At 40.5% G+C, this 117,644-nt stretch overlaps 2 protein-coding genes and 1 long non-coding RNA gene across 7 annotated transcripts; 1 reads left to right on the forward strand and 2 right to left on the reverse strand.

The window, feature by feature from the left end:
• Positions 1-12,109: 12,109 nt before the first annotated feature.
• Positions 12,110-81,000, forward strand: STAC2 (SH3 and cysteine rich domain 2). 5 transcript variants are annotated; one of them, XR_005558613.1, is made up of 12 exons: positions 12,110-12,717; positions 51,184-51,475; positions 54,817-54,914; positions 58,746-58,839; positions 59,524-59,639; positions 59,948-60,029; positions 60,291-60,326; positions 60,971-61,032; positions 62,314-62,411; positions 62,695-62,746; positions 65,176-65,443; positions 72,127-72,261. XR_005558613.1 is itself a non-coding variant. In XM_039359104.1 (12 exons), the coding sequence occupies exons 1-12, from the start codon at positions 12,625-12,627 to the stop codon at positions 75,386-75,388; spliced, it is 1,266 nt and encodes a 421-aa protein (XP_039215038.1). In that variant the 5' UTR covers positions 12,122-12,624; the 3' UTR covers positions 75,389-81,000. The 5 variants fall into 5 exon arrangements, 4 of the variants coding, with proteins under 4 accessions (XP_039215041.1, XP_039215038.1, XP_039215039.1 ...); XM_039359104.1 differs by lacking the exon at positions 65,176-65,443 and adding an exon at positions 75,284-81,000 and having other exon boundaries at positions 12,122-12,717; positions 72,127-72,264; XM_039359105.1 differs by lacking the exon at positions 65,176-65,443 and adding an exon at positions 75,284-81,000 and having other exon boundaries at positions 12,123-12,717; positions 60,294-60,326; positions 72,127-72,264.
• On the reverse strand, positions 13,754-75,343 carry LOC120315175. Its single transcript, XR_005558614.1, has 3 exons — positions 75,219-75,343; positions 24,965-25,011; positions 13,754-14,574 (listed from the first exon to the last, which is right to left on the reverse strand). It is a non-coding gene; the product is annotated as an uncharacterized LOC120315175 (long non-coding RNA).
• Positions 81,001-99,276: 18,276 nt separating the features above from the next.
• RPL19 (ribosomal protein L19) lies at positions 99,277-104,509 on the reverse strand. Its single transcript, XM_039359084.1, has 6 exons — positions 104,404-104,509; positions 102,457-102,563; positions 101,095-101,217; positions 100,761-100,881; positions 100,275-100,385; positions 99,277-99,462 (listed from the first exon to the last, which is right to left on the reverse strand). The coding sequence occupies exons 1-6, from the start codon at positions 104,406-104,408 to the stop codon at positions 99,339-99,341; spliced, it is 591 nt and encodes a 196-aa protein (XP_039215018.1). The 5' UTR covers positions 104,409-104,509; the 3' UTR covers positions 99,277-99,338.
• Between the last annotated feature and the right edge of the window lie 13,135 nt (positions 104,510-117,644).

Below are 117,644 nucleotides of genomic sequence, written 5' to 3' on the forward strand. Positions count from 1 at the left end.
AAGATAAAGCAGGTTGTTTCAGATAATGGGTGGGGCACAGCTGACATGGACCATGAAATCTTTTTGAAGCCACTTTTTTCCACCTGGTGCCTTCAAAAATCATTGGACTTTAAATTCCATTTTTTTTCATCAACAAGGGCAAATGTCACTGTTATGTCATATGGCCAGGATAGTACTTGAAATCCAATCTGGAGGGTACCAATTTGGAGAGAAATACTTAAAAGTGTTTTGCCTCAACAAATAATGATCTGATGCACTCAATGCATAGTGATTCTGTAATCAAGTCTTCCCCTATTTGTTTTTAGAGCAAGCACATCATTCATATTTTTATTTGCTGCATCTATAATGTTGCTATTATTAAAACAGCAAAATATGTCAAGCATTGTATATTAAGCAACACTGCTAATGATAACATAGAAAGATGTGCATATACTGAAGTGCTTTTTTATTTTTAGACCATACACCCACTGAAACAATTAACACTGCTTATCTTGAATAATTTCAGTTCTATTATTTTCAAAATCTTCTCTAAATCTGCTCAAATTTGAACTCAGTCCCCAGATGTACAAAATTTTAAAACTTCATCTTGCATTCCAATGCCCCATAGAAAAGAGAGGGATACATTCTTTCCTGTGGTGGTTCAGGCTGCAATAATTTAAACTGTTTTTGAATAACAATTCTGTATTTAATTTTTTATTCATTCATTCGTTTGTTTGTTTGTTCGTTCAACTATTTCAAAAGGAATTACACTTTTTGTTTAATCTAAAGTTAGTCAGATTCTAATAGTATCTTTTTTCTTTCTAATAGTATCTTTTTTTTGCTGTTGCAAAATAAGCTCATTGGCTTTTTCGACTAGCAAGTGTATGAGAGCATTTTGGGATGGAAGTGGGGAGATTCACATTATGTGAACATTTGGGAGGATATAAATCTACTAGATCTAATAAACAGGATTAGATTCAAACTAAGAAAGCAATTGGCTGGAACAAAAGAAATTAGAAGGGGTGGAGCAGCTTCTCTTCAAACTTAGAGGTGGTTGAGGCCCCACTCTCTTTTTACATGCATCACATATAAAAGGAGTGGGGGTTTGGTTGCGTGTTGTGGATGCCCTCTTGACTTTTGTAACCCCCTGGACATCCTTGCCTCTAACAGTGGGGAGTGGCAGCCCTTGCAAAAAGCTATAGAATGCTCTGGAAGTGTTTCTGTCACCCTAGGCCCTGAATAAGGCTGTGTGGGATCCGTCCAGGGTTCAATCCCCCAAGGTTCATCTCTAGATAAAACAGGAAAGTCTTTTGTATAAATACTGAGAGAGCCACTACTGGGCTGTGAGAATTTCTGCACTAGCAGTTCAGAGCCTCACCCTACCATGGCTGTGGCGATATAAGCTGTGTCTGCATTTATGATTTATTACCACTGCTGTGGCTCATTGACACTATAAATCATTTGTGTAGAAATCCTCAATGTAAAGGCCATACCGCCTGAGTTGAGGGAAAAGCACTGCCAAAACTGCCTCTGTTCTTGGGTAGTTGCCCAATTAAGAGATTTAATGTTAGGTGCTTACGAAAATAACAAAAGGTATACTCAAAGCCAAAACAGCCATTTTTCATGCTCAGCCAGCTTCACTTAGCTCTGCATTCTGAGTAATCGTCTCAGTCACTTGTAGCAAAAAGATCCAGAGGTCTGACTAGATCTAAACAGCTGACCAGTTTCATGGGGTGAAAACTTTTGTGGCCTTAAGCCTATATTTCTCTGTGAAATTCATTTCCAGAATTGAGCAGGGAGAATGAGCAAAGGGACCAAAAACAGGTGGGGGCGGAGGGGAACGGGGGGGGGGCAAAGCATCATTAATTTCTTGAAAGCTCACTAGCTTTAACCCACCTACACACAGAGACATTTTTTAGCTTTTCATCTATTTAATCACTTAAATATGAGCCAGCAGTGTGCTGCAGCCACCAAAAAAGCTAATGCAATTCTAGGTTGCATTAACAGAGATATAGTACCGCTTTATAAGACCATACCTGAAATACTGTATCCAGTTTTGGTCACCACATTATAAAAAAAGGTGTTAAGGCTCTGGAAAGAGTACAGAGAAGAGCAATAAAGATGATTAGAGGCCACATGGCTTTAAAAAAGAGACTAGGCATCCACTTGTCTGAAATGGTGTAGGGCAGGAGTGTCAAACTGCCGGCCCACGGGCCGGATGCATCATCCGGAAGCCGCGCTCACCCCATTGCCGGCAATGGCAAAACAATTCTGATACGTTACACAACATCATGTGACGTCGCGAGTTTGACATGTCTGGTATAGAGTCTCCTGCTTGAGCAGGGGGTTGGACTAAAAGACCCCCAAGGCCCCTTCCAACTCTGTTATTCTGTTATCTGCACGTGTTTTTTGGCAAGTTACCCTACTGCATCCACTGTGGTGTTGTATGGATTCTCTTCATTCGCATCTTGATATAAAAGGGCAGTGTTAAGACAGAAACGTCAGAGAAGAGCAGTATTCCCTTACAGTATATAACTACCTATACATATATCATGAGTGGCCCTTGCATGGCAATCTTGTGATGCTCATTTAATAATTTCTCTCCCTTTCCCACCTGTGTGGGTGCCTATGACAATGATTAGGTGGGGGATATGAAGGGAAAAAGGTGTTTCAGAGCAGGGAATGTAGCTAGCACATTCAGCCACTCCTTAAACCAAAATGCTTAAGGAATGCACTGGGAGAAGGCAGCCACAAGAGTTTATTATAATCAGCCAGCTGGTGGATAGAATCCATAAAAGAGAATGAAGCTGATGTGGGAACTGTACAACAAGCAAAACATGGAATTTAAAATGATGTATTTTAAAAAAAATGTCTGAGAAAAGGGGTGAGGAAAAAAAAGAGCAAAGAATTTGAAAAGCAAGAAAAAAAAATCAGATAGGAAAGTCAAGGTTTCTTCTGCTACCATCATTCTCTATACCTTCTACCAAGTGGGTCCCTTAGCTAGGACTATCTCCTTTCTGTGAAGCTTATCAAATGCATAAGCCACTGCTCACTATGGAGAGACTGGCTGCCTCAGATGGGAAGATGAAAAGTGACAAGGAACCTGTTCTTGGTAGTTGTATCTTCTAGAACTGGCACCCGAACTATCTACTGGCTATTGGCCTAAATAGATGTTTAGCAGCTTCTCCTAAGCTGTTATGGATAATGTCTTTGGAAAAACCCTCTGACACAATAATTGATAGGTATCTGATCCAGGCTACAGAATCTAGGAAGTATTGTGCATGCATAGGCATTGCTCCATTGTTGCAATGTGTGTTGCTGCATTGATGGACTTAGCTGAACAGGTAGGGAAAGGATACCAAGTATAGCAATTAGTGAGTAGCCACAAATTATTGAGAGTTCTGTTATTATATGACAAGAACAACCTGCATCTTTCTAAGTTAACAGTCTATTTCTTCCCTTTATCTATCCTTAGAATTGAGCAGGAGAGTGAACAAAGGGACCAAAAGCAGGTGGGGGGGAAGAGGATAGGGGGAGCCAAAGCAGCATTAATTTCTTAAAAGCTTACTTGCTTTTACTCACCTATACACAGAGACATTGTGTAGCTTTTCATCTATTTAATCACTTAAATATGAGCCAGCAGTGTGTGGTAGCTGCCAAAAAGCCAATGCAGTCCTAGGTTGCATTAACAGAGGGATAGAATCAAGAGCACAAGAAGTACTAGTACCACTTTATAAAGTCCTATTAAGACCATACCTAGAATACTGTATGCAGTTTTGCTCACCACATTATAAAAAAAATATTGAGACTCTGGAAAGAGTTCAGAGAAGAGCAACAAAGATGATTAGGAGCCACAAGACTATGCCTTCTGAGAGGATCTGTTCCATGTTCAAGGTTGCACAAACAATTGCCAGTTCAGCCAGTAACTATATATTAAAAAGGGCAGCAGCACCATCTTGTACTTTTACACAAAATGCTTTGGATCAACCATGATTATGAAAAATAAGTTCACATGGAGTGGCTCTTTAATATGCAGCAATTCAAAGAGCAGAAATATATGTTCCTAGGCAATCCAAATTCTGGGCAGTCCAAAAGCTGAATCATGCATATTTTGTTAATAATGCAGATTATATTGGTGCATATTCTTTGGTGGTTTGGATTATTTATTCAGAATGTGCAATAACTAGAAGCTTGTTTATAGTTTTTTTTTAAAAAAACTGAGCTCCATACTTACTTATCTCAAATTCAATACTTTTTGTACTCTCCTCCAGAGATTTACGAGCAAGGAATGTAACACTGGTAGGTTTATTCTTGTCTAAAGGCTAAGAAACATAAGGATTGCACAGTCTGGTGTTATTGTCACATATTGTAGAGGTTAATATATTTCTTTACTTTCATTGATGGTACATTAGTAGTGTTAAACTATATCTATGAAGTTCCCTTTTCTGGCATTGTCAGCTGTTGTTCAGTGACATGGAGAACACAAAAGGTCATCCTTGCCAAAGATCAGGTGGGTCAGGTAGAGCAGAAGATGCCACTCTACACCCATCAAAGTGCATTGCATCTGAAACCAGTCAAAGCATTTTGGCATGCCAAAATTTCTCACCAGAATTTCTTCTCATACATGAAAGTAAAAGTAAAACAAGAACAAATAAAATACTGTTAAGAGGCAGTTCACTGTCACATCTATGATGCCCACATTTTCTGCTTGGGGAGGCTACCTCACTCTGTGACATAATACAGCCAATCTTCATTGCAACATTTCCTTTTCCCTTTTAATTTTTTATCTATATGTTTTCTATTCAATCCCAACGACCAATCACACATTCTAAAAGCTTACAGTGAAGAGCAGTTTAGTGATAAATAACTCATCCTTTGCATCAAAGAAGAGGAAGAGCTCTATTATTTTTTTTTTACCGTTCTTGTGTTTCTGCTTGTCATCCAGCAATCAAGGAAGAAAAGGCTGCAATATTATTTTGGATGCCTCATATCAAAAGTGGCACTTTTGCTCCTATCCCTCTTCCACCATTCAACTCAAAGACAAATTCAACCTTTTCCTCACCACAAATCATTTGAAATACTAAAAGCGCTTTTCATTTTCTGCTGCTTTCATTATTGCTGCCTCGTGATCTGCTTTCCCAGACCAGTACATTTTTATCTTTTTTCTGTTAATCTGGTTTTCCAAACAATCCCTTTATTTGTTCTTTCTGAAGAAATTCTCTTCCTCCCCCTTCTAACAACAATGATGCCAGTTCCAGGGATTTCTTGCCTTCTGTCTTTGGGGTGAGGGGGGATAATCTTCCCTTTGAACAGCTGCTGTAATTTGCCAGGAAAGTAGGGGGTAGAAGGGATGAGGAACGGGGTGCTCTTGTGTTCATTGCAAGGTCATTGATGTAGACAATGGCTCATTTCCTTCCTACACACTCATCTTATTATTTTTTTTTTTTTAAAAAAGCACACTCACATTTCAACAGAGTAAGATAATTTATGGTTTTCTTCCCCCAGAATTGGGGGGGGGGAAATACTTTTGGCTGTTTATTCCATCCGCCTGATGACTTCACCCGACCTATTCATATGCTTCCCACCACTTTTTACTCATACAGCTACCACCAACCCTGTGCACTGATTGTGCCAGATGCATATTATGCAGGGATCATGAACACCCATTCTCCTCCTTCCTCTGACCTTCATCTCTGCATCTCACAGTCTTAGCTATAATCTCCAAAGAAGTCTTTGCTCTCACTCAGGAAGCCTGGCTCGGACCATAGAAATGCAAGACACCAAACATGATAGGAAGCAAATAAATGTTTCCCATAATTCTTCTTTCTCTTAGGCCTACTGCAGCAACATCCTGCCCTAACAACTGCAAGCTTCCCCCTTGTTCAGATTGTCCTCATTCCCAATTCAGAAAGAATCAGCCTTAAGTTGCCACTTAATGAATCAATGTAAAAATAGTCTGTTCCGTATTAAGGCAACACTATCTCACCATAATTCAAAATTTGTAAAATCCATTATTTTGGAGGTGAAGCTTCAGGCTGATGAGATGCTCCAGGCAAGAAATATGTCCAGAAGTAGTACTCTTAACTTTATTGTAAGAATGTACCTGTACTTTCAGACTTAGCAGAATCTGGCAAGTCTGAAAATACATCTTCTCCTGCGTACAATCCCAGAAAGTAGGGATGGTCCCTTCTGAGATGTTTGCCACACCTTCATTCCTTCTGCAGTTTCAGCTGCCTCTTATCTGACCACTGTCTAGATTGCCATTCTTCCTCTTGTCTCCCAAGGTCATTCCCACATATCATTACAAGAGGTCAGGTAATCCATTCCTTCTAATCACTAGGTAGCCTACCTGCAGCCATCTTTCTCCCAACTTTGTCCTACCTATTACAGTACATTTCCTGAGTTCCTTTTGTCACCATCACTTTTCCCATTTGTTCATTTTGTAACCTGTGTGTGTTCTCTTAGATTGAAGAGAATGTGCATGGGGAGGAAGAGGAGACAAGTTGTTGATGTTGTTAATTGCGAAGTCGTGTCCGACCCATCGCAACCCCATGGACAACGTTCCTCCAGGTCTTCCTGTCCTCTACCATCTTCTGGAGTCCATTTAAGTTCACACCTACTGTTTCAGTGACTCCATCCAGCCATCTCATTCTCTGTCGTCCCCTTCTTCTATTGCCCTCAATCTTTCCCAGCATTAGGCCCTTCTCCAGTGAGTCCTTCCTTCTCATTAGGTGGCCAAAGTATTTGAGTTTCAACTTCAGGATCTGGCCTTCTAAAGAGCAGTCGGGGTTGATCTCTTCTAGGACTGACCGGTTTGAACGCCTTGCAGTCCAAGGGACTCGCAGGAGTCTTCTCCAGCACCATAGTTCAAAGGCCTCAATTCTTTTGCGCTCAGCCTTTCTTATGGTCCAACTTTCACAGCCATACATTGCAACTGGGAAAACCATGGCCTGGACTATACGCACTTTTGTTGGCAGGGTGATGTCTCTGCTTTTTAGTATGCTGTCTAGATTTGCCATAGCTTTCCTCCCCAGGAGCAAGCGTCTTTTAATTTCTTGGCTGCAGTCCCCATCTGAGGTGATCTTGGAGCCCAGAAAAATAAAATCTGTCACTACCTCCATTTCTTCCCCATCTATTTGCCAGGAATTGAGAGGGCCGGATGCCATGATTTTGGTTTTCTTAATGTTGAGTTTCAAGCCAACTTTTGCACTCTCCTTCTTCACCCGCATCAAGAGGCTCTTTAGTTCCTCTTCACTTTCTGCCATTAGAGTGGTATCATCTGCATATCTTAGGTTGTTGATATTTCTCCCGGCAATCTTAATTCCAACTTTTGATTCATCTAGCCCTGCCTTTCTCATGATGTGCTCTGCATATAAGTTAAATAGGCAGGGCGACAGTATACAGCCTTGCCGGACTCCTTTTCCAATTTTGAACCAATCAGTGGTTCCGTGTCCAGTTCTCACTGTTGCTTCTTGACCCGCATATAGGTTTCTCAAGAGACAAATGAGATGGTCTGGTACTCCCATCTCTTTAAGAACTTGCCACAATTTGTTGTGATCCACACAATCAAAGGCTTTAGCATAGTCAATGAAGCAGAAGTAGATGTTTTTCTGGAACTCCCTAGCTTTCTCCATGATCCAGCGTATGTTGGCAATTTGATCTCTAGTTCCTCTGCCTCTTCGAAATCCTGCCTGTACTTCTGGTAGTTCTCGATCCACATACTGCTGGAGTCTAGCTTGTAGGATTTTAAGCATAACTTTACTAGCATGTGAAATGAGTGCAATGGTGCGATAGTTTGAACATTCTTTGGCATTGCCTTTCTTTGGAATTGGAATGTAAACTGACCTTTTCCAATCCTGTGGCCACTGTTGAGTTTTCCAAATTTGCTGGCAAATTGAGTGTAGCACTTTTACTGCATCGTCTTTTAAGATTTTGAATAGCTCAGCTGGAATACTGTCACCTCCACTAGCTTTGTTGTTGCTCAGATTTTCTAAGGCCCATTTCACTTCACATTCTAGGATGTCTGGTTCGAGGTCAGTGACCATCTCATTGTGGTTATCTGGGATGTTAAGCTCATTCTTGTATAGTTCTTCTGTGTAGTTTTGCCATCTCTTCTTAATCTCTTCTGCCTCTGTTAGGTCTCTGCCATTTTGGTCCTTTATCATGCCCATCTTTGCATGAAACGTTCCCTTCATATCTCCAATTTTCTTGAAGAGATCTCTGGTCCTCCCTATTCTGTTGTTTTCTTCTATTTCTTTGCACTGTTCATTTAAGAAGGCATTCTTATCTCTTCTAGCTACTCTCTGGAATTCTGCATTCAATTGGGTGTATCTTTCTCTTTCTCCTTGCCTTTCGCTTCCCTTCTTTCCTCAGCTATTTGCAAAGCTTCCTCAGACAGCCATTTTGCTTTCTTGCATTTCTTTTTCTTTGGGATGGTTTTAGTTGCTACCTCTTGTACAATGTTGTGAACTTCCATCCATAGTTCTTCAGGCACTCTGTCTATCAGATCTAATTCCTTAACTCTATTTGTCACCTCTACTGTATATTCATCAGGAATATGATTTAGTTCATACCTGAGTGGCCTAGTGCTTTTCCCTACTTTTTTCAATTTAAGCCTAAATTTTGCAACGAGAAGCTCATGATCTGAGCCACAGTCAGCTCCTGGTCTTGTTTTTACTGACTGTATACAGCTTCTCCATCTTTGGCTGCAGAGCACATAGTCAATCTGATTTCTATGTTGACCGTCTGGTGATGTCCATGTGTAGAGCCGTCTCTTGGGTTGTTGGAAAAGAGTGTTTGTTATGACCATCGTATTCTCTTGACAAAATTCTATTAGCCTGTGCCCTGCTTCATTTTGTACTCCAAGGCCAAACTTGCCTGTTATTCCGGTTATCTTTTGGCTTCCTACCTTAGCATTCCAATCCCCCATGATGATAAGGACATCATTTTTTGGTGTTAATTCTATAAGGTGCTGTAGGGCTTCATAGAACCGGTCAATTTCATCCTCTTCAGCACCAGTGGTTGGGGCATAGATTTGGACTATTGTGATATTGAATGGTTTGCCTTGGATTCGAATTGAGATCATTCTGTCATTTTGGGGATTGTATCCCAGTATTGCTTTTCCTATTCTTTTATTGACTATGAAGGCTACACCATTTCTTCTGAGGGATTCTTGCCCACAGTAGTATACCTGATGGTCATCTGAGTTAAATTCACCCATTCCTGTCCATTTTAGTTCGCTGATTCCTAAGATGTCGATGTTCAGTCTTGTCATCTCTTTTTTGACTACGTCTAGCTTGCCTTGATTCATGGATCTTACATTCCAGGTTCCTATGGAGAAAAAATCTTTACAGCATCGGACTTTCCTTTCACCACCAGATATATCCACAGCTGAATGTCCTTTCGGCTTTGGCCCAGTCGCTTCATTCTTTCTGGCGCTACAAGTACTAGCCCTCTGCTCTTCCCCAGTAGCATATTGGACACCTTCCGACCTGAGGGGCTCATCTTCCAGTGTCATATCTTTTTGCCTTTTAGTACTGTCCATGGGGTTTTCATGGCAAAGATACTGGAGTGGTTTGCCATTTCCTTCTCCAGTGGATCACATTTTGTCAGAACTCTCTGCTATAACCTGTCCATCTTGGGTGGCCCTGCATGGCATAGCTTATAGCTTCATTGAGTTACGCAAGCCCCTTCGCCACGACAAGGCAGTAATCCATAAAGGGGGTATTGCTATGGCTTTCTCCAAACTTAGTGACGACCCAATGAAATGTGAAATAGATGTCTGAATCTAACTAAAATTACCATGCTGGTATGTCATGGCAGAAGCTCAGTCTTTTTGTGCCATGGGTTACAGAGGTTTGTAGGAGCAAAATTAGCGTCATGATACATATTTTATCCATTAACCCTCCTTATGTGACTGTGAGAAATCCATTTCTGCTACAGTGCCCCATTGATAGATGTATGTATGTATCGTATGCTGAAAGGGGGGAGGAGCAGCAAATCTGGGGGAGAAAACTGACCATCTTACATATAACTGACATCAGAACAACATAATGGTTTGGAATAGACGCACAAAAGTCATAATAGGCATTAAGAATAAGAATTACAAATGTTATGCTGATGTTATGTTCTTCCCACTGAAGGAACAGTGAGTAGTATTTTACTCAGTTGTGAGGAATAGCCACACCTTAGCTAATGTCCTTATGTTGGTTTTCCATATTCCACTTTCAACAGCAAGGCACATGGAATCTCCCCCAAAAAGGAATAATGCTGCTCTTTCCTAAAGAGGAATCTCAGCCCAGAAAAGAGTACTTTGAAAGGGAGGAGAGATTCCTGTAAACTTTCCTAAGAACCTGAAACTGAAATTTGTGCAGACGCAAGCATGCTAAGAGCTGAACAAATCAAGCCCCCCATGTGATATCTTGAAAAGGAAGAGAGATAAGAGCTTGCCTTCACTTGCATTTCTTAGAGTGAGAAACTCTTGCTGTTCAAAAAGAAAGTCTTGCCAGTTCGCCTGGCTCTTGCTATTGTTTTGGCTGCTCTCCCCAAAAAGCATTGTTTTCATTGTTATGAATGGGGTGAGGTGAGAATATCTTAAGGCAAGGAGGATGGCTCAGTCCCTCCACCCAAAATTGATCAAAGCTGGCCTGATCACAGTTCTCAATAGGCAAGGCATGATAAAAGACAAAAAAAGTTTACATACAATTTGTCTATGGAGATTTTCAATCATCCAGGTCACAGTTGTCTCAAAGGTGCTCTTCCAAATGGCAACTAAGAAGCAAAACATTTTCAGAGAGAAAAAAATTTTCAAAGAAAAAACAAAAAAGTCTGGCTGTCTTTTGCAAAAACATCTTTAGGATTTTCATACAATTGCACAAAATAATTTAAATAAAAGAGCTTATTTGCTGACCTATGAAGGGACAGCCTAGGGACAAGAAAAGTTTGTATCGTGTGAACAAGGAGCAACATGGAGTTGCCATAGTATTTTAATCCTATCAGAACTGGGAACTGAGGAAAAGTTTATTTGCAAGTATTTCACAGGGTTGTCTACCGTTTGCAGGAACACAGAAAGCTCAAGGGGGTAGTACAATATGGTACCGTAGAGCTAACGTGGCATGCTAGTTTGTTCACTTTGCTTTAAAGCTCCCACTATACTTAAATAAATGATGGAAAAATTAGTGGACTAGCATCAAAATATGATATTTCATACTTGAAGATGTTAGGCATTCAACAGACTTTGGCTGTCTTTCCTCCAAAGGGAAATAATCCGATAAACGGTTAATTTATTAAATCAGGTATGTTCAGTTTAAAAGTAGAAGCAAGGACAGCCAGCAGTGAGGTGCACTATCAATTATAGTGGTGATAAATGCACCACAATTTTAAAGCCCAGATTAGGAATAGGTCATCATGCTTTCTGAGCTTGGTTGTTTTCTTGCAGATGTTTCATTACTCAAACTAGATAACATCATCAGTGCTAGTAAGGAGTGGGATTGGCTCTCAGTTTACACTCTAGTGGCTTGACCTGTCAGTGTTGGTGTTGGTGGTCTCAGAGGTTCTTTGGTGGGGCTGTTTACTGTTTGCTTGTTTGGTAGTTCCTTGATTGGGGTATTGTTTACTTGATTGTTGGTTTGATGTTAATCTTGAAATTAATCTGTGCTTATCTGGATGCTGATTACTGGTAAGGAGGTCTTTTTGCTCCCTTTTTGGTTTGTTGATTGTCTCTTTTGAATACTATAGTTTTAGAATTTCTTTCTTTTTCTGTCAGATTTAGGTACACATATAATTTCCTAGTGTGGATCCCTCTATTGATAAAGAGTATCCATCCATCTATTTGTGGGGCATAATGGCCTATGGGAGAAGGTTATCTAACACAGGGGTCTCCAACCTTGGCAACTTTATGACTTGTGGACTTCAACTCCCAGAATTCCTCAGCCTGCTGTTCTTTGCAGCTATGCTGGCTGAGGAATTCTGGGAGTTGAAATCCACCAGTCATAAAGTTGCCAAGGTTGGGGACCCCTGATCTAACATTCACTATTACCACATCAAAAGAAAAGGGCAAGGTTAACGAACTCATATCTTAATAAAAGTAGTGGTGTGTTTGCGAGATTTGGTGATTATATATATACATACATATGTGTCTCTAATTATATTATACATACATACATACATACATACATACACACACACGCGCGCGCGCGCGTACCGATTATGACAAACTTGAAAGAACCTCCAGAGCTAGAGACTAGGAAGCTTTACCACCGCTAGTCAGAAGGGCGGGGAAAGTAACTACGTGGGGTTGTAAATTGTTTCGATTTGCATAAAAGGGAGGTCCGAGTGGTAAGGAGACCCATCAGCAGCGGCTTCAGAGTTTTCTAATCTAGAGTGAGGACCGTCTGTTGTCGCTTTAAAGAACGGGTCGTTTTTTGTTTTCCTAAAAGGAAACTAAAGTGGAAGAAGAGGTTAACCCTCAAAAAATTCTCCCGGGGGGAGGGGGGCAGGAGAATAAAGCTTCCTGGTCCGTCGAGGCGGGAGCAGAGGCGCTTTGGATTTAAGGTGGGAGAGGAGAGGTGGTAGAGCTCCGGTCCGCAACCCTTCCGGAGAACTGTATTTATCTGCTTCAGCTCCGGACCCCCAGCTCAGCGCACCATGACCGAAATCACCGAAAAGGAGAATGACCCCCAACATAGCACGGATGCGCAGCAGACCACGAGCACCGGTTCCAGCCTGCAAGAAACAAAGGTAGCCATCTCCGGGTGCCCGTCTCCCTCCCTTTCTCTAAACTAAGCGAGTTATTGATTGGCGCACTTTCTGAGCCCTCGTCTCCTCCTTCAGTGCAGCTCTCCTTTCCCAGAGCGAATTTCCGGATCGAGGAGGCAGAGAGCAGTTGTATACCGTGGAGATGTTTCCTCCTTGGTTGTCCCCACAGAGCCTCTCGTCCGTTCTTCCGCTCCGCCCCGCTCCATAACTAGTTCTCCACGATCCCCGAGCTATCGCGTGTCCCCATCTTGCCCGATTTCAGCTCCGCGCTTCCTCCTCTTTCGCCTGTTTTTTCTCCCTGCAGTAGCCAAGCCGCGTGCCATCCTCCTGACTGTTTCATTACAACCGCAGTACTGTATAATCCGTCTGAAGTGAGCGGTAGCGCGCTCTTTTTGCCCCTTCGCCGATCTGGCGCCCTCTAGAAGTGTTGGATTGCCGGACCGATAGTCTGCAACGCATCTGGAGAGCGATGTAGATCATTGCTGGATATTTCTGGGATTCCTCTTAGGCGTGCACCTGCTGTGTGCATGTGGAATGGTGGGTTACAATTGTATGGGATGGGCAGATGGGAAGAGAGAAGAGAAAGCTGTTTACCATCAAAAGACACTTCCAAATCTTCCCAACCTGGTGACTGATTTTTCCTTTATTAATCTGAATGCTGGATATACAAGTGTATATAAATATTTATTGACATTTAAATAGAGAAGTACTCTAAAGAACTGAGTTAAGAATTTATTTTCTATGTCCCATTTATGATATGAAGGCCAAGTTATAGGGCAGATAATTATATAGCTGGCAGTAAGAGATACAGTAATGAAATAGTGCAATCTCTTTGAAGTTGGATTTTTAAAAACATAATCAAAGCTTAAAAATGGTTGTATATGCCCATTGTCATTCTCCCAGCCTGATAGCCTTCATGTTCAATTTAAAAGGTAAATAGGATTACCAAGAAATATCTTAACAATACATACATGTTTGTGAGGATCTAAAATATCACTTCAGTGTTAAGTATGAAATAAGTGCAGGAGACTGAGGATAAGGGCACTGCCATTCAGTACACACACACACACACACACACACACACACACACACAGAGAGAGAGAAAGAGAGAGAGTCAGAGACAGAGACAGTGACAGAGAGAGATTGAAGGGGATTGAATTTGAAAAGGTTACTATCTGGAAATCATAATAACATCTAATTATGAAGGAGGACAGTCCTGGGGAGAACAAGGGCTTTGGAAAGTAGCAAAAATTAGCATTGTATATATGTGTGTGTGTTCACATGCATGTTTCAATGCAGCAGGATGACTTATTACAACTTGCTTTAATTATAGGCTTTGTGTTATAATAGTTGTGTTCTTTTGTGTCTCAGGATCACGCTTTGGAGGGGAGAAGGGGAAGAAGATGGGTAACAAAATTATTTTGCTATGGCAGAAAAAATGCTTGAACTATATCAGCATTTCGTTGCAAGAACTAAGGAGGCCACTAGCAATGCACTCAGTGGGTAGCGAAATGTTCTTTCTTTGCTGCTTATTTCCTAGATGATTCTGGCATACAGAGGAATATTACTTTTGTAATGGGGGCTCCATTAATTGAATCAGCTAATTAGCCTATTCTCCTTCATAAGAAGAATGTATATTATTCCTGGAGTTTTTTTTAACATAGGTGATAACATTTCCGGTAGGAAGAAAGAACATGTGGCCAATGCAATAGTGAAAAGAAGTGTTGACTTGTCTAGAATTTAGTTTTGCCAGCCCAACGCTTACTCCTTCTCTGCTAGAGTTGAAAATGCACTCAACAACGTCCATACTTCTTTTTCCCGTTCTTACACTTCTGAGACCTGAAACCAAAAATAGATGTTAAGGACTGCTATACCTAGGAGAGTGTGGACTGCAAAGAAGCTTGACATATATATTAGAAACTACATTTAAAAGGGAACCAGATCATCTGGAATAACTTTTTCCAACAAAGCATTCTACACACATGTCAAGACTGCAACTTCCATAATCCTCAACTCCATATATCTGAGAACAATGGGATGTGTAAACCTAACATATCTGGAAGGCTGGGGAAGGTTTTCCCAAAGCCTGACTTGTTACGATCAGTTACATGAATCTGCAAATGCAGTCCAGAATTATGTGTGTCAAAATTTGGATTGTGATAGAAGAAATAAGAATTTCAGTTATCAAAAATAATGGGTGTTTTCAACCCACTCCAGTTGCTGCTGACGTAGGCTGTGCTGTGGAATGTGCAGGCTCATTCTGCTGCCAGTTTAGAGCCCTGCTGATGTCAAAACTGTGACGTTGGTTACTAATGCACGTAACATCTCGAGTAGGTTTCAAATTCTAGGCAACATGTGCAGTTCCAACAGTGATGCTGCAGCTTCTGTCCTTGCCAAATTTGAACTACCAAAAAAGATGCCTCGGTGTATGTATGTGTGCGTGCGTGTGTGATTGTCTCTGGCATGTACAGCAGAATATGTTCCTACTTTACTTTGCAATTCACTTGCTAAGAAGTTACCTCTGTAAGGCAGGGGAAAGATGCAGTGTTATGCTGGTTCCCTGTGTGGATGAAGAATTTCCACATGCCTCTGAAATCTATGTAATGTCTGGCACTTTTCCTCTCATATTATCAATTTCTTATCATTCTTTAGTCAAGCTCTTGGCTATCCACCACCAAATCTTGGCTATCCACCACTGTTGTTTTAGAGCAGGCATGTCAAACTGCTGGCCCGCGGGCCGGATGCATCATGCCGAGACCGCACCCACCCCATTGTTGGCAATGGGGAAAAACTCCCGATACGTTGTGCAACATCATGTGATGTCACGAGTTTGACATGCCTGCTTTAGAGCTGACAGAAATGAAGGAGGACTTTATGTCCTGCGTTTTCCAGACCATGCTGCTTGTGTCACACAACCCAGATGAGTTGGAATCATCTGAGTCTGATCTGCATTGAAGGTAGAAAATCCCATTGATACCCCTCTCCTCCTTTATGTAATTACCATTACTGAATAATTAACTATGTGCTGCCCTTTCATGGAACTTACAATCATTCTGCCTAAAGGTACAACCACCCACAATTTCAAGGACTAATAAGAAAAAGAGTCACATTTTTGAATGCTTTTGTGATGGGTGGGAGAATCATTTCTCTGTATGAAGGATGAACCTTATCAGTGGAATGGCACAACCTAGCTTTCTCCTTGATAGGCTATATTTCATAGCACAAAGATGTTGATGAGAGTAGTATTTGAAAAATAGAGAAAGCTAGAAGAAATAATCAAGAATGTACCCTACTCATCCACAGGCAAAAATGATGTTCCTTGATTCCATTGTCTGGATAAAACTGAGTAGAAACAAGGTCAAGAGTCACTAGGTATATAAAGGGTTGTAACTGAATAAGGGGCAACGGTTATGATAAATTAGGGAAGATTTTCCCTCTACATTTTTTCTGGCTAATCCCCATTTCGTGAATCGGCTATTTCACTTCCATAAAAAGCAATATAGAATATGCTATCTGAATTTCCATTATGAAAGAAATCACAGCAGGGAATGCAATAATTTTGAAGTGGGAAAAGCAGTGTTATGGAATGGGAGACAGGAGAGTTAATTCAGATTTTTTTGTCCATTCCCACAGTTATGGTTGAATTTCTCGCTCCATTTCTGAAGCTTCCTGGTGTTTGTTTAAAGACACAGATAGATCTACTATTTCTGTGAATATTTGTGCCCTAAGTTGTGCTTTTAGAGCAGCTTTTTCAAACCTGATAGCCTCTGTTTTGGAGGCTCCATGTTGAAAAAGATTGATGCACAATAACTTTCATGTTCAAAAGGATGCTTTAAATACCACCTCCGAGGCAAAATCAGAGAAATTACAGCTGTTCATTTGATACCATTTCTTAGTGATATTTCTTAAAGATGCGCTAGCCTCAGGCCAAAATATTAGGCTTGCTTTGCAGAATTGTTTTGAACGATATACCTCCTTTCTTCTTTTCTCTTCAATGTCCTCCCTTTTTAAAGACTTTTCCTTGGTCAGGCCAGTTGTTCAGTCAACAGCCTATCTATGGATTTCGTTGCAGTTCCTTCTGAAGGAGCTCTGGGTTTTGTTTTGTTGGGAAGAGACGATTTAGCAGCCAAAAAAAATATCTCCACTGGAAATAAAGTGATTAAGCACCCAAATATTCCTGACGTTAGAAAGATTAGCTTTTCCCACCTCCCAGGGAGGCAGTTTGGCCTTACACAAACCTGATAGAGTTTTCTAGCCTACCCAAGGATTGTTTAGGAAACTTTTTGAAAATATGATACCTTGATTGCTCCCTTCCTAGAAAACAAATTTTCCCAACTTTTAAAATTTTATTTAAGGACAAGATATCTCACCAAAACAGGCACAGTACATAAAGCTCCTGCACATTTATGATATATGAGGGAAATCTTCTGGTGACTTTAAAACAGGACACTGAATAGAATAAAAGACTCAGTGGATCAGACCTGAGAGATTTCTGTACTTCTTTTCTTTTCCCTATTCTGGCTACAGGAAGACTTATAAACAAATGTCTGTACAATTCCAGCACAATTATGGTAATTTACTTTGAGAAGAGGGGGTTGGGTTGTAGAGATTGAATCTGTTATGTTATAATTTCCTGTTCTCCAGCATGAGGATGGAGAATCCACGAATGGGTTTAGACCACGGCTTTTCAACCTTTTCACCCATTGTACCACTTTTAGAATATGGCAATATCTGAGTACCACCAGTCGCCTAGCAAGGTGTCAAAAACTTGATGACTAAAAAAAAAAGGAAAAAAGTGATAAAGTACAGGTACTCCTCGACTTACAACACTTTGCTTAGTGACTATTCAAAGTTATAATGACACTGAAAAAAGTGCTCCCCAAGCCACAGCCGAGCAAGACACCTGCCTGCCCACCCGGTGGTGCTCTTCCTCCTGTCTGAGGTTTCCATTGTTGTGAGCATTTCTGTTAAGGATTGGCAGTGGGGATGGGGTGAGGGGGTGTTTGGTTTTTATTCCCACCGTCTGCTGGATGGTTGCAGCAGGTTTTGGTCACTTCAGATGACCCAGGGACACTGTGACTATCATAAATATGAATCAATTGCCAAGCATCTGAATGTAAATCACAAGACTCTGGAGATGCTGCAACATTCCAACTGATCGGCGCTTCTTCTGGGCTCAGCAAAAGCACCAGGATCAGTGCCGAGCTCCAGCTGGAGCCTGGCGCTGATCCTGGTGCTTCCGTTGAGCCCTTACAGCCCTGCAGCTCTAGTCATCTCTTTCTCAGGCTTGTGTGGTGCTGCCACTGGTTCAACTTATTCTCCTCCCCCACTACCACTTTTCTAGGATATTCGCGTACCACCTGCCAGGTGCCAATATACCACAGGTGGTACCTGTACCACTGGTTGAAAAGCCCTGGTTTAGACTGTCTTCCTGCCCAATTAGACTAAGTCTGACAAAGTTGCCACGCCTCCTGCTGGGCTTAAGTCCCACCCAGTCATGACTTAGTCTTCAGCCCAGCAGGACAGGATTATGGTTGGCTCCCTTGTCAGACTTTTGGGCAGGTTGTATATCTCTTTATTTCCCCTTCGTGGACTCCCCATTCACTCTATTACAGCACTGGGATCAGTGCTGTTTCAAACTGTCCAGCAGTTTTTTTCCTCTCCTCCTTTTTGCCCTCAACCAAATTGAACAGAGCAAACAGGCCATTCATTCAGTGCTGAGCTCAGCGCTCCCGGGAGAGGACCGATGGTCTTCACTAGGCCAGCTGAGCGTCGGCCAGCTGAGAGTCGGCCTCAGAGTCTCCATCGCAGCCCTGCTTTTGGTGCACCAGTCGCAGCCGCCATTTTGGGGACTGCGCGGTCAGCATTCCCTTGAGCTCAGCATTCCCGGCAGAGAACCGGCGGCCTTCGCTAGACCAGCTGAGCATTGGCCTCCAGCCTCTGCTGCAATCCCCTTTTTTGGCGCACCAGTCACAGCCACCATTTTGGGGACCGCGCAGTCAGCGTTTCTTTGTCTTTGCGAAATCTGCTGTGAGTGCACTATCAGGCCTTGTCAGCTATCTGAAGCATTACAGGTGTGTGAGGGTCCATTAAGTTGATCCAGCAACCACCGTCCCCTAGAGCAATCACTGGCTTCCAGTGGCTTGACGCATAGTCACATCCTAGTGCTCTGCTCCCATTCCTTGAGATACCTCTCAGAACACCACTGAGACATCTCCTTTTTTGATGGTGGACAACGTGGCATCTCAGACCGTGCAAGGTGCTCCTGGCACTTCCATTCCAGAGAACCACAAGTCCTCCAAGTTGGAGGCTGCAGGAAAGCTTAAGGCTAAGGCCAAAGCTATCTCTGGAAAAAAGCCCTCTAAGGCAGCTGAGAAAGAGGCCAGCAGGAGACATCTAGCCTTAGAGAAGCAATTTTCCAAGGTTCAATAGCTGAACACAAGTGGGACGGCCCAGGCTTCCCCAGTTCCACACAGGGGTTCACTCTTTAACCCACAACTTGCCCCATCCAGCTCCCTAGTTCAGTGGGCCTGGTCTCCGGAAGGTGAAGCTGGGCAGGAGAAGTTCTGCCTCTCAGTCAGGGGCCAAGCCCCCAATGGGTGGCTCCTTCGCCCAGGGTCCAGTCGGCCCCAGAGGCCATATTCATACCCACAGCGGCCGGACTTCGTTCCACTGAACATCAGGGGGTGTGGCCAGAACAGCTTCAAGCGTTACTTGCTCAAGCATTTGCCCAGGGCATGGCTTCCTCGTTCCAGCAGAGCCCCAGACCAGAATTCATGTCAGCCATAACTCCATCTCACTTCTGGGTGGAAGCCCCGGAATGCCCTGACTCTGTCTCTTCTGACCACTCCTCTCAGGACAGAGACTCAGATTCTGAGGAGTACGGGTCAAGGGGCATTCAATTGTCTGAAGATGAGGAGTCTTCTCTGGACCCCACTCCCTTTGTTGGTCTATTTGATCCAGGGTTGTTTAAGTCACTTCTACTGAAGGCAACTACCTCGGCCAAGCTTTGCCCTGATCAGGAGCCTCAACTGGTTCCTTCCACCAGCCAGGACTCAAAGCCGCTTTTCTCCGAACCTAAGATTACGGAGAGGCATATCCCTTGTCCCCCCCTTCTTTCTGGACACCATTCAAAAGCAATGGGGGACTCCTGGCACCCTCCCCTCACCGGGGGGAACGGACAAAGTTATTTAATGTTGCCCCGGCCTTGTCGGAGCTCTTGGAAGTTCTGACCGTGGATGAGTCGCTAACACCAATTTTTTCTTCTTCCACCGTGTCAGGCTGAGGCCTTATGGGTGGAGGACACAAAATCTGAGTTTTCCTTATGCAGGTCTCACCAAGCCTCGGCGTGGTCGGTGAAGACATCCATATCCACCTCCTTCTTTGCCAGGACTTCCATTATATGGCTGCAGGAGGTCCAGGCCATGATTCCCCCGGATCAGGTTCATGCTCACCAGAATCTGCGTAAGTTAGTGGTCACATCTGAATACATGGCGGATGCATCACTACACACCACCAGATTTTCATCCCGAGCCATAGCCTCAAAAGTCACAGCCCGCAGACTCCTATGGCTCAAGCAATGGCGAGCAGACCTAAAATCAAAGTGGTGCCTGGCAACTGCCCTCTATCGTGGCGGGCGACTACTTGGAGAGGCGCTCAACCCTTACCTGGTGGAAAACAGGGATAAGTGTAAGGTGTTGGCCCACCTTAACAGAAGGGCAGACAATGGTCCAACCCATACTCCCGTAGGCCTCCCTTTCGATCAGGATCAGAGTGCCCCTTTCTCCCTAGACCTGACCGCCAATCGGAGCGTCCCGCTCCCAAGCCTCGATAGCATTTCCAGTCCAAGTGGCCCTTTTGGGGCACAGGAGGCTGTCCTTTCAGAAGAAACAAGTGACTTCAGGACAGCCCTCCCCATAGGCGGCAAACTCACGTTCTTCATTCACGAATGAGAAGCCACCACCACAGACGCCTGGGTACTCAACACCATCAGGTGCGGCCTTCCACTCGAGTTTTCGTCCCATCCCCCAGAACGATTCGTTTCTTGCCCAGCTCCCAGAAATCCGGTCAAGATACGGCTCATGAGCAAGGCCATTCATCACCTCTTGGAAATCAGAGCCATAGAACCAGTACCAGCTGGACAAATACATCGGGGCTTCTATTCCATCTTCTTCGTTGTTTCAAAAGCTTTGGGAGGATGGAGAGCAATACTCGATCTGAAGGGACTAAACTCTCATCTTGTCTACAGAAAATTCAGGATGCAGACGCTTCAGTCCATTCTGGCCAGCATCAGAAGGCATGATTTCCTGACATCCATCGACCTCATGGAAGCATATTTTCACGTCCCCATCCTCCCTGACCATCGGAAGTTCCTCAGGTTCTGTTACGTGAACCATCATTATCAGTACAAGGCCCTACCATTCAGTCTATCATCCGCTCCAAGAATATTTACCAAAATCTTGGCAGCACTAGCCGCTCACCTGAGACAAGTCCCTGTACGGATCCAATGTTACCTGGACAACATCCTCATCCAGTCCACCTCCTTGCAGAGGGCTCGGTCAGACCTTGCCTTGTGCATCAGGACCCTTCAAGACCACGGTTTCTCAGTGAATTTCCAAAAGAGCCATATAGTGCCCTCAACCCACCTCTTTCACTAGGTGCGATCATAGACACCAGTCTCTCCAAGGTCTATCTGTCACCGGAACTCCAGGACAGCATTCGGACCATGATCAGGCAGGTATGAAGGGAGTGTGTGGTCACACTGGCCATACTTTCCCAACTCTTAGGAAAAATGGTTTCTTGTATGGGGATAGTGCCATGGGCCAGGCTACACTCCAGAAGCCTGCAATGGTTTTTGCTCCCGTTTCAGAGCCTGGGCACCAGCGCCTCCAACCAGAAAGTAAGGGTCCCGTCTCACACCCTAAAGTCCCTTCAGTGGTGGACCTCCTCAGCGGTAGCCAAAGGCTCTTTATTCAAGGAACCAGCCAGACTTACCCTGACTACAGACGCTAGTCTGTTCAGCTGAGGGGCGCACCTACACTCATAGTTAGCTCAGAGCCAGTGTCCCCAGTCAGACCTCAAACATAATATAAACTGGCTGGAACTCAGAGCCATACATCTAGCACTGCGCCATTTCAGCAATAGCATGGCAGGACAACATGTCTTAGTGCTCACGGACAATGTGGCAGCAAAAGCCCATGTGAACCGGCAGGGGAGTACTCGGTCCAATTCCCTTAGGACCGAGGCTCAGCTGCTGAGTACTTGGGCAGAGATCAACCTCTTTTCCCTCAGGACAGAGCACATCTCAGGAGAGGCAAACAAGCAGGCAGACTCTTTAAGCAGGTCGACAGTGGATCACTTCAAGTGGCACCTGCATTCCGATCTATTCAGGGAGATCTCGGAGAGTTTCAGATTTCTGGTGCTGGACCTGTTCACCTCCCCGGTGAATTCCCAGCTTGCGAGGTTTTTCTCCCGGTTCTCATCCCCAGGGGCAGAGAAGGCCCTCTGCAGTCCATGGCTCGAAGGCCTGCTCTATGCCTTTCCTTCTCTACTTCTGATTCCGGTGGTCATCCGGAAGATACTGCAGGAATGGGCAGAGGTGATAGTGGTTGTTCCACAAGACAGCCGTGGTTTTCCGACATCATGAGCTTTTCCATCTCCCCCCAGTGGAGGATTCCTCCAGATCGTGTTGCACTCAGCCAGGGAGCCCTGCAACCCCCAGACCCTCAGTGGCTCCAGTTAGCTGCCTGGCATTTGAACGGCAGCTCCTGACCTGAGAGTCCTATTCGATGGGTGTAATCTCCATGATTCAGGCCTCCAGACGCCCCTCAACTAACAGGATCTATGACTCCTCGTGGAGGAACTTTTGTCACTGGTGCACTAAGAACTGCCTCTATCTCTCGATCATCACCATTCGGAGAATCCTTGAATTTTTATTAGAGGGGCTCAACAAGGGCTTGGCAACCATAACCATCCGCAGACAGGTGGCGGCTCTATCCACGATATTTACATGTGACAATTCAACACCATTGGCCCAGCACCCCATGATGCGTTCCTTTATCAAGAGTGTGAATAACACCCAGCCACCCATGGTCCATCATTATCCCTCTTGGGAACTGCCGTGGGTCTTGCAGGCCTTAACCTCGCCGCTGTTTGAGCCCATCAAGACCTATTCGCTGTGGTTCTTAACCATGAAGGTAGCCTTCCTCATAACCATTACGTCGGCTAGACGCGTCTCGGAACTGGCTATTCTATCTGTTTTTCACAATGACAGGTTGGTCCTTCGATTGGATTCTTCATTTATACCCAAAGTGAATACTTTGTTCCACAGGTCACAGGAGGTGATCCTTCCAGATTTTTGTCCTTGACCATATCATGCTTTAGAACATCAATGGCACACCTTGGACGTTCGCAGGGCGTTGTGCCATTATATGAAACGGACCTCAGTCTTCTGCAAGTTGGAAGCACTCTTTATCTCCTTTCAATCCTCTTACATGGGGCAGAAGGTGTCGTCATTGACTATAGGCAGGTGGATCAAAGCTTGCATTGCAAGAACATACCAATCACATTCCCAGCGAGTTCCCAGCCATATCACCACTCACTGCACACGCAGCACTGCAACATCCGCGGTGTGGGCAACACAGGCATCCATTGGGGATATTTGTAGGGCGGCGACCTGGTCCTCGCCTTCCCCATTTGTGAGGCATTACAAACTGGATAGATTTGCCTCTGCAGAAGCCTCATTCGGCCTGAGAGTGCTCCAGCAAGTAGTGTCATCAAGCGGGACACAGACCCAGACAGATTCCCTCCCATAGGGACAAGGCAGCTATGGTATGTCCCATTCGTGGATTCTCCATCCTCATGCTGGAGAAGGGGCGTTGTCTTACATGAACGCCTTTTCTCAGCACGGTGATGGAGAATCCACCCCTTTAGGTCCGTCAGATCCTGTGCCAGGAGTAGGAGAGCCAACACGTCGGACTATCGTCAGTAGCTTCGCCTTCGTCATGACTGGGTGGGACTTAAGCCCAGCAGGAGGCGTGGCAACTTTGTCAGATTTAGTTTAATTGGGCAGGAAGACAGTTTAAATCCATTCGTGGATTCTCCATCATCATGCTGAGAAAAGGCATTCAGGTAAGACAACGCCCCTTCTCAACATATAATAAAATAAAACAAAGTTCCAGAATATTCCCATACCATTCTGCTTTAGATCTGAATTAATCTGAATCATAGTCTCCTTCCTGAAGTGAAATTGATTTATTTCTGACTATAGCTCAGTTTATTGGAAACTATTAAAAACTGACATTTTCCTTTGAACTACAACTCTGCAAATCTCATAGACAATCTGTTTTCTGTTCGGCAGGAAGAACCTGATTCCAGGCCACAAGCTGCCACAAGCCTTGGACATGGTTACATGTCCAAGGATCTTAATTCCTGAAGCCTTCCTCTCTCCTCATTGCCTCCCCCACCATAGAGGTGTGAAATTTCAGCAACAAAAACTTGGGGAATGGAATCCCTCAACATCCCTCTAGGGGTTTATTTTGATGGTGTAGGTTCTATCTTGGAAAGGTGTTGCTTATTATCTTGATATAGCACCATGAAAGATTTTTAAAATGATGATCAGCATTTTGAATTGGATCTGGAAACTGATCAACAGCCAATGCAGGATGGATATAATCATATTCTGATAGGTTTGTCTTGTCAGGAGCCTAGCCACTTCATTGTGAATTAGCTATAGCTATTGAGATCTCTCCAAAAGCAGCATCACATAGAGTGTATTACAACAGTCTAACTCAATGAGTCATCATTGCCAAGACATTGGTTAAAGTAGGATTGTAACAAATGCAGCAGCCAAAGCTGAGCAAGGCTCTTTTTGCTATGGCTTCCAGCTCCTATTTCAGCAGAAGCCATGAGTCCATACAGCTAGTCCTTGCTTATCAACCATTGTTCAGAGACCATTGGAAGGTACAATGGTGCTGAAAAGATAATTTTATTACTCCTTTACAACCTTTGCAGCATCCCTCCATCACATGATTGCCATTACAATCAGTGCACAAAGTTCTGTGCCTGATCTGTGTTTTTTCTCTTCCCCCTCCCCCTTGCAGAGCAGAGAAATGTAAGAAAAATGGATTGCAAGCAAGTAAGCTGTTATTTCTACACATCAAAAGCAATATGATTGCACTAATAACCTCAGCCTGGCAGCCATGGGACACTAGTCAAACAGCTTACTTACAGCACTCTCTTGAAATCCCTTCTTCAATCTCTGTACTTTGGGGCAGCCTGGAATGGGAGAGAAAAAAGCAAGTGATTTATATAGGCACTCTCTCCTTTGCCTTCCCCCTTGCCCCCCCCCAAAGAGAGACTAGAGAGGGATTTCCAGAGAATAAGGTATTTGTTTTGCTACATATTGAAAGCAGTACAATCACACCAGTAATGGGAAAGGGTCAGACCAATGATTACTTACATAAATTTTTCTCCCTTCCTCCTATCCCCCAGAGAGATTGGAGAAAAAGGGATTTCAAAAAAGTAAGCTGTTCATGTAGCATGCCTGTGACACCCAGCCCTGGACTGCAGCATGATTATACTGCTTTTGATATGTATAAGACAGCATGCAGGCACTCAAGCATTCCAAAGAGTGGGGGAACGGTTTGGAAACAAATGAAAGCCGAAAGTATAAAACTGAGTAGCCTTGTAAGTTTTCAGACAGATAGAACAGTTATGGTCATGTCATTTCTCCTCAGTGATCATTTCATTTAGAAATGGAATTGGATATCCCAATAGAGTCACTAAGCCAAGATTGCCTGTAAAAACTCCAGATCATGCATCAAGCTCTTGAAAAGGAGTACTGCCCTGTCAAGAGTACCTATCAGGTTAAAAATAAAGCCATGATAATTGCTGGCACCAAACATCTCAGTCTTAGTGGAGTTTAGTTTTTTTTTATTCCTTTCAGATCCTGCTCAAGTATTAAATCAGGGTTTCCATATGTGCTTTGTGCAGTGTCAGAAAACCATTTGTCCCTAAGTCCAGGACTGTCCTTGATAGCTTTTCAGATAATGACTAAAGAGTCTGATTAATCCTGCTTTTATTAATATGGAAAGATCAAATATTGTTATCTTCAGCATAAAACTCATCGCTGAATCCTGGAAAATATTTACCTAATGCATCTCAAATTATTTATTCAGAACAGATTCTGTTCGTCAGCTCTGATGAGATCTGATTTAATTTAAGTTCTGTATGTTAAGTCAGGAATGTATTCATGAAAGATTTGGATCCCTTAGCAACAAGCTGTGAGAAGAGTTTCACTGGTCAAGAATTACCTTCGATTATCCCTTTCCAGCCAAGGCTGCATTCAGACTGGAACCAAAGTGAGGATGTAATTGAGGGCAGGGCATAAAAGTAATGAAGCTGAATCAGTTGTGATAACTGTATTCTTTACAAGCTTCATCCATCAGTGTTTGGTTGCAAAGGAGGAATTTTTGTGAGTAATGTGCCAAATTCCCTGGGGAACGTTGTGTGTAATTGCAGGGCATGAATTGTCCTGCTTGCTTAAGAGCAACTGTAGGTTAAATATGCAGCTTGGACTTGAGAAAACATGTTTGGTCCTCTTCTCTTCATAGTGAAGGAGTATTGGGGTGATGTTAACAAAAATTAGGGTTGTATGATGATATTTAAAAGAACTTGAATGGACACGATAGAAGTATCTGCCTTAGTCCGTTCCCCTTGCAGTTGGTTGTCTTTCCTTCTCCAGTTTTTCCTTATCTTCTGTGAATGGGTCATTTCAAGAAGTGAAACTAGAAAATAAAACTACTAACAGAAGAGAGAGAAGAACTAAAGTTAGAGATTTTGATCTTGTTAAGAGCATATAGCTGAACGATAGGATATGCTGCAATCATATATATCTATTAATTTAAATTGCTTTAAAAAGCATTGGACAAATGTGTGCAGGATTAGGCGATTGGTCAATAATAATTATTTACAATTCCAGTATCATATCGTAATACAAGCTGACCACACACACACACACACAGCAGAAGAGGGCTATTGAACCCTTGTCTGTGTTAGCTTTTTGAATGCATCTGGTTGGCCATTACATGGCAGAAAACTGAACTGGAGGCCTGAATTAACAGCTTCTTTTCTTACAGTTTTGTCAGCAGAAAGAAAGGAGAAGGGAGTTTGGGAAAGATGACAAATCTTAATAGCAGCTGTCAGTGCCAAGGAGGCTTCTGTGGAATCGTGCATCTCAGGAACATTTATTATACCAAGAGATTTAAAGCTAGTAAACCAGACTGTTGGTAAGCCAGGCTAAAGAAATGGAAATCACTTATGTCAGTCCTCAAAGAGTTTGGGGCATCATCACAAGAAAAATGGAATGAGTTCTTCTCTGCCTGAACATTGGCAGTCTTCACTGACTGGTTGGCACTGGACAGGACCATGCCCAAGATCCAGGTTCCAGAGCTATCTTCCAGAATCTTTTTGCTTACAGTAGAGAGGAACTTACTCCTGCATGCTGACCAAGGCAAAGCAGCCAGGATTAAGTTCCCTTCCTTTTCCAAAATGGCTCTTCTTGTGCTTTTTTCTGCAAGGTGTCACGCTGGGTGCTCAGGTAGAAACTGTCTGTCTGCTCCAAGCAGCTAAATCAGGCTGGTCTTCCCTTGTGAGGTGCCATTGTTTTTTAAAAAATACAAGTGGCACCTTACTCAGGCTGACCGGAGGGAAAAAACAGGCCAGGACCCAGCATGGCATTCCCATAAAGAAGAACAAGAAGAGCTAGCTTTGCTCTTTGTTTTCAGAGCCACCCTTTCCCAATATATCCACTTCCTTATTGACGAGGAAGAATTGTGAATAGATACAGGAATGCGGAACTGGGGCAGAGTCAAGCTGAAGCTTCTGGAAATTATAGATTGGAGCATAACTTGAGCATTTTAAATTTTATGTGATGTAAGAATTGAATTAAGGTTCAAACTGTCCTTACCTCCATCCTGATTTGGAATTTTCACTTTGGTAGGATTCACTCACAAGTTCGCTTCAGTGACATAAAATCTCAATGGTTTCTGTCATGCCAGCCAAGGGAAAGAACAAGCATTGAACTTTTATTATGAGAAAGAAAAAAATTAAAAGATGTACATAAAGGTTCTGGTGTCTTTGTAAGTTGCATTTTGTAGTTTTTTATATGTATAAGAATTTGTGTAAATGTGAGAAGGATATTTTCTTTTAATTGTTCATTCTGTTTTAGACGACATCTGCATCCTGTTTATGAAAGCCAAGGGATTCTATTGTTTAAAGCCCATCACTTATTTATTTGTTTGTTTATCGAATTTGCATGGCTGCCTAACTCCATAATGTCTCAGGGCTGCATCTCCTATTAAGACAGCTTGGAAGAATAAAAAATAGAAAAGACCAATGAACATCCAGGAAGAGCAAAACAAGCACACCCTTTAGCATAAAACATCTCTACTATCCACTCCAGCCCCAGGCCTGGGGAAAAGCTAGGTTTAAATGAGGTCAGAGTAGGGATTATATTGATCTCGAGGATGGGGAGAATGCTATTTCAAAGACCACATAGTGCAACAAAGAAGGCTTGTTTCTTGGGTTCAGCTCAGCTTCTGAAACTTTCTGGTTCTGTGTGGTCCAAATAGCCTCAGGCACTTGATATTGCTAGGGTTGAGCCTGAAACTCTTCTTCCCCATCCAGACCCTGGACAATGTCAAGACCTTGACAGCATGATATCATTGGGCTGAGGTTGAGATATACAATCAGGTACGATCTGTATATTGATGATGATATCTGGCCCCAAACTGATAGATAATTTCATCTAACAGTCTCATATAGACATTGAAAAGGGGGGCAAGAGCACTGAGCCTATGGCATCCTGCATATCAGACACTTTGAATTCAATCTCTACCCTACTCCCCCCCCCCAATGCTATCATCTGCTGGAACCAATTACAGAGAAAGAACCACCATAACATTTCTAATCCCCAGAGGCAACCCAGAAGAATACTGTTGGATGGTATTAAAAGCTTCTGAGAAATTGAGAAGAACTAGATGGTTTCACTACCTTTTTCTGTCTCTGCCAAAAGCTGTCAACAGCTCTGTGACCAATGCTTTCTCAATATTGTGTCCCAGTCTGAAACTGACTAAAAATTGCCTAAATAATCTAAGGCCCTCTGAAGATGGCTGGCAGGGCAAAAGTGTCTAGGGTGTTGGGTGAGCCAATAGCTTCTTGAAAAGATGACATACCATTAGTTCTTTCAACGCAGGTAGAGCCACACCTCTTTGAGTGTGTTTCAATTCTACCAAGAACTATAGCATGTATTGAGGTTCAATGCTTAAGAAGAGAATTTACCGTCAGGAAGAGGAAAAGGGAGAAGCTGAATGAGGGTAGCCCCAAAGAAAGGCTATTATCTCTTATATTTGAATGTGTGATGCTGTGTGTAAGGTGAAGGGAGGGAAGAATCAGTGTCTTACTAAATTTAATCCAAGCTTGAATTAGAAAGCCCTTTAAATAGGAATATATTCCAAGAGAGGATAGTTCTATGTAAAAGTATTTTGGCATCTTTAGGGATCGTGAAGAAAAAGAGGGTGGATATGAAAAAGACAGGGAGAAAAGCTGAGCTACTGATCTTCATTGAATCTTCCTTACTGCCTCTTTTACAGACCTTGATTAATGAGCCAGGGCATGTGTATCCTCTGTGAGCATATGTAACATATTACATGTGCCTATTTCAAGTATCTTGTTGTAGATCTCAGAGGGAGTAATGGAAGGAAGCATGGCTTTATTTTCAGTGTTCTTAGCTACCAAAAACAGAGACAGCACCCTCTCTAAACTGGTCTGATGTCTTGTAAGATCAAATTAAATTGGACGTTGAAGTTGCTTCATTATAACTTTCTTCTCTCTTCATTTCTTCTAAGATCAGTCAAGTGGGGAAGCAAATTTGATCAGGACTGCAGTATTGGAGAAGAATATTTTAGTTGTTTCTCCTGTTCCAGCTTCCTCCCACCTGTTGCCCTCTAAAGAGAAGTACCAAGGTGTCCACCCCATCTTTTTTAAAATAGTTCAGGTAATTCAGGAAGAGGCAAAACATGATGGTGTTTTAACCAAGTGACTTATCTCATGTCTGAACTCTTGTATTGTACTTTACCCAAAGCTACTAAACACTGCAGTTGGGACAGAATGCAGCAGCCTGATTGTTAGCCACTGGGAATTCCTATAGCCACATGTTACTGCACACAGTACACCGGTTACCAACAGGTTTCCAGATAAAATTCAAAACGATGATTTTGACCTATAAAGTCCTATGTTGCTTGGCTCAAGATAGCTTCAGAACTGTGATTATGCCATAAAGAAGGGAGTGCTTCCCATCCCTCCTATCTAAAAGATGGCTGGGGAAGGCTGGAGGTAGAGCTTTTTAAGTATGGGAATAGTCTCCTCTAGAAAACTGAATGGACCCAAACTTGCTAGCATTCAGAGAGCAAATTAAATTGTTCTGTTCTGCAATGTGTTTGCATTGTGACTGATACTTCAGTGATAGGAGTCCTATTTAGCTGTTATGTAGGTGTACGGGTAATTTTTAAAACTTTTTATTTTTGATAATATGACTATAGCAATTATATTGTTTTGTGGTTTTGTTTATACATAAAATGCAATGTACAGTGATACAATATGTAGAATAATTATAAAGAGGAATACATGACAGCAAATAATATGAATGGACTACGTTTTTGGCATTGCTTACTTAAAACTGGGCAAAATTGCAGCCAGGCAGAACAATTTTGAGAGAATTCCAAATCTTGGGCAACTCAGCTGGAAAGACTCTTTATCTCTAATACTTTGCTTGCTTGCAATATTTCTAACACAATAGTTCCAAAGCAAGATATGAGAAATAGATGATGTTCTTATTCTGGCTCACATACAGAAGATGACTCCTGGCTTATTTAAACTAGAGATGCACAATCTAAGAATTCAAACATTTAAACTAGAGATGCACAATCTAAGAATTCAAGTTGTGTATCCTCCTTCCACCAAATACAGATCCTCCATAGGTTGGCAATGAATTGTACTTTAGAATATCACAGAAGAGAATATTTATTATTATCTTTATTATTGCAAGGAAAATAATTTTTAACTTTAAATTAAATGTAGAATTTACCTAGCTCTAAAACATTTATTTATTTATTTTATTTTATTTTATTTTATTTATATGCCACCCAATCCCAAAGGACTCAGGGCGGCGTACAAAATTAAAACAATCATCGAAAATAAAACAATAAAATAATTCAATCATACCGCGAGTCCGATCATGTCCTGCCCCCCCCCCCGGGGACATCAGCCCCAAGCCTGCCGGAACAGGAGAGTTTTAACGGCTTTCTTAAAGGCCGGCAGAGTGGGAGTTGTTCGAACCTTGGGGGGAAGTTGATTCCACCAGGTCGGAGCCACCACAGAAAAGGCCCTTCCCCGAGGGCCTGCCAGCCGACATTGTCTGGCCGACGGGACCTGAAGGAGGCCCAATCTATGGGACCTCACCGGTCTCTGGGAACTGTGCGGCAGTATGCGGTCCTGTAAGTAACCTGGCCCTATGCCATGAAAGGCTTTAAAGGTGATAACCAACACTTTGAATTGCGTCTGGAGACCCACAGGAAGCCAGTGCAGCTCGTGGAGGATAGATGACACATGGGCGTACCTTGGCGCACCCACAATCGCTCTCGTGGCTGCATTCTGAACCAACTGCAGCCTCCGAACACTCTTCAAGGGTAGCCCCATGTAAAGCGCATTACAGTAATCCAGTCTTGAGGTGACAAGGGCATGAGTGACTGTGAGTAAAGCCTCTCAGTCCAGATAAGGCCACAACTGGTGCACCAGGCGAACCTGGGCAAAGGTCCCCCTGGCCACAGCCAATAGATGTTGTTCCAAATTTAGCTGTGAGTCCAGGAGGACACCCAAGTTGCGTGCCTGCACTGAGGGAGGTAAATTTGCCCCCCCCCCAGGACTAATGATGGACCATCCAGTTGACATTTGGGAGGCAAGACCCAGAGCCACTCGGTCTTGTCAGGGTTGAGTCTAAGCTTGTTCACCCCCATCCAGACCCTCACATCTTCCAGGCACCGGCACATCACATCGACTGCTTCACTGAAAGGACACAGGGTGGAGATATATAATTGGGTATCATCCGCATACTGATGATACCTCATCCCGTGTCGCCAAATGATCTCACCCAGCGGCTTCATGTAGATGTTAAAAAGGAGGGGGGACAGGACCGAGCCCTGAGGCACCCCATGATCGAGGCGCCTAGGGGTCAATCTCTGTCCGCCTGCCAGCACCGACTGCAACCTGTCAGAGAGGTAGGAGGAGAACCACCGCAATACGGTGCCGCCCACCCCCACCTCTCTGAGACGACGCAGAAGGATACCATGGTCGATGGTATCGAAAGCCGCTGAGAGGTCAAGAAGCACCAGGATAGTGACCCCTATCCCGGGCTCGCCAGAGGTCATCGGTCAGTGCGACCAAAGCAGTCTCAGTGCTGTAGCCAGGCCTGAAACCAGATTGAAAAGGGTCCAGATAATTAGTTTCATCCAAGGATCACAAGAGTTGGGACGCCACCACCTTCTCTACAACCTTCCCCACAAAGGGGAGATTGGAGACAGGACGAAAGTTCTTCAAAACAGCTGGGTCCAGGGAAGGCTTCTTGAGGAGGGGCCTCACCACCGCTTCCTTTAAAGGTTGCGGGAAAGACCCCTCCATCAAGGAGGCATTGATTATTGCCTGGAGCCAGCCTCGTGTCACCTCCCTACTGGCAGAAACCAGCCAGGAGGGGCACGGGTCCAATAAACAGGTGGCGGCATTCATTGCCCTCACGGCCTTGTCCACTTCATCAGGGGTCACAGGCTCAAACTCGCTCCAGATAACATGACTAAGACCAGCCCCCGGCAACTCGGCTGGCACTGCCCAGTCGGAGTCCAGGTCTCTCTGAATCTGAGCGATTTTGTCCGAAAGAAACTGAACAAACTCCTCAGCTCTCCCCTGCAAGGGTTCCTCCGCCTCCTCCACTTTAAGAAGGGAGCGGGTCACCCTAAACAAGGCGGCCGGGCGAGATTCTGCGGACGCAATAAGTGCGGAAAAGTGAACACGCTTTGCCGCCCTTATCGCCACTAAATAAGTCCTAAGATAGGCTCTTAATAGTGATCGGTCAGATTCAGAGTTACTGGCCCTCCAACGTCGCTCTAGACGTCTCTTGTGGTGCTTCATTTCCCGGAGCTCCACAGTAAACCAAGGCGCCCTCCGGGGACCACCACCACAGAGAGGTCGCAAAGGCGCAATTCGATCCAGGGCCCCGGACGCTGCCTCATTCCAGGCCGCAACCAGGGACCCGGACGAGTTGTGGACAAGGGAGTCAGGTATTTCCCCAAGCTCCTCCTGGAACCGATCTGGGTCCATTAGGCGCCTGGGGCGGAACCACCTAGTCGGCTCCCTCTCCCTGCGATGGGGGAGTGATGCTCTGAAGTCCAGCCTCAATAGGAAATGATCTGTCCATGACAAGGGTGAGATCTCTATTCCCCCTAATTCCAGATCATGTCTCCATTGCCCCGAGAGAAACACAAGGTCGAGTGTGTGACCACCCCTATGAGTCGGATCCTGGATTACCTGGGTCAGGTCCATGGTTGCCATGGAAGCCATGAACTCCTGCGCCGCCTCTGAGCAATCGCCGAGTGATGGTAGGTTAATGTCCCCCTAAGTCTGGGGAACTCCACCGCCAACCCGGCTACTGACTCCAGCAATGCAGGCAGGGCTGTTGCAACGCAGCTGGGAGGTAGGTACGTCAGCAGCAAGCCCAACTGAACCCGTGAACCCAACTTCAATAGGAGGGATTCACACCCAACAACCTCCGGGGCAGGAATCCCACGAGGACTCAAGGACTTCCGAGCGATGACTGCCATTCCCCCACCCCTGCCCTGATGTCGAGGCTGATGAAGCACCACAAACCCGTCCGGGCACATCTCCGAGAGGGAGACACCCCCCTCAGGGCCCAGCCAGGTTTCGGTTATACATGCCAGGTCCGCCCCGCTGTCCAATATTAAATCACGGACAAGGGGGGCTTTGTTGACAACGGACCTGGCATTAAGCAACAGCAGCCTACAACTAGGGCCCTGTACTCCCCTGTCACCAGTACTACAGGATGAGCCTTTTGAGGGGCCGGAACAAGGAATCGCTCTAATATAGCGAGTCCTCATTCCCCAAAGATGGCCTGCCCCTCGGCTCCCGCCATATCTGCCCATCCCAGTCATAACCGGGATGCTCCGACCTTCTCTCCTCCCCATATTTGTTCTGGCTTCTATTTGCTTGTGTATAGCCCCTAGCACATTAATCAAAATCTTGATGAAGCTTTTAGTCATGGATTCACCAGAAATAATCCAAATTACACACCAGTTTTGAACAGGGAAGCGCAATCCATTCTCGGTTAAAGACAGAAAGTCTCCAGTCCAAATAATCATAACTACTAGCTTTTGATCCTACATCTGTTCCTCCCTTTCCACACACCCCTTCACAGTCCTCATTATTGCTTTTTCCAAAATGCTCCCCTTGGATTGAGTTTCAATGGGAGTTGGCATTCAGTACAATGATACACTCAGTTAAATATCAGGCTGGCCAAATTAGTTCTACTCAGCCCAACGGGAACAGCAATTGGTACCAGTTTAAACTTCTCCAGGCTAGCTTCAAGCCTAGCCATTGAGAATGCAATAAAATAATTCAACCTGAAGATGATAACATGAATGGCCAAACCATTTCAGTTTTTTCCTACTGCTGCTATATTGGAGCAAATTCTAACAGAAATAATTGTAAACTGCAGGCACCACTTTCCAAACTGTGACTCCCCACTCCCCTTGGATAATGAGGTTTCTTTCTGAATAGAAATGCTATTCATTTACCTTCATCCAAAGCATTTTTAAGTTAGCAGTTCTTTCCATGATTTGGTTAGATGAAAATGAGAATAACAGCTGGGCATTATCTGTATAAAATCCAGCCCATTCCTTAGCAGAAAGCAGGTGCAGATTCTAGTGTGATGTGTATTCTGAACACATTAGTAGATTGGCACATTTCACTAAACCACACTGTAATTTGCTTGCTATTATCTAAATGTATTATGTCAACCTTGCCACTATGATTTGTAACCAGTGGTCTGTGCCTTAGTGTGAGATGTAATCCCATCAACAGAGTATATAGGTTGTGGCAACCATGAATATCAGTAGAGAAGGAAAGAGAGTTAAAGATACCCCCAGAGTTGTGAACTTGTGAATTGGTGCTCGAAGCCTCTGGAGTATATGCAGTGTTGGGGGTGGTAAGAGCGGCAGAAAGTTAAACATTGTACATCATTTCATAAATATGGGGGAAGAAGAGTTTTTGAAAAGGTTGGGAGCCGAGTCACCAATGAGACTTATATTTGCCAAGCTGTTTTCACAGCAGCTGCGTTAAAAATAGCTTGCAGGGGCTGGAGCTACATGTCAAGAAATATTAGCCTTTTTTATAGTATCTTGGCAGGTTCTTTGAATGTTGCAGAGGGTGAAAAACTGAGAAATGGCAGTTTGAGCAGGAACCTGGGATCTGCTCTTTTGAACATCCATTTAAAACAGCATAATAAGAGTCTGGGTGAAGAGGAAGGCCTCACCCTCCCTTGGCATAATCCTTCCCACTGGGTGCTCTGCAAATGTGTGGGGATCACAATTCCTGTAACACCAAGCTTTCATACTGGCTCTGTATGCTGGAAGTTGTGACTGCAATGTATTATACTTAGAAGGCAACAAAGAGGGAAGACTCCCTTATAGCAGTGATGGCAAACTTTTTGAGCTCAGCATGTCAAAAATTTGGAAAATGCCTTACTTGTCTTTGCTAGCATATCACCCTACCCAAACAAAAAAACAACAACAATTATTTGCATATTCATCTATTTTTTTTAATGAAGTCCAGTTGTGTGTGATCCCCAGGATCTGTCGTGCGCCTCTTACCATCAGATCCTATTATTATTCTGTTGAGAGGCCCCCTGCGGCCTACCCAAGACAGCTCTAAGGCCTTCATTCTTGAAGTGGCTTCAGAGAATGCTCTTCCATATGCTCTGCAGCCTCCAAAAACTGGGTGAAAGTATGCCCATTCTTGCAAAACTTCCGGAGGCTCTGGAGGCTAACCAGAGCATACTTCAATCTTGTGCAGTCTTCTCAGCTTCCAAAAATCATGCAAAACGGGCATACTTTTGAGAATAGTTGTCAGGTGAACTCTGATGCCAACCAAAATGTGATGGTTGTCACTTTTGACACTCAGATTCGCCATCACTACCTTGTGGGGAGGGGGGGAGTCAGTTTGCCGATGTTATTTCCCAATAAACCTCCTGTGTTATGCAAACATTTTCCTAATAGTGATACGATGCTATTAGAAAGTCATAACTATTTTCTAGTTCATCTGTCTCCCATATTCCAGGCCACAGTTCACACCTTGTGCTAAGCCATATGCTTTGTTTCGTTTTGTTTTAGGGTGTTGTTTTATGTTGTACTTCACAAATAACTGAGGGTTTAGCATATTTTTGCCAAGTTTTTGTGGATTATTTGGCAAGCTCATGTTAATCCAAAGCAGTGGTTGAATTCAGAATATCCTTCAAACCCATTTCATTATTCCTGTGCCAAATGTTATTTATTTATTTATTTATTTATATCTCTTCTCTTGAAACCATGTTTTTTTTAAATCACTTAGGTTTTCTTGAAGAAATAACAACAATAATAACAATTATTATTATCATTAGCATAACTAGTATTTTGAGGTGTCTTCTTTGAGCAGTATAAATTTGAGAGTTATCTTTGCAAAATTCTCTTATTTAAAGGCAGTAAACAGAATTGAAGCCAGACTATACTCTACAATTAATTTTCAAGCTGAGCTTATATGCTGTACAGCAGATTTTCACAACAGAATGACTGGATGCTCAGTGTTAATGCTAAGTTTCAAACCACAAAGTTTAGATTTACTCAGGTATTGATTTATCATGTGGTGTGAACCTAACCGTTGCGGTTTATAAACCATAATTTATCATATAGTATGGCACTGTTTCCCAAACTTGACAGTTTTAAGGCATGAGGACTTCAACTCCCAGAATTCCACAGCCAGCGTTGCTGGCTGTGGAATTCTGGGAGTTGAAGTCTACATGCCTTAAAATTGTCAAGTTTGGGAAACACTGTAGTATGGTATGAAAATTCAACAATTGTATTCATCCAATTATGGTTTAAAAATCTAGTATAATATGTGAATGCACCTATTAGGATATTAGAATAACAGAGTTGGAAGGGACCTTGTAGATCATCTATCCAAACCCCGGCCCAAGCAGGAGACCCTACACCACAGGTCAGCAACCTGCGGCTCCGGAGCCGCATGCGGCTCTTTGAGCCTTCCTTTGTGGCTCCCAGCCTCCTCTGCCTTTGCAGAGAGAGACAGAGACAGAGAGAGGCAATTGCGCTTCCCTGCTTCTCTCTCTCTCTCTCTCTCTCTCTCTCTCTCTGTGTGTGTGTGTGTGTGTGTGTTTGTGTTTTTGTGTGTGTATGTGTATGTGTAAAGAGTGCACTCACAGTGTTCTCCGAGGAGCTGAAAAGCTTACTGGGCAGAGCTCCTCCCTTTGCTGCGTCTCTGCAGGAAGCAGGAAGGGCAGGAGAGAGCTAGCTAGCCCAGCTAGGCTGACTCAGGAATTCTGGGAGTTGAAGTCCATGAGTCATAAAAGAGGCGAGGTTGGTTACCCCTGAGTTTGTTGGACAACAGCTTGAAGCTTGCCAGGTGAGCAGCAGATAGAAGGGGGGGGGGAGAAAGAGAGAGAGAAAAAGAGAGAGGGGGGGAGGGGGAGAGAGAGAGAGAGGAAAGAGAGAGAGAAAGAAAACGAGTGGGGGAAGAGGAGTGGCAGACCAAGGGCAGACAGAGAGGGAGGGAGGGAGAGAGAGAGAGAGAGAGAGAGAGAGAGAGAGAGACCCTTTTGACATCTAAAATGAAGATAACACTGCATATATCCTTTTTTTACCTTTGTGTGTATGTAATTTTATTCTCTTAAAGCATTCTCTCGGTGATCATTGTTTTAATAGTATGGATATTCCCAAGTCATATTTTTACTTTTATTTTTAATGTGTGTGTGTGTGTGTGTATTATAGATATATATATATATATATATATATATATATATATACACACACACACATACACACCCACAAACATACACACACACACCTATAATAAAGGTAAAAAGATATATGCAGTGTTATCTTCATTTTAGATATCAAAAGGGTTTTGCGGCTCCCGGTGTTTTGTTTTTGGTGGGAAACTGGTCCAAGTGGCTCTTTGAGTGTTTTGGGTTGCCTACCCCTGCCCTACACCATTTCTGACAGATGGCAGTCCATTATGATGTATAAAGAACAATGGTTAAAATAAACAACTCTTTAGTGTGAAGTGGTGGATTTAGCATGTATCTCCAGTAATGCTTATTTTAAAAATGATAATTACTCATAAAAGGCAGAAACCTTTTATCTATCCTTAAATATAGGATACCTTTTAGTACAGTTGGGACTGTGCATATGTGCTTTGTGATACCAATGGGAGCAGCAGGGTCTTCTGCCTGAAGAACTTTAACTCCTTACACACACACACACACACACACACACACACACACACACACACACACACGTACAAGAATTCTCCCTCCCCCCCCTTAGTATCTTGAAAAAAGTACACAAGAACTATTAGGCAAAATAAGAGACAACTCAGTCCTGGGAATTGAGAAGATGTGAGAAAGAAATTCTGCCTTGGGTTGGTTTGATATGAGAGGAAGGTAGAGGAAAGCTTTCAAGATTCTGTTGTTATATCCTACAACAGTAATAGCATTTCTGGAATGCTTATGCTGTTTGTTTCCCGACCTAGCTTGCCTCAAAGGATTGTCATATTCAAGATTACCCAGGATCAGCCTTCTGTTTGTTCCATTCTCCTTACTTTCTTTTCTTTTTTAACTGATCTGATTTCTTTTGTATTACTATATGACATTACAGCAGCTGAAATATATTTAATAAATAAAAGTTTCCACATTCCACGCTTGAAAATATTTACTTTACTCCATTTCCGTGTGCTAGACTGCTATTGCAAATATAAGAGCAATGATGTTTATCAAAAGAGGAAAGGAAATGGAGAAAATTTGACTATAGGTGGTCCTTGAATTACGACTATAATTTTACGACTCTTATTGGTATAGTCGTTAAGTAAATCACATGGTTGTTATGTGAATCCAGCTTTCCCCCATTGTTGAAAACCCACTGAGATGATCATGAATGGCAAACATATGACCTGAGGCTCTTCAACCATCCTAAATATGTACTGGTTGCCAATCATCCAAATTTTGATCATTTGACACAAGGACACTGCATCACCTGTTGGTGTCTGGGTTCACATATGTTCACAGACATGCATGAACAATTTTAAGAAGCCATATTGCATAGATGTCAAACTGCCCGCCCGTAGGCCAGTTTCATCATACTGAAGCCGCGCTCACCTTATTGCCGGCAATGCAAAAAGAGTTGCGATACATCGCGATCCGTCATGTGACACGGCACGTTTTCTCAATCTTTAGGCATAAAAGACTCTATGGCTTTTCACTTTGACTATCAGTTTGATTATCAGCTATTTAGCAGAGACTTTATTTTTCAATGTTATATATAGAATTTGATCCACAGAAGGAGCTGGTGATTATTTATTTTATTTCTAATATGCCTCGGGAGAAATAAATGGATGATTTGGAATTTGTAGTCCATCTGTAGATGGACAAACACTTGGGCCCAGTTCAGGCTCCAGATGGGTCTCAGGCATCTTTTTACAAATAGAACTTCTGCAGGCTTCTGCATTGTGTGAAATGAAGCAGCCTCTATTAGCACACTAGATTTGGAAGCCCAGCGGTATTTCTTTTGCTCCAAAGTTCCCAGCTCATCAGTAGTTAGTGGAGCTGAAACCTTTTAAGCTCAGTCTGCAGAGACAGCTGGGTCCCTCCCCCCACCCTGCTTGCCCATACAGCAAAAAGCCACAGCCAGTGAGGTGTACAGACAACCCACATGCAAATTTCTACTCTCTCACCTTGCACTTTCCCTACCCCCAGCAATCTTCTCTATATTTCATTTTTTTTCACTACCCCCTTTTTTCTCTAGCAAAGCTGAATTAATTTCACTTCATAGTCCATTTTAAAAGTCAGACCTGGTTTATGCAAACTCATGGTAAATGGCAATTCTATGAGCTTTTCTAGTATATGTGCGGGTGTCCCAGAATTAGGAAACAGAATATCTAGAGCAGACTAATGCATTACTCCAAACTAGTATTTCTCAAATTTAGCAACTTTAAGATGTGTGGACTTCCAACTCTCAGAATTCTTCAGCCAGCATGCATTGCTACATTGATGAAGCCAGACACTGTAATTTCTAAACTATAATTTAGGGCTTAGTCTCAGGTGTGAATCCAATTATTGGCAATTTTAAAATAAATAATGTTATAAGTACAATGTGTAAACTTTGCAGGAAGGAGGACAACAAGGCAGAATTTGGTATTAGTTGCAGAATCTAACTTACCGTAATATAATAACAAGCAGATATGATGGAAGCAACTAAGGCTAGAGCAGCTGCTGATCCTACATCCTCCAACATCTTTTATTTTCTCTCCATTTAACTTCGCTCCAAGCTTTTTCTGCTCCATCTCTGTCAGATAGACTAGCTGTTCTAAGCTGGGATGGATGATAAAACCTGAGGCTAACAACTAGGGACCAGCCAACATTCACACAGCAACTTTCATGGTTGAGTAAAAATTATAACCCAGCCAGCTGTAGTTGGTGTGCTCAAATAGGCCTAGCTGTACTTGGCAGATTTCTAGAAGCTACGGTTTAGATCTGGTTGCAGTATGGATCAAAAACCACTAGGAAGTAGGCTAGATTGAGAAGTTTAACAAAAATCCTATAAGAGAATGAGAAACTACTTCTATTGTATTGCCAAGAAAGCTACATGGATGGATTTCTCCCTAAGGTTGATGGAGATTAAGTCAGTTTTGGTGCTAAATACTATACGAGACAGCCTTGCCTTTGTGGGACTCAGATACATCTAAGAATACCCTGTATGCAACAATAAAAATGTACAAACACATCAATATATTTTGGAAATTTTAGTAATGGTAGAGCTGGTCCTACACAATGTAATATATAAGGGGGAGCAGTTGAAGGAATACTACCAGGTCCCCCAATTTAAAGTGCAAATATCAGTCATTTGGAAATTGATGCAGAACATCTCACAAGGATTTTCCTCCATTAGCAAGAAATATAATTAAATAAATAACCAGTCATTTACAATCCTTGTAACAGGCAGCTAACATGGCTTGATGTGAGTCCCAGCTTTATAGATTTTTCATAGTGTCATAAATGCTCTTTTCTCCTTGAAATCATTTCTAATAAAAATGATTGCTTCTAAATATTTGTTAATAATATAATTCTCCAGCTTTTGCTGCAGCACAGAAGCTTGCCCTTATTTCAAGACCTGAAATCTCCCACATATTTCTTAAACAAAAATCTCTTCCAGATTTTATTCTCATTGATCTTATTGTCACTTTTTCTATTTAAAGGGACAGCTGCAAAATGTCCCTTGTCTCCTTTTCCAATAAAAAACAAAAGACTTCTAGTTACCAGCCAACATTACACCTTTCCTTCCTGACTTTTAGAACCAAAGACTGAGAGCAGTTCTATTATACTATAGTCCTTGCACTGAATGACAATAGACTACCAAGTTTACACTGATACAAGAGTAATGTGGTACATCAGCAAATATTCAAATCAGTGTAAATGGTTCCTTCCCCTCCCTCCAATCCTCCTATAGTCCTGAGAAACTTTCTTAGAGAAGGTAGTTTATCTTTGAAATCTAGAACAAGTTAAACCTTAAACTTACTCAACAATCCTAGTTATCTTGCCAAGGTTTTACAAAGAGCAGTTTTCTCTCCCGTCTTCTTAATTCTTCTTGCACCACATCACATTACTGGCGTCAATTCAAATTCAGGTGGACTCTCCATTGCTCTTCCCACCATGATCTTGTCTCTCAACTGTTCCACTTCCTTGGGCACTTTGTCTGCTCTTGGTCTCAGTCCTTTCTCTCACTGGCATATGGATTAATTTGTATTAAAGAGCCATGGTGGCACAGTGGTTAGAATGCAGTACTGCAGGCTAACTCACTACTCATTCTAGTAGTTCGATTCTGAGCAGCTCAAAAGTTGACTCGGCCTTCCATTCTTCCGAGGTCAGTAAAATGAGGAGCCAGATTGTAGAGAGCAATATGCTGACTCTGTAACTGCTTAAGAGGGCTGTAAAGCACTATGAAGTGGTATATAAGTAAGTGCTATTGCTATTGCGGGACAGGATAGGGCTTTGTGCCCCATTCTGCTTCACTGGAGCCAAAGCTACAAGCAAGGAAAATAATAAAGGGGAATGACATCTATCTATCTATCTATCTATCTATCTATCTATCTATCTATCTATCTATTTATCGCCACCAATTCCAATAGAAATTGAATAGAAAAAAAGATAAAAAAGTCCATCAGAACAAAACATAAAACCACACAATAGTAAATACTAAAAGACAACATAGATGAAAACATAGCACTCCCCCCACTCACACCCATACAGTAATGCATTAATCCCAGCCCTGAACCAAAGCCATTAAAAGCTTCCTGGAACCCAAGGAGAGAGCATTTTCAGGAGAAAAAGTGGCACTGTGCCAGAAAAAACCCAACTTCCTTAGTCCTGCAACAGGATAATGTTTACTAGCACAACCAAATGAGCAGAAGCAATTGGACGCTTATCTCAGGAAAAATGTTTTATCTCATCACTATAAAACTAATCCATTTTTCCTTTTTCAGATTGCTCTAGTGAGTTCCCCCTCCCCTTTTTTTTTTTGCTTCCTAGTCATTTCTCCCAGCCTTGCTCTGTTGTTGGCTCAAGCCTTGTTTGTGTCTAGAAGAATCCCTGTACCTGTATGTCCCCAGCTTTATCACTTGTGCCCCTCACTTCCACATCTTTTATATTCCTTTTCCAAACATTGCTTTCAACTCTCTGAAGTGACCTTTCCCTCCCACCAGAAAGTCACAGTTCATATGTCCTTGCACTTTGCCTTCTAAAATACTCTGAATCTCATCCTGTGATCTTAATACCTTATTTTCCCTTTCTTCATCTTTGTATCTCTTATTCCTCTGTTATGCACCCACCCATCCAATTACAGAGTTATTACTTCCAGCATTTTGCTCTGTCTTCACTCATTTGTTTCACTTTATTGCAACCTCCTGAGTCCCAATAATGAGAGCTGTTGGCTATATTTATCTTGGGTTTCAGAAAGTACCCTTAAGCATTTCTAGTTCTTAGCAGTTTAAATGATTTGGCATTTATTCATTTTAAAAGTTGTTTCAACAGTTAGTCTCTTTAGGTCAGGAACTTTAGTCATGGTTTTCCCCCAATTACAGACCTCATTTCCCATGGCCATGTTGGTTGGGGATGATGGAAGGATTATGCCGCATCGCTAGTGCTTGTAATGGGTTCCACTATTATCAGTCCTTTTACTGCAGTAACTGACTGGAATCATGTGGCGTAGCAAAACTGGCATTATATAAGGAGAATGGAAAATATATTAGTAAACAAATTCCACAGAAAAGTTAATGTGAGCCAGATTACAATAACATAGGTAGAACCGTACAGGGATTCTGTACGGTTCCGAGGTGGCGCTAAGAGCCGAGGTGGCGCAGCAGTTAAAGTGCAGTACTGCAGGCCACTTTAGCTGACTGTGTTCAGCAGATCAGCGGTTCAAATCTCACCGGCTCAAGTTTGACTCAGCCTTCCATCCTTCCGAGGTAGGTAAAATGAGGACCCAGATTGTTGGGGGCAATGTAAATATATATATACATTGCTTACTGGTGTACACCGCTTAGAGAGTGCTTGCACTTAAAGCGGTATATAAGTCTCATAAATAAATAAACCGAACAGTAAGAGGCCAAATTTCTAAGTTACTATAAAATATTGGTTTACTCAACTACGAAAATTGCTGAGATATACTAACTAAGATATGAAATTATTTGTCCCATTCTTTGATGTTGGGCCATACTTGGTGCAAGTACAACTGCTTCACCAGCAAAATGGATTCAGCTCTTACTCGCCGGAAAGAGATAATGAAAAGAGCAGTGAAATGTGGTTGCAGACTAGCCAGCCCTAAGCTCACTCATCTCCAGACATACCTAAAGATTGGAGCATCTGTGGTAGTCCTCTAGGCCCACATGCTAGCCAGTGGGTTGCTGTTACATTGAGCAGAGCTTTTCCTCCAGGCCTAGAGTATGCTGTACCTTGAGTGCAGTTAGTCATGGCCTCTGCTCTGTATGTTCATGGTCCAATTCTCACAACAGCAGGTCAGTGGAAAATTTTCCTAACTTGTTCCACTGTTGACAGGCCTCTTTTTCCCAGCAGGAAAGAAAAATAGTAAAGAGAGGATGGTTTTTCTAGCACATAAATGGCCTGCAGCCTTAAACAATCTCTTTTTTCCTCTCTCTCTCCCCGCTACCAACACAGCCTCTCTTCCAAATCAGATTAAAGTAGTTTTTACTTGCCTTTTAAAATAGAAACCTTTTCTTGACTTCCATGTGCCCTCCTCTAGTTTATTTATTTAAGGCTTCTCTGGTAAATGAGGAAAGAGACTGAAGCTTTTCTCTTCTGTGAAGTCCTTCATGCTCTCTGAGCTTGGTTGTTTCCTTGAAGATGTTTCATTATCAAGCTAGGTGACATCATCAGAAATGAGGAGAAGAGAAATGGGTTGAATTTCTGTTTTGACTATTCCCCTAAAGCACTGCCTTCAGTTCCTTTTGGGAATTCTCCAGAAAAAATGTGATGATTGAAGAGAAAGGCAAAAATGAAGTTTATGAAGTATAAGAGGTTCAGTTTGATGTAGTAGTTAAAGCACCAGCTAGAAACCAGGAAATTGTGGTTCTAGTCCCACCTTAATCACAAAGCCAACTGGATGATCTGGTCCATCATTTTCTCCCAGTCCTAGGAAGAAACCAAGGGCAAACCATTTCCAAAAATCTTGCCAAGAAAATGGTATGGACTAGTCCAGGCAGTTGCTAGGAATTGTGGTACATTGGTTAGAATGCAATATTGGGAGCTTCCGGTAGGCAGCGGCGATGATGGCGGCTATCTTGTAGCCGTCCTCCTGGGACGGTGTCAGATCCGCGGAGCGCAGCGTGCATCAGCTGGCCCGCGGTTTGGAATCCCCTTCCCGGGCAAAGGGAAGGGGTAGAGACTGCAGGAGTAGAGGTGGAACCTCCGAACCCCCTCTGGATTTTTTCTTTGAGGGGGTAGAAGGAGTGTTCCCTCGGAGCTCCTGCCTATCTCCGCCTCCCAGCTGTTTTTGCTTCTTCGGAAGCAAAAGGAAACGTCGCTTCCACCTCCGCGGTTAAAGAGTCTCGGTGAGTAATTTTTGAAGCGGACAGAGCGGTTTAAAGGATTTTTTTTTTTTTTAGAGATTAGTATTTCACTTTCCCTTTTTAGTTAATTTTGGTCTTTCCTCCTTTGTTCTTTTTTGCTGGCACGGAGAGAGAAATTAAGATGGCGTTTTGAAAGTGTTCGGCTTTTTTTTTTTTTGTTCTTATTTCTCTGGAAGGAAATGGACTTAAATGATTGTTTTTGACTTTCTCTTTCTTCTTTCCCTTTTCTTTTTTTTTTTTGAGTGAGCTTGGGACTTCTTTCTTGATTTTTTTTTCTCTTTTTTGGAACTCTAAGGATTACAGTATTTTTGTTTTTTTTTAATTCTTATTTCCCTTTTCTTTTTTTTTGGAAAGAAGGAAAGAGATAATTTTGTTTTGAAAAATGGCTTCAAAGAGACAACCGCCTTCTATACTATCTAAGGTGGTTTCCTCTCCCACAACTTTAACTGTGCAACAACAACTTAAACCTGTACCACCAGCGCAGCCTCCACCCTCCCCTCCTTTGCCAGGCCTGTCTGCACAAGAAATCAAAGACATAATGGGAAATGCTGTATCCCAAATTAGGGATGAAATGAAGCAGCTAATTGTACAGATCAAATCTGAAAGCAAAGAGGAAATGAAGGAAATGAAGGAGTTATTAGAGGATAATAATACTATTTTGAGGCAAGATATAGTTACAGCTTTATCAGGCCTGGCTTCTGTGGTGGTGAAGTTGGACTCGAGGGTGGAGGAAGTCGCAGATAAAGTTGATTTTTTTGAGGATAAATTTCAAGATATGGAAAGGAAGATGGAGATTTCACAAGAGGATATTCTTATGTCCCAGTATAGAGAAATGGAATACGCCCTGAGAATCAGAGGTCTGAAGGAAGACATGAATCAAGATTTGACAGAGATGGTGCTTAATGACCTAGCTGTTGCTTTGAATATGGATAAAGACGAATTACGCAGAGAAGTGGAAAAAGTTTATAGAGTTAACTCTTGGATTGCGAAGCAGAAGAATTTGCCTAGAGATGTGGTGATTTATTTTACAAAGAGATCTCTGCGCAATGAAATCATACAAGCTTTTTATAATAAGAGATTCCAGATTGCTGCCCAAGATGTCATCATTTTAAAGGAAATTCCATCTAAAATTTTAAGAAACAGGAAAGACTTCGCTTTCTTAGCTAATGAGCTTAAAGCAAGATTGATGCCATTCAGATGGGAGATTCCGATGGGTATCGCTCTGAGCCATGCGGGGATGTGTTATAGGCTGAATACGGTTGCTAAAGCTAAAGAGTTTTATAATACGGTCCTGGGTGCAGGCTCAGCGTCATCTGTTCAGAAACCCTTGAGTGGCAAAGAGCTGGAACAGCAATCTGAAGCATTAGGTCTGATCTCTGCTGGGAAGTTACAACTGGAATGGCAATGTCAAACAGAGGTTAAAGAGCAGAGGATGACCCGTGCAGCACATAGACGCAAGGAAAAGGAGCAACAAAAGAAAGAAATCAAAGAATCTTCTTTGGAAAGTGCCTCATTGCCGGTGGGAGGAGCAAGATCCAAGAGTTCTGCAACACATACAGCAATGGCAGATATCCAGGCAGTCTTCTCCAGGCTCCTGGTTAAGGGAGATGGCAAAGCTTCTGACCTGGAATGTTAATGGTCTTAATTCCCCTCAGAAAAGAAAGAAAATCTTTCACTACTTAAAGCAACATAATAATGATGTTATCTGCTTGCAGGAAACTCATATTCTACTTAAAGATCAAAAATATTTAGTTAACGCCCGTCTGGGATCTCATTTTGTATCTCCTGCTTCTGGGAAAAAAGGGGGAGTGGTTATTTATGTCAAGCAAAATTTACCAGTTTGTCTGGTAGAATCAGATCCCCAAGGAAGATATGTAATGATTGAACTTGGTTTATATAGTAAGAAAATACTTATAGTGGGACTTTACGCACCAAACCAGCAACAGGAACAATTTTATAGACTGTTACATCAGAAAATAATCTCGCTGGATTATAGATCCGTGATATTAATGGGAGATTGGAATGGTGTCTTAGACACACAAAGGGACAAGAAAGGTTCTTCTCCTCTTTTTAAACAGGCTAAATTACCTAAAGCCTTTTTTGATATGAAAGAAGACTGGGAATTGAGAGACTATTGGCGGGAACGTAATCAAGAGGAGAGAGATTTCACCTTTTTTTCAGATAGACATCAATCTTTTTCAAGAATTGATTTTTTTTTTATTACAACGGACCTATATAATAGGGTAAAGAATGTAAAGATTTTTCCTAGGTCGTTGACGGATCATAGTCCAGTCTGGATGGAGTTGATTCAAGAAAAAGAGGAGAGAAGATCCTGGAGGGTGAATGAGAATTTATTTAGACAAGAAAAGAATGTTCAAAAGCTAAAGGAGTGTTTAAAGGATTATTTTGCTTTGAATATGTATAAGGGGACATCAGTGTCAATGGTATGGGATGCAGGTAAAGCATTTATGCGTGGGATCTTGATAAAAATGAATAATTTTCATAGACAAAAGCAGATTCAGAAACGTAAAGAATTGGAAGATGAGATTAAATTAAAAGAAAAGGCTTTGATTTTAACTCCTTTAGATGAAAATATTAAAGAATCTATAAAGTTGCTAAGAACACAATTTAACATGTTGATGGCGGATCAATCTGCAACTAACTTATTGTTCATGAAACAAAATACATTTTGTAATGCCAATAAACCAGGGAGATGGTTGGCTTATCAATTAAGAAAGAAACAGAGACAGAGAATAATAGATAAAATAAATTATAAGGGTAATTTAGTGTACCAGAAGGAATTGATTAAGAAATCTTTTTTAGATTATTATCAAAAACTATACAAATCGACTAATGTACAAACTCTAGATATAAACAAATATTTAAGTGAGGCTAATTTCCCTAAATTGACAGAAGACCAGAAACATGAAATTAATGGTTTAATTACTAATGAGGAAATTGCGATAGTAATTAAACAATTGAAATTAGGGAAAGCACCGGGTACGGATGGTTTGACATTTGTTTATTACAAAACTTTAATGGAAGAGATGATTCAACCATTAGGTGATCTTTTTAACAGTATTTTACAGGGTTTAGAGATCCCTCCGTCATGGCGCAGTGCTTTTATATCCTTGATCCCAAAAGAGGATCAAGATCTTACTTTACCAAAGAATTATAGACCTATATCTCTTTTAAATGTTGATTATAAGATTTTTACAAAAATTTTAGCTAATAGGCTTATGAGGGTTGTGCACCACCTCATACATAAGGACCAATCTGGTTTTATAACTGGTAGATATATGAAAAATAATGCTAGACAAATTATTAATTTACTAGAATATTTAGATAAGAATAACCAAATTCCTGCAGGGTTGATATTTTTAGACGCTGAAAAAGCTTTTGATCAACTGAATTGGTATTTTATGCTACGAGTAATTGAAGAGATGAATTTTGGTGAAAAAATATTACAAGCTTTTACTGCGATATATCAAAAACAAACGGCACAACTTATTGTTAATGGGGGTTTGTCAGAGGTTTTTACAATAGAGAAAGGTACTAGACAGGGATGTCCATTGTCGCCGTTATTGTTTGTTTTAACATTGGAAATCTTGTTGATCAAAATTCGAGGGTCGCAGGAAATAAAAGGAATAGAAGTTAACAAAAAAGAATATAAGTTGAGAGCTTTTGCAGATGACTTGGTGGTTACTTTGTCTCAACCTATTTATTCTGTAGTAAAGTTATTACAGTTGATTTATCAATATGGATTGGTTTCGGATTTTAAGATCAATGTTAATAAGACTAAAATACTACCCAGAAATATGACTACTCGGGATAAACAGATTCTAGCTAATTTGACTGGTTTTGAAATTGTTAATAAGGTAAAATACTTGGGGGTTATTTTATCTGTATCTAATGCAAAACTGTTTAAGAATAACTATGAAAGGTTGTGGGTTAGGGTACAGAAAGACTTGAGGAATTGGGAGAAGTTGCAGTTATCTCTCATGGGAAGAATTGCAGTGATTAAAATGAATATCCTACCCAAGTTTCTCTTTTTGTTTCAAATGTTACCGATTTTGAAGAATGAGATTAATTTAAATGATTGGCAGAAAGGTATTAATAAATTCATTTGGGCAGGGAAAAAATCAAGGGTAAAGTTTAAAATCATGCAAGACTTCCGTGAGAGAGGTGGACTCAAGATACCGAATTTGAAATTATATTATGATGCGGTGGCTTTAACATTAATTAGTGATTGGGTAAATTTAACAAATTTGGAGATACTCCATCTGGAGGGATGGGATTTACTTTTCGGTTGGCATGCCTATTTAATATTTAATAAGAAAGTGGATCGGGTTTTTAAATCTCATATTATAAGAACTTTTTTACTTAGGATTTGGAGAAAATATTATAAAAGTGATTTTAAAATACCACTATGGGCTATACCTTGGCATGCGATAGAGGGCATAAAGAGAGGTGTTAAAATGGACACGGTGTCTTATACACAATTACTCAGATGGGATGGACATAACTGGCAGTTAAAATTATTGGAAGAGTTGGTACATGAAAATATTACTTATTCTTGATTTCAATATAGACAATTAGCAGATAGATGGAAGCTGGATTGCAAGGTGGGCTTTCTTAGAGAAGATGAAAATCTTTTCAAGCAAGTAAAGGATCAAAGACAAACTCACATTAAGAGAATTTATGGGGTTCTAGTGGAACTGGATTCAGAATCAGAATTAATTAAAGATTGTATGATTAAATGGGCGCAGAATTTTGGTGAACCAGTTCCACTGGATATCTGGGAAATTATTTGGGTGAGGAATGTTAAATTTACACAAGCCCAGAATTTAAGGGAGAATTTTTATAAAATGTTTTATAGATGGCACCTTGATCCACGAAAAATGTCTCTTATGTATCCTGACCTACAGCCTAAATGTTGGAGATGTGGTTGTTTGGATGCCACCTATTATCATATTTGGTGGTCGTGTAAAAACATAAAAAGTTTTTGGATTAAGATATGGTGGAATATTCAGAGAATTTTTAGAAAGAGGGTAAAATTTACTCCACAACTATTTTTGTTAGGTATAGTTACTGATTGTGATGCAAAGGAGGTTATATTGATGTTGAACTTGATCACAGCCGCAAGGTTGTTAGTAGGACAATATTGGAAGAAGGAATCTTTGCCTACTTTGCAGGAGTGGTTTTTTAAAGTATCCTACTTGGCGGAAATGGCAAAGATTTCGGCTTTCTTAAAAGAACAATCGCAGGAGAAATTTTTTGCTGTTTGGGATAAATGGATAAAGTTTATACAATTTAAATTGGATATAAAAAAATATCATTTAGCTTTTTTATAACTTTTATTTTCATATATATATATATATATTATTGTAATTTTTTTTTATATAATCTTTTTAACTTTTTTAATTAAGCCTATATTCTGCTCTGGGAAGCTCTGGGGGGGGGAGGGTGTGGGTGGTTTGGGGAGGGTTGTATTGTTTTGTTTTGTTTTGTTTTTTGTTGTTTTCTGTTTTTTGTAAAAAAATTTCAAAAAATTTTCAATTAAAAAAAAAAAGAATGCAATATTGGAGGCTAATTCTGCTCACAGCCTGGAGTTTGATCCTGATTGGCTCAAGGTTGACTCATCCTTCCATCCTTCCGAGATTGGTAAAAGAAGGGCCTAAATTGTTGAAGGCAATATGCTGACTCTGTAAACCACTTAGAGAGGGCTGTAAAGCACTATGAAACAGTATATAAGTCTTAGATGCTATTGCTATTGTTATTTGAAAGTACAAAATCCATTAAGTATATTGAATATTTCATCACTTCCAGTGGATACTGGGCAAACTTCATGGTGTTAATATAATATGCCTTCCTCCCCAATGACTGCTATTATTTCTTCTCTTTTTCTTTCCCCTTGTCTGATAGTTACAAAGGTTCAAACGCTCTCTGTCACTCAAGACCATCCTGCGCAGCAAGAGCATGGAGAACTTTTTTCTGCGCTCTGGTAATGAGTTCAAGCTGCCCTCCGATGTCCTGCTCAGCCCTCCTGATTCCATGCCACCCCCCTCTCCACCCCCAGTTCCCTCTGAAACAGAAATCTCCCCCAGAGCCCTCCACAAGTCCCTGGGGACCCTCAAGCCCATGAAGACCCACAGTTTCCAGGAACACATCTTCAAAAAACACAATCCTTGTGAAATTTGCCATCAGCTTATTGTAGGTGAGCAATTGGATGCCTTGTTTCCCCAGCTTCTTGATAATGTTTGCTAGTTCTTGTCATGCACACTCAGGAGCTGAATTCTGATAATTCTTTTTCTATCCATGTCTGGATTACTTTAAACTCTAAATCCTAAACTACTGCCAAATCAGGATAGCCTTCCTCCTTTTCCTCAAATAGATTTACATTTAATAAGGATTAGGCATTGATTCTAGATGAAGCTTGGAAAAATATGCATTAATGGAAGTTGGCTGTTGATGTATCTCATCTGCTTGAGTGGAGCTTGCAGAGAAAGAATAAAATAGCTGGAGCACAACCAATGAAGGAGCAAGGAGGTGCCCCCAAACCTGATTTTTCTTTTTCTTTTTTAAGCAATTGGAGGTGGATGGAAGCTTTAAAGCTTAATAGTTTAATTTCTTTTGCTGGCCAGCATTGTTTGTTTAGATTGGAAGTTATGATAGCCATTAAGTGAAGCACCCATGTGTTCGTCTCATGTGAGATAATAAAAGCCCAGTCTAATGAGATAATAAAAGCCCAGTCTAGCACAATATCAACAAAGAAGAAAAATAACAGCTCTCAAAAGAAACCAGTGTGGCTGCATAAAGAACTCTCTGATAAATTGAAAGATAAAAAGGACAAGTATAGAAAGTGGAAAGAGGGCACATAACTAAGGCAGAAATATCAGTAAATAGCCCGAGCCTGCAAAGATGAAGTGAGGAAAACTAGGGCTCAAAATGAACTCAGGCTTGCGACCAAAGTCAAAAATAACAAAAAAAGGTTCTCTCAACATGTAAAAAACAAGAAAAATGTGAAGGAAATGATTGGTCCATTAGTGGGGGAAAGTGGCAAGAAGGTGACAAGCAACAGGGAGAAAGCAGAACTATTTAACTCATTTTTTGCATCTATCTTTACACAAAGGGAAAAAACAGACCAACCTATCAAAAATAGTGCCATAAAAAACAAAATAGAAACACAAGTTAAGATAGGCAAGAAAATGGTAAGTGAGCACCTGTCCAGACTAGACGAGTTCAAATCACCAGGACCAGATGGATTACACCCCAAGGTTCTCAAGGAACTGGCAGATGCGATCTCGGAACCACTGAACTATATTTTTCAAAGATCTTGGAGCACTGGGGAACTACCAGAGGACTGGAAAAGAGCTGATGTAGTTCCCATCTTCAAAAAAGGGAAAAAAACAGATCCAGGAAATTACAGATCTATCAGCCTGACCTCAATACTTGGGAAGATTCAGGAAAAGATAATCAAACAACGAATCAGCGAACACCTAGAGACAAACAAAGTCATTACTAAAAGTCAACATGGGTTTGTCAAAAACAGATCATGCCAGACAAATCTTATTGCATTCTTTGAGCAAGTGACAAAATTAGTGGACCAGAGGAATGCTGTGGATATAATTTACTTGCACTTCAGTAAGGTATTTGATAAAGTAGATCACAACCTACTACTCGATAAGATAGAAAAATGTGGGTTAGACAGCATCACCACCAGATGGATTCGTAGCTGGCTGACCAGCCGAACTCAGCATGTGGTCCTCAATGGAACTGCATCTACATGGAGGGAAGTGTGTAGTGGGGTGCCCCAGGGCTCTGTTCTGGACCCAGTGTTCTTCAACATCTTCATCAACGATTTGGATGAGGGGATAAGTGTTTATAAGATAAATTATAAGACGATAATTTGCTCATCAAATTTGCAGATGACGCTAAGCTGGCAAGAATAGCCAACACTACAGAAGACAGGCTTAAGATACAGGAGGATCTGAACAGACTTGAACACTGGGCAATATCTCACAAAATGAAATTCAATGGTGAAAAAAGTAAGGTTCTACATTTAGGCAAGAAAACCCCAAATGCACAGATACAGTATAGGCCAGGGGGTACCTTGCTCAATAATAGTAACTGTAAGAGGGATCTTGGAGTCCTAGTGGACAATCACTTAAATATGAGCCAGCAGTGTACTGCAGCTGCCAAAAAAGCCAACACAGACCTAGGCTGCATTAATAGAGGGATAGAATCAAGATCACGTGAAGTATTAATACCACTTTACAATACCTTGGTAAAGCCACACTTGGAATACTGTATCCAGTTTTGGTCACCACAATGTAAAAAAGATGTTGAGACTCTAGAAAGAGTACAGAGAAGAGCAGCAAAGATGATTAGGGGACTGGAGGCTAAAACATATAAAGAACAGTGCTGGAATTGAGAATATCTAATCTAATGAACAGAAGGACGGGGGACATGATAGCAGTGTTCCAATATCTCAGGGGTTGCCACAGAGAAGAGAGAGTCAAGCTATTCTCCAAAGCATCTGAAGGCAGGACAAGAAGCAACAGATGGAAACTAATCAAGGAGAGAAGCAACCTAGAACTAAGGAGAAACTTCCTGACAGTTAGAACAATTAACCAGTGGAAAAACCTGCCTCCAGAAGCAGTGAATGCTCCAACACTGGAAGTTTTTAAGAAGAGACTGGACAGCCATTTGTCCAAAATAGTATAGGGTTTCCTGCCTGAGCAGGGGGTTGGACTAGATGACCTCCAAGGTACCTTCCAACATTATTATTATTATTATTATTATTATTATTATTATTATTATTGAACCCCACATACCTCTTCTTCCCAATGCAGGCATTAAATGAATGTGTGGATTGTTGAGCGGAACATGGGATGCCTCAAGGTCGCCAGAGAATACCCCAACCTCTTGAGGCACCCCATGCTCTCCCTATGCCCCTCAGGATTCCTACCTCATCAGGCCCCTTATCCTCCTCCTTGCCCACATCACCAAGTTGCCCATCCCGCATGTCCCTAACCCAAGGTCTGGAGTTCTTTGAAAGGTATGTGTGTGATTGGTGACACTGGGTGAGGAGGAGGGTATGAGGCTTGGTGGGGAGATGTGAAGGAAGGTGGGAGGGCCCTACAGTATCCTTGTGGTCAGACTTAAGAATGAACAATCATGGGGGCAGTGCAATGGTTATAATGTCAGGACCAGGTTGTAAATAGCTTTTTTGGAGGGGAGGTGCTAAAGTGACCAGCTGTAAGTCAAGGACTACCTGTAAATGAATAGGAAATATAACCCTGGAAATAAGTGTTAAAAAAAATCAGAAGATGGTTGTTTCATAATAGGCCACTCTCCAGGTATGTTGACTAGAGGGGATGGGAATTGATATCAGCCTTATTTGAGATGAGTGTATAGCCTGTTCCTTGCTATCAAGCATGTATTTCTGATTTTTATTCTCTCTTCCTCTGCCTCTCAATATTATTCCCACCAACATACATCTATTATCTTAACAAAACACCTTGTAGCTTCCTTGTGTTTTGGTTTTACTTTTAGGAAACTCCAAACAAGGTTTACGATGCAAGACATGCAAAGTGAGTGTGCATCTGTGGTGTTCAGAAGAAGTTTCTCATCAGCAGTGCCTTGGCAAGACAGTAAGTAGCTAAGCAAAGCTATGCAAGGGTTAGGCTGGAGAGATCCAGAGACGGAAAGAATGGACTGTATTCTAAAGTTTACACAGGGTTAATACAGATAGGCCTCACTTAATATCCAATTATTGAATCACTGTTTGACATTTCAGTGGTGCTGAATGAAGGAGTTTGTGCCCAGTCCTATAAGTACAAGCCATTGCAGTGCCTCCACAGTCATGTGGACAAAATTTGGTTCCATTAGAGCCCACCTGCATGTATAACCACCTTTTTTGCCACCCACCAACACCAACATCCCAGATGTTGCCACACTGCATACCACTACTGTACTGGGCAAGACTTGTTTCATGCTGCTTTTTTTCAAGCTGTTATAGCTAGGGCTTCAATTTGCATACCAGCCAAAGTCTCCATTCATATACCTGTCAGGGCCTCTATTTTCAAGTCAGCCAGAGCCTTCTTTCGCAAAAGGAGACCCCAGCCAGTGTGCAAAAGAAGGTCCTATCTTTGCTGGCACAAAAGAAGGTCCCAGCTAGAAAGGTCCTTCTTTCAGGCACTTGCCTTCTTTCATGTGGCCTTATTTCAGAAAAAAAAAATAGTTCTGGCCGTGCCTGTTGGGACTCAATGGCCTTATTTCAGAAAAAAAAAAATAGTTCTGGCCGTGCCTGTTGGGACTCAAAGAGGAGATCTTGCTTAGTGTGCAAGAGAAACCCTCCCCCCCCCTGATTGCACCAGTGTAAAAGGAGATGGCACAAAAGAAGGCCCCCAACTAGTATAGTAATGGCATGTGGTATAGCAATAGACAAGCCTGGGCAATGGGGGCAGCAGATAAATGGGCAGCCAAATGGGCAGAGATGGGGGGGGGAAATTGGTGGATAGGGGAAGCTGAAGTGGAGAGGGTCCTTATCGTTTTCCAAGAATGCTTGGATCCTGGTGGGCCTCTGCAAACAACTTTGGGGGATTCCTGCAGTAACAGCAACTGTTAGCCATTGCTGAGCTGTTATGTGATGTTTCAATTGGTGACTACATCATTTAATGGTGGAGTTGTTAGTCTCAATTAGGGTTGTTAAGTGAAAATTAATTGGGTGACTTTGGGCCAGTCATTCTTAGCCCAACCCACTTTACAGGATTGCTGTGGGGAAAATAGAAGTAAGAAAGTGTGATGGATATTTTACTGCCTTGAGTTATTTCTAAAAATTATCAAGGCAGGATACAAATAAACAAAATGAATGAATGAATGAATGAATGAATGAATGAATGAATGAATGAATGAATGACTAGTATCATAGACTGAATAGTACACACATACTATTGGCAGTGATATGGGGGAAAAAGAAACAGGAGGGTTGATTCTGAAGTTCTTACAAAGTGTTCGTTTATTTTGGATGAAGTCCAGTATCAAGAGTTCTAGGAACTGAATTTCTTTGCGCAGACTTTCTCTTAAAAACAAATCACTTTTTGTGTTTGTTTGTTTTTAAAACCAAATAAGTTCTGTGGTTGTGAAAATATCCAGAAGGATCTCTCAAAACTGGATGAATGGTTATTCAAATGACAAACATTCAGTTTAAATAAGTGTAAAGTGAAACACTTTAAGGCAACACAGAACCCTCCCCAAATTTCAGATATTCACTGATGTGAATTGCTTACCAGACAAAAGGTCTTCAGGTTATTCTGAATAGATATAGCAGCTTTGAAAAGGCATATTCTGTGACATGAGTGAGAACATAGGGAACTGAAAATAAAACAGCCAACATTGTAATGTCTGGAATATCTATATATCTGGTATGTTCTATGGTTGGATTATGGTTAGATCTGGAGGATGTGCAGGGCAGGGCAGATTAAGAATCAGTTTGTCTTTAACATCTTCCTTAGAAAGAAAGGCTGGATCAGCTAAGACACTTAGAAAAAAAAATGACCGTTAGGGATATTACTGAGGTATATAAAATTAAGCATTATATGGACAAAATAAACAATATATTTTTCTTTTTCTCAATTACTAGAAGAAAAGGCCATCCAATGAAGCAAACTAAGAGGACATTTAAAATAGGCAAATGAAAGCATGTTTTCACTTAGCACATAATATGTGGGATTCATTACCACATGGCATGATGATGGCTACTAACATGAATGGCTTTAAAGCAAGGTTTGTTATCTTTGAATTGAATGTTGCCTCTGGCTTGGGGACAACATGCCTCCAAACAGGTTAGAGGAACAAGGGCAGGGGAAGGTACATCTCCTTTTGCCACTTAAAAATACTCAGAGACATCTGGATGGCAACTGTGAAAAACCAAATTTTTATTGATTTATTTTTCACATTTCTCAATGACCTGACTGCCTCAGAGAGATACTCTTAGCAATGTATAATAAAACATCAAAATATAAAAGCAGTATATACTGTAAAAAAGCAGTATATATTGTAAAAAATGAAATTTTAGAATTAAAATTTTTGATTTTTTTAATTAAAAATTGTTAAAAATTTGTTGACAAAGGGCAAAAAGAGGGTCTCTCAAAATGCTGAACTAAGATCAATTTTGGGCAATTCAAGAAAATTCCTATTATGTAAGATCAAAATTAACATATGTGACCAGGTTTGGTTTTAAAATTGCCCTACAAATTGTATAAAAAAAATAAATCAGTGAACATAAAGTAGATAAAATCACATGCCAAAAACATATTTCTCACAACACTTATTTTTATCTATACTTATTGTTAATTCCAGCTATTCAGAAGTATGATTTTATAGATTATGCAAGGAAAATAGCCCACTCATGTTTAAAAAATGTGTTCCTCAAAATAAAGTATCTTGAAATTAATTATCTCAATTCTTCATTACCTGATATATCTTTCTGCTTAAACTGGATAAATCAATTCATTTGTCCTATACCTTCTCTAAACTGAAAATAGATTAAAATACTTTATTCTTAGATACTTGTACTTTTTTTCACTCAAGGACATTCTAAAAAACATTTGGCCACTAATAAACACTTTTAAGGTATTTATCATTCCACCTCCTCTGTATCTGTTCTTTTATATTTGCCCTTAACAAATTGTAGCTTATGAAATCATGCTTAAATGAGTTATGTTTCATTGCACACAAACAGTTGCTTGTATTGCAGTCCTTCCTCCATGTGAACAGTAAACTAAGAAAATGATATGCATTTTGAGAATATGGTTAAGAAACAAAGAATGGAAAGCCGCTTTACAATATAATTTGTTCTATTTGTGAACATTATTGACATGCTAAACTTGCATTATTTATTTTGTTGTACAAAAGACACAAATGAATAAACTGCATTATTATAATATGCATCTCTTTTGTGAATTAAATTTTATTTTCTAGTTTTATCAGTATGTATTACATGTGCTTTCTATGGCTTACCAATTGACATTATGAAACAGAAAGTGTTGTACCACTTAGAGTCAGTGTCTACAAACTAATTTTGCTTCTTTCTACATTACAGATTTTACAAATTTTGTCTTATTATATTTTATTCTCATGTTTTCCCAGGGATCTCAGACCAGTAGATGGGTTCACAACAGTCGTGTGAGATCAATGTTAGTGGGGAATTTTCTTGGTTTGAGACCAAACACAATTGGCTACACCAGATTTCTAGAAGCAAAGAGTAAATCCAAAATTACCATTTTTAAAAGCTGATGTGCAGAGGTCTAAACTACTTCCTGTCCTGATTTATTTAGTTTAAAATTTCTCTGAAGGTTAATATGCAAAGAGGAAATTGAGGGGAGCAAGCACAATATTAATTCATCCTCTTCTTAGCAGCATGGCAGAGGGTCAAGCACATAGCAGGCCATTGAAATATTCTTCTGTACTTTGTTCCTCAGCAGGCAACCTCTTTCCGCCGTAATCTTAGTTCTCCTCTGCTGCTACACGAACCACAACCCCAACCAGCCCCAGCCAAGGAATCTCCTCCTACAGGTAAGAACTTGGCCATTCCCAAAGTCTGAAAAGTAAAATTTCTGACAAAAACTCAATCAAAGAAAATGGATGATGAGGTGCTCCCAGGCTGCTGACTCCTATTACTGCCAGACAGGCCTTGCAAGGGATGGATTCAAGATGGCAGACATGCATGTGCAGTATGTTTTTAAAAGGGGGTGGAGTTTCACAGTTCTCATCTTCTGATATCCAACCTCTAAAATGCCTCTGCTGCCTCCTCAATGGATACTCAGGGGTAAGAAAGAATACAGAAGATGCAGTGTGAAAATGCAGGAGGGTTATAAATACAAGATGATTATAATGCTGGGGTCACCAAGTAAATTGCCATGATTGAGGCAGGGAAGGTGGGGGGGAGGCTCATTGTGGAGTTCAAAGTTCTCCCAGATCCAATTTAGCAAATAGATTCTTTATCAGGGAACCAATAGAAGAATTTGACTGGTCATTGCAACTCAACTCACCCCCGAATTGTAATTAGGAAGCATGATGGCTTAATCTGGCTGAAAACAGATTTTGCTCATTGCACAAGGAATTTTACAAATCATCAGGGGACAGCATCTACTAATCAAAGTACAGAATAATAGAATAAAGTGACCGTGCTTATGACAGCTTCCTTTTCTTCTCCTTTGTGCCTGACAATCCAATTCTAAAATGTATCTGGTTTACCAGCAGGCCCCAGTGGAAAGGTAGATCCCGTTTATGAGACTTTGCGCTACGGCACTTCACTGGCCTACATGAATCGCTCCAGCTTCAGCAGCACTTCAGAGTCCCCCACCAAGAGTCTGGTATAGTCCCTAAATTCAAAGATTTCATTTTGGTAACGTTAATAGGTCCCTGATGAACAAACTGGGATTGAGGGAAACCCATTTGTGAAATCTAGAGGGAGATAGTGCAGAAAATGTTACTGGAAATGGGTATGTATGAAAAAGAATAGGAGGAAAGATGGAAACTATGAGTAAATGAAGAAAGCAATACACATTTATTTCACTGGTACTCATGCTATAAAGATCAGTTTGAAGGAATGTCTAGTCAAAGCAGGTAGCAACATCCAGCCAACCTTGGCTGATCTCAGAGAGGCATTTATTTCTTCCAGAATGAGAAGGAGGACATAGTTCAGAACGCAGAAGGCTCAACAGCAGGTGGATCAACAGCAGAGGAAAATATTACCGATAATGGTGAGTGAAATTCCCATTTTCACTTACAATATAACATATGTAAAATAACCTGTTTTGTTAACCATGCCCAAAATTTACCTTCTCCGCACCACGCACACATGTGTACACATGTAATATATGAAAGGAGGAATGGGTTATCCTGCTTGCTCAGCCTGCATCAGTCTTTGTGCAGTCACACCTCTCTCTCTCTTTCTCTCCCTCTCTCTCCCCCCCTCTCTTCTCCTTATTCCCTCCCTCCTTCCCTCACTCTCTTTATCCCAGAAGTCATTGGAGATATCCAAGATGGCTTTAATAAAGGCAAGAAATCTTGTTCTTTCTAATTCTATCTTTCATATATTGATGTTTTATTTTGATGACTAAATCCTTGTTTACTGTTTGGTAAGCTGATACAGTCAATCTCAAAAAACAAACAAACATTCACTTCCAAACATTGTTCTAATGCAAATTCACCACCACCCCTTTCTCATAAATTATACTGTGGAAGGCAAGACTGGCTCAGAGAAGAAGGCTTATGACTTTGAAGGCATTCAGTTCTAACAATGTTTTGCTAACGGTGAGGCTGGGGCTGTTTTGGAACCTTAACAAAAAAAAAAAAATCCCCCTGTACAAATACTTCTCTAATTGCAGCAAACACCATTTAATTAATATTTCCTCTCAAATTTAGGTCTATCAGAAAGAATTGCAAAAATCCAGCCAATCACTTGTGGTTCAATTTTGTTGCATCCTAGTCTTTGCAACTCAAGGGACATCAGTTTGCCAAATTTTCTGTCAGTGACCGCTTCTCTGATTTCTGGGTATTGTTTCATAGTGAATTTTCCAGAATCCCTTGTCATCTCTGAAGTTGGATTGCCTCCTTCTCTGGGAAAATAAAAGAAAGAACATATGTTTTGTTGCCTACTGGAATGATGAGCCTTAATACCTTCTATCTTTTTTTCGTTCAGTTTTCTCAGTGGCCACAGAAGGTGAAAGCCCTGTTTTGGAGGAAAATAACTCAGGGCAACAGGTAGAAAATGTACCCATTTCATTTCAAGATTGAGAAAAAGCAGATATTACCCCCCCCCCAAATGTAGGATCCAGCAATTTGAGAAGAAAAGGCTTCATGAACTAGCCCCTTCCCAGGATTTTCTTTCCAGAGAAAGAGGAAAAAAGGAAGGAAGGCAGGGAAGGAGAGAAATTGCACACAATAATATTATATTTGTTATTTAATTATATTTGGCTTTTATTCCTTTTTAAAAGTCAAGAGCCAAAAAGATTGTTTAGTACAGTAGTTCAGCTTTAAAAGTAGAGTTGTGTGAAACAATAAGCCTACTCAATTACTTTCTTTTGTGGGATACTTATTTAACACACGAACCCAGAAATTCTCTATCCTTTCTTATCAAACTGTAGTTATTTAGCGATGGTCCACTATCATAAACTTCCTTAGTGAATCATGAAGAAGACAGACATTTTATGTGTGTAGAATTTCTTAAAGACAAGATAGTGAGGGACAATGAGAATGACTGGCAAAATAACTCCTACTGGATACAATTAAGAGAATTGTGTTTAGTGTTGTGAAATGAAGACTGAGAAGGTTATGACTGCATTCTTCGGAAAGATTTTATCCAGAAGAAGGCCATAACCTGTTCTTTGTCAGGAAGACAGATTTTGTTTGAAAGTTAAAAACATTTCTTGACAGCAATGAATTCAAATTCTTAGGGATATTTGCTAAACATGTTTGGACAGGGTGAGTCAAATATTTGTCATCAATGCTTTAATCTGGATTTTCACATTGAGTGGGGAATAAATTCATTGGCTCAAATGCTCTCCCCAGTAAGTCTACGAACAATTTAAAGGTTCACAGCTCTGCTTTTTAAGAAAACTAAGTGGCATATGTTCTCATTGTTTTTCTTTAAAGTTAAGCTGTAAAAAATACAGCCAAGCAAAACAATCAATTTCAGGGTGGATAGAATGGCTGGAAAGAGGCCCTTGTCAGCCAAGTGCATGACTCTTTCATACAGCTTTACTTTTGTGCTGCCTTCTGCCCTGTTCCTGACTCATTTCGTTCAACTTTCACAAATTCTTTCCAACAAACCTACACCATCTCTGGCATGGAAAGTAACAAGTTCTGATAATCATAAGATCTTTATCTGTCTCTCCCATAATAGCATTTTGCAAAAGTTGTAAACTGTAGGAACACTTTGCATCAGATGGTATTTTGATGTTTACTTCAGAATAGATCCCTAAAGATTACACCATGTGTCTAAAACCTGCAATATTTCTTCTTGGCTCTTTTCTTTTCCAATAGCCATCTCAAGGATCTATACGCAAAGAGGTGTCATCCATGTATTCTTATGTTGCTCTGTACAAGTTTCTGCCTCAGGAGAACAATGATCTGCCACTGAAGTAAGTAGGCCTTTATTCCCAGATTTCCAGTGTAGAAATCCATAGCATGAGATAAGCATGAAGTAATCAGTTCTTGGATTGTGAGATCTTGGTGATGGATCTTAAAGGAGTTACCACTCAAGATTAAGGCTATGGTTGCTGTTGGAACACCTGCTAGTAATGACTGATGTATTTCTAATAGGGCATACTTTATTTTGCCCAGTAATTTTTATACTGTGGCATTCCCTGCATCTCATTACCAAAAGGTATCTGGAGATAAACTAGACTTTGTCTGTCCCTGCAGGCCAGGAGACCGAATCATGCTGATAGATGATTCTAATGAAGATTGGTGGAAGGTGAGCAGAATATTATGGTAGAACACAAAGATCTGAACATATACCGTATCTCCCATATGCAAATAAAACATCCTCTGCTAAGAAATAAAGTAAAAATATCTAACACAAATAAGTCTATCAGAAATAAAAAATACTATAAAACAATCCAACTTCTTACATGAACAAGTGCCACCACATGTGTTTGACCAATTGATTGATTGATTGATCAATTGTATTTTTAACCTGCTGTTCATTCAGAAGCCCAAGGCAGCTTATGCAGCACTCCCTCTCTCCTGTGTTTCCCCCACAAGGACTGGGCCAAAGTCATCCAGTGAGCTGTACTGCTCTACTCACTCACACATGCAAATAACTGTGATTTAGTGAGTTTATTAATATTTCCCAGCAATTCCCTTCACTAAAGCTCAGAACTGTCCCAATTAAGTCCAGCCATGAGCAGGCCAAGATTAGTCCACAGAGCAATGGCCTAATAGTCCACAAATAATTGAAAGTTGCTCAAACAAAATAACTACACCAGGCAAAACTTAAATCCACACACCAGAGAGTTCACATGGCAAGAAAAGTTCAGTCTCCAAGGCACAATTCCAAACGGTGTCCATCCAGAGTGAAGCAGGAATCATAACAATCAAATGCACAGCTAAAAAACCAGCATGTTGTTCCCAGCAATGCCTGCCTCTGTATGCTGTGATAAATAACCAGTTTTCCAGTGCAGTCTGTCAAGATGGGTGGGGTCTTCTCCTCTCGAGTACTCTGGCTGACCTCCAGACTCCTGCCTTTTCTTTGCCCTACGTGTTCTCAGATTAGATGCAGAAGGCAGTTCTTCCTCCATTTTGCTGGCTATCTACCACTGCAAACTTTCCCCACCTGAAGCCTCCTCCAGATCTTTTTTGGATGACCATTCAAAGCCATCAATCAACCAAGTTCCTGACATGCCAGGAATGGGCTCAACTTCCCGTGAGCTAACATCTGAAGAGGAATATGGGGAGTCACCCAAAGGAGACATCACACTATCGCCCTCCATCATGGCCCATCCTCCTGGAACCCTTTGCGCCAAGTTTCCGTGGATACCTGTGATGGAACCAATGAATCAGTCGACAGGCATGCACAACATCAGCATCTTCCCATGACATGTCCTCAGGGCCATAGCCCTTCCAGTCCACTAAATATTTCAGATGTCCCCAGTGAATACAGGAGTCTACAATGCATGCCACTTCATATTCCAGCTCCCCTGTTCTAACACTGGCTCCAACAGGGGATCTGATGGCCGGTGAGTACTGGCAGCACAGCAGGTACAAGCAGGGACCATGGAATACCAGGTGGATGCATATGTGGGCAGACAGGGTCAGCGGGTACACTACCGGCTTGACCACTTCCACCGGGAACGGGCCTACAAAACAATGGTTGAGTTTGAGGGATGATCGCATCATGGGAAGGTGTCGGGTGGAGAGCCAGACAACGGTCACCGATCACCAAAGGAGACACATCTCAACAATGCTGATCCATTAATTTTTTATAGTCCTCCTTAGCCTATTCTAATTGTTCCTGCAACACTCAGTGCATGACAGTGAGTTCTTGCAGGAAATGTATGGCTGCAGGCACAGGTGAATCCGCAGCAGTCAGAGGGCACAGCATGCTGGGCATGGTTATATGCGAACTCCACCAGCACCAGCAGATCCAGCCAGTTGTCCGGCTGGAAATTCACATAGCAACACAAATATTGGTTTAGCACAGCATTCATCCATTCAATGCCTCCATCTATCTCTAGATGATGTGAGAATGAGAGACGTACCTGTATCTGTAGAAGTTGCAAGAGCTCCTTGCCAAAAACAGGCCATGAACTGGGTACCTTGGTCTAACATAATATGCTCAGGTAGGCTGTGCAACTGGAAGATGTGATACACAAATAGCCATGCCATCTCTCACGCCATGAGCAACCCCATGCATAGCACAAAATGGGCCATTTTGTGAACAGGTCTACCATCAACACCATCATAGTTCCCTGTGACTTCAGGAGATTAGTGGCAATGTCCATGGATACACTTCCCCAAGGTCTCTTCGGCATGGGCAATGGCTGCAGCAGTCCCGGCAATGGTCCCAGTGCATTCTTGGCTTGTGGGCATGATACCACATAGGTATCCACATCGTGGCAAATTCACGGCCACCAGAACACCTATCCCACCAGATGCAAAGTCTTGAATAGGCCAAAATGCCCCGCCACATGGTTGTTATGACACTGGTGCAAGAGCAGGCTACAGGAGGGCCCCTTTGGCACATTAATCTTTTCCTGAAACCTAAACAAGACCTCTGAGCATGACCAAGAGCCTGGCCTGGACACAGGAGTCTCAACACTGCACCAGCCTGATTTGCTCTTTCAAAAGGGCTCTTGGGTCACTTGAATCACTGACTGGAGATGCATCTTATCCCCATTCCAGGTATACTCTGGCTTACATAACAAGGCATCAGCTCTCTGGTTCCAGCCTCCCAGACTATATGTTACTTGGAAATCAAAGTGGGTGAAGAAGAGAAACCATCGGATCTGCTGCTGGCTGATCTTCAGATGCTGCAGTTTCTGATGGTCCATCTGGACTTCGATCTGGTGCCAAGCCCCTTCTAGGTGGTGCCACCAAACCTTGAAAGCCAACTTGACTGCCAGCAACTCATCTCAAATCATGTAGTTCCGCTTGGCAAGATTGAGTTTACGTGAGTAATAAGTGCAAGGGAAGAATTGCTTTGAGTTCAAGGGGGCTTGTAACAACACCACCCCCATCAAGATGTTTGACATGTCCGGCTCCACCATGAAGGGTCATGATGGGTCAGGGTGGCAAAGAATGGGGTCTGTAGCAAAAGCCTTTTTCAGAAACTTGGGGTCTTGCTGCTTGACTGACCCCCGCATGAACTGAACCGCTTTCTGCAGCAACCGAGTCAAGGGAGCGGTCATCGCGGCGAATTGGGGAATAAACTTTCAATAATAATTTGCAAACCCCAGGAGTCTCTGGACGTCTTTCACTCAGTGTAAGGGCTGCCAAGACTGCAGGGCCTCACTCTTCTCTTGGTCCACTGCAATTCCCTTAGGCAAAATCAAGTGTCCCAAAACGTCAATGGTGGTTTGTGCAAACTGGCACTTTTTGTGCTTCTCAAAGAGATGGTTCTCTTGCATGTGCTGGAGTACCATTCATACACGGGGGAGTGTTCTTTGGCCAATGACAAGTACATCAGGATGTCATCCAAATAGATCACTACAAAGGTAACCAAGAGATCCCAAAACACATGCATGCGGTGCATAAACATTGAGGGGGTATTGGTGAGTCCGAATGGCATCACCGTATATTTGAAATATCTGTACTGGGTGCAGAAAGCTGTCTTCCACTCGTCCCCTTTGTGGATTTTCACCAAGTTTTAAACTCCCCGCAAGTCCAACTTCGTGAAGAGCCATGCCTATCTTAACTGCTCCATGAGTTCTGGAATGAGCGAGAGCAGTACAGCTTCCTCATGGTAGTGGCATTAAACTTACAGTAGTCACAGCAAAGCCTCAGTTCCCTTGACTTTTTTTTTGACAAAGAGGAGCAGGGCTGCTAAAGGGGACGTCATTGGATGGGTGAAGCCCTTCTTCAGGTTTGGATAAGGAGTAAATCCAATCCATTGGAAGCCTGGCATTCAGAACCAGATTGATGGACCAATTATAGGATAGATGCAGTGAGAGTTGCTCGGTTTTTCCCCCAAACATGTCGGTGAAGTCTGCAATTTCTAAGTGAAGATCCCAAAACAAAGCAGGATGTTTCTCTGTGGCATACACATGAAGCCAATGAGGACGGCATTTAGGGTTGCCCAGTTGAATCACCCTATTGACCACACAATCTGTGAGTCATGTGCCTGAAGCCATTCCAGTCCCGACATGATTGGAAAAGGTGGAGTGGCCACCACATAGAATTCCAACCACTCCATGTGGTTTCCTATCTGAAGAGTCTCAGTAGCCATGGCTACTGGCCCTGACTGAATTGGCCAGCCATTGATGATTTCCACCAAAATGAGCAGTTTACTTCATGCTGTGGCACACTGCACTTAGTGGTGAAAGCTGTGTCCATGAACTTCGTGGTTGCCCCTGAGTCCATCATGGCTTGCGTGAGAACTTCCTCACTTCTGGGAAAAGTCAACATCACGGCAACCACCAAATACTGGGTTGGCATAATCTGTGGCGTTAACACCTGACCCACCCCAGAAATCACCCAACCAAATGAGCCGTTTCAGTCAGGCAGGGGGAGTTTCCTGCCATCGCCAGAATTTTATTTTCAGGACACTTAGCAGATAGGGGCCTCCACAGTATAGGCACAAGCCTTCCCTGCACTTCTGATCCTTTTCTGCCTGTGTGAGGTGCGTCCATCCCCTCCCCACTTGCATGGATTCCTTGGGGGGGGGATTGAGGCTCCTCACAAAACCTCCCTGGTATTGGAGCAGCCACCTCTCATCGCTGCACCCTTCACTGCTGGGGTCAACCATCTATGCACAAGCACAGGGCATGCAGGGTGCCAACTCATCCAGAATTTCAGAGGACAAGCTCTCCCGAAATTGGTCCATTAAGGCTTTCTCGTTCCATCTCAAATCTTGACTGATCAACTACAAGTCAGAGATGTATTCAGTTACAAGGTGACACCCCTGCTTCAACTCCCTCAGCTGCCGGTTCACTGTTTGCACCTTGATGGGGTCTTCAAACATGGCCTTCATTTGAAAGCAAAACCCTGCATAGTCATCCACCAACTGACTGGACTGCATGAGGAGGGGGAGATCACCCACTGGGCTGCTGGTCCTGTCTATAGACTGATGATGAACCCCACCTTCTCCCGGTCAGTTTGAAAATCATTTGGTTTCAGGCTCATGAACAACTGACATTGTCCAAAATATTGGGAATTGGGCAGAGTTCCCATTAAATTTATCTGGGATAGCAACAGGACATTTACAGCGAGTTCTTGACGGTCCAGATGCCTGCAATTGTGACAACTGATTGGAAAGAAAAGTTACTTGCTGGGCCAGCTTGGCATTGTTGACTAGCTATTGCTCCATAATGTCCAACAAACAGGGCTTCTGGGGAAAAGGGGGCTGGGAACAAACAGCTGCCCCACTCACTCACACACACAAGTAACTGTGGTTTAGTAAGTTTATTAATATTCCCCAGCAATTCCCTTCACCAAAGCTCAGAACTGTCTCAATTAAGTCCAGCCATGAGCAGGCCAAGATTAGTCCACAGAGCAATGGCCTAATAATCCACAAAACAATTGAACAAATAACTACACCCGGCATAACTTAAATCCACACACAAAAGAGCTCATGTAACAAGAAAAGTTCAGGGTCTCCAAGGCACAATTCCAAACATGGTGTCCATCCAGAGTGATGAAGGAATCATGACAATCAAATGAACAGCTAGAAAACCAACACATTCCCAGCAACACCTGCTTCTGTCAGCTGTGTTAACCAGTTTTCTGGAGCAGCCTGTCAACTGGATGGGATCTTCTCTTGAGTAGTCTGGCTGACCTCCAGACTCCTGCCTTTTCTCTGCCCTGTGTGTTCTTGGATTAGGTGCAGAAGGCAGTTCCTCTTTGCTGGCATCTACCATTGCAAGTTTTCCCCACCTGAAGCCTCCTCCAAATCTCTTTTGGAAGGCTGTTCAGAGCCATCAATCAACCCAGTTCCTGACATGCCAGGAATGGGCTCAATCTCCTCTGAACTGACATCTGAAGAGGAATCTGAAGAGTCATCCAAGGGAGACATCACATGAGCTCACCATGGACTTAAACCAGGAACTTCCTTATCCTAGACCAGCTTCTTAACTATTGCACTACAGTGTGATGACACCCTGCTCTGAAGGCTTTCTGAAAAGTTCTGACTTCAGAACTTTTCTAAATTATAAAAAGGGACAGGATCCTAAAGATATAGATGAGGAGGGAGGAAATCTGTACGCAAGTGTGATTGAATGCTTCATCTTTGAAGAGATGAATGGTTCAGAAATGTAATTGCCGGATGGATGGATGGATTGGAGAGAGAGAGAGAGAGAGAGAATTCCAATTGCAAATCTGCAGGTACAGAATACCAGGTTCTCAATATCTAGGTATTCTAAAGTGAAGATTCTATCTTATTGTATAATTTAATTATAAACACTTATATACTTCGTTGGGTACCGTTTCCACAACTCAAGATAGCCTATACTTTTCTAAAATCCTGGAACAAGCCTTGTATGGCTTACAGGCTTGGAAGAATATTATGGTTCTCTGATTTTTATATATGTATTTCAGTATATAACAGAGTTGAAAGGACCTTGGAGGTCTTCTAGTCCAACCCACTGCTCAAGCAGGAAACATATACCATTTCAGACAAATGGTTGTCCAATTTCTTCTTAAAAATCTCCAGTATTGGAGCACCCATAATGTCTGGAAGCAAATCGTTCCATTGATTAATTGTTCTAACTGTCAAGAAATTTCATCTTAATTCTAGGTTGGTTCTCTCCCTGATTAGTTTCCATCCATTGCTTCTTGTCCTGCGTTCAGGTGCTTTGGAAAATTGGTTGACACCCTCTTCTTTGTGGCAGCCCCTTGAAACACTGCTGGCAATCTCTTGGAACACTACTATCATATCACCCTAATCCTTTTTTTCATTAAACTAGATAACCCAATTACTACAACTGTTCTTCAAATGTTCCCTAATCATCTTTGTGGCTTTTCTCTGCATTCTTTTTAGAGTCTCAACATATTTTTTATATTGTGGCAACCAAAACTGGATACAATATTCCAAGTGTGGTTTTACCAAGGCATTTTAAAGTGGTATTAAGACTTCACATGATCTTGATTCTATATCTCTGTTAATGTAGTCTAGTACTGCATTGACTTTTGTGGCAGCTGCAGCACGCTGCTGGCTCATATTTAAGTGATTGTTCACTAGGATTTCAAGATCCATTTTGCAGCAGGTACCACCTGTTTTATACCTATGCATTTGGTTTTTCCTCCATAAGTATAAAACCTTACTTTTCTCTAAATTAAATTTTGTTTTTGTTGGATAGGATTCAGTGTTCAAGTATGTCAATATCCATTTTGATCCTGAGCATATCATTACTGCTAGCTTAGTGTCATCTGCAAATTTGATGAGTTTCCCTTGTAGCCCCTTGTCTAAATCATTGAAGAGTACTGGGCCTAAGACAGAGCCTTGAGATACCCCACTGCATACTTCCCTCCGTGTAGAAGCAGTTCCATTAAGGATTACAAATTATGTATGGTTGGTCAGCCAGCTACAAATCCATCTGATAGTGATGCTGTCCAACCCAGCAGTCCCCAATCTTTCTGTGTCCACAGACTGGCAACAAAGAGGGTGGTGAGGGGGAGGGGTTGGCTTTGCATGTGCAGCTTAGCTCTCGTGCATGTGCAAATGAAGCTTTGCACACTGGCCCGCCGCTTACATGGCAAGGTTCCCAAAAGGTCACAGACTGGTCCATGGCCTAGAGGTTGGGAGTTGGATGGCCCTGATTTAACCCACATTTTTCTATCTTATCAGGTAGTAGGTTGTAGTCTACTTTATCAAATGCTTTACTGCAGTCCAAGTAAATTACATCCACAACATCTTCCTGGTTTTGTCACTTTATTAAAAAATGCAATAAGATTTGTCTGACATCTGTTTTTGACAAACCAGTGTCAGCTTTGTTATGACTTTGCTTGCCTCTAGCTGTTCACATATTCATTGTTTGATCATCTTTTCCACAATATTTCTTGGTATAGATGTCAAACTGATAGTTCTGTAGTTTCCTGGATCTACTTTTCTTCCTTTTTTAAAAATGGGAACTACATCAGCCCTTTTCTAGTCTTCTGGTAGTCCCAGTACCCCAGGACATTGTTCACTGGTTCTGTGATCACATCTCCCAATTCCTTCAGAACCTTGGGGTGTAATTTATCTGGTCCTAGTGATTTGAACTCGTCTCAAGTAGATAGGTATTTTCTTATCGTTCTCTTGCTTATTTTGACTTCTATTCCTAATCTGCATTTTGCAGTATTTTTTAATGTTGGTCTGTTTTTTTCTTTTGTGTAAAGACGGATGCAAAATCTCGGTTAAGCTGTTCTGCTTTCTTCTTGATGCTTGTCATCTCCTTGCCATTTTCTCCTATTAATGTACCAATTGTTTCCTTTACTTTTTTCTTGGTTTTTACATGAAAAAAAGTTTTTATTTTTAACATCTGTTGCAAGCCTTAGTTCATTTCAAACCTTCAAGCTTTCCTGATTTCATCTTTGCAGATTTGGGCTATTTGCTGATATTCTACCTTAGTTATGTGCCTCTCTTTTCATTTTTTATATTTTGTCTTTTTTGTCTTTCAGTTTATCAGAGAGTTCTTTGTGCAGCCATGTTGATTTCTGTTGAGATCTCTTATTTTTTTTCTTCATTGGAATTGACTGGGCTTTTCAAAGTTTCTCAAACTTCTTGGACTGCTTTCCCTCCCTGAGGATTCGCATCCATGAAATCCTTCTCAAGCTCTAAGTTATTGAAATCATATTTTTAACATTCCAAAATGAATCTTTGAGTAGTTCTTTGAATGACCAAGAACAAAACTAACGAACCACACTGGGCTCTAGTCAGATTACTTATTCCTTAACTTTACTCCTGTCATGACCATCTGCTTAGCAATCAAAAAATGCAGAATATTAGTCCTGAAAATTTTTGGGGCAATCTCTGATGTACAGCAACTTTTCCAACCAATCATTCTAAAGATTCCATATATATTGGGACCAAAATTCAGAAAGGCAACATTATTTGGATCTTCCGGGAGATGCAATGCCAGCAAATTAGGAAAGTTCACATTGGGGAGAACTGATTTTGAGAAAGGTGATGAAGCTCGAAAACATTATTTTACAGAATTATCTGCCCCAACAGTAAGGATGGTTCCCTGACCCTTATTGTGTAAAAGCAAGTGTAATGGCAGATGTTTTACTTGATTCAGTTATTTATTTCTGAATAAACTTCTACTGTGCCTTTAGAAAAACTCTCTCCAACCACAACATACAATAAAAATGTCAAAACAATAAATCCATTATAAAAACAAAAACTATATAGAATTTTTTTCTACTGAAAAATCCAGTAGAAACCTGATGAAATCAATACTTTTCTTTATTGCCTGTTGAAAAAAAACCAGCAAATATATGACTATGCATGTATTTACCATATAGCAGAACAATTCTCAAGGGCCAATTTTACTTGCTATGGCTCTTATTTAAAATCCAGAGAATTACAGGTCTCAGTTTATAATTTTTAATTTAAAAGGCCAAGTTTCTATGCCTGCTGATGAGCAAGATATAAAAATACAACAAATACTAATATAGACTTTTGTTCTATAGTGGTGACATTTTTGTTTTGCAATCTAGGGAAAGATGGGAGACCGCATTGGCTTTTTCCCAGCCAATTTTGTCCAGCGAGTTCGCCCAGGTGAAACTGTCTGGAGATGCTTCAGGACTTTCTGTGGCAACAAAGAACAGGGACAGCTGAGCCTTAAAGAAAACCAGGTAGGCATGTATGCCCCCAAATATAGACATGGTCAAGTAAGACCTCCAGCCTCTTTTTCACAAAGGCCATTTGTGAGCAGTCAGTTCAAGTTTGGAAAGCTATGGCCTGCTCTCTGCTGGCACTTACCTGAGCTTGAAGAAGTAGAAATAAAATGGAGTCATCAAAGGAGAACTAAAATGCAGCTTTATTCCGATTCATAACTTGTAGCTCTTGAGAGAAAAAGATTCCCTACCCCTGAAGTAAAAGGTAATTTAAGATAAAAGGTGAAGACTACTTTGAGTCAAACATGATTCCTAGGAAATTTAGGGACAAGTCCATGTGTTTTTGAATAGGAAAAAAAAAGCTTGTTTGTTTTGTTTTCAAATCTAACCTGTTTTCCTGATATTGCCTGTTGAATCCAAACATCAGGTTGATCCTAAAAAGAATTGTATTTTTCTCCAGTCTTTGTAAATGGTGGACATCATTTTGCTAGAATCATATTTATCCTTTGCTTCTTTATATTGTTTTAACCTTTTGCTTTTGTGTTATCTGTTGATAGTATCTAGTCGTCTCCTGTCAGACTCGTCTGGAATTTTTTATTTATTTTTTATTCTATTTATTAATCTTTTATTTTTCCAAGAATTAGAGGCTTGTACAGTGACTCACCCTTCACAACAGGCATCCAAAATATTTAAACTTTAGCATTCTTATTTATGCTTGCTCTGAACAGTCTTAATTTTACTTCATCAAGTATTGTTCTTTGTATGATCCAGGTTAAACTTTTCTGACAATCCAGCTTTCACAGCCATATGTCACAACCGGAAAACCATGGTCTTGATAACATGTACCTTTGTTGTCAGTGTAATTTAATATTTAAACTAGTTATCCCATAATTACATAAATAATGTGTCAGAACTACCAATTCTCAAAGGTACTTGTTTTCTATATTTAGGAGCAAATATCTGTGCTTTAGATTATGGTGATGAATTGGACGTGAAGGTTTTATACAATTTTGTACAGTATTATTGCACACAAGCTGAACTGCAGCAGAGGGCACCTTATTTGTGTTTTGCTGAAAAACTAAAATCTTGGAACTAGGTTAGGCACTCAAGACATTTTGTTGAGTCAGGACTTTTCATTGAATCATTATGAAATTTAGTAGCAATACTTCTTTGATACTTTCAGATGGACTATAATTCAGCAAAATGAAATTATCCAGAGATTGTGCAAAGATATGTTCTAGCTTTTGCTCTTCAACTGAGTCAGGACAAAAAGACTTAGATTCCCAGTGATCATGATAGCTTTATAACATATTAGGAAAAGAAGCAATGGAGAAGGATGACTAATACAGGGGTCCCCAACCCCTGGGCCATGGACTGGTACCGGTTGGCAGCCTATTAGGAACTGGGCCACACAAGCAAAGCTTCATCTGTGTGTGAAACCATCTCCTCCCAGTCCATGGAAGAACATTTTTCTTCCGAAACTGGTTCTTGGTGGAAGAAAGGTTGGGGACTGCTGGACTAATATATTCCCATACAGAATTTAATAATATTGGAGATGGCCTATATATAAAGTCCTTGTATATAAGGCACTTTGTCCTTAGCTCCAGTGATTTTAATAGAAAACCATAGGATTAACTTTGCAGCCAGTGCATTTTTCCATTTAGGCATTCCAAAGTTCTTCCCTCTTGAACATACAAAACATACTTAGCATCTCCTTGCAGTCATGTTGTTCTGCCAGCCTGATGCTTCAGCATCCACTCTCAGTGGGCAGGATTTCAGCCAATCTGAATTCTTTGGTCATTTTAATTAAGTCTCATACAAACAAAGTTATATCGAGACAGTAAGGAAGGACTTTCTGCTACAAATAATGGAAGAAAGGAGCTTAAGGCAGTTTGGTTTCCAAGCAGAGGAGCGCCAGTAGATGGTGGAGATGAGGAGAGGCAAGCCAAGGTGAGAAATATTGGAGCACAGGATCAATTCTAATATTAATAAACACAAAGACAGCTGCTTAGGGCAATTCATTTGGAGTTTCCATTGAAAATGCTTCTATTATTGTTGTTGTTGTTATTGTTGTTGTTGTTGTTGTTGTTGTTGTTATAGTCACCCAGAAATATATCTAGAAAATGTATCATTGAGAGGCGGATTCTCACTCAATAATGAATTTTCTTGGTATTAGAGTGTTCTTCTCTAATATGTGGAAGCCTACACAGAGGGCTGGAAAATCTATAATTAGGAATGTTAACAGCATAAATCTAAAGGAAAATTGGGTTCTAACTGCATATAAGAAGCACTGTGGTATCTCATAAAATTTAATTCATAATTAGGGGATCCAGTCTCTTCTCCTTATTACAGCAGTGGTACTGGTATACATCCAATACATTTCCCTCCTTTGTTTTGGAACCAGTCCCTTACTCTTATTTTATTTTTCCATACACACATTGCTATAGTGTGAGGTTTAAATATGTCATGTGTGGTATTTCTCTTTCTTGAACAGTCTCCCTATTATTATAGGCACTGTTCAGGAAAGAAAGGTTTTGGTTATGTTTATATATGTTGCATATACCACTCTTTAGCTGCCACTTGAAATTTTGGATAATTGGTCCTCTGGATGTTTTTACTATGAAAGTTGTAGCTTTTATAGTTTAAAAGTCCAATTTCTTGACCAGAACAAGAAGATTGTTGCTAAAAGAACCTTTTGTTTAAGGAAAACTGTCTTTATGATTTTAAAAATGCCCATGAGAAGTATGAGTTTTGGAATACGACTACTATCAAATGCTTTGTGACAGAACTCAAAAACTATGTGACAATAAATTAGAATCAAAAGTGATTGAATAATACTGAGCCACCACCCAAAAAGGATTTTTAAAAAATGCCTCCAACACACAAAACAAGACAGTAAGAAATACTTATTTACTATTCCAATCACATGTATTGTGGACATATGGACATATTAATAATACATGTACACTTACCAGCATTCTTTCTGAGTCTTTTGATAACATATGATTCTCCCCACCCCGTCTTCTGATTCTCCTAGATCTGTGTTGGTGTGGGAAAGACCAAAGAGAATGAAGGTTTCATAAAGGTGACAAGTGGCAAAAAACGTGGGCTGGTGCCTGCTGACACTCTGACAGAAATTTGAAGACAAAAGATGAAGAGCAAAATGAGAGAAGTATACACTAAAAAGAGGAAGCCTACAAGGCGAGTGATGCTGCCTTGTGTTCTCTAGGCCACCCCCATATTGGAGCACCTGGGTAATCACTGTTTCACGGAATCTTCCCACTGGATCTTGTGAGCAGCTTTTGTGAAAGGGATGAAAGAAGGCTTGAGGGGGAACTGGCAGGAGCATCGCTTGCTATGTATCTTTATCCATGTGCAGCTGGAAATTCACTCCTGTTTGACTTAGTTTCTCATCACATTCACTGCAGTCTCTGTAAAGGTCTTTGGTGAGAGCTCTCTGTGTTGTGAGTGTGAGCGAGATTTCCTGTTGTAATTCACACCCTGTCTTCTTGTCTTTGGACCTTGGCAATAGATGCCAGTTAATAATTAACCAGTCTTAACTTATTGGGAGGGATCTATCTTAGTGTAAGGCTCTTGACCCCCTCCCATTTTCAGAAATACCCCAACAATGCTGTGTTGCATGCAAGTTACCCATGGAAATGCAAAGCCCTGCTCTGACTAAGAAGACCACATGGTGTGTTGGTTTCTATGTTAGTTTTCTTTCTCTGTATTTGTGTGACTGTATCACCTTCTGCCAAAAAGATGGTGTGGCCAGGCAATTATATACAGCCTTTTGTTGGTCACATACTGAGGAATCTTACTTTGGAGCCTCTTCTGCTTAATTTTTAGGAGGCAAAGTGGTTGGCATTGTATTGTCCCCTTTCCTGGCTCCTGGGGAAATCGTACAACTATGTTTGCTCCTCAGTGTGTAGTGGCTGACCCACCATATAACTGATGGCAACATCGATCATTTCTCAGGGACCTTCCTTAACCAGACGCTTTTCTAAACTAAACAGAGAATATTACTGCTTTGCTCATAGGAGTTCAAAGGCCCTGGTTACTCCAAATTTCCTTGTTTCCCAGCATGCTTTCAGCTATGTAATTTGCAGATATATTTTTATAAAAAGGAAAGAAAGAAGGAAAATTTTTATGATTTGAAAAGCGGTATTTAATATGGTATTTTCATAGACATCCCTAGAATGATTAAACTGGCATTTTTCTGACTTGATCTGCTGGTTAAGAAGAGACGCCTTATTAAATCCTATGTTTCTAGGGCCCAGTTGGAATATATAACAGGCCATGTGTATTGGCCTGTGAAAGATAGCACACATGAAATACTTCTGTAAGTGAGATAGACCATTGATCACCATTCAGTATATATAACAGATCCAGTACATTATTAAATACATTTAAACATGATATACATGCATGGCTCATTTACATAGGTTAAGCATTTATTTTCTTATATTGCATAATCAAGCCAGGGAAACAGAGTTCTTTCCTAGGTATTTACACTGTGACTCTAGCCTATTAATGACATAGCAATAGGTATTCCTTTCTTTCCCCAAAACTCCAGAAATATATCTTTTTATTTTGTTCTTTAAATTGCCCAAACAGTATACAAAATACAGAGTTAAGTTCTTAATTCATCAGGTATTTTCAAAATAAGATTTAAAAACATCTTCCTCTTCAAAATTTATCCACGCTGCAAAGCAAGAAAAATTCAATTAGTACTTCTGTTTTAGTTGAGATCAGACAGTGGTGGGATTCAGCCAGTTCGCACCACTTTGGCAGAACCAGTAGCTAATTTTTTGTTGCCCAGGCCCAAAACAGACTTCTGGAAGCTGCATCCACACAGAGAACCGGTTGTTCACATATTTGAATCCCACCACTGAGACTAGAGTATTGTTCCAAGCATTTCCATATTATAAAGACATCACTATATTGGCCTGATTCACATCTATATCATGAAATTTCTCTAAGCAATGACTTGCAAATATGATGACCAGATTTCATAACCAAGAAGTTTATATCATTAGGAATGCTTTCAGCAAATGAGCTTATGCGTTCAGTTGCCAAAAATTAAGCATAATAAAATCAAATAATGTAAATGCATATGTGTCAGACTTTAGCTAGGAAAATTTATTGCTTGCAGAGCTAATATAAAAACAATAAGGATTAAAATGTATTTAAATGTCAGTGTCACCAAGTGGAAGCTGTACAGGAAAAAGAAGCACTTAATGCTTGTTGGACAATTTGTGCTAAAGTATGGCACAATATATCTTCCACCAAGTACACAGATTTATATTGTCTTTTCTGGGTCAAGATCATGAAAATAGATGGTATAATCAACAAGAGATTATAACAGTACCAATTTTCCAAAATAAATAATGCTTAGAGACCAACAACAGGAAAATCTATTTGAGAGATGGATTTTCCATTCTTATTTTGTTATGCATAGCTATGTTTGCACTATTTCCAAATTACTGTTGGATTGAAATTTTCCACTTTTTGTGCACTAATTTGGGGTTATCTAAAAACTAATCAAGCACTTGCTAAGTGCTTAACCACTGTCTCAGTAAACATGCAAATTTTCAACATGTACAGCAGCATTTTTGAAGAGTTTTGCTAGCTTGTCAGAATCAAAAAAAAATTAGATCCATAATCTCGATTATCATGTCAAAAGTGGTAGGAGGGAAGTACATAAGGCGTAATATGAGATCTTCCAACTGAAGGGTTTAGGTTCCCTAATGCATTAACTGGTATAGCAGATGTAATGTCCTCACTGGTGATCCTTTATTCTTCTTTAACGGTTTTATTCAGTATGTTGGAGTTAACTGGAACATACTGAAGCACATTATGTTTATTTCTTTTCTAGTTAAAAATAATATAATTACTTCTCAGTAAAGAACATCATTCTTGAAAACATCCCTAGTGGGGACTATAAAATTGATTAGAAAAATGGAATATGGGATAAGGAAGAACATGTGGCCAAATACTACTGGCCTTACTTGATTAGTACTCCTAATGAATAGGGTAATAGTGGTGATCTGATCAAGAGTTCTCCAGAATAAAAGGCAGCAAGAAGCAAGGTGAGATACAGAAGATGTGAAGGGAGGGAAATATAATTTTGAATATAATTATGAGAAAACATGTTTCTCTTGATAATGTCATACTGATTTTGGGAATTAAATCCAAAAGATGTGTTTACTTGCCCAGTGGATCTCCTGAGCTACTAGTGCTGGGTTTATTTGTTTGTTTTGGGCGGGGGGGGGGGTAGTTTGTTTTTTTTCTTTGTTGGCTAATTGTCACAGCAATAAGTGATTATACATCTAAAACAAACATAATACCATGTTAACATATTTTCCTTCTTAGGCAGGCTGTGTGGGAGACTGGTCACAAAAACATTCAACCTACATTTGAAATCTCCATTGTATAGAAAGCGTAGCACACTTGATTCCTTGCTGGAATCCCACTCATCTAAGCAATAATGTTCAATTCCTTTTTGGCTGCATGTAAACATATATGTTCATAAATGGCACCTTTGCATATGTTGAAGAATACATTGTGGTTCAAAGGGGAGAAAATGGAAGAAATGTTCTAAATTAAATACTATAATGCACCAAACACTGTGATTGATAGGTTTTTCTTCTCCTGATTTGGTCAAAGTAATATTGGTTTATTGCCTTTTGGCAAGATAGTAAAAGGTATGGTGAAGAATTCGTAAAGCCAGAACCTTATACTTGAAGGTCAGCACTTTGCCTAAGCTGTTCTTATCAAACGTTTCTCTGTGTCTTAACTGGGTACTTCATTCTTTAAATAACTGTTGTTTCACACTTGCTATCAATGCTATCATCACCAAGCAAATGAACTTTGCAGCTTATTCATATGGATATAATGTTTAAAATATTTGATATATTTTCACAGAACTGGTAGTGTTCTTGACCTTGAATATATCAACGATCCAAGCTATTTAATACATATCTTGGAAATTTACTATTGGCAAGCTGCTTGCAAATTCTAAAGTCCATAAATATGCTTATTTGTCCAATATAGCAAGACATCCTGATCTGAAGAACTTGGATGACATGCACAGTGCTTACGCAACTAATTGGGATAGTAATAGTAAATCTGTCTTTACACAGTGAAAGTTAATGTGTGTGGTGAGATAGTGCTCTGCTAATAATCTCTATCTAATGTATTGTGTAAGATAGAAAGATACAGATATAGAGAGCAGTTTTTTTAATGTTTTACAGTATGTGTAACAGGTTTACAGCTACTTCCCCAAAAGTTTATTCTTATATCCCTGAATGTGTGAACTCATGTGTTTTTGAATTTTAGGCTGTAAACCCTGCAGCTGGATTTTGCTTTGGCCTGTATTAAGGCATTTCATTGTCATCTGTACCATTTTGTTTAAGTTTCTTTGTGTGTTTAAGAAAGTCAGTACAAAATAATTCTGTATTGTCATGTGGTGATCCTTTCACTTTGGATCTTTGAAGGGCAAAGAAAAGTACACAATAAGGTTTCTTTGAAGAATATAATAGTTCTGAAATAAGGTGATGCTATGAAATAATTTTGTGACAAGGTGTGGCTCAGAGGTCTCTAGACTCCTTTTCCTGCAATATTGGTAAAATCTTCCTATGTGCTTCATACTCCTGTTGATGCTGACCAGTTGCAGGAGCAGATATTCTTGCTACCACAAATACTATATTCCTATGTTAACTTGCAGCATATAAGGAAAAATAACACTGAAATAGAAGAAGAATATAATGGAATACTACCGAAGGGCAAGATGACATCACGATAAAAATAAAGATATCTATTATATTGGTGGTGCAAACTCAATTGCAATTTTTTTTTCAAAATGATCTATTTTTTCAGACTCATTCTGCAGCTTGCTACATCTGTTTTTGTGGGGATGATATTAATAAAGCTATTAACAAGAGTGAAAAATGCAAATAAGTGTTTCCCCTTTTGGTATACAACTCGTAATATAAAGATTCCATGGATGAAAATCTTAAAGGGGAAAACAAGAAGCTTGGGAAACTCTGAAAAATATGATCATTAAAGCCCATTCCCGTCTTGGTATGGAATGGGACATTTAGGTACCGACACTTGGCTGTTCCCACTTCGCTCCCAGCCAACTGCCACTGTCAAACCACAGCAGGCTTTCCTCTTCCGTTGGCCCACGGCCAGTGATTGTCCACTGTCAATGGCTCCCTGATCCTCCACCTCCAGCCCTGTGTCCTAGCTGATTCCCGAAGGCACAGTTTGACCTGGGTGTTTTGCTGCCTCGGACAAATAGCCACCAGCCAATTGGGTGGCGGATGGCAATGATGGCACTGGGTGGGCAGTGCATAATTGGCGGTGGGCAGGACAATCGCAGGGGGTGTGGGGGCGGTGTGTTATGCAGTCGATGGCAAACTGGAGTGGAAGAGCAAGATTGGTAGCATGTGACTGCCAGCAGTGCACGGGTGAAGGGGAATCCTGAGGACTGTGGGATAAAGCACAAAATGCAAATTCTGAAGCAGGAAGACACTACTATAAAGCTGTCTGGAAATGCAAAACCACAAATCTATCTGCCAATCCCCCCCCCCAGATTAATTCTTTCTCTCAATCCTTTCCAATCCTTACATAAATAAAAAATGGCAGGCAAGGCTTTCCATTTTGTGGAGTGGGAGGCAACAGTGGTGAGGCAACAGTGGTTGTTCGGATGTCAATATGGGAAGCCTCCACTGCTCCACAAGTTTTTTTTAAAGCCACAATCCATTCTACAAAATGGGAAGCCCTTCCTGCTGCCCCACACACTGTCTTAGCTGAACTATCTGTTTGACATTTGGGTCGGAGCTACAATACAGAGGCTGCCAACCCCATTTATTTATTTATTTATTTATGATTTCTTTCTCCCATATTTGGGCAACAGGGTGTAACATACAGCATTATATATATACACACACACACACACTCACACACACACACATACATACATACATTGGAAAGGATTGAGAGAAAAAATTAATTTTGGGGAGTTTCGCAGACAGATTTGTGGTTTTGCACTTCCAGGCAGCTTTAGAGTAGTGTCTTCTTGCTTCGGAGTTTGCACTTTGCTTTATCCCACAGTCCCAGGATTCCCCTCTGTCTGTGGACTGCCTGTAATTATGCGCCACCACCAATTTTGTTCCCCACCACCGCCACTGTTGATCTTTCTCTCCTAGCCCAGCATGCCGCCGATCACATCACACACCATACCCACAGCCCCTGCGATCACCCCCCTGCCACCAATCATGCACTGCCTCTCCAGCACCATCACTGCCACCCACCACCAGATTGCCTTGCAGCTATTTGTCCACTGCAGCAAAATGCCTGAGTCAAACCAGGCCTTGGAGAATGGGCTGGGATGCAGGGCTGGGGGTGGATGGCTAGGGGGCCATTAGTGGTGGACAATCACTGGCAGTGCACCTGAGGAGGAGGAAAGCCTGCTGTAGTTCAGCAGCAATGATTGGCTGAGAACAAAGTGGGCATGGCCAAAGGTCAGCACCTAAACATCCTAGACCTTCTTGGTAAGCTTAAAAAAAAAGTGAGATAGACAGCATCACCACCAGATGGATTTGTAACTGGCTGACAAACTACACTCAACATGTACTCTTTAACAGTATTACATCTACATCAAGGGAAATAAGCAGTGGGGTACCACGTGGTTCTATCTTACGCCCAATACTTTTCAATATCTTCATCAATGATTTAGACAAGGGGATAGAAGGGGAACTCATCAAATTTGCAGATGACACTAAGCTGGCAGGAATAGCCAATACCCCAGATGATATGCTCAGGATCCAAATGGTTCTTGACAGACTTGAACATTGAAGCTCTATCCAACAAAATGAAATTTAATGTAGAGAAAAGTAAAGTTTTACTCTTATGAAGGAAAAACCAAATATACAAAAACAGATTAGGTGAAACCTGGCTCAAAAGCAGTAACTATGAGACAATTCCTGAAGTCCTAGTAGACAATCACTTAAATACGAGCCAGTAGTGTGCAACAGAAGCCAAAAAAAGCTAAAGAAATTTTTGGTTGCATATGTCAAGACTGCTAATATCGGATGTTTTTGCTTGTCATATATGAAGAGCAAGCATGTTTATTTAGCCTGCATATCACTTCTAGAATTAAAGTCAGACGATGTTAGAACAGCAGGTTGGAAAGTAAGATAGTTAACCACAACAATATTTCAGCACAGCTTTGCCAAGGTCAGCTGTAACCAGAGTGGTTACAGGGAGGGAGAGTTCACACTTCAAGCTAATTGGAGAACGTGATTGATGACTGTAAAATGAAGGAGTGAGTTATGCTTTGTTACTGGTGATTGGGGGTGGGAGGATTCAGTTTTTGGCTTCATTATGTACATGCCGAACCTTTGCAGAAATAAAAGGATTCTTTAAGATAAATAAAGCCTCAAAGTTCTTTGAAAACCTGCTTATTTCGGAACCATGACATCATAAACAGAGGGACAGAGTCAAGATCACGTGAAGTATTTAATTCATAAAAAAATCTCTAATTTTATAGGTATTGTTTGGAGTAGGAAAAGTAGTTTTGGTAAAATATTCATTTTCACTGTCGCTATTCTTCCCAAGATTGATAATTGTAAATTTTTCCATCTTTCCAAATCTGATTTTATTTGTTTTAATAGTTTAAAATAGTTATCTTCTTTTAATGTCACACACCTTGCTGTTAAATATATCCCCAGTTATTTAACTTTCTTAACTATCTGGAGTTTTTTTCTGACAGTTGATTTTGTTGTTTAGCTATAAGGTTTTTAACTATCACTTTAGTCTTATCTCTGTTTATTTTCAATCCTACTATTTCTCCAGATTCTTCAATCTTTGTCAATAATTTAGGGCTTGTCTCCAAGGGATCTTCTAATATAAATACCAAATCGTCCACAAATGCTTGTAATTTATATTTTTCATATTTTATCTCTATACCTTTAATTTCTGGATCCTAATATTTCTATCCAACACTTCCAGAGTTAAAATAAATAATAATTAGAGATAGTGGATACCCTTTTAATATTAAAATTCTCTGTAAAATCTCCATTTACAATTACTTTAGTTATTTGTCTATGGTAAATTGTTTTAATTATATTTATAAAGTTTTCTCCAAAGTCCATATAGTTTGATTGTTGTACCATAAATTGCCAGTGGACATTATCAAAAGCTTTCTGCACATCTAAAAAAAATGATGCCATTTGTTTCCCTGGATGCATTTTGTAATATTCCAAGGTATCTAAGATCATTCTTAGGTTGTTCTCTTTTAATTTAATTGGGCCATTTCTTCAGCTTCTATTAAATTTAATTTGTGTTTTATTATCTCCAATTGTTTTTTAAAGGTCTTCTTTGTGGGACTCTTTGTAGTTCTAATTCTAATTTCATCAATTCTTCCTTTAGCTTAATTTGTTCTTGGTTTTTTTCCTTGTTCTTTTTCACCATGTAAGTTATGGCTAATCCTCCAACATATGCTTTGGCTATATCCCAAACATTTTGGAGTCATGTATCTTCTTTCTTATTTTCTTTAAAGAAAAATTCCATTTCCTTTGCTACTATTTGTATAAATTCTTTCTCTTTCAAGAAGATTCAGTGTATTTTAAAACATGGGAAAATTTTTATCAATGGTTAGCATCACGTTAGAGCGAGAAAGGATTGCGAAATTTAACAGGATGAATGATATTTACTGACTAAGCTTTACTTTTATGATTATTGTTACTATCAGTAATTATAGCTGTTTAGTATTATATTAACTACTGTTATTTAATATTTGTTCCCGGACGATAGTCTGCTTGCTAAAGTGTTGAATTCTTTGTGGGGACCAACCCCACTATTGTATCTACCCTTACCCTTATCCCAACCCTATTCCCCAACCCCACCCATTACCTATACCAATCCTACCCCTTCCCCACCCTTATAAAACCTAATAAAATATTTTTTAAAAAATCTTTTTCTTTCAGTAGAGATTGATTCAATGTCCATCTTAATTTTTTCTTTGTTCCTCTCCATGTCATCTTTATCGGATTGTGATCCACCTATACATTAGTTTCTATCTCAATCTCTTGTATGTTAATTCTGAGTTCAGCAGATATCTATATCATATCGATTCATATGCCTATTTTAGTAAAATATATATTGAGATTTCTTTGGGTTTTTCTTTCCCCATATATCCTGTATACAGATTTCTTCTGCCATTAAAAAAAAAATCTTAGGTAAAATGTTCCTACCTTTTTTCCCTATTTTACTACTTTTTTATTACATTTTATTAGATTTTATAAGGTTAAGGAAGGGATAGGGTCAGTATGGGTATTGGGTAGGGTTGAGGAATAGGGTTAGGATAGTGGACTATCATCTGGGTACAAATATTAAATAACAGTAATTAATATAATATTAAACAATTATAATCACTAAAAATAGCAATAATCATGAGAGTGATAGTTAATCAGTAAATATCATTCAGCCTATTAAATTTCACATTCCTTTCTCACTAGATTGTATTGTTAACCATTGATAAAAAATTTCCCATGTTTTAAAATAAACTGAGTCTTCTTTCTTAAGGTGACCAACTTTTTTACAATGAAAAAGAGGACACAAATAAATTGAAGAAAAAAATATCATAAAAGCTGGCCTGGCACATGGAAGATCAACCGCTTGCCACGCCCCTACCCACAACCACCCTGCCAGCACCGCTGCCTCGCCATGTAGAGTGGGCTCCGTGGCTCCCAAAGCACCAGCCGCGCCAGCTCCAGGGGGCAGCCCGCTGTCGACATACCCTGCCTGCAGCCGCCCTGCCAGCACCACTGCCCACCCTGCGCAGCCCCATGTAGAGAGGGCCCCACAGCTCCCACAGCACGGGGGGCAGCCGGCCACTGCCGCCCCTCACACCCCCGCCTGCAGCACTCCTGCCGCCCCTGCCTCTTGTGCCCGTAGCCATTATTGCCTTAGCAGAGCTGAAGATCAAGATAAACTTACCGCTCCAGTCTCCTCCAGGTATCTTCAGAACTAACTAGGAGATGGTGTAGTTGGGTAGCAGGGAGGGGTGCAAAGTTCCTGCCAATTTGCCTTCGCTGCAGACAACTTGCATGTGCAAAGTTTGCCGGCCGGGTGTTTTGGCGCGCTCAGCAGCAATTCCTATTGGCTTTCGAAAACCAATAGGGGGAGTAGCACAGCTCATGCAAAAGTTGAAAAAAAACCATTAAAAAAAGGTGCCGGAACTCCGTTCTGAGCGTTCTATGAGAAAAAAAAGCCCTGCAGATTAGTCTTCAAATATCAAAAAGGAGGACATGTAGGAGGACACTTTTTGAGGGAGGACAGAACTTACTAAAGGAGGACTGTCCTCCCTAAAGGAGGACGGTTGGTCACCTTATCTTTCTCTTTAACCTCTAACGTTAGTCTATCCATTTCTGCATATTCTAAAATTTTCGTAATTATAATCTGGTCAGATGGTCAACTTCATTTTTCCAAAATTGGGCAAATGCTATTCTCGTAGCTGTCAGTACATATAATATTAAATATTCATTCACTTTTCCATAATTAAGTCCAAATATTCCTAGCAAGAACAATTCTGGTTTAAATTCTATCTGTATTTTGGTCATCTTTTCCAGCCATATATAATCTTAAACCAAAATTTCTTTGCATAAGGGCATACCCACCAGACATGTTTGGTTTAATGTCGTTTCCACCATTAGTATTTTTCCTTCTTCATCTGCATAAATTTGTTTTGGGTTCATTATTTCTTTAATGTATAAAGCTATTCCTCTTTTCTTTTGTTGTGCTGATGAAAAGCCTACCAATTTTCATTCTAGAAATTTATAATGTGTCTTTTGATATGTGTTTCTTGCAGACAAACTATATCCATTTTTAGTTTTTGTAGTTGTGTAAAGATTTTTTTCCTTTTTAAGGGGGAGTTCAAGTATTAGTATGCTTTATAAAACCTTAGTAAGACCATATCTGGAATACTACATTCAACTTTGGTCACCACATTATAAAAAAGATGTTAATAGTTTGAAAGATTGCAGAGAAGAGCAACAAAGATGATTAGGGGACTGGAGGCTAAAACATGAAGAATGGTTATAGGAATTGGGTATGGCTAGTCTGGAGAAAAGGAGGATAGTAGTGTTCCAATATTTGAGGGACTGCCACAAAGAAGAAGGAGGTCATCTTATTTTTCAAAGCATCAGAAAGCAAGACAAGAAATGATGGAAACTAATCAAGGAGAGAAGCAACCTACAGCTTAATGTAACCTACAGCTAAGGAGAAATGTCTTAACAGTGAGAACAATTAACTAGTGGAATGGCTTCAGACATAGAACTAAAACGGCAATTTTATCAGGGATATCTAGAATAGAATCTTATAGAGTACAGGGATTAAACCATTATATTATTACATTTTATGTTCTTAAATCTTACAATAAATGCACCTTTTGTGGGGGAGATATACTAGCCACTTCATCTTTTCCCTTTTTCAGTCACCTGAATCTGATTCATTCTTTCCACATAAAGGCAAATTCTACACTTAAATGAGTTTATAAATTTGTTCTGACTGTGAAAGTCCCCTTCTGGTCTATCCATATAATCCTCTCTTGTATTCTGCACTGAATAATTTGCAATAAACACCAACTTTATTTCTCATATATCTTACAATTTTTCTCTAAATCTAATCGCTAAAAGGATGGTGGTTCAAAGATATGGCTACTGGAAAAAGTAAAGCTGATCTTCTCTCCAGCAGTCACCAATCTTGACTCTCCCCACCCCTAAAAAAAAGAGGAAAGAATTCCACAAAATTAGGCTTAATAAGAGGAAGCTTCAGTTGAATGCATGGAAACTTTTTACTTAAGACTAGTTACCACAGGAGGGAGATTTTGATGGGACAGGAAAAGACAAGAGATAAAAAGAATATATTGAAAAAAAGAGAGAAAATGGATGGAAGATAGAAAAGGGTGCTTACTACTAGCTTTAACTTCACCTATTTGGGCACTAAACCCTGCTGGTAGTTAATGATCCCTGATACCTTAAGCATGCAAATATAAAATTCTAAACTTGATATTAAAAGGTTCTTCTCCCTTATCCTAGAGTGTTAAATCTTGTCATTGTTACGTACGTTCTAAATTCCATATAGGATCCAGGATTTTTAGCATCCTAGCTTGTAATTCCACCCTGTTATATTTTCTTTTTTGTTCTGAAACAACACTAATTGTTCCCAGACTTCCTCCATCCTAATTATCTTGGTTCATCACGTCCTAGCCTGTATTCATTCTTTTCTCTAGTGTCTGCCTTTGTCCCAACCAAACTCTACTGGTAGATAATATATTGTAAGGACACATTGTCTAATGACATGATTGGATGTCTTTCCTTTCAAGACTTCAAAGTCTCTATATATGATGTAGCTGCCTCTGACATAAACCAGAAAAGAATTTTAAAAGGTTTGGCTCCAGGACAATATTTTTGGATGACCTTGAACTGCTCCTCATTTATGGGAGTATTCTGTTTTATTGCTACTGCTGATCTTTCCATGTGAGAAATGCTGTATAGTCTTGATCACCTTTATCTTCATAATTCTGTAAGGGAGATTACAACTATTTTTATATTACCACGCAAGAATAATTACTTAGTTTATTTATTTTTCTTTATCTCCTTTCCATTTCAAAAATGTCCCCAGCAGCTTTTGACAATAAAAATTACAGTTAAAATAACCATTTTTCAAGCAGTAAAATAACAATTAAGTACTATTATTAGTATAAAAATCATAAATAAATAAGTTAATGAAACTGAATTTAAAAGGTCTACTCAAGTTTCAATTAAAACTTGACCTCTGGAGACTGTTTTCTAAAACTGTAGAATGAGGAGTCTGCCTCAAGTTCAATGGAAGTTTATTCCAAAAAACTGGTGCTACTGTGGAAAAAGCCCACCACCAAACTTCTTGCACAATGGGATAACCCACAATCCTCTCTATATGAACATGTTCCAGATACTATAAAGGAAGGGTATACCTTTATAGTATCGAGAACATATTCATATGACATGGCTACAGCCAATCATGATTTAGCCAGAACAACTGTTATCTTTGGCTTTTATCTTTGTTTTTAGACTTCTTTATTTTATTCTTACCAAAAAAAAAATTATGAGTGGGTGATTTGAAGGTATATTTATGTATATAAATATTTGTGGCAGCTGCATTCATGGAAACATGTCCAAGGTTTTACACCAGTGGTTCTCAACCTGTGGGTCGGGACCCCGTTTGGGGTCGAATGACCATTTCACAGGGGTCGCCAAACCACACTGCCCGCCATTTTTTTCCCTTTTCCCTAGCTGTCCTATTCCCTCTTATTGGTGGCCACACCCACTTGGGGGTCACCACAACATGGGGAACTGTATTATGGGGTCACGGCATTAGAAAGGTTGAGAACCACTGTTTTACACTGACAATGAAAATCATTTTAAATAGAATCACATAGGTTAAAATAATCAACTAAGACCCATGCAGATGGAAAAATAGCATAATTTCATAACTTAACATCAAAACTTCAAACAACAATGAACTGTAAAATTGTTCATTAAAATCTTGGAACCTAAATGGTAAGAGGAAAAGAGCCAGTTTGGTCCAGTGGTTAAGGCACCAGGCTAGGAAGTAGGAGACTGTGAGTTCAACTCCTGTCTTAGCCATGGAAGCCTGCTAAGGGACTTTGGCCCAGTCAATTTCTCTCAGCCCAACTCACCTCACAGCATTGTTGTTGTGAGGAAAATAAGAAGTGTTGGATATGTTCGCCACCTTAAGTAATTTATAAAAATAATAAAGGCAGGATACAAATAAATAAATAAATAGTAAGTATTTCTGGAGAGAGGGTTATATAATGGGATACTGAGATATTATGGCAAGAATCTTTTGGTAGTGGCATCTGCTAATGGGTACAAAAATATCAAAATGACTGATCCATATATACTGGAGGGAATGGTGAGGTCATTTCTTTGGTCAATCTTCACGGGGGGGGGGATCTTATATTATTAAAGGGTCTGTAGTAGGCAGGATACACAGATCCCAGATAGTTTTTAATTCCAGGGCTTACTCCTGAGACTTAAACATTGCCATCATCTTATCAAAAATATAGATGTCCAAATTAATGCCCAAAGTAGAAATGTATCAAGGATCTAGAAAGCAGCATAATTCTATTATTTACCACTCTTCTAAATACTTCAAATTGGACTTCAAGAGGGGATCAACTGTGTGCTGAGGAGGATAGGATGGATCATCTTCGTCATGAGTATACCGAATGTCCAGAAATACAAGTGGGGAAGAACAAGATATCCAGGGATCTTTGGAAGGTCTTTTGGTCCAAGACTTAGTCCAATGAATAGCATTTTATATTGTTAAAAATATCTCTCAATGTCCATTTTCAGTATCCATAGTATGATGTTTTTAATGGGATGGAGAAGAGATTAAAATTCAAGTATAGTTCAAACCTTAAATAGGATGAAAAAATGGAAAATTCTAGCTCCATCCTGCATGTGATTCAACCTTAATAACTTTATGCATCTACTAAAATCTGATTTCTACCCTAATAATAAAGAGCTTGTTTGTGTGACAAGGATGACCAAGTATTCCTTCCCCTGGCCAACTTTCTCCACAAGCATGGCTTCAGAGATAGGATGCCTAGGGACACTCCATTTTCACAGAGTTGCTTTAGAATGTTGTCTAACAGAGGAAGGGAGAAGGAATGGCCAATTCTCCAGTAATCAAAGATGGAAGCTAGTTGACTAGAGGCATTTAGAGTTAAAATTAACCTTTTAGTTTACTTGGTAATTCAAGTGGCTGAATTTCAGTATTCACATGACATATTGATTCCCACCTAAGACAGTGAAACAAGTTGTGTAAACAAAGCCAAAGAATGAGTCTGAGCCATCAAAAATTTCCCTATATCGATTAAATGGTTTAGTAGAAGCAACTAACTATATTCATGTTCTGCTTTACCAAGTACAATAATAGCCCCCATTAAAGTTTTACACTATAGTTCTGGTAATCCCTTCCCACAGGCTCCGATGTTCAAACCAGACTGAATAGGTCTAAATCTTATACTAAATTCTATACCATTCTGGTCTTTGAAAAACCACATTCTTTTGTGGTATGCAATCTTCTTTATACAGCCATACATTTAACCAGACATTTTAAAGCTAATCATAAATGCTCTGAAACAAATCAAGGTGACAGTATTGTCTTTGCCATTTGTTATGCAAATTATTCTGATTCATGTCAGCCCCTCACTGCCTCCTTGGGGGGATAAGGGAGACCTTGTGGAAAATAAGTATTCACATCAAATTGTCAGTGGCAAGTCAGTTTTTGATTCCACAGGAATGAGATTTAAGAAGAGGAGAAGAGGAATGGGGAGAAAAGCAGTTTTACTGCTGGCATTTTATTCCTCCCATTTGGCCTTATTTAAATACGACAGAAAACAAGAAATGGAATACGTGGAGACTTACCTGTTGCTGGGAAGAAACAGAAGGAATACTTCAGTACGATAAATTACCCAATTTTTTGCTGCAGTTTGTCCTGCTCCAGATAGCAGATCAGAGAATTACGTGTCAGCAGTCCAATTTGTGCTAAGATCATTTTCCATGGAGCCTTATGCCAGAAAGCCTTGGACAACTCTGCTAATTATTCCAAAAGAGAGAAATGTAGTAAAAATAATCATGTAGAATCAAATTAAGATTTGATGTTTGTTCAGATCCTTGAAATATATGTATATTACAAGGAATCGTAGCTCAACATATCTATTAGTCATGAAATAAGCAAGGCAAGTGAAGATCTATTTGGGGAACTCTGTAAGTGTGCTGATTATTTTTGCCCAGATCTTTCACCCTCTGCAGTTCTGCTGGGCAATAATCCTCAGATACAAATTCAAATATCTTTTTGTCTAGAGATTAATGGAGTTGTAGATTAACCTTTCTGATAGGTATCCTTCAGGACTCTCATAAATCCTTTCTGGAATGGATCCTACCTATGTGTCCATCTGTTCAATATAAATGAAATATATAAATATAAACTAGTTGGATTAGCAGTTGAGAATTCAAATATAAAAAAGTAGCCAGGATAGCCAAATTATAATATACTTTTCATTTCTTACCTTCTCCCTGAAGGTCAATCTTTGAATAATGTGAAATATTTAAGTTGCTTAAGGCTACCTGAAATTGGAGAAGAGTTCTGTGTTAACTGGATCCAGTATGTCTAATGCTGTAGTTTTAACATCTTAATTATGGGTTTCTACTACCCTCTGCTGTTTTCAAGAAGAACAACAATGACAAAAAATACCTTATAGAACTGCAGTCAATTTATGTTGAAAAAGAAACGAAGATGAGCACTGTACTCTAGAGTTGGGCACAACCGGACAGGGAAATCTTTGCTTTTTTATTTGTTTTCTCCCTTTAGATATATATTTCCAGTGTAAATTGCTTTGCACTAACTAAGTCATATTTTTAAATAAGCAATACAGAATGACACTATATATTAATAATCTTTTTTCTATGGTATGCTTATTTTCTTCCTTTTGTTTCAGTTGCTTGAATATGCTAGTTAATATAGTTCAGACAAGGGGTCCCAAGCCCAGGGGCACAGCCCGCTACCATGCCCCAGCCTGTTCAGAACCAGTTCACACAAGTGGTGGTCAAGCAAGCAGTAGCATGCAGCTCCATTTGCGTTGAGTGGCAGGTGCATGCAAACATGCCCACCCATTGCTTGTGTGGAACCATCCCTTCACCACCACCACCGCCTCCAGGACTACAACCACTGGCCTACAAAGCAGAAAGGTCGGAGACCGCTGGTTCAGACCACCTAAAGGAGCCCAAGCTGAGCTTGGTTGCTGCCATCCAGTGGCTGTTCAGATTTTAGAAGTCCAAATACAATAGCCTATTTATATACTCTAGCCAGAACAACAGCTTTCTATTACTAGAGAAAGAAATCACCAAAAGAGATATAAATTTATTTTGTTTTTTAAAAATTAGCAGCAAAAGACTTGTTAAATAGCCATAGAATGTTCACTGCTAATAATAAATACCTGGAGAAAAATTAAATGAGAGACATTTAAAGGTAGTCCTTGAGATACGACAGGCGATTTAACGAATGTTTGAAATTATAACAGACAACCCCGCCCCCAAAAAGCTACATATGAGCCAATTTCAAAGTTACAGTAGCTAAAGTGACCCTTCAGTTATTCACCTTTATGACCCACGACAGGTTCACTGCAGCACATCCTTGGCTCTCTCCCACCATCTCACTCCACCAGAATCCTGCAGTGCTTGGGCCTGCTCCGCACATGCCTATCATGCACTACACTTATATTTTGATGCTCTCCAGATTTCATATTGTGGAAGGAGAACAGGTCATCTGTCCCTAGCCCAGTGGTTCTCAACCTTTCTAATGCCGTGACCCCATAATACAGTTCCCCATGTTGTGGTGACCCCCAAGTGGGTATGGCCACCAATAAGAGGGAATAGGACAGCTAGGGAAAAGGGGAAAAAATGGCGGACAGCGTAGTTTGGCGACCCCCGTGAAATGGTCATTCGACTCCAAATGGGGTCCCGACCCACAGGTTGAGAACCACTGCCCTAGCCCACGCAGTGGCAATCCAAATGCAGCCATTTTGTCCCACCCACATGTGGGTAGGGACAAAATGACTGCCACCAGATAACTTGTTTTGCTGCCTTCACTTCTGCGCAGACCTTGTTAAAGCAGCAGAATGAAGCAGTTTGTCCCCAGACCACTCAGTGACTTGAATGCAACTGCCATTTTGTGGGTGGGACAAAATGGCAGCTGCTTTTGGAATTGTGCCATGAGGCCACTCAAAGATGGGCCTGGACCTGTGCTAAGCTCCAATGGCCTTCCCTACCCAGGAGGTAGCCCCCGCTCTGCATAATGACCCAGACATTTATTTAATGATTCATTGGGGGGGAAGCAGGAAGAGAGGGAGTTAGGTGAGACATTTCATCTAAAGACTGCTGTGTTATGAGACCATAATGGACAGGCTCCATTATGGTTGTGTCTCAAGGACTACCTTTAAATATAAAACACAATATAAAACATAAGGAGAGAACTGACTCATTTGTTATGAGACATAGTTATTCTGGGGAGCTAATTAATTCATTACTTCTGAGAAGCTATTCTTAAATATTTGCAAGACTTAAAAAATTCCTTTTAAAATACTATATTCCTTTTTTTAATGCTCCATAGGCAGTTTGTTTCTTCCTCAATCTTGGGTCCTCTGCCAGCGACCTAGGAATCTGAGAGTTTTGTGCAGTATCCTAGCTGTTCCTAACATTGCTTTTTTCTGGACAGAGAACTCTGATGTTGTTCCTGGGATCTGTTGGAGCCCCTCTCCCAGGATAGGAATCACAGCCCTAAGTACTGCTACCATCACTGGGACCACTTTGCCTTTCATTTCCCTCCTTGTTCCTTTTCTCTTATGTTTAATTTTCTGTGTGAAGACTCAGACTCTACTGAACTGGAAAGTCCACAGCTGAGTTTAATATCTGCAAGTGAAGAATACCTGCTAGAATGCAAGTCTGTACCAAAGCAATTCTTCATACAGAAAATTAAATATCAGGAAGAAGGAACGATGGCCCACATTAAGCACTTGCCTAAGACATCCAGTATCCACATTGTAGAAAATTACTTCGTTCTGAATACGCACTACTCAATCACAATTGCCCCTCCCTATGAAGTGATGCAGCCCAGTCACGTACCAGACAGTTTGGAATGGCAAGTCCCAGAATTTCCAGCCAGTAGACAGAACTTAGCATCTGTGATAGAATAGTAAGCCTCTTAACAGAAATAAATACAATTACATTACGGCAATTTAAAGTAAATTATTTTGAGCTAGTCAGTATGGGAGAATTGGAATTAGGATTGAACAAGAAGAGAAACAGACAATTTTGGATCAGGAGGCTAATATCTGTAAAGTTAAACTTTTCATCTGCTTTAAATGGTTTGCTATATTATTGGCTGGCTGTTAAAATTTGGTTTTGATATTGTAATTTGGATCATTGCAAGTCTGCCATTTCTTATGTTGATTTCTTTATCTAGAATATGTGTCTGTAATTTAAACAACATGGTTCAGTACATGGAAATGTAAACTGCATAATGAATTATTAATTTAGCAGCAACCAAGCCTCCTTTCCCCATCACAAAGGTTAGCAAAAATATATCTTTATTTTCCTGTTCATATTAAAGGCCAAATGTTTTGAGTATCTGCCTATATTGGGATTAATTGGGTAATTAAAAAGCAGGCATGTGGAAGTACATCAGTTCATTATTTGCCTGCACAAGACTTTAAGTAATGCATGTAATTGAGGGAAGGAAGGTCAGCAGACTGAATGTCAATTAAGATGTGTACAAAAGTAACAATCCTGGAGTTTGACTCCTGTGAAGCCGAAAATTATTTTTAAGACCTGTAAAATTAATACAAACTATTAGAACCAAATCTAAACTTTGAATATATCTTTGAAATCCCTGCCTAAGAATATGTAACTCCCACCTTGCAATATGTAATCCAACTGATTAAAATTGATTAGCCTGTTTATTTTATTTTATTTATTTATTTACAGTCCTGCTAGTCACTGCTTGCATATCTGAAAATTTCTATGTATTTTCTTAGAAAATTAATGTATGTAAAAATATTCAATTTCTAGAAATGAGGGTGCATTATTTCATTTTTTCACCAGTTTACCATTCATTCATTATTACTATAAGCCACTAAAGGCTCCATAGTGATAACCATAGCTAATGAGCTTTATGCCTGAACAGGATTAAATTATTACATTCAGTTTTTACCATTCAGAAGATCTTTTTGCCAGTCTAAACAAGGCTGTTGTATATGCATTCCATTTTGTCCCTGTTCTAATTCACTTCCTGTGACACATTTTTGCTAAGTTTCTTAACATGGAGTTCTACAGATTTAAGATTTTATGTGCATATGAGTGTGCAGCTACTGAGATCTAGTAGTGGTTGGTGACTAGAAAGCAGGAGAATTGCTGAGTTCTATTCATACAAATCACTTCCAAACATCTTGACAAAAAAAATTTACAGGGACTTGTCCAGGCAGTTGTCAAGAATCAACACTGACTCGAAGCCACACAAACATACACACACACACACACACACACACACACACACACACACACAAAGTCTTCCCCCCCCCACAACCTTTTTGTAAGATGTACAATTATTGTTTGAAATGTTATACCTTTATTTTAGAACATTTAAGTGTCTGTAGATGACACTCCTTATAAACAATTAAAATATACAAAAAAATGACCAAGGAGACCCAACAATGAGCATATGTATTTATTTATTTATTAAATGTGTTCATATATTTATTAAATTTATTTGCTGCCCATCTCATTACAAAGCAAATCTGGGCAGCTTACAGCATAAAAAATATTAAAATCATGACAATACAAAAACAAAAAATCATTAACCCAAGATGGAGAAGAAGAGAGCTGGATACATTGGGGGAGGGGGTGTTGGGAAGCTAGGATTAGCACTTATCAAGCAGTTCCATTGTAAGGCTCTCCATTGGGACCCAAAGCCGCCTGGTAGAATCAGGTCTTAAGGCCCATATGGAAAGTCAGAAGAATGGAAGCTGATCTCATATCAGGGGGCAAGATGTTCCAAAAGGCAAGAGCCATGGCAGAGAAGGCCCCTACCAACTGAAAATCCTTAACTGATGGGAACTATTGTATGCCCCCTTTGTCAATGCGAATGGGACAGGCCAATCCCATTGGGGTGAGATAGTTCCTCAAGTAGCCTGGACCTATGCCATGCAAAGTTTTAAAGGTAATAACCAACACCTTGATTGCACCTGGAAGCAAACCAGCAACCAGTGCAGCTCACAGAGCAGTGATGTAACATGAGCCACTTTGGGGGCCCTAAGAACTGCCTGCACTGCTGCACTCCATGCCAGCTTCCAAAAACTCTTCAAGGGTAGTCCCATGTAGAATACATTGCAATAGTCCAAGCAGGAGATGACCAGGTCTTCAGTACCAGGGCTGGACCAGGGCTGATCCAGAAAAGGCTGCAACTGGCACAAAAGACAAAATTGTAGAAAGCTCTCCTAGCCACAACCTACAACCTGCCACCTGTTCTTTGAGCAGAATTCACAAGGCCAGGAGAACCGCCAAGTTGCAGACTAGGTTTATCTGGGATAGTACCACCCCATCCAGATCTAAGGATAGTCAAGTCTCAGATCCTGAAGCTCCATGCACCCAAAGCCACTTGGTCTTGCCAGGGTTCAGCCAAAGTCTGTTGTCGTCCATCCAGGCCTTCACAGCTTCCAGACACAGCAAGAGGGCAACCACAGCATCATTTGGATCATCAAGAATGGAGATATAAAGCTGAGTATCATCAGCATACTGATATCTCAACATTATGATGACAAATAATCTCATTAGCAGTTTCCCATAGATGTTGAAAAGCAGTGGAGAGAGTACCAAGCAGGATCTCTCACTCCCTGTCAACACAGGCTGGGACTGGACCTGGAGAAAGGAGTTGAACCAGTGCAAGACAGTGCTGCCCAGCTCCAATCCCTATAGTCACCCAAAATGATAATATGGTCAATAGTACTGAAGGCCGCTGAGAGATCAAGGAGAGAAAATGGATGTATATCCCATCCCACTCTTTCCAGAAATCATCAACAAGTGTGACCAATGCCATTTCTGTCCCATAACTGGGCCTGAATCCTGACCGAAAAGGGTCCACAAAATTCATTTTATTCAGGACCCTCTGAAGCTGCCAAGCACTCATCTTTTTTCACTACCTTCCGTAAAAAGGGAAAATGAGAAATTGAACAAAAATTGTTCAAACAGGTGGGATCAAGTGCTGATTTTTTAAGGAGTGGTTGAACCAGGGCCTCCTTAAAAGGACCTGGGAATATTCCCTGCTGCAGTGAAATTTATCACTGCTTGCACTCACTAGTCACCAACCTAGAGGCATTCATCAACCCGGTGGGACAAGGATCTAATTGGCAGGTAGATGCAATGGCAGCATTGAGGATCCTGCTTCCTCAGGATCAAACAGTTCCCAGATAGCTGGGCAAGACCTCTCCTTAGGCATTTCACATGACCTGGACCATTCATGTTTCTAAACTGAGAACGAATCCAAGCTACTTTGAAGGATTTTTTTCTGTACGACCTTGGAGATAATCACCCAGCCCTCCTTCTTCCAGCACTGCTCTAGGCATCTCTTATCCCTTTTTAGAACCTGCAACTCTTCTGCAAACCACAGGGAGAGTTGGGAACAATGGGTCAAGAGAGGCTGCATAGGTGTGATCCTTTCCAGAGCCCTGATGCCATCCTTTGGTTCCAGGCCATTACCAAGGTTTCGCTAAAGCCATGTACAAAGTCCCCAGGTTGTCTCCCAGCTCCCTCTGGAACTCATTTGGGCCCATCAGTCACAAAAGACAGACCATTCTAGTGGCCCTGCCTCTGTGCAGAGGTGGCAGCCTAAGAGAATCTTAAGGATACCAGGGCATGACAGGTGCCATTAGGTCCTCCGCCAGGTCACATTCCCATTGTTCTGACAAGACAACAATGTCTGGTGTTAGCCCGTTGAGTCAGGCCTGAGGTGATCTGGAATAGTACTATGGCAACCCAGGAATGGCAGGTTGAAATCCCCCAGCCCCAAGTCTGGGGAACTGTACTGACAGCTCCAAAATTGCCTCTAGCTCAGGCAGGCAGGTTGTTATGCAGCAGGATGGCTGGGACAGTAGCAACATTCCCAACTGATCCCTTCAGTCCAGACAGTCTCACAACCAGAAACCTGGGGAGCAAAATCCTCTGAATGGTGACTCTCAAATGACCACTGCCATGCCATCTCTCCTACTTTGGGCTTGGGATGGTGCCAAACCCTAAACTGGCCTGGACACATCTCCAAGAGGGGAATCTCCCACTTCTGCAATCAGCCAGGTCTCAGTAATGCATGTCAGGTTGGCTTGCTCTTCCTCAGTAAGGTTTTAGATAAGGGAAGCCTGGTATTAACCAATAGCAGCTGAACCCAAAAGCCTCTTGAAGGGTATGTCGTTCAGGTAGAGAATGAGCCCAGGGGGCTGCAACACACCAGTTCTACGCATTGGGGTCATCTTCCCCTGTAATGGCCTGCTTCTGGCTCCCACATTGCACCCCATGCTTGCCATCACTCTATGTATTGTTCTGCCCCGCATTCTGAGATGATTTCCCCCCTCCCTTTGTAGAGCCAAGGGTTCTGCCATCCCCTCTACCCACTCATTCACTCCTGCAGACTGGGGGGGGGGGGGGAAGAGGAGAGAGGAGTCCCCAGTGCTGTAACTTAAGCTATCGGCACCAGCAGGGGTCCCACCATTCTATTCCACCACCACATATGCAACTTTCCACCTCAGCCTATGCCTCTCACTGGCAAGCCAGAGGGAAGATACTTATTCTAGACCCTCCACCTGACTTATCAGAATGGGGGCTGCAACCATCCATCCTAATATACTAGCCACTTCTGGCTGCATCAATGGGTCCCCAGTCCTCATCTAGTATAGCTCCCACTGTCATATACAAACATATGAAACATAATTTAAGTGGTATCTAAATAATGTGTACTAATAATAAAATTAAAAAAGTGTATTTTAAATATTTATGATCTGCAGACCGTAAAACAGAATGGAGTTTATTTTCCATATCACAGAATGAAGTCCTTCTATATTCAAACTATTCCTTCTCCACAAAAAATCAACTGGCTAGCATGTAATATTCTGGCTAGCTTCCATGTGATGCAAGTTTTTGATTAAAAACTTAAATCTTTCATACATACATACATACAATAAGAAATTAAATACAGCAACTATTTAAAATCACGTGAGTAGTTACATTATACAGGCTTGAACTAAAACATTCTTTAAGAGACAAAGGTTTAGCTAAGACCTGTTATTCCAGAAAGTAAAACCTACTTTATTTTAAATTCACCCCCTCCTACACAGAAAAAGATACTGGTCACTGCTGTTGTTGAAGACGTTTATTAGATACCCTTTGAGCACTATGTACACAAAAAGGCAGCAATTATTTCTTAGTTTCTTCTTCCTTAGATAGGGTTTTGATAATTTCCTCCTTTTTTGCTTGGAGACGCTCTTCCCGGCGCTTACGGGCCTCCTTGGTCTTAGACCTGCGGGCTTCAGCCTGGTCACTGAAGAATAAAAGAGTGCTCAGATAGTTTAGCAACGAAACATTACTTTTGAGGCATCCAGTGATTATTTGTGTCAGCTGCACCAAGTATTTCCCCAATATTATTAACAATGCTTCTCCTCTTAGATTAAATTCTAACTTGTTAGCTTTTACAAGAGGTAGCAATGACTTTTCTTTTTCCTCAACTAAAATCTAGCTATCTTGCTATTTATGAGGAGCACCCTAAAGATTTATTTCTGTCGCTCATATACAAACTAATACAAACTCACTAAAGTTAACTCCCTCCCAATGTTTATTTAAGGACTGCTTCCTTACAGGAAATATTACCCTTTTGTTTGAAAAACCCTAGGTACTTAATTTTCACTTCCTGCTGCAAATTAATGTGGATACACTAATTATGTAATTTGATCAATTCCACATAGGAGGTACATAATACCAAGTAATCATATTAAGAAGTCTTACTAATCATTGTACTTGCAAGAGTCTCTCTTAAAAAAATATTCAGAATTTGCAGTTTTTGATGAACTGATATGGTTTATTGCCTACTTACTGTACTTTCTAATTAAGTGCTGCACCTATAAATGCTGTAACCAGATTATTTTGAATCACACTTCCCAACGCAGAAAACCTACACACCAAACCTTATTTTCCAATATCCGTTTTCCACATTTTTATAGTTCTTAATGTGTAACTCCTCACTAGTGTTACATTCAAAATTGTTAATACTGTTACAGTTAATACTCTGGTTCCTTATATGAAAAAAAAAGCATTACTGAGTAAATAAATCTACCTAAATTTTAGTAAGGTACTTACGCCAGAAGCTTCTTGCGAGCCTTATCTGCCTTCAGCTTATGGATATGCTCCATAAGAATCCGTTTGTTCTTGAACACATTACCTTTTACCTTCAAATACAAGCTATGGTACCTGTAAAGCAAAGAGAAAAAATTGAGTTTGTGTCTTAAGAGTACTGAAGAAAAAAATGCAACTCTAATAGAAATATTTGTCTAGATGTTCTGCCTTGGCATTTGAAATGTGGACCTTATATTCTCTTTATATGACTTCCCCAATTTAGTGTGCAGCAGAAGTTGTGAACTCTCATAGGCTCCAGGCAGCATATGCTGTGGAATCTAGCAGCCTGTTCACCAAACATTTAAGAAATTGACTTTATGTCGCAGTCAACATTGCTAAGCAGCTTTATCTAGAATGTTCTGTTGTGAGATAGGGCCCTAAGTAAAGAAAAATAAAGCAACAAATATTTTAAATGGCAGGACCTGTAAACAGACTATCTGCTAGACTTACATATGCCTGTCAATTTTTTTGGACTCCCTGTATCTACGTAGAAGACGCCTCAAAATTCTCATCCTCCTCATCCATGTTACTTTTTCGGGCATACGAGCATTAGCTGTACCCTTTCTCTTTCCTGGAGAGCAAAAGAGGTGGGTGTTAATCCATTTTTGATATATAATATTTGCACTTCTCCATAACCTTAAAAGCTTTTCTGTGCCTTATCATTACAGAAGTCTATGTAAAACTGATTTTTTTTAATTTCAGAATTGTAGGCTGAGTATATTATCATATAACTATCTATAAACGAATTATAATTTGATATAAAGCAGGGGCAATCAGTACTTACCAATGCCCATGTGCCTGCCCTTTCGACGAGCCAAGGTGTTTTTCCTGCATCGAGCTCTTGAGTGAACAGTCACAGGTTTACGGATTATTAGGCCATCTTTTATTAGTTTTCTGATCTGCTGACCTAGAATGGCAGAAAATCAATTACTAACAGATGGTACTAAGGCATGGGTCGACAACCCGTGGTTCCGGAGCTGCATGTGGCTCTTTGAGCCTTCTCCTGCAGCTCCCAGCCTCCTCTGCCATTTGCAGAGACAGGCTCTTGCGCTTCCCTTCTCCCTCTCTCTCTCTCTCTCTGTGTGTAAAAAAGAGTGGCCTCAAGGTGTTCTCAGACGAGCTAACAAGCTTATTGGGTGGGGCTCCTCCCTTTGCTGCATCTCTGCAGGAAGCAGGAAGGGCAGGAGAGACCCAGCCCAATAAGAAAGTGTGTCAGCTTGTTGGAGAACAGCTTGAAGCCAGCTTGCCAGGTGAGCAGAAGATCGCAGAGAGGGAAATAGAGGTTGCAGAGAGGGAAGGGAGAGAAAAGAGAGAAAAAAGAGAGAGAAAACTCATGCACAGCAGCCTCTAATTCTTTTTAATTAAATTACTTAATCAAGCCCCCCCCCTTGCACGCCTGTGCACAAGTTTTGCGGTTCCCAGAGTTTTCTTTTCTCTGGGAAATGGGTCCAAGTGGCTCTTTGAGTGTTTGAGGCTGCAGACCCCAGTACTAAGGGCAAATTGGTAGATATCACATGAAGAATTTTATAACTTTGCATAAATATATGTAAGCATGTTTACTTCCTGCTCTAAATTTTCAGTTTCCAAATCAAGTTAAAACAGTTGAATGGCCTTTGATACTGTCTTTCTCATTAACTCATCTATTTTTTAGTCTAATACTGATTAGTTGAGGCAAGATTTTTCTACTGTTCAAACACAATGCTTATAAGTGAAATCTGGATAGATATACTTATTTTTAAACAATAAATTTTAAGTATGTGAATCCATTTGACATTATTATCAGAAATGTCAGTTTCTGTTAACATATGCAAGCATTATTTGAGGTATACAAAATATTTTAATCAGCCATTTTGAGGTCAGAACAAATTACTACAACCTCATCAAACATGTTCCAATACTGGAAAACTTGTCTGGATCTGACTAGTAGGTATCCAAAACAGAACACTTAGAATTATAAGCAATCCATTCTGATTACTTCTAACAAGGCTGGAACATCCCATTTTGGGACAATACTTCCACTGAGAACAGAGCCTGAACTGGGCATTCTGCAGCTGGTAAGGAATGTGATTTGAATATACTCGAAAATGTTTTACATGTCTCTAAATGCTACAACATAGGCCTCCTATACATGGCAAATGATACTTACGAGAGTTAGCATTAGCAATTTCATTGGTTTCATTAGGATCCAACCATACTTTTTTCTTTCCACATCGCAAAACGCTGGAGGCCAGCCTCTTCTGCAGCCTTAACATACTAAGGAAAAGAAGCACATGTAAAAGATGCAAGTCATTCAGGAAAAAAACCCTAATCTCTGAAGATGACATGGGAAATTATTCTAAGTATCTAAATATAATTAATTTTGAATAGATAAAATGATAGATTTATGTAGGAATCTTAGGTAACAGCTTGCATGCTGGTTAATCAGGACCTGTGAAGATCACCACCTATACATGCTTGATTTTAGGTCTTTTAAATGTAAACACTAAGGATTTAATATATTTTGTCTGATAAATCTTGCTTACAGGGCAACTTTTATTAAACAGATTCTATTTCATGAAATTCCACCATTTAAATCTGCTTTATACATTATGGTGAGTTATAAAGAAAATTTCAAGATTAAAAAACATTGTGTAAAAAACACAAGTTATTTAAAACTGATATTTTTAATGAAACAACTGTTGCTCAATTGTTTCCTTTGCAAGAAATTATTTTAGCGTACTGGCTTATAATTCCCATTATCCAAACCAAAATGAAGGGTATCAAATTAGCCAAAGATCCCTTACATTGGATAATTTTGTTCACATGACTTATAGGAAATAAAAACTAGGTTTAGGAAACAATAGTTTCAAATTTACCAATTTAATACATTTCAATAGTCAGTGTTTAACTAAGAACTATGCCTACTGTATAATGACACAAGTTTTCCTTTCATAAGAATCTGTATAATATACATTTTGAACTATGCCTAAGTTTTTCGTCTAACCAGGAATTCACTTTTAGGTCTGTCTCTGTGGAATTGCAAGAATAGATTTGTAATCCACAAAATTCTTCAAGACAGAAAAAAGCATTTGTGCAACTTAACATTACTGGGAGGGGACATACTGTAATGAACAGGATTGCAATTCTAATTCTAATTTTTTTTCTAATTATGTTTTTAGAAATATTTATCTTTATGGTTTTCTTCTTTTAATGTTGTGAACCACCCAGTCACTTTGAGAAGAGAGATGAGCAACAAATTTAATAAATTAAAAAACAGCCTTGGTATGAAAAAGTATTCTGAATATGTATCTAACATGGCCATCAAGATGAGACAAAATTATTTCAACCATCTAAACATTGTATCTAGTTAGTTTAATATATTCGTATGAGGCCTTTTTACATAATAACTATTATTTAAAAAAATCCTCTCGGGGAAAAAATTTTTGGGAGGAAACATCATGACTCCTAGATTTTACTCTTTAAAAGCAAGATTCAGCTGAAAATAGTAAAATTGTAAGATCTGGGACGAAAAGATTTGAGATTATATAAAATATAGCAACGTGAAAACTGTTCATGTAGTTGAGAACCACTTGTTCGGTAACCTCCACAATGCCTCTACAGTCTTATTCTTAAAATCTCAATTAAATAAATCCAATTACTTGTAAAGAAGAGAGACATGCAAAAGACAAAGAGAATATGCTCTAGAAATAGGCGGCGCCAAACCCCACGAGGCCGCCATCGTCTACCGATGTCTGCTGGTCCTCCTCCCCTCTTCCTCCCGCAAAGCTTCCCGGGCGCCTCGCCGTCTCTCCCTATCGGCTATTGAGACAGAAAGGGGCTCCCTTGCGAAAAGGGAATACTTGGTAGGAAATCCGGAGATTCTTTCCCAAATCTCAAGTGCCACGAGTCACGTTTTCGTCGCCAGGCTCTTCCAGGCTTCACAAGGCCTCTAGGCCGCACTCCTAGTTCGCCTAGCCGCAGCCCTTCGCCCCTCCGTTCCCTATCAAAGACTTTCACTCCAACCAGTTGCCTTTCGGACCATTTCGCCAATCTTAAGTTTCATTACTTAAGACTCAGGCCAGGCCCTTAAGCCCCTTCACAACGAGCAGCTCACCTCATGGCAGCAAGGCCGACAGCACTCAAAAGAAAGAAAGGAAGGAAGTGGTGGAGGGCCAACCCATCTTACGTAATGGGCTGCACCACTCGCTTTCACCCCAATCCTATCCTCGCCTTGCCTTTCTCACTTTTTCTAAAATCCTGTTTATTTTCTATTACACCCTTAAATCTGATCCTAAAGGCTATATCAAGGAAGACAGGTGACGTTACGTGTAAATGAAAATATATTCTTCCCTCAAATGGAGACAAATGGTATCATCCAAAGTATTACTACGCTTGCGCACATCTCTTGGTATGTTAGCACGGGGTGGGCAATGCGGGGGAAAGATTTTGTTTGTGCCACGAACTTGCGCGAAGCGCTATGCGCATGCTCACATTTGATGCTATTCATACAAATGCGTTATCGGCGCATGAATGCTCAAAGTAACTCCTTTTTTTTTAAAAAAAAATCTATGATTTCCTCGTAGCCTTTATTAGCCATTAGCCACTTCCGCCATTTTCCTCATTTCAGAAAGTCACCTCAACAAAAGGGAAAGATTTTGTGTTTTTCTAAATTAGGTTTTATTTTTAAAAATGTTTAAATTGATTGAAAAATTGGTTTAGAAAGGCGAATAGTTTTCCCATATCTTAATGCGGGGAGGGGGTATTGCGACTGAGAAAACAGAGACAAACCTACAATACGGGATTCTAATTCTCTGATCAGAAGATGGGCTGAAGAATTGACTTGAATTCCTCCTCAAGCATTCTCTATTTCAAAATATCCTTACTATAGGTAGTCCTCAACTTAACGACCACAATTCAGCCCAGAATTTATGTTGCTGAATGAGAAATTTGTTAAGTGAGTTTTGCCCTGTTTTACAACTTTTGCAACATTTGTTAAGTGAATCACTGCAGTTGTTAAATTAGTAATAAGTCAAGTGAATCTGGCTTCCCCATTGACTTTGCTTATCAGAAGCCTGGAAAAGGGCATCACATAACCCCAGGACACTTAATTGTCATAAATATGAACCAGTTGTATCCAAATGTAGATCAAGTGACCATGAAGATGCTGCAATGGTCATGAGTATGAAAAAATAGTCGTAAGTCACTTTTTTCAGTGCTGTTGTAACTTTGAACAGTCACTGAATGGTTGTAAGGACTACCTGTAGTATCATTCTGTTTATGCAGCCCAGGCATAAACAGTTCTTATTTATGAATATCCAATTTCAGACATGTTAAAATCAAACTTTTCTTTACCTCTTTATGCAAAGGAAATTTACATTCAAAATTGCAGGCAATCTGCCTTTTCTTTGCTATCTATTATTAAAAACGAAAATTAAAATGGCCTATGACACTTACTCCTTTCTTTGTTATTTTATATCCAATTACCCAATCCTATTCCTTTCCTGTTGGCCTATAAACCGAATCATCTCCAACAAGTACAGCCGATATCTCGAGACAGCTAGATGCTTAACCTGATTTGGAAAATTAGTTTTCTAATATTGTAGCACTTGGGAGGAGAAGTGGAAAATAGATTTCCTGAAGCTTATTCTTAGTAAATGTGCTTATAGTGTGCTGAATCCATGATTGTGCAAAGCTTGCCTGAATTTGCCTTGAAAGAGTGAGCTCTGCAATAAGTTGCATGTTGTAACATGCCCAGTGAAATAATTATCATCTTTCATTGGGATTATTTTCGTTGACCAGTAGAAAGGAAAGTGAGCATGTAGTGTGAATAAAATTATAGTGTGTAAGTTGAAAAATTTTCGCAGAGCAGGGCACCATGAGCAAAGTGATTCTGAGCCATTATGTAAAGTTACACTTTTCCTTTTTAATTTTAAATACTATAATGAAGTTTTGAATGTACTACTGATGGTTGTGTTTGCATGACACATTGAACCAGTTTAGCCCAGTCTATTTTGCAAACTCAGCCCTTATATTTTCAAACATCATACATTCATACAAAACACTAAATTGTTTTGCCAAATTCTATTTTATTAACTGGATAAATAACAGACATGCTAACTGAGAAGCAAATTACATTTTCATTTTCAGGGTGAACTCAACCAGGAACATTATGTGGGAAGTCAGCCTCCGCCCCCCAGAGAAGGAAATATTAAAGAGGCAGAAAAGCATGCCCAGTTTTCTTAATAGCCCCAAGTCTCCCTCCCCCAAGCAGAAACCAGCTCTGTAGAAATGCAGATGTAAACCATTCAGGAAGGTTGAAGCTAGAAGATTAAGAAGACAAAAACACATAAAATCTACATACCCCACCCAAACTCTAAGACAGGACATAATAGGATTAATCCACAGATACCAAAGGGCACACTCAGACTCAGGTCAAAGTTCATGCCACAGGAACTCCAAACAAAAGGCTCTAGACATGTCGAACATAAGACCCGGGGGGGCCGGATGCAGCCCATGAAGTGTTTCATGTGGCCCGCGAAATCATCCTGAAAACAGTGAGGGAATGGCTCCCGCTGCCTTGGCCTGGCCCAGGCTGGCCGGGAGCCAATGTACAATTTTGTGGTGGCCATCTATGCATTCAGTCTTAGCTCCACAAGGCTGTCTGGAAACAGCGAGGAACAAGCCCCTGCCGCGTTGGCCCCACCCCCTGGGTGCATGCCAAGGAAGTGTCACCCTTTGTGAGGAATGAAGAAATGCACCATCGCCTGGAAATGGCCAGCAAATGGCCGTCGCCTACTTCACATATCTGGCTTGTTGGGCTCTGGGGGGAGGGGTTTCGGCAGGCAGCGGGGCGCTCTCCTCACAGTGCCGAGAGGCTGAGCCGGGCGGTGCAAATCCAAAAAAAATATGTGAGGCTGCCCAGCTCCCAGCCTGCCCGGTTTCAGCAGGCAACAAGGTGCAAAGCTGGCGAGCTTTGCACTGCCCGACTCAACCTCTCGGCACTGTGAGGAGACCGCCTCGCTGCCTGCTGAAACCAGGCAGTCTGGGGGCTGGGCAGCATCATGCTTCTTTTTGGATTTGCACCACCCGGTTCAGCCTCTTGGCACTGTGAGGAAAGCACCCTGCTGCCTGCCGAAACCAGGCAGGCTGGGGGCTGGGTGGCATTGCGCAGGTAATGTTGACTCTCAAGCTACTCATGGCATCCCCTTCCCCAGAGCCCACCAAGCCAGATATGTGAAGTAGGTGAGGGCCATGTGCTGGCCACTTCCAGCGATGGTGCATTTCTTCATTTCTCATGAAGGGTAACCCCTCCACAGTTGCGTTTCTTGCCTGTTTTTTTCATCTCAAATATTTTCCCACCACTCTATACTTAGGAAGGAAGGAAGAAAGGAAAGAAGTAGAGGAAGGGTCTGAGGGAATTCCTGCCTTAGTCCTGCCCTGCTGCCCTTTCACCATCCCCTTGCCCCCTCTTCCTGGCCTATCCTGGGGGTCTCCCATCCTATTGCTAAGGAAGCTTTGTACACAAAGCCGGGTCTCCTCCCATGGAGAGAGAATGGGTCTCTCTCTGACTTTGCCCTCGTACTCATCATGAGCAACCTGGGTAAGGAGAGCAAGCACAGCAGCAGCAGCATTGAGGAAGTAAGTGCAGCTGGGTGCTGCCTTGGGAAAGTGGGGCTGGGCTTGGTGCTGCGGATGCTCAAGGTCCAGGCTGGGCATTTGACCTCTGCTGCCCAGGGCTCCCGGCAGTCGGCACCACCGTCCAGCCCCCCCCCGCATGGCCTGAGAGGAACAGTGAGGTTCCTCCAGTGGACCATGCCTTGGCACTTGCCCTTGTCCCACCCCCTTCTGCCAGAGACCCTCAGATCTGTCCCACTTGTGCCCAGGCCCCCACAGGCACCCTTGACACGAATGATGTAGAGCTGGCCATGCCCACCCAGTAGGACACACCCACTCCATTTACGCCCACCCAGTAGGACATACCCACTCCATTTACGCCCACCCAGTAGGACATACTCACCCTAGCCACATCCATCTGGCCCCCTGAGGGCAACCACAATGCTGATGCAGCCCTCAATGAGCAGTGGTTCTTAACCTTTTTGAACGAATTGCCCCCTTGAGCCAATGAGGAAGTTGTCATCACCCCCCTCAATCACAACATAAGAAATAATTCTTCAATTTATGCAAACACTTTTTTTGTTTTCTTTAAAATTGTCATTTGGACATATCGATGCAAATAATTTATTTCCAGTCTTTTTCCCATATCTCAACTGGGTGAAAAATTTTGGTGCCACCCATCACTTTATTCCCAAATGTTGTGATACATGTATTTCATTATTATCTTATTTATTCAAGACACTTAAATGTAATGACCACTGAAAACAAAATTCAATTGCAAGAAAGTGAAATGCCCGAAAAGAAAAACAGTAACATTTAATGATTGAATTACAAGTGAAATTTAAGACACAAAAAGAAATATAAAAAGGGCAAATGAACAAACCGCAATGCGCATGAAGATAAGCGATGCGTATTCACATATGTACGGCATTCTGTACTGAAGCTAGCTAGAGGAACATTTGAAAACACAATTCAATCCACTAATAGCGAGCAATCTGATGTTTTTGTACGACAAATATACAGCAATTCACTGTATGAAAAAATCTCAAAAGTGTCCCCAAAACGTCTCGCTCCATCGCCCCCATATCGCCCCCTTTTCGTTCCTTTGTCCCCGCGTCGCCCCTTTTCGTTCCTTTGTCCCCGCGTCGCCCCTTTTCATTCCATCGCCCCCCTGAAAAATGAAATCGTCTCCTGGGGGCAATATCACCCAGGTTAAGAATCACTGTTCTAGAGGGTATAAAAACTCACTCCCTACATGTGCTTGCTTTTTTCTTCAAGAGCCATCTTTCTGTCTGGCTCTCCTCTTCAATAAACTGCAACCTTCTTTCTAAAGCAGTCGTCATGTTGTTTATTCCCGGCTTGGACTGAACTATGATGAAGACTTTTCCTTCAACACTTTGGTGACCCAGATGGGACTCCAAGCTAATCTCTCCAATGGACTGAGACTGGTAAGCCCCATCTTGCCGGTAGAGACCCCTTGTGTCTGTGAATGGGTTTCCCAGGCCATGTGGAGCCAGGGTAGTAAAGGGAGTTTTGGATTTGAGCTCAAGGGCTGCTTTGGAAAGAAGGTGAAGGTGAGTACCTCTAAATTTTAACTTTAAAGCCCAGGGGAATGAGAGAAATGTGTGTATGTCTCTCTGTGTGTGAGTGAGAAGACCCTTTTCCCAATCACAGTTGGATTTTGCTCCTTCTGGCCTTTCCTAACCGCAGAAAGGATCTGTTCAAGTGGCAGACCCTGGAAAGCATGGAGGTTTCGCCAGAGTGCAGGACCTTTTGTTAGGGAAAAAGGAGAGGCTGTGTGCAAATGGAATGAGCGAATGAAAGAATTGGATTTGGGCAACCAGCCTGTAAGGCCCTGTAAGCAAAGCCCATCTGTAGGAGGGGCTCATACTAAGGCACAAAGCACAGGTCCTCCCAGACTCCTCCTGAGTCTGAAAACTGAAGGCAGTGAGGTAGAAGAAGGCCACGTACCTGTCTGAGCCGAGGGCGGCAGGTCCTCCTTGGACCCCTTTTTGGTCTGCAAAGTGACAGCGGGGACTTTCCTAGGTTGGGAGGCCTGTATTTCATTAGGGAACCAAAGTCCTTTTGGGCATTTTTGTGTGTGTGCCCAAAAACTGATAGGCGGGGCGGCAGGGATAATGTCACTAAGAGAGGCTGGTAAGTGCCACTAGGGACCCGACTAAGCCGATTGAACTCCACATCGGAAGGGGAACATAGTTAGCTGTAGTTCAATGATGGGAATTAGGTCACCTATTGGAGATTTGCTCGAGGTGTGGGAAGTGAGCAAGATAAATTTGTGAAGAATGGGCTTTGCTCAGGGTTTTGTTGGGAAACCAATTTGGCTAAATAAAGGTACTTAAAGGGAAAATAAGAAATAGTTATTCATTCATTCTCTCTCTCTCTCTCTCTCTCTCTCTCTCTCTCTCCTCTCTCTCTCTCTCTCTCTCTCTCTCTCTCTCTCTCCTTGTTCTATGCAACCATGTGGTATGTTTAAGATTTGTGCCTTCCCTAATTTGAGTTAACTGAGATTTATGGTGGGAATGACTAGTATATGTAAAACTAAGACTTCTGTTTCCTTTTATGTTCTCTTTTCCTTGTCTTTGTGTATATATGTGTGTCAAAGTCTTTGTGTATGAGGTAAATGTGACTGTTAATTGTTTCTAATCCAAAAAGAAAATAATTTTAAAATTCTGCTTAAATTAAGCCACCAAAAGTAAAATATCCTCACTCTGTTTGTCTGGCCAACAAACAGTGAGGAAAAATGTGATTTGCAATTCATATGCCCTGATTAGGGAAGTAGCAGAAAAGAGATCTCCAAACCTAAGCCCTGAATATCTTGCACTGGTGGACTCAGATTGGGAGTCCTAGAGCTCACTATGCAATTTAAGAAAATTTAATAGCCTGGCTTGTATACTGGCTAACCTCAATTGGACATTATAAACCTAGATGCACTGAACTAAGGCAGGAAACAACCCTTGAAAATAGGCAGCCAGTGATTATGTACTGAGGCAAACCATGGCTGGCAAGAATTTTGGGAGGAATGTGCAAACCTGACTGGAAGCTCAAAGGGATATCCAACAGTTGAAAATGATTGGCACAGAATATTGGAAACTATAAATTTATTTTCCATCTAACAAAATTTTTGTCCTGACTTTTAGAACTTTATGGGTTGGAAGCTCTCCTTTTGGGAACCACTGCAGGGATCTTTTTCTGCTGCCTCCATTAGTGTCTCCCCCCACTTTTTTTGGCTTAACAGTTTAAAGTTTGTTTACCAAGTCTCCCTGACCAGATCAATTTTAATCTTGTGCCAGTAAGTGTGTCATTCACACACTTATGGCACAAAGGGAGGATTTGTGAGAAGTCAGCCCTCTCCAGAGAAGGAAATATTAAAGAGGCAGAAAAGCATGCCCAGTTTTCTTAATAGCCTCAAATCTCCCTTCCCCAAGCAGAAATCAGCTCTGTAGATGTAAACCATTCAGGAAGGTTGAAGCTAGAAGATTAAGAAGACAAAAACACCTAAAATCTACATACCCCACCCAAACCCTAAGACAGGACATTAAATAAATCTAAATTTATTTAATCAATAAATGCCCAATTATTATGTTCATGTAACAGCTAAACCAAATAAGACAGATCCCTAATTTAAATATTAAGAAAATGTAAGAGGATAACCCTGTGCCCTATGATGAGTTTCTAGGAGGATATACAAAATAATGTAAATTATAACTAGAATTAAATACTTATAATGATATTTTGCTTGTTTTAATACAAATTTAAAAACCTGTTGCTGGTTAATGTATGTAAATATAGACACTAATCCTGAAAGTAACAATTTTGTCTCGGCTTTATAGCACACTGACCCACAAATTAGTCAATAATATTTTAGTTTGACATGTTTGACATCACTCTAAATATGGTATTTTAATCATGGTTCCTGAAATATTGCACACAATAGATTAATCTGTACAACTTGTTAAATCAAAACCAAAAAATATATGCTATGTGAACAAGCCACATCAATAGCACATAGTCTGACTCTTATTTTTTATTTTTCTTCAGAATGCTGATATTCTTTTGTTAGTACACTGGTATTAATTTGTGGTGTTTATGTGAACTGAACATGCCATCATAAAAGGAAATCATGGTGCTGAATGTTTTTCATTTTTACCTAGGCAACCAATATTTCTATTTAAATATATGCTTACTGCCTAGGAACACATAGATTCTCAGTCACGGTTGTCTCAAAGATGCTTTTTCAAAAGGCCACTGGACTATGTTTTTTCCTTGAGGAAGAAGTCATTTTGCTTTTTCATCCAAGAAGCCTCATCAGTTCTGACTGTATGATGATGGGGATGGAAAGATTAATTCTGATGCTTCTAATGTACTGCCTTCACTGGAAAAGCTCTTAAAAATTCAAGGAAATGTTCAAATATATATGCCTTGAAAATAACCCATACTGAACTGTATAGCACTATCAACCATCAGGAACTGACCACGGAAATATTTAATGACATTCTGTATTATATATTGTGATAATTTTATGTAATAAAATGCTTTATAAAATTTGCCTAATTATATTTCCATGTGAATCATGGTTCCCACACTTTGGATGCCTTCTGTAAGTTAGCTCATTTGAAGTACTTTGGTTCAAAAATTGTTGCTCTGTGATGCATTATTTTGCCCAGATAAAGGTTACAGATACGAGTTTTAGTAGTATATAATCATAATTGTCCATTGTGCTAAGTGAATAAAGTTTTTTTTGAAAAAAGAGATGCACACACGTCCAAAAATCACAGAATGGACTATGGTAGTATAGCACCAACAGTAAGGAATTAATTTTTAGCATGTTCTCTCTCTTTTTCCCCTTGGGAGATTTTAACATATTATAGTTAAAATAAGCCAATAGCAGTTTAAATTTATCTTATAAATTTTCCCTCATAAATCAACAAGTAGTAGTGGCATCATTACTACAACAGTTTGCTACAGCATTTCAGCAGTGTAGGCTTAGAAGGCTCCAGAGCAAGCATGTCAAACTGCCGGCCCACGGGGTGAATGCATCATACTGAAACCGCACCCACCCAATTGCCGGCAATGGGGGGAAAGTCACGATACGTTGCGTGATGTCGCGAGTTTGACATGCCACCACTATCACACTTTTTGTGTAAGTTTAGATCTTGGGATTTTAGGAGCTTGAGTTTCAAAGTTTCTTTTAAAATTATTAAAAAGTCATGTCAGATGTGCTTGTATTTGAACTAATTGCTTGCCATAACACCCAGAAAACTGGTTGATTCATAAACTATGGTGAGACAAAATATATTACTATAATGTGGAAATCGTATCAGTAAGTATGTTGGAAACTGCAAATAACTGAACTTGGTATATCTGTAATATAAATCAAAGATGAACAAAGCTGAGTTTGATACTATTATACTCCATTCCCCCAAATTAGAAGATAAAATGGATTATGGGGCATGTCCAGATAGCTTAATGTGTCTTCTTCTAGTCTGTGAGGTGGTATAAAAGCATCTTGCCTGACACTGGAATTTATTCTGCACTGGTTACAAGGCTAGTGAGTGCTGTCTTGGGGGTTTTAATGTGGGACAAATTAACAAAAAAAGATTGGAGTAGAGAGAATAGAGAACTGAGCTGGAGTCCAATTTTGTCAGAATTCTGATCTGCAGAGTGGAAGGGGCTTTCTGTGGATCAGGCTGCGACTCCCATCACTTTGTGGGTCATCCACAGATTATTCCTCACATTCACGCTGTCTCGCTTTCTCTTACCTGTTAGTTACTTATACTGTCTTTTTTATTCATTCATCTTTCTCACTTGTACTCCATCACCTTCTGTGGCCCCATCATCACTCCATCACTTGCTTTTGCTCCACCACCTTCCGCAGTGCCAGTTCTCTCACTCTGTTATTCATTTCACTGCTCTCATTCATTCCATTATCCTCTCTTGCTCCATCACTCTCATTCATTTGGTTTTCCAGACCTTTCTTTTGCTCACTTACCTTTCTTCTTCACTCATCCTTCTCTTAGTTTCTTTTCTTTTTTCGTTCTATTGCTCACTGTGTACTCTTTGTCTCTTACCTTCTGGCTGACTACAATAGGTATGGAAGGGTTGGGGTTCAAGGACTCTGGTGGATGGACTCTCCTACTTCAGCCAATGTACAAATTGCCCAGGCATTCATTTAGCCAAGCAGATAAAGAATCCATGTAATGTTTAGTGCTTCATATCAGATGACCACAGCAGGCCAAAACAGCTATAGAAACTGAACTGATCTTAGCCTCTTATTCTATCATCACCCCAATAATTTTTTTAAAGCATTTTATTGGTTTTTTATCATTACAATTTATCTGTGTTTAATAAACAATATGTTCTCTGGGTTAATTTTGCCTAGCTATACAAATTAAGTTCTTACTCTCTATCCTGCTTTTCTAACCATTGATAAAATAAGTTCCATGTTTGAAACTATACTGTGTCTTCTTTTCCTTTGATTCTCAATGTAAGTCTGTCCATTTCCACACAGTCCAATATTTTCTTAATTATCGCTTCCTCCAATGGTAGTGTCTCATTTTTTCAGTGCTGTGCAAATATGATCCTCGCTGCAGTTAATACATGTAATGTTAAATATACACTTTGTTTATAGGACTTTTCTGGCATTATGCCTAGTAAAAAAAGTGCAAGTTTAAAATCTACATGTTTTCCTAATATTTTTTCTAACCGCATATGTATTTTAGTCCAAATTTTTTTTGCTTTTACACAAGTCCATCATAAGTGATAATATGCCCCAGGATTCTGATTACATTTCCAGCATTTGCTAGACATATTTTTAAACATTTTTGCTAATCTAACAGATGGAAAATGCCATCTATAAAACATTTTATATAAATTTTCTTTATATGAAGTAGCTATTGTCAGTTTATAATTTCTTTCCCATAAATTTTGCCATTTCTCTAATTCTATGTTATGCCCAAAGTCAACAACACCTGATCAAACACTGTCTGATCTTTATAAAAACTGTATTCTTTAACATCTTTGTCATACCTGGATTGCAGTTGCAATCAGGGCCACCATGATAAGTCAATGCCCTGGTCTTCTAGCTCTTGTTTAGATTTTAGAATATCCTTATACGTTAAAATTTTTCCAAATTTAACTAAATTTGGATGTCTGAAAGCTTTCATCGTTGATAGCCATTCTGGGATTTTTGTGTAAATTTTAGGTTTTATCTTTTCCCATACAAATAATAGTGCATTTCTTATGTAGTGATTTTGGAAATATGGTTGACGCATAAACTGAAAAAAGAAAGAGAGAAGAAATTGATAAATAAACTGCAAGATGAGAAGGGCGATTTACAATTTCAAACTGATGCAATAAAAAAAAAACAGTGAAAGAATTCTGTAAAAAACTGTATGATATAGAAGGAATTTCCCAGGAAAAAATGATACAATACTTGGAAAATGCAAACATACCAAAAGTACCAGAAAATCTGAAAAATATATTAAATGAAAAAATTACAATGATGGAAGTAACAGAAGCTATAAAAGAAAAAGGATAAAATTCCAGGGCTAGATGGACTACCCGCAGAGGTTTACAAATGTCTACAAGATACTTTAAACCTACCAATGAAGGAAGTGTGTAATGAGGTATTATTAGAGGCCAAACTACCAAATACATCAAGGGAAGCAAATATTACTTTAATACCAAAAGACGATTCAGATCTCACACAGATAAAAAATTATAGACCAATATCATTATTAAATGTGGACTACAAAATTTTTGCCTCAGTAATAGCAGAGAGACTGAAAAGATTTTTGATTGAATGTATCCATCCAGACCAAAATGGATTTCTATCAAAAGGACAAATAAAAAATAATCTGAGGATTATTCTAGATACACTGGAATACTATGAAATGCATCCAGGAAAACAAATAGCTTTAATTTTTCTAGATGCTCAAAAAGCTTTTGATAATGTAAACTTTACATTATGACACAACAATTAAACTGTATGGACTTTGGAGAAAAGTTCATAAATACTATTAAGACAATATATGATAATCAAAGAGCAAAAGTAATTGTTAATGGAGACTGTAACATTAAAAAAGGCACAAGACAAGGATGCCCACTATCCCCACTGTTGTTCATACTAACATTGGAAGTTCTCAATAGAAACATAAGACAAGATCTGAAAATTAAAGGAATGGAGATAAAAAAATGAAAGTTACAAACTACAAACATTTGCAGATGACTTTGTATTTATTTTAGAAGAACCGTTGGACACAATATCTAAACTACTGAAAAAGATAGAAGAATTTGGAAAAATAGCAGGACTGAAAATAAACAGAGAAAAAACCAGTTATAGTTAAAAACAGATAAGTAAAAAACCCAACTTTCAGAAAAAACAGATTTATAAATAGTTAAGAAATTGAAATATCTAGGAATACACCTAACAGCAAGATGCACAACGATAAAAGAAGATATATAAATTATATAAGAGGAGAGGTACAGTTCACTTGGAACAAACCTTATAAATGAATCAAATAAAAACTGATTTGGAAAAATGGAAAAAATTACAATTATCAGTGCTAGGAAGAATAGCAACTGTGAAAATGAATATTTTACCAAACATCTTTTTTTTTAATTTCAAACAATACCTGTAAAAATATAATTTTTTTGATGATTTGAATAGATTGATCTTGAAATTTATTTGGCAAGGAAAGAAAGCCAGAATCAAATTGAAAATGCTACAAGAAACTAAAGAAAATGGAGGATTTGGATTACCAGATAGGGCCTTATACTACCAAGCATGTGCTCTAGCGTGGCTAAAAGAATGGATAACTCTTAGAAATAAAAGGTTATTATATTTAGAAGGACATGATTTACAACTTGGGTGGCATGCATTTTTATGGTATCAAAAAAATAAAATCCACCAATAAATTCTTAAGCACCACTAATTGTGCATAAAGCAAGCCAATACTGGTAAAAGATGGAAAACATAGGATCAGATAAACATAAGGTTATGTGGCCTCAGCTACACTCTAGAATGAGATGAAAGCTGAGTTCTGAGATGTCCTTAAAGAATGGTTAAGAAGGAATCTTCACAATGCAGTTAGCAGGGCTTGTGAACGAAGCAAGGAATGTTTCTGGGCAAAAGAAATGAACAGTGGCAGCAATAGTGGAAACAGGCTGCTGGGATTAAAAAAAGATAAAAAATGTTGCACTTAATGATATTATGAGCACATTTGCAAAGCATTTTAAACCATAATGTGATATGCTTTTTCACTGACCTAAAAGTTAAGCAAACCAGGCTTAGTATGATGGTGAATCAGCCTTATCTCATAATTTCAGAGACTTGGAGATAATATTTCTTAAATCAAGCTCTATTAGACATCTCAATGGAGAAGACTAAAGTGAGACAGAAAGAGGAGAGGTACAGTTCACCTGGAACAAACCTTATAAATATATGTAACAAATTGTGTTTGCACAACATGATCACTTACAGCTAATTTAACCATAAACTAATAATACAGTCCGAGTTCACTGAATGTATTAGACAAAACTGTGGTTGACTAATTTGGGGTTCTGTTATTAAAGCAACCCTGAGTTTGCTCCCATCTTCCACTTCTATGCTTATAGCTGTTGGGGGGGGGCAACCCTGAGAAATTATCAGTGTTTAATGATGTATTTGAACCAAATTTAATTCCTGGGTGGTTTTTTTTGGCAACTGTGTATACTGCCAGG

This window comes from Crotalus tigris, unplaced genomic scaffold, assembly GCF_016545835.1.
Source record: "Crotalus tigris isolate CLP2741 ecotype Arizona unplaced genomic scaffold, ASM1654583v1 scf7180000019068.10715455, whole genome shotgun sequence".
NCBI lineage: Eukaryota > Metazoa > Chordata > Lepidosauria > Squamata > Viperidae > Crotalus > Crotalus tigris.

Excerpts from the sequence above, each read along its gene's own strand:
- RPL19 (XM_039359084.1), bottom strand. Across the intron at positions 100,882-101,094 it reads GGGCAGGCACATGGGCATTG|GAAAGAGAAAGGGTACAGCT; the intron begins GTAAGTACTGAT and ends TTTGCTCTCCAG. Across the intron at positions 100,386-100,760 it reads AAAAAAATTGACAGGCATAT|GTACCATAGCTTGTATTTGA; the intron begins GTAAGTCTAGCA and ends TTTGCTTTACAG.
- STAC2 (XM_039359104.1), top strand. The coding sequence starts at position 12,625 with ATGACCGAAATCACCGAAAAGGAGAATGACCCCCAACATAGCACGGAT. Across the intron at positions 62,412-62,694 it reads AACAATGATCTGCCACTGAA|GCCAGGAGACCGAATCATGC; the intron begins GTAAGTAGGCCT and ends CTGTCCCTGCAG. Across the intron at positions 72,265-75,283 it reads TGAGCCTTAAAGAAAACCAG|ATCTGTGTTGGTGTGGGAAA; the intron begins GTAGGCATGTAT and ends TGATTCTCCTAG.